At 36.3% G+C, this 121,896-nt stretch overlaps 3 protein-coding genes and 1 long non-coding RNA gene across 5 annotated transcripts in view; 3 read left to right on the top strand and 1 right to left on the bottom strand.

Moving 5' to 3' along the window:
- Positions 1–2,002: 2,002 nt before the first annotated feature.
- Positions 2,003–7,193, bottom strand: LOC106082490 (protein SET). The gene is made up of 4 exons (XM_013245039.2): positions 6,792–7,193; positions 2,633–2,822; positions 2,226–2,564; positions 2,003–2,148 (listed from the first exon to the last, which is right to left on the bottom strand). The coding sequence occupies exons 1-4, from the start codon at positions 7,026–7,028 to the stop codon at positions 2,138–2,140; spliced, it is 777 nt and encodes a 258-aa protein (XP_013100493.1). The 5' UTR covers positions 7,029–7,193; the 3' UTR covers positions 2,003–2,137.
- Positions 7,194–8,887: 1,694 nt separating this feature from the next.
- LOC106082489 (protein RRP5 homolog) lies at positions 8,888–13,600 on the top strand. The gene is made up of 6 exons (XM_013245038.2): positions 8,888–9,050; positions 9,114–10,446; positions 10,512–11,445; positions 11,501–13,065; positions 13,124–13,289; positions 13,351–13,600. The coding sequence occupies exons 1-6, from the start codon at positions 8,967–8,969 to the stop codon at positions 13,511–13,513; spliced, it is 4,245 nt and encodes a 1,414-aa protein (XP_013100492.2). The 5' UTR covers positions 8,888–8,966; the 3' UTR covers positions 13,514–13,600.
- Positions 13,601–14,783: 1,183 nt separating this feature from the next.
- LOC106082479 (protein fem-1 homolog CG6966) lies at positions 14,784–76,001 on the top strand. 2 transcript variants are annotated; one of them, XM_013245023.2, is made up of 5 exons: positions 14,784–15,676; positions 66,544–67,505; positions 67,574–67,827; positions 67,906–68,462; positions 74,937–76,001. In XM_013245023.2, exons 1-5 carry the CDS (start codon positions 15,617–15,619, stop codon positions 75,120–75,122), a joined length of 2,019 nt encoding a protein of 672 aa, XP_013100477.1. In that variant the 5' UTR covers positions 14,784–15,616; the 3' UTR covers positions 75,123–76,001. The 2 variants fall into 2 exon arrangements, with proteins under 2 accessions (XP_013100477.1, XP_013100476.1); XM_013245022.2 differs by having other exon boundaries at positions 67,574–68,462.
- A 45,682-nt stretch (positions 76,002–121,683) lies between these two features.
- Positions 121,684–121,896, top strand: part of LOC131995272 (uncharacterized) — a 59,518-nt gene continuing 59,305 nt past the window's right edge. The window contains exon 1 of the long non-coding RNA XR_009397339.1: positions 121,684–121,896. This exon is cut by the window's right edge and continues 1,153 nt beyond it. This is a non-coding gene — a long non-coding RNA (uncharacterized LOC131995272).

The following is a 121,896-nucleotide window of genomic DNA, read 5'->3' as shown; positions in this document are numbered from 1 at the left end:
ACCGATCGCCGCGGGAACATGATGGTCATTGGTTATTTAAAGACGCCAATAACTTGCCTTGTCGTATCGAGCATCATAGACATAGTATTTACGCAAGAGCCGGTGCCACCCGGCCTTTCATTGAAACTCTTCGCTCGATACCGCTGATTGTCCGCGACTGCCCTTGCAGTTATACTCCATATGGAGCTTTCCACTATCCCCAACCAGTGGACCGGTAGCACAGAGCTTAGCTTCTCGTAACAGCGATGAACACCGTACAGATCGGTCCTCAAAGTTCCAGCCTGTGTTGTGCTCACAGCTATCCGATGAAGGACTTCATCGGGTCAATACGGTACGTACAATCCGGGATTGGGTCAGCTTTGTCTCCTGAATCGCTGCAACCAATTTGTTCTTCTGCTCTCTTGTCAAATTTTCCTCGAAGATGATTACAATTCAATTACAAGAAAGGTATACTTCCTGGCAAAAATTGAGGCTGCTATATGTATATTGCCCCACGGAAGTGGTTGGAATACCGAATGCGTAGTTCCATCCTGATGTCTCTGGGCGATAGATGCCTATCTATGCCTAGCTATCGCAAAGACCAACTTAGACAGCTTGTAGTTGGACGTTCGCACGAGTGGGATTTTCGTCTACTGATGGAGGTGGTCCTCATGAACATTGAGGAGACAACCCGCGGCAGTATATAGAGCAGCATTCTAACAGTTCGGAATATTATTCCGCTGTATGTCGCTAAGCTGAATCGTCAGCTGTCAAAAGGTCAAAAAGGTTTCTTTATCAGCACACCAAGAGCTACTGGCAATCGACTTAGGGCATTGCTTCTATTTCTGAGCTTTTTAAAAATTAAAGTGAAACTTGCAGAAAATCTATAAAGGTTATCATATGTGATACCAAGTACTTTGGGATAGTAGGTGGTCGGAATTCTTACGCCTTCGACTATCACATCCAACTGCTTATGCATCTGCGCTGAACATGTGGCTGAAGTGAACAGTGTGGCTGGAGATTTGGTGAGAGATATCTTCAGATTTCTTGCAGCAAAATAAACGGCGAGGTATTATTTCAACCTTATGCAGCTATAATCAAAGAGGAAATTGCGTGGTCGACACCTTATCTGATTTTCAGGTTTCGAATCCAGAAAAGCTCCATGAAATAATGTTTTATCTTACCACACAACCTAGTCAGATCAACATTGATAAAATCGAGCAGTTGTCCGTAAAGGATGGTTTAGAAAATTGTTTTTTTTAACCGAATTGCAGATTTTTTAACTACATATGGGCCTTAAATTTATATCGACTCCACTTTATATTGAAGTTTTATTCTTTCACGTTATGAACAGGGCACAGCTGAAAAGTACTCTAATGCTCTTGAAAGAATTCGAACTCAAGTTCACCATCATAGTGAGACATGCTAACCTGTGAACCACAGGTGCTACATCTTATTAGTAGCTTATCAGTGATTAGGGAGTGATTGACCCGATGAGGTCCTTCATCGGGCAAGGACTGCCGCCTCAACGTACAACACACTGCTACAACAACATCAGGGATTACTACGACTGTTTTTTACTTGCATGTTTCTGTCGACCACTACTACTTCCTCTAGTTCGACTAGAAGACATCTCTGATATTTGAATCTTCAACCGTGTCGAAACTCATGAGCTTCTTACATTGGCCGTAATGGACTGACTTTGTTTTAGATTTACAATTCTATTTAACTTTTCTAAATTTGAAGTTTAAAAATGTTTTGGTGCTCTCGCCAGGATTCGATCCCATTCGTTCAGCATCGTAACCGAACAGGCTAACCCATGTGCCATTGTAGCCTCTTTAGGTGCAGCAGTGTATAAAAGCCATTTAAGGTCTTAAAAAGATCGCAATGAGATCCAAATCTAAACAAAACAATCGCTTTGCCTACTTGTTAGTTGTAACTTACCGAATACCAATATCTAAATTCATACCCTTTTTTGGCCTTTTTCAAGAGGTTTATTTGAAAATGAAACTTTCTTTTAGGGTTAAATTCTAAAATACGAAATTTTGTTATTCTTTTTCTTGCTTTCCTCCGTATATGTATAGTATATAGTATGGAATCAATTTGTTACGGATATTATATATCAATATGTGTTTTTCATCCTTAATTTGCCTTCACTCTACTTGTCATCTGAAAGTTTACACAACAATAGTAACGGATTGAGAAAAAAAGAAAATTTTACATGCATTTAAGCCAATACTACTTACCATCATCGTCATCTTCTTCACCCTCACCATCCTCATCATCAAACACTTCCTCTTCATTGTCTTCATTGTCCTCATCATCATCTTCTGGCTCTACCTCAATATCAGGTACCAGATAATACTGCAGAGGGTTAAGCCATAAATCGTCTTTGATTAATTCGGCAATTTCATCATTAACTGGATCACTGTTATCGGTGAACCAATCGAAAAATGTCTTATACTCGGAATTTCGCTTCTTCTTGTTGGTAAATGGTTTTGAGAGCAATTGTTTTAAGAGATTTTTGCCTTCCTTCCACTGTATAGACGTGCTGGTTGACGAGGGGCAATCACTGTTCTCATCAGCTAAAGGAAAAAGTTATAAAAATTTAATTTTCTATTTTCCACGGAGTTAGTAAAACTTCTCAACTTACATCCCGTTCCCAAGTGGAATTCTTTTGTCAAAACCTTGTTTTCGAAGAATGGATTCTCATCGAAGTAAAAATGAATGCGATAACCCGATTTGATGTCTTCGAACTCCTCTACTTCCAATTTACTTAAGGCATGTAAACATTCCTCTTCTTCCTCGTCCAAAATTCCGGACACTTGTGGATGATTGATAAACTGTTAAGGGAAATGAAATATAATAAAAAAATATTTTTAATTTCGGATTTTATGTAGTAATTGTCCAGCTGTGGACAACAAAATTTAATGTTTCTCTTTTAAGAATATCATATTAGAGAACACATTTGAAAGGAGTAAAAGGGGGTTTTACAATCTACTGCCAAAGTTTAAAGACAAAATTGTACTGTTGTTAAAGCATTTGAAGGGTTTCTCGGATTCCGATTTCTATTCCACCAAGACGTTATAAGGATATTTGTTAAATATTTTACATGTTCTGAGTTCGAAACAGTGCTCTTTAAGGTGTACTTTCACACAAAATTTCCAAACTAATTTTAATCCAAAGTCTTGTTAAAAACTTAAATATGAGAAGCTAAACGCTGTATACAGTGAGCGTAAAAGTAAAGTTTACAAAAGTATTCGCTTGAAAAGTTTTTATTTCACACTTAAATGTGCTGATTATACGAGGGCTGCTATATAACTTTCTGTCCTTGGGAACACAACGTTTTGCCAGGTGCAATCTGACATTTCCATTGAAAAGTTTGACATTTTCTAGCACTATCGTTCGTACTCAGAACGTTATGACGTACGACACTCATTTGTGTTGCTTACACCAACTTGAAAAAAATTAATGACAAAAAAATTGGAATTAGCTCTCGAACATTTCCGTGTGACAAATTTCTCATTACTTTCAGCATGGATTATCATAACAACAGTGCAGGGATGAGCTTATTTGAGCACAATCTGACAATCACTCAAAAAAGGCTCGTGTGGATTGGAGCAAAAAATTTTTTGAAAAATGCAATCGTGGTTCTTCAAAAAAGAGTTTATAAGATCACCACTGTCGTTTCCCGTTTTGATCTTCGAAGTTGAGCCGAATCCAACAAAAATTGTTAATAGAAGATGAGCTTTGAAGCAAATTTTCGCCTGTTTCTTCGCTGAAACTGGTCGTGTGGCGACTGTTCCTCTGGAGCAACATAGGAGGTCAACTTTGAGCGGTACACCACAAATTGATCGCCTGTAGTTTAGGGAGTCTTGCTCACATTGACAATGCGAGCTCTCACACATTAGCCCAAAATGTCGAATTGATGGGTCATTCGTCGTACAGTCATGACTTCCTTTTTTCGTCAGAAAATGCTGCTGTAGCGTTCAATAACCATGTTTTGGAGGTGTCTCAATCGGAGTGGAAAAAGTGCTACAACAATTGGTTGGGCGCAGGCAAAACTGAGTAAATCATAGTGGAGGACACTTTGAAGAAATCTAAAACCGCTTTTGATGATAAAAATTTGCATTTTTATGATTAGACCGGATATTTATAAAGCAGCCCTAGTACCTAAAGTAGGCCTAATTTGATATAGATAGCGAAATTTGTCAAAAGCAATGTAAAATGAAATACGAACAAATTTCTTTCTGGAATATTCTAGGCGATTAAATGAAGTTGAAGGCATTTGACCAGAAAAGGCTTGTAAAATATGGCATTTATACACTTTATTTTGACGTTAACTGTATTTCGCTAAGTCAGTCTCGTCTGAAACTGTATATATCGCCGTTTGGTAGAAGGCTTGGTGCTAGAAGACTTAATGCCAACATGAGCTATACCATATCCTTCTAAGTAACAGGGAGGCAAAGCTTTGACAGAGCATATAGCCTGCTCCACGCTTTGGACTGTTAATGGAGATATCCCACCAGAATTATGGATGATTGCACGAGTTCGCGAATATGTCCATCACATACATCACCTAGTCTGGCAAATGACGTATCCTAGCTACACTTCATTGAAATCAGACCATTGATCGACCTAACAAAAGAAAGCTGTTATGTTGCCGCAAAGATCGGTCCTACCGGAACGAGCATTCCACCTAAGGAGCATAGCGAGGATCGCTAGCTTCATATAAAAATATGTGACAACAAAAAAACATCAATCATTGTAACTTAAATTCTGGTATTGGTAGTCCATGGTCTTTTGTCAATTCACCCGCGAACGCTGGAAGAAGGGATTTTAGGACCTCAGTACAATGACTCATTCGAAAAGAAAAGTTGTGTCAATAATCTCGGTGCTCGAGCCGATGACCATCAACCATTACGAATCCGAAGGGGATAATAAAGGGCACCTCACATGTTGGAACTTTAAAATCCAATGTTTGTGGGGTTCAGCTAAGAGCTACCAGGCGGGCATACTCCGTAAAAATACAGCGTGACTGCTAATAATGTTGCGGACAATAAATGGTATCGAGTGGAGTCTCATATGACGAGTTATAGCGCATTTAAATAACCAATAGCCATAAAGTTCTTTCGGCGATCGATCCTATGGAACAGAACGATCTTGCTCACCTACAAGAGCTTGACAAGTATCGCTACCTCCCCATGCAAATATTTGGCTACTATATTACACTCATGCAAATCCCTAAAGAGCGAAACATGGAGCTTCTTAAAACAGGGTTATATATCCGGCACTGTTTAATTTTTACTTAACCTATATTCCACCAACTCCGGACAGCATTGAAATTGAATCATATTGGGGGAGTCGATGATATAATGATTACGGCCATCATCTTTTCCAAAATACGTGTTATCACATTTGGCAAACTTTTCATGCCCTCGACACATAGCTTTGCCATTTGCGAGTCAGCATAGGATCTGGTTGACTACCTATTGGACAATTGGTGATTAGCGGCAAGCTATACTGCGGCAGAATTGAATAGCCAGGGAAGCGACACGCACGCTGCAATAATCTACGGACGTGCCAAAATGTTGCTATACAAATAGCTACAGGCTTTCTGCTGTTGATCAGCTCCATCGGGGGAAATATATCGCTCTCGTGTGGTATTTTAGCATTATATACTGGGCTATTGTCGATACAGCTATCCAAATTACCATCTTGTGGATGGGCAGCCATCGCCAAAAGATGTCAAGTTAAATCTTCATTACATAGAGCAGTAGATTCACCTATACAAAATAGAACCAGTAGATCAGGGGGCATAAGGCTGAGTTAAATGGCATTCATGAAAGTCCGGTAAACGAAGCTACAATGAGTTACCAAGTGAATACCCTTCTTGAAAACCACATCTCCTTGATAAACCCCAAGCTCTTTCATCAAAGTAGTTTAGTTATAGCTCTTCTACGTTCCGGCAGATTTAACAGCCTCAACTCCTTTTGCTCCCAGGATCGATGCCAATGTTAGATGTGCGGCAAACAAATCCTACTCGAACTACAAGTTGGTCAATCTAAACGCTTCCAAATCAAGTTATAGTTTCTTGAACTGGATATTAACCAAAGCCTATCAAACAAATTGAGTATAAAGATAGAACACACTGTTACAACATTTATGTCCTTTAAAAAATCCTAGCATTTGTAACGGGAAAGGCGGACGTGATATCGCCCGGAATAGGTTTTAGCCCTCCGAAAATAAAACGTTTTAATCCACAAACAAGAAAAAAAATATTTGAAACCATTTTAGATACCTTTTTAAATATCTACCACAAAAAAAGATTAAACTTTTTCCCACAAATGCCTCACTGTACCCAACTATGCGTTGTAACCACATTTTACTTAACCACCAATTTCAATTGCGATGGCAACCCTTCACAGCTATGTACACAACAAAAGTTAACCCGCCAGCGACAAAAATACGACTGACCCAACACACTACCCATACATACATACACAAATATGCGCCGCCAAACATTTTCTTTCAACTACGAGAATATTATACTAGTACAGATATACCCTATGTTATACAGTCACCAAATTTCTGAGGAATAACCATGTTCCCAGCCACATGCATCAGAGAGTGATGTAAAAACAAAAACAAGGCCAGGACTCCTAGGTCTATGCCATAACGATATGGAATAATTAAGAAAATGAAAAGATTAGCTAAGCAATTAGCCATTATACATACAACGGGAGTTCGTAACGACTCCACACAGCCATTTGACTGATCATCCTTGCCTCGTCTTTTTCTTTTGTACTTACCGCTGTCACCCAGAAGTTAGGTATGCGTTTCACCAATTCACTCCGCCTTTCATAGCAGGGCTTCCGGAGTTTATTGTATTTTTGCTCAACTTTGAGAATTTCCTCACTGGCCTTTTCATTGAGGGCGTCAATGTCGTTCTGACACGCGTCGATAAGTTCCAATGCTTCTGAGACAGCTTCATTAGGAGCTGAATTGCCCTCTTCCAACTTTGCGCGCTTACTCGGTAAACTGGACATGTTTGCAACAAAAATTATCTGGAGTTTTCTTCTCGATTCTACACAGAAAAAACAAAGGCTCGTCCCAGCAAGATAATGTGATTGCGGCGTCGATTCTTTTCGTTTTTCTTGCTTGATTGTGTGTAGTAATAATGATGGGATTCTATACGGTGTGTGAGTGTGCTTTATGTGTGTATTATAAATGGCGAAAAATGCCGGTTTGCAATAATCGATTATGCGACTCTGAACATCGACTATTGGGTAATTGATACATATTTACAATCATCGATAGTAGGCAGGATTCGGATATTTACTGGCATAGGACATTTGTATTTGAATGACTTAAACCCCGTTTTCACTGCTCTTTTTATTTAATACTCTAGTCAGCTGAGTTTATAAAGGGAAAACAGATGATCGAGCCATTAAATCGGAATTACAAGGGCAGTTTTTACGCGGTTTTATCACAAAAATGTAAAGGTTTTAAGGGCAGTGGGCACCTCAAATGCAATTTTCGTTGCCATAAAAATGCCTTGACATATACTAAGCTAACAAGAATAAACCCGAAGCCTTGCGTCATCGACGGCTCCTTGGAAAAAATCTTGATCGGATAAATTAGCACTTTTTGATGACTTATCGTTCAATTTTGTTGGACGAAAAATGTTAAAAAAGAATGAGACACGTGAGATAAATGTAATTATCTTGGTATTATTACTTCGGCTTTTTTTGCTTAAATCGGCTCATTTTTTTGCTTAAATCGCAGTGTGTTGTACACTGAATCTGTAGCCTTTGCCGATGAAGGACTTCATCGGGTCAGTCCGGTGCGTACAACCGGCTGCCATGGGATCAAGTTAATAATAGGCTTTTGCAATTAATTGAAGTGCAATTTGTCGCTGGTATTTTGCTCATAGAACTCCGTATCACTTTTACAGAATGTGTTCGCATTTTCTTTGTCATAATGTTTTTATAATGCATTTTGTCAGCTGTTCGGGCGAAAAGTCGAAGTTAGTACCTGAATTTTGTTTGTTAAAATGTTCCCACTTTAAATAAAAAATAAGCTTAAAATGTTGATGAAAAGTGTTCGTTTCGCTATAACTTGTTTTTACATCAAGTAAAAATTTGTGATAATCACAATCACAGTCGCTGCGCAGCAAGTCGTTTTCGTACTTAAAAATAATTACGTGCTTGTTAGTGTTAGAGATCTCGGTCCCATGTACGTACTCGGGTTGGAAAACAATTTGTTATTTGTGAATGCATAAGAAAGAATTTGTATATAAATATAAATAAATATTCTCCCAGGAATCACTTATAGAAGGTAAGGTCACTTGTGCAAACATAAAGTGGATAGGTCCCATGAAGATCATTAAGGATATCAAATTTGCCAATTGAAAATGTCATCAAATAGGATAAACCGTAAACAAAGAATGAATGTAAAAAGAGTACAAGTTGACATCGTCAATGCCAAGTACTGCCAAAAATTAAAGAAAAATGTATGTCGGCTGATCGCTTGGCTTAACCTTATTCAGTCAATCCTGTTCTACTCCTTAAATAAATAAAAATTGATTTTATATTAAAAAGATGTTCTATTAGATCCGATAATCTACACATGAGCAACAAAACAGAAATAGAAATACAACTTTAAAACACATTTGAAGAAGATAAAATGTAAAACAACATTTATTTCTTAAAACCACTTTGACACTTGCATTTACGGCAACATAGTACAAACATATGGAGTTTGACAGCTTTCCGCCTGAAAAGCTGAACACAATACTCAGCTTTATTGTACAAAATTATATTACATGTAAATGTCCCATGAGCCAGCTGTTTACAGAGAGTTTGTGCATTTCTAAAATATGGTAACTATCTTGTTATTCTTTATTTTCCTGCACGTGTAGCCAGTCGCTCGTTATAAGTTTCCAGGAGTTTTGATTTAATTTTAATAATTTTTTTGCTAATACAATGGTCATTGTTGAAAAATCGTTTCCTCGTGGAGGAATTCCAGCCTCAAAAGAGAAAGCGGCCACAACCAAATTAGATGGACAGGTTAGTAGCATTTTGTATTACCAAAACATCAAAAATAAATATTGCGGTTTTATTTTTCCACAGATTTTTGGTGCAGTCCAAAGAAAAATTAAAAAAACCAAAAGCAAATCTTCAAAAAAATTGTCCACCGTTGGAGATAATCAAAGTGAAGTTCTTGAATCCTTTTCAGCTCAAACTCTTTCCTATGAAACCATACAGGATGGCATGATTATCATGGGTATAGTCAAGAAAGTTGATCAGTTGTATTTGAGCATTGCATTGCCAGGTCGAATTACCGCTAGAGTATCGGCGTTGGAAATATCCGATTCATACACCAAAGCAACAAAGGAATTTCTACAAAACTCAACACAATCGGAGGGTTATAAACCCTTGACGGACCTCTATAAAGTGGGACAAATTGTCTATGGTCGAGTGCAAGAGCTCAAGACCAACGAACGAGGACAAACACTAGTGGATATGAGTTTGAAGCCAACTGAGGTTCATGCTGATTTAAATCACTCCAGTGTTCGCAAAGGGTTTGTGTTTAATGGAGCTATTGAAGAAGTACAGGAACATGGCTACATTATAGAGAGCGGCATTAAGGGTCTACGTTGTTTTGTTCCTTCGGATAAGGCACAAGAAGGACATGCTGTTGGTGAAATGGTCTATTTGAAAGTGGATAAAATGACAACTGATAAATCAGCTAGTACTTGCATTTGCAAAGAAATTCAGGAGGCCAAACTAAAAGTTAAAGACCAAAATGATCCCAGCTTGGATTATTTGCTGCCTAGCACTATTGTAAATTTTCAGGTAAGCCAACGTTTAAAGGACGGCCTAAAGGGGACAATAATGAACGAAGTATTCACTGCCTATGTTAATGAGCACCAACTAGGGGATGCTTTGTTAGGACCGGACGACTATGAAATAAATGCAAAGTTCGAGGCACGTATATTATATGTAATGCCGCTTACGAAATTGGTCTACCTAACACTCAAAGTGCAACGAAATCCGGAGGTTAAAACCGAAGATACCGATAATGAAGAATCCTCGACACTTAAATGCGGCGATGTTGTGGAGAATGCTAAAGTACATCACTTGGGCACAGGTGGAATTATATTGATATTGAATGACACATTTAAAGGAATGCTCTCCTTCAAAACCATTAAATCAAATTACAAAGGCAACTATGATCAGGATGAACTATTGGCGAAATATGCCACCAAGAGTACACATAAGGTGCGTATTCTGGACTATGATGTCATGGATTCTCTATACATTTGCACCGATAACACAACTGCAGTTAATGAGAAATTCTTTGCTTTGGAAGATTTTAAACCTGGTGATTTTCTAACAGCTAAAGTAAAACAATACAATGAAAAGATTGGTGGTTATACACTACAGGTGGGAATGGTTACAGGTAAGGTCACACATTTAAATGAAGCTGGCCTTAAATTTATACCTTTTTATTTGCTTTTATTACAGCAATTATTGAGAAACTTTTTCTGGCACCTTCCATCAAAATGCTTGAAGCGAATTCAAAACTTAAATGCCGCATTGTTGCTGTTAAACCAGAACGTAAGATGGTATATTTAACCAATCGCCCAGAGTATTTGGCCAAAAATTGTTCTATACTAACCAGTGTGAATGAGGCCAAAGTCAATGGCAACTATACTGGGACAGTGGTAAAATGTGGCAGCAGCTTTGCTTTGGTGAAGTTTTTTGGAGACGTCAAAGGAATTTTTTATCGTCAAAATGCTTCCCCTGGCCAGTTGGAAAACATGGAAGAAGGGCAGACTTTGCAGTTTCGTGTGGCCAGCAAACAAGACGATCAACTTATATTGGGTTTAGTGGAAAATACTTTTAAACTTGGCGAGATTTGTCCCATATCTATTGTACACAAACTTGAGTCGGGTCTGGAAGTGAAGGTCTCTTATGGTTTGGAAGAGGGACAGGAAATTGAGTTTAAAGGCCTGGTTCCATTGCGTCTGCTATCGAACTTTGTTGATTTGCTGCTTGCTAAACTGCAAATGTATCAAATCGGTGAACAAACCAAGGCTGTTAGTACCCTAAATAATGTTTTCAGCATAAGGGACGTCCCATATTTTACCGAAAATGCTACACCTAATTGGAAATCGGTAAAAGTTGGTGATATACTTAAAGGCTATGTAAAAGATGTCTCCGATGATGTAGTGGAAGTTATGGTTCCCATTAAAGGCTATACCAAAACCGTTAAAGTTCATTTAAATATGATGCTAATGGATGTAGCAAACTCCTCAAAAGTTTCCCTTACTCAAGATCAAGTTGTGTTTGTCAAAGTATTGGGCAAAGAGGATACAACAAAAACAATTTCGGTTTCGGCACAATTAACCGATGTTTGGGATGGCCAGATGAGCACCACATCGCAATTTGTAAAAGAGTAAGTGAATTTTTTTTTATTATTTTAAGCCTGAAATAACATGTATCATTTGCAGTTACCTAGACGAAGTGGATGCCATTAGAAAATCTTTAAAGAAACAAGGAAATCCAATTGGCCGTTATTCTGTGGGTGACAAAGTTACGGCCAAATTTCAGTGCGTCAATGAAACCACAGGTGATTGGGAGTATACCCTGCAGAAGACTCAGCTTATTGGTATAGTTAAATCAACCATGGTGGGCAAGGCCAAAAGCCCTAAACCCGAAACCAGTCAGGATTGTGTGATTTTATGGATAGACTACAGCAGTAATTTGCTACTTTTGAGCAATAGGCAAGGTGATATTGACCACATACTACCCGGTAAGGGCATACCTCAAAACTTGGTTGGCAAAGGTGGCATAAACGCCAAAGTTTTGTTCAAAAATGAAAGCATATTTGTGTGTTCCCTTAAGAAGGGTAAAAATCCTTTGGTCTATTGTCCCTCACAGCTGCACTTTAACGATTTTGAAAAAACCTCCAGCAACGCTGTAGAGGAAGGAAATTTTTGCAAATTAACATTTATTGACGATACCATACCAATAGCAGTTTTAGATGATACCTTTAAAATATGGTTGGAAGTGGGGAAAAAGAGAAAATTGCAAAAAGAAACAGCACAAGTCGCTGAGGGTCCCAGTGCCAAGAAACCCAAATTGGAAAAAGAAAAACAAAACAAAACTGAAAGAAAACGCAAAGACTCGGATTCGAAACAGGAACCCCCGAAGAAACTTAAACAAACCATCAAAGATGAAAGCAATCAGAGTCAACTTTTTTATGAAGACAAAACTGCAGATAGAAAGGCCGCATCCAAAGTTGTAGATACTGTAACAGGGACCACAGTAAGTGATCCTAAGGTCGCAAAATCCAAGCCAGTTGCCAAGACTCTGGCAGGTGTTAGTAATTTTTGGACCACAGATTTATCAAATATATCTAAGAATGATGAATCTTCGGAGGAAGAGGATGAAGACGAAAATGATGATGATGATAATAAAAAGTCCAACGATGGCAAAACCAAAAAGAAACTAACCACGGCAGAGAAATTCAAACAACAAAGGGAAGAAGAAGCCCGTTTAAGAGCCATTGAGGAAAAGTATGCAGATCCCAACCAATTACCCGATTCGGTGGATCAATTCGACAGATTGGTGCTTTCAGATCCCAATAACAGCAAACACTGGATTAACTACATGGTCTATCATCTACAGTCAGCGGAGATAGATAAAGCAAGAGCTGTAGCTAGACGTGCGCTTAAAACCATAACATTTAGAAATTCTGATGATCAGATAAATATATGGGTAGCGATGCTGAATCTTGAATTGCGTTATGGCAGCAAAGAATCTTTCAATGACATTCTCAAAGAGGCGCTTATGTACAATGATCCCTTGAAGGTCTACCTGAGAGCAGTGGAAATTATGACAGATGCTCAAAAGAATCAAGAAGTAATCGAAATGATTGGTGTGATTACTAAAAAATTCAAAACGGAACAGGAAATGTGGAGAGTAGCAGCAAATGCTTTCTTTACAATAGACATGCCGGAAAGAGCACAACAGTTATTGCACAGAGCTTTGACGTGCCTACCCGAAAGAGATCGTAAGCTAATTTTTTGAAACTTTTAATTGTTCCAAAGTAATTTTTTGGTTTGTTTTAGATGTCAATACCATTGTAATGTTTGCCAACCTAAATCATAAATTTGAAAACAACGAAATGGCACAAACGCTTTTGGATCAAGTAGTCACTTCGTATCCAAAACGCGTTGATGTTTGGTGTCAATATGTGGATATGCTGGTTAAAGCAGATTTAGTGGAGTCCGCTAGGTAAGTATTAATTAATTTGTTGCTAAATATATGTTGCAATTACTATGCTAATCTTTGGCAGAAACATTCTGGAACGTGCTGTGGTACAAAAAATTCCTTTGCGTAAAATGCGAACGATATTCAAGAAATATTTAGAATTTGAAGAACGTTTTGGTAACGATACTCTGGTGCAACGCGTAAAACAACTGGCCATAGATTATGTCAAAAAGAATGAACATCTTTGATTTATTTTTATTTTGTAAGCTTAATTTGTATAGTGCTTAAACTATATATTGTAAATGAATATAAATATACGATATCTTTAGACGTAATACTTATTTTGTTACACCAATTCATGGCTAAAGCATAAAGATTGTGAGTTGGCGAAACAGCGAAAGACGTGACCAAAGCTCGGGTCACATTTAGATCTGTCAAAATACGTACTGCGAAAGGTTGTCTTCTCAGTTTCCATATAGACAACCCCATGAGGAAAAGGCACAACTACGTGATGTCTCAGCAGCATCTTATGGGTTATTATCGCAGAAACCATCCCAATCAACATGATCTAGAGCTTAGATGGGCAGCATGTACATTGGGAAAATGAATAGAAGCACACGCCCAGTAAAAACAGCTTCGTTCGGCTGCCTCTATTTCAATTTGTTGGTGTTTGATAATACACACAAAAGCACAATTTGGTATTTTCAATAGAGCGTGAAGATATATAAATAAGTCGCCTAATCTACAACTATATTGCTCATTAAAAGGGAAGCGGAAATACTTCGGTAGCTGAATGTGTGACTAGCATTGGTTGTACATTCAAGTCTTTATAGAAACAAGGTCTCAAGTCGCTTGCCCATATACTATGCAGTGCCGATGTGAACCCAACATCTGCATCTGAGATTAGATCAACAGCTATCTGGATGTAAATCTGTGTCCTCTGTTTGCATGTTGACCTCTTCTTTCAGGAGACAAGGATCCATGAAATGCGATGACACACATATGTTACAACGCATAGGGTATTTTTACAGCAGCCATTCAAAAATATTTGCATCCCGGGACAGATGAGCACCACACAGGAGGTTGAAGTTTGAGCTCCGACCTGTGTGGTGTTCATCGTTATCATGACAAGCTAATTTTTTAGCTACCGGGAGCATTTTTAGGTTACGGATAGTGAAATACACCGTAGTAACTGCAATTCTTTTACAGACATTCAACGATATTGAATGCAGAGTCTCTCTTGTGTGTTAGCACGTCGTTCATGAATTGTGTGTTCGATAGATTTGACCAACTCTCCAACTATTTCCATTGTGCGAACTGCCCATTATTATCATCGGCATTCATTACGTTAATAAAAACACGATCGACTAACCAACTAATCCGTCAACATTTCCGTATTCCGGAAATCAGCTGATCTTTAGCATACCTATGCGATACGTACACAACTAACTGCAATCTGGTTGTCAGCTGTCAATTGATGAAGAACAGAAAGAAACCAAAAATTAATTAAATAATTTAGTCCGCTCAGTTGACATGAGATACAGCGTTGAAAAAGTTCGTGATTCAGTGATAGTGTGATTCACTCTTTGCCTCTGCATGCAAAAATCTCAAAATATCTTGGCATACTGAAAGGAAAATAAATACAAACAAAAAAGAAAATTTTACAATAAATGTTTTTTGTTTTTGTTGCTATCTGGTGGTGACGACGTTTAAATTGTGTGTCTAGCAGAAAGAATAAAAAATAATATATGCGAAAGGGCTTAACCAACCACTATAACAAAAATAGCAAACATCGGGCATTTCAGATCAAATTAGAAAAATAAGTATTCACACACACACACGCTACACCGAAGAAATCATAATAAAACGCGAAAAATCAGAAAATTGTTGTCTTCCTGTTTATTCGCTGAAATGGAATGATGAAAAGGAATTAAAAAAGAAGTAAAAAAGCAACATAATAACAAGAAGCAGGCACAAGCAAAAGATACCAAGAAAATTTATTGTTGTGTGCTGGTAAAATATATACTTATTAGTAAATATACATATATACTGCGAAGTTCTTAATAACGGTGGGTTGGTTGGGTGCATCTACAAGTTTTAAGTAACAACGACAAAGTAATATAAACTAATAAAATTTTAAGAAAGCAGAAAACAAAAAAAAAATCCTATTGACCAGTGCTAAAATCATACAAACACAGAACAAAAATTCGTCTGCCTACCTAATCACATACATATATACGCCGTGCCGAGAAATAAACGAAACCTACATAACTACATAAACGACGACGGCTACAACGCAACGACGGTACAAACGTAATTAAGAAAAAAAGAAGATATTCCAGAATTTTGTCATGGATCTTGCTTGTATAGTATTTAATGCAGCCAGGGAAAATAATTTAAATCTGCTGAAGGTGAGTAAACAATATCAGGCAAAAAAAAAAAACAATTATCTTAATCTTTTTGTTATGGCATCAGAAGACTGAAGAACAAAGAATTTGTCCATTTTCCCTCATCTGACAGGCATTGGTTCGCCACACACACACTCATAAGCTCGCCCATACAAACTTCTTATTTTTGTATGGAAGACTGTTGTGTGTAATATGTACATATATAGTATGTGTGTTTGCATATATACATACATACCTATATTTTCATTACAATGGTATGGTGTGGTAATTATTCAGGAAATGCGTTCTGATTTTTTAAATGGAAACAATAAGAAAAAAAGAATGCATTCCTTCTTTGTACACATCATCTGATACCAATACACCCACACCACCCTTTTGCTGGCAACCCCATTGCTTCGCACTCTTTCCTCTCACAGTGATGTGTTAAGAAAAACAAAACGGCGATAAATGTCATTCTGAGTGTTGTTATTGTTTTGGCGATTAATCGATAAGTCAAGACATTGCTATCTGGTTATCATTTGCGTTCATATGTATGGATTTTGGCATCACCGCCAGCCGCCGCCATTCAAGAAGGAAGTAAAACCACAATACCACAAACAATGGTCTGCTATTTACCTTTTTTTATATAGTGCATTTTGCTACTAAACCAACAAGCAGCACTCATCGTTATTCTCTTCGAAAATTGTTTCTTAGTTCCTTATCAAATTATGCATTAATGTTTTAGTTTCGAAGACGATAGACAATTTTGTATACGTATTTATGTATTTTTGATAACGTTTATAAATGTTTATTGATAACATACATGCATTCATTCCAAAAGGCCTGGCCCCCTAAGGAAATAATGTAGTATGTTGAAGCATGACTATCTGAAACCATCAAATAAATCATAGATCACGACATGACATTTAAAATACATGTGTAACAATTTAGGCAAAACGAATCTATAACGTAGGATCAGTAGGCCAAAAACTAATATCAATGCCCTGTAAGGTATATAAATAAATATATTTTATGTTTGCAACGGCTGTCATTTGACTGACTGACTCGTTTAGACAAATTAAGCCCATACCACAGCAACAACAAACCAAAGCCCGGCACGATATAACTGTGAGCATTACACTTTGAGCGCCATCTATTTGCAGGTGGAGGAAGCGATCAACGACGCCTATAACTTGCCTTCTTGAGTTGAGCATCATATGCAATCAGTATTTAAGCAAGAGCCATTGCCGCCCGCCCTATCACTGAAACTATACTTTATACAGCTGATTGTCGGCGACTGCAGTTACTCAGTTCATGGATGATTCTGTTTTATTTTTTTATTTTATATATTTTAATTGGCTTTGACAGAACATTTGTTTCACTAGGTGAAAGTAGAATAGCGTTCCAAGGGTCTCGATCTTCTGCGCTCAGTCTAAAATCTCTGACACCAAGTTTCGAGTTGTCTCCCACCACTTGATCTTTCCATCGGGCTTTTGGTCCTCCCGGTTTGCGTGTACCACCATCTTTGCCTTCAAAAGACTTCTTTGCTGGAGCTTCTTCATCGATTCTGACAACATGACCTTGCCATCGCAGCCGTTGTATTTTGATGCGTGTAACTATGCTATCATTGTCATACAGCTCGTAGTTCATACGTCGCCTATATTCTCCATTAACGCAAACTGGTCCATATATGTTACGATCATTCCACTATCCGCGTCCTAAGTCTCCGCAGCTGAGCTTTTCATGATAACAATGAACATTTCCTAGATCGGAACTCAAAGTTCCAACCTGTGATAACGATCCAGTTGGGATAACGACCCAGGAGATACTGCTTAGACAACATGAATATGTGTGTTTCTCTACTGTTAATGGAGTTACACTGCAAACTTGGCCCCAAAATTTGATTTCTAGGTTCGTTTTCTACCCTCATGTATGTTAGGTTAGCATAGGTTGCAGAGAATGATACCAAAATATTGTTTTAATACCCGCTGGGGCCCTAGGTGGCCCTTTGTGATACCTCAATCTTCTCTTCCATCTCCTTTACTTAAGACGGTCCGTCAACGCACCTCATACCATTTGGATGCCAGCATGAAGTTCTTGAGTCTGGTTGAACTTACCCCTCTTAGCTCCTTTAGTGCCTAGAAGAAGAAAGATCCAATTAACCTATTTCTACTACGACATAAAGCTGGATATAGGCAGAATAAATGAATGCTATCTTCCGGAACGTCGGTGCTATGGCACCATTGCACCCTCATGTACCTTTAATGCAAATGCCATAATGTCACGATCAGTTTACAAGGCCGCCATTGGCTTTTTGAGCGATTAACTGAAATTACTTTTTTTGAAAAAAAAAAAATGAAATATTTTTCTTTACTTAATCTTTACTTAATTTTTTTGCCTGCTGGGGTGAAGATCATTTTTCTTTGTTTGCTGCGTTTCATAAATTTTCTTTTGTTAACTTTTCCTTTGTTTTGAACCATATGAGAAAACTTTATGGTTGTTCATTATTCACCTTAAGACAATGTATTTTATATATGTACGTACGAGTATGTTGTGGAAACACTTATTAAGTGCGTTTCAACCAAACTTCTTATCGTTCATTTTGTCATTTTTACAATGCCATAAATGCCCCTTACACCCAAAATTATTATCTACAGCTCGTTTTAATTATCTGGCGATAACAATAATAGGACATCGTGATTTTCTCTAATTGAAGAGTAATAATTATGGAAAAAAAAATCTGAACACATATTTGAGTGCTCTGACCTTCTTGAAGGCGAGGTGTATTTACATACATATGTATAATAAAAACAGAATACAAATCAAATGTTTGTTGAATAAAAATTATTTGGCCTAATGAAATACATATTTGAGCAGGAAATTATCTACAGTTGATTGCTCTCATTTGGCCTTTTAGTTGTAATAACGGTTAGTTTTGTGGGCAACAACAAGATGTAGCTCTTTGATAGTGTCAGTTATGAAAGTTCTTCAAGAAGAACAGTTATTATTGGCTTATATTTGTTATCGATAAACAAGGTTGTTAAGTGAGAACTTTTTTTGTCGATAAGTAGATTATTTTCGATGACCGATTTAGGAATTTTGGGATAGTTGAGGATTGGAATCATTAACAGCTGCCGGCAAAATCTCCAGTTCTAATAATCCCTCGGCCACTGTAGCGCAGAGGTTACAATGTTCGCCTGTCCGAATACTGGCGAGAATATCAAGAAAATTTTTCAGTAGGGGTTATCTCCTCCTAATATAGGTTATATTTGCGGGCTACAGAGAGCGCCAGAGAAACTTACATATTTGAAAGGTCAATAAAAACAAAAGTACTTCAGTTGTTTTAATTCTTTTTTTAATTGAGGATACAATTTCCCAATTTTTTTTTCATGTCGTCTGGAAAATTATGTGGGTTAAAAGGCGACCCCCATTGCTGATTAATTCGATTTTTGTATTTCGTGTTTACTCTTTGCAGCATATCAATCGCTATGTTGGCAATGGCGTCGCAAATATTTTTCTGGAGGTGTTCGTGAGGACTCGAATAACGCATGTTTTGCTTGTCGACGCAGCAGAAAATTTGAAAGTGAGCCTCTTCACATGAAAATGTGGCTACGACAACAACAACACCTCGTCTTCAGACAGGTTGTCATGTTTCACATCCGTTTTGGCGTGCAACAAAATCGCGTTCAGTTAATTCTTGCATTAAGTGTGAGGCAGCCACTGCGGCTATGAGACTTAAGGCGATGGGAGAATGGATTGAGGATGGGAGCAGCTCATACCATCGCGGTATAATCGAAGCGACGATAGGAAACCTGCAAGGAAGAGAAGAGGTTTGCGATCGGATACCTGAGATGAACATTGAAGTAGAGTGCGAGGCACTGTTACCATCGGCACAGTCTTGGATTGACGGAACCCTAGTATTGTCATCTGGAAGATTATGTTACACGGATGGATCAAAGCTAGAGAACAGAGTGGGCCTGTTGGTTTACATTGAGAACCCAGGGACTGAGATCTGTTTTAGACTGCCTGACCATAATACGGTCCTGCAGGTGGAGATCCGGGCGATCACGGAATGCGTGAAGTGGTGTTGCGCTAACGCGAGGACTTCAAGTGTGAACATCTCTGGCAACTGACTTTAGATCATCATCTTCCCCACATGCTCTGCACGCCGTCATTTGTCGAAATAATCTGCATAAGTGCGTAATAATATCGAAATCCGTACTGACATCCTTGATACTTCCACTCAGTAATTTTCATCGTCCTACTACCGAATGTTTCACTTCCACAGTGCTTTATAGGCTTTCGACGTCTTCGCAATTAACTCCGACTAGGTTACCAAAATTGATCGCATTAACCAAGATTACTGACGTTAGTCCTCTGGTCGCTGCTGCCAAATCGTCACCCTTTTGTGCACCATTAATCCTTTGTAGCACAGCGGGTCCCAGAGAAGGCGTTAATCTGTTTCTTAAACTTCAATACTGTTCGTGCCTTGGTCGTTCTGGTTGTTATATCTATGATGGCCTGTTTACTTTTCGTAATGATTTTCGCCCTCGACATCATCGCGTAAACACCATACTACTTCAGGCATTGCGTGACTCGGATGATATGATATGATCAACCAGACGAAAACATATCTTAGACCTTGGGTCTTCAATTTAGACCCATACCAACACAGTCCTCTAGCTTTGATACATATATGTAGCATAAACTATCAGATCCATCCCATGGCAGCCGGTTGGAAGTTCCGGATTGGGATGAAGTCGTTCATCGGCAATGGCTGCCGTCTAGGTGTATAACACATTGCTACAACAACAACAATATAAACTAACAGATGACAATAGCACAGTTCCGCCAATCCAAGACCGTGGCGCCGGCAGCAGTGCCCCCAGTGTCGTCAGGTATACGATCCGTATTATAGTCTCGATAATGTTGTAGCCAAATCTGTATGTATTGGTAGCGATCCCTGTCAAGTTCTTATAGGGAAGCAGGCTTGTTCCGATCCATAGGACCGATCGCCATGGAACCATTATGGCCATTGGTTAGTAAAAGGCACCAGTAGCTCGCCTTGTCATATAGATCATCATAGGAACTCAGTATTTAAGCAAGAGCTGGTGCCACCCGGCCTCTGACTAAAACTCTCCATTCGATACCTCTTATTGTGCGCAGCTGCAGTTGCAGCTATTCCGTATGGAACATTCCACTCTCCGCAAACTGTGGACCCGCGCCGAAGCTCCTAGATGAGCAAACTATCGATAAACGCAACATACGATATTTTCGATAGTTTTAACAATAAATATCGTTAGTATCGATACATTCGTTAATTTTCCATCACCTATATTTGAAACTTTAATGAGAAGTAAAAATCAGGAGATCGATTTATATAGAAGCAATATCAATGCACAGACCAAATAAAACCAAGGTTAATAAAGTCAGTTTGAGGTCATAAGAGAAATGAAATCGGATGAAAATTGCGCCCTCTATAGGCGCAATGCAATGTCTTCTTCTTAAAGGATACATTCAGTGTCGATTTGCTTATTATTTAGCTTTTGCGATAGTATCCATCGGAAAAATATCAATCGATATTCAGTCAAACAATGAAATATCGATAGTGCCATCGATATTTCGCCAGCTCTAGTGATAACACAGCTGCATTCAAATAGTGCGTAGACTTACCAAAGGTTATGAACCTAGTTTGTATACTCCGTATTGAACAAATATCTGACCAAATAAACGTATAGGGTAAAAAATCCATATTTTAGTTGCAGCCAATGGAGTAACGCAAATGTAAATTTGCCTCAAAACATTCCATTAAAGAACAGCACTCACATATCAATGAGGGCTGTCCGATTCAAGCTTGAATTCAATGATAAGAGGCCTCCTTTTTATACCCGAGTCCAAATGGCGCGCCGTAGGGCGACATCTCTTTGTGTAGAAGTTTTTACAAGGCTGCCATACCAAATGGTACAGTACGTCATAAGGGGACATGCAAACCTCTGCACTACGGTGGCCTCCATGGATTAACGAGCTTAGTTTTACTCCATACTCTATGTATGGTATAGGTGGACATATAAATGAACCAATTGAAAAAAATTTTGCATGGTTTAATACATGCATATGTGTTCATTTACTTTTTTTAATCTTTCCTAACGGACGCATTAATCTCTTGATGCTTTGCAACTAACCTAGAAAGAGTGTCTGTCACAGTTGGAAACCAGTGTATTTCCTGTTCAAAGTCCACAACAAATCTTGATAATAAACCTTAAATATTGCTTTGCTGTATTTCTATTACAACCCATGTAAATTGTATACAACTCTTGGCCAGTACTGACTGTTGTTGGGTTAGACAGCTTCAATCAGCTTGCCATCACCATTAGATTTGACAACGTTGAGAATACATTCTCTGATGCTTAGCCAAACGAAATCTGTATTGGGTTCAAAGTAAACCAGCTACAAGAAACTGACCTTAGAAATTTAGCAAAAATAACACTAGCCAAACTGAACGAACGAACAAACGCACCAAAGACTTTTGGAAGCACTCAATAGAAGCAACTCAACTCAAAACAACACAGCATCGGTACATAGCTAGTCAAAGAATTTTACGCGTTGATCATGGTGTGGAAAAGCAAAGCAAAACAAAAATTTATCAAAAACAGTCAGAGACGAAGACGACGACGACGACGACGATTGCCATCCATATTTAGTAACTGAAACTAATGATGTATTAAATTTTTTATTATGGGTGGTATGTCTGCAATTGGCCAAAACTTTAAATGCCTTGAATGTTAAAAACACACCATCACAGACCTTAAGCCTTGTAGACTTTTAAAGACCAAAAGTAGTAAACTAAACAAATGGCCACTATTACTTTGAGATTGAGAACAAATAGCAAAAACCCCAACCTCTAAGATGAATGCCATTTGAATTGAATGTTTATTATAAACGGCACTCTAGTATGGGGGCACTTATTGTATCTGCAACTTATGAGGTGATAATTTTCTGCACTATTTAATATAAAATATTGAGACCAATTACCCTCTGAGAATCCGAAAAGCAAAATTATGGCAAATTTGTATGGAAAATTTAATAAAAAAATCATTAACAAATTTTGACTATATTATATAGAGGCTATACCAAAGCGTGGACTCATTTTAAACATTTTGTTTGGAAGAAGATCCTCTGTCCTCTAAGAAACCAAATTAAGGCCTGCATAAAGCATAAAAACCCAACTTGAAATTTTCCTGTTGCGCGTTCCTTGTCTGGGGCCTCGAAGGCGTTTTAAATAGTTACACCAAGTATTTTGGAATAGTTGGTTATGGGAATCCTTAGGCCATCGATTCTCAAATTAGCTGCAGTCCTATTTCCGCAGTCCATTTGGTGAAAAATGTGGCAGACCATTTGACTTCAGATATCTTCAGAAATTCTAGCAGCAGTAGAGAAGACATTCAATCTATTGGATATGAGAACAACATGGGGTCTGAATTCATCAACGTTCAATTGTCCGCATATGTTATGGTTTCGATGTTGTTGTAGCAGTGTGTTGTACGCTGAGGCAGCAGCCCTTTCCGATGAAGGAATTCGTCGGGTCAACCGGCATAGACAACCGGCTAATTTCGATGCCGTCCCATGGTAGTGGAATAGAGGATCGGTAGAGGTTAAACCGGAAGACAAGATCGTAAAATCGTTCGCATATGATAAAATCTCGTTGTCATGCGAAGGGGGAGGAATAGAGTATAAAAAGAGGTTGAACTGTACCAGTGATATTAACCCATCTTGGAAACCTCAGTGTTTCACTCTACAGCGCCACGATTTCTTATTCCTTAATTTCAACTAAAACGGGGGATCACAAAAATAATTCTCTTTTATTGTCCGCGGCTGCAGTTGCAAATCACACGAATCGGAGCTCAGAGTTTTAACTCGTGTGGTGCATATAGTCGTCCCGTGTAGGGCTGAATCAATTAATTGGATCTCATCTCTTAGCCTATGCCAAGATAACACGTTCTCTGAACCTGAGTTACATACGTGCTCGAGAAATGTCGACATCATTATTTCATGTTTAGCATCACGAGCTAAAGTGAGAGTAAATCTACCGTTGATTTTATAAGTCCTTAAATTGATGGTCCGGCCTCGAAACGGATCCAATCTTTGTAAAGTCTGAGTCTGAGTTAACAGCTTGAAAATTGGCGATTAAGCTGAAATTTGGAACGCAGAGTACCGGTCTAGAGATGAGAAGCCGATTTGGTTGAAATGGTTCCTAAGTACGTATAAAAATAGAAATAGATGCCATCTAAGCTTCTTAGATTTTTGTCGAGTTTGGCGGAAATTTGGTGCTACTGTACGCACTAAATTCTCACCACTAATGATCTTGAATATTCACGCTTAAATAGATCCATTAAGAGAAAAAAGCCAGGGTGGTAAATAACCAAAGATTGGCCTGGCCAAACTTAGCGCGATACGTAGCGCAGAGGTAAGCATGTCGTATATGACGCTGAACGCCTGGGTTCGTATCCTGGCTAGAACAAAAAGAAAAATTATCAACGGTGGTTTTCCCCTCCTAATGATGGCGACATTTGTGAGGTACTGTACCATTTGGTATGACAGCCATGTAAAATCTTCTTCCCAAAGAGTTGTCGCACTGCGGCACGCCGTTCGGACTTGGCTATAAAAAGGAGGTCGCTTCTCATTGAGCTTAAAACTTGAATCGGACAGCACTCATTGATATGTGAGAAGTTTGCCCCCGTTCCTTAGTGGAATGTTCATGGGCAAATTTGCATTTGCAAACTTAGCACGATTTTACTTGTTTCGGCATTCATTCATATATGTAGGTTCATTCTTGTAGAACTGAGAAATGACACTTAATTATGGTGTTAAACAAGGGTGAATTTAAAAATAACTTTTTCAAATTTAAAATTGGCCTATCAAAGTAAAAATTGGCTAGTATGTGTCTGTGAATGCGAAAAAGCACATTTTACCTATTTTCGATTATAGAGCTGTTTTAATTCTCTGTGAATAATGCTGTTAGTATTTAAATTTGAAATGCTATTCAAATTCAAAACCAAAAACTAACTCTGGAGGTCGCCACTTATTTAAAGACCGTTAGAACATATGGCATTTCAGGTAAAAATAGGCTTGATTCCTTAATGGAAAAATACTAAAAGGAATTATTATTCAAACGCCACAAAGAGATTGTATGTGTATTTAGAAAGACATCCTAAACCTATACATTAGCTAAGAAGATTTATTGCAAATATCTCTCTCTCCCTCTCTCTCTCTCTCTTCCAATTGTAGTTTTTTTTATAATACTAATAAACAGCTTCTAGTAGAGATGGATGTTTGTCAACATTTTTAGTATTGTCAGAGGTCATTTTACAAACTAAATTTGTTTTTCTTTTATACAATTGTGTATGAATGTATGTATGTATGTACATGTGTGTGTGTATAATCAAATTAACTAAATAACGTTTTGTTTGCATATTCTATTATTATAACTGTCATAACGTGTTTTTATTTTTTTTTGACAATGAATTTTGTGTTTATTGTTTTTCTCCTCAATAAACTTGATTTCCAAGATTGTTTCTCTTCTTTGTTGTTGGTTTTATGTGCGAATATTAACATGCCGCTTCCCACTTAAAACAATAGACGTGTTCTTTTAATTAATCTTATCTTGTATGTGTGTATGTGTATGGCTCTGTGTATGCTGTAGTGGCTCCGATCATCCATAAAGGCCTAAAGCAATTCTCGATTAGAATGCTTATTTATCAGCATAGAACCACACATTCCAAAGTGTGTTGTGGACTTAAATCAATTCAAGTAGATTAATGTTTAAACAGATGTCTGGGAAATTAATAAATGTATGAATTTGAATTCTTGTTTGTCTACGTAGACCGGGGGTTTGGTCTTTTGTGGCGTTGATAATTATTTAAAAACATGTTTTTAGAAACTTACAAAAAACTTTGGGGCATGGAATGGAAAACTATTGAGGATTTTGTGATCAGCGCGGAAATCCTAACATAGATCTCTTTGGGGGTAACTTTCGGTTTTAGAGCACACAACAACCCGATTGCCGGCTTTGGTTGTTGTTGTTGTAAACATATGTATGTGGAGATGGCGATCCTCGTCAAACCCCATATGTGAGCAAGCTCGTTCGGGTTTATAGGACTGATCGCCGCGGGAAAGTTATGACCATTGGTTATGTAAACTCGCCTTGTCATATCGACGAATATCATACGCACTCAGTATTTAAGCAAGAGCCGGTGCCGGCTGCCCTCTCACTGAGACTCTCCACTCGATACTGCTGATATGGAGTATTCCACTATCCGCAACCTGTGGAGCATCCTACTATCCGCAACGACTATCCGGTTCAATCCCATGGCAGCCGGTTGTACGCCCCGGAGTCCGAACGGCGTACTGCATAGAGACACCACTTGGTAGAGAAGTTTTGTACATGGCAGGATATTCACCGCAGAATTTTTTTTCTGATGTTCGCGCCGGGATTTGAACCCAGGCGCTCGGAGTCATAGGCGAACTTGCTTACCTCTGCGCCACGGTGACCTTCATGATTTATATGCTTGTCAACTTCACTAATTCCAAACATGTACGGCCTTATTCACAAAAGTTAATGAAGCCTAAAAATGGGTTTATTTCACTGTTCTATAAAGGAAATCTTTTAAATAAACCCATTCCAAATCTACATAAAGTTTTGTGAATACCGGTGGTACTTTTTACTATACAAGGCCAAATACCCAACGACATGCATGCACATGCATTTTTCTGCCAATAATTATTTAGTTTAGTCCACTTCGAACCTTGATTCATATAATATTTAAAAATTCTAATTTGAATATTTATTATTTCCTTCAACTAAATATACACATCAAGAAAAACAAAAACAATTATTTTCTTTTAATTGTTACTCGGAAGTAATAGTTGTTTGTTGCCTCTCAAACAAACATATGCTAATTATTTGCCATCTAACCTTGTAAATGACATGTCAACTTACATCGAAAACGATTTATTTAAAGAGAATTTTTGTTGAGAGAATATTTGCATGTATGTATGTATTGGTATATAATTAATAATATTTCCCGTTGTTTGTGGTTATCTCAAATCGACTGTCACATAGATAACATAGAAATTTCATAATAACGGTCATATGCTTGTTCATTCGGTAGTAATAATACTGTTGTCATATAAAAATGCGAAAAAATAGCAAAAATAGCATGCGACAGTATAGCTAAAAGTTGTTGAAATACTTTTCATTCATAACTTTTAAGATAATTGCAAAAGTGCCCAAAAACATTCTGTTACGAAACAACGGCAGACTTCTCTCATGTCAATGAATGCCGTCCCGTCCAAGTATTAACTCACTGATAGTGGACGTCTTTAGACGAGTCCGAACAGCTTGTCGCTGGGCTACACCACTTTGCAGCGACGTTTTACGTGGCTAAATTCCTCATAAATATCACCAGCATTAGTGGGGGGATAAGTACCGATGATATTTTATTTCCTGATGTTAATGACAAGATTCGAAATCAGGCATTTGACTTTATGGATGGCGGATATTGAAGAACCTCTCATTCAAACTTGAATGAGGTAGTTTTAACGACATTATTGTAGTGGGCCCTGGCGTGAAGAAGGATCAACAAACCTTTTTGCTGAATAAACGAGGCTCGATGCAACTCATCCATCGTATCTAGGGGTCATAATCAGTATTGCTGTTTTTGGTAGCTTCCTACCAAAATTGGTAGGTTTTTATGTCTGGTAGGTTTTCCCGTAAAATGTAAAGTTTTTTACTGAAAGAATCGCCCGAGATAACTAAAATTATTTTACTTCTTGTCGTTGCTGTATATTCGTTAATAGTGCAGAATAAAAACATGAATGTGAGGGGTCAATTACAGTTACAAAGAGTCGTAATTCATCGGGCCGATCGAGTATGTACAACTGCTACCATGGGATTGAAAATTTAAATTGGGATTGAAATTGATAGTAGGTTAGTTTAGGTTAGGTTGAATGGGTCGCCATTCAAAAGGTGAGTTCACTCGGAGGCCAGTTTGGCCCATTGTGGTACCCTAGAGAGAGAAAGGGAAGGAAAAGGAACAAGTAAAAAGGCGTTAAGTTCGACGGGCCGAACTTTGGATACCCACCACTTCGGGTATATATGTAAACCACTTTTCATCAAAATTCGGTGAAAATTTCATACCTTATGTCCCAAAGCTGTTTTATCGTAATATGTTCCGATTTGGACCAAATACTAATAAGTACAGTAGCTATATCTAAAAAAAAAGATCTGAACCATATACGACACGGATGTCGAAAAGCCTAACATAAGTCACAGTGTTTCAAATTTCAGTGAAATCGGATTATAAATGCGCCTTTTATGGGGCCAAGACTTTAAATCGAGATATCGGTCTACATGACAGCTATATCCAAATCTAAACCGATATCGGCCAAGTTGCAGAAAAATTTCGAAGAGCCTAACACAAAGCACTGTCCCAATAAATGTCTTTTATGGGCCCTAAACCTTAAATCGAGAGTTCTATAAGGCAGCTATATTCAAATCTGGACCGATCTGGGCCAAATTGAAGAAGGATGTCGAAGAGCCTAACTAAACTCACTGTCCCAAATTTCTGCGACATCGGACAATAAATGCGCCTTTTATGGACCCAAAACCTTAAATCGAGAAATCGATCTATATGATAGCTATATCCAAATCTCAACCTATTAGGGCCAAATTAAAGAAAGATGTCGAAGGGCCTAAGACAACTCACTGTTCCAAATTTCAGCAAAATCGGACAATAAATGTGGCTTTTATGGGCCTAAGACCCTAAATTGGAGGATCGGTCTATATGGGGATGCTATCAAGATATAGTCTGATATAGCTTAACCTGCTCTGTGCAAAGTTTCAGCTCAATATCTCTATTTTTAAAGACTGTAGCGTGACTTCAACAGACAGACGGACGGACATTTATAGACCGTCTTAGATTTTTACGCTGATCAAGAATATATATACTTTATAGGGTCGGATATGGATATTTCGATGTGTTGCAAACGGAATGACAAAATGAATACAATCCCATCCTTCGGTAGTGGGTATAAGAATTTGAAACCTCGTACTAGAGGTTATACACGAATAAAAAAAGACAAAAGACAGAAGGAGTGGAGAAAACCCGAGCGGGAGGTGAAGAACCGCCCTTCGCTACGCAAGCACGGACCTGCCAACGACGGAACCTGTGTCACACCCGCCGAAGTCTATCAAAATTGGTTCAGAATTGGATATAGCTCCTACATTGTACTTATAGCGTAGGTGAAGGGTATTTTAGAGTCGGCACCGCCCGACTTTTGCCCGTCCTTACTGGTTTTCCGTTGTTTTTGGGGATTTGACGCCCGCCGGAACATTAGGCCTTCTGTTTGGATATCAGGTGCGTCCTCAACTCGGTTTACATGACCGTTCAGTAGAGTTTAGACAAACAAATATAAAACCAATCAAACAACAAAACTTTGATATTAAAAGACATTTTAAGTAAAATTTTATGTTAGAAGAAATTTTGTGATTTAAAGAAATTTGTGATTTAAAGAAATTTATGATTTATAGAAACTTTTGAAAAAAATATGTTATATTATTTTGAAAATTAAACTCGATTATTAAAATTTCTTCAAAAATAAAATTTCTTCAAGAATTTCTTCAAGAAATTTTAAATATAAAATTTTTAAATATAAAATTTGTACTTTTTTATTATGCCATTTCATAGCGATTTCTGGACCAGTTTACTAACTAGAACTGGCAAACTATCGATAATCGCAACATTCGATATTTACGATATTTTTAATAATAAATATCGATAGTATCGATACTATCGTTAATTTCCCATCGCCTATATTTCAAACGAAAATGAGAAGTAAAAATTAGGAGATCGATTTACATAGAAGCAATATCAATACACAGACCAAATAAAACCAAAGTTAATAAAGTCAGTTGGAAGTCATAAGAGAAATCATTGTACAAAATGTTAGCCTAATCGGATGAAAATTGCGCCCTCTATAGGCGCAATGTATCTTAAAGGATACATTCAGTTTCGGATTGCTCATTTTTGTTTATGTTTGCAAAAAATTTAACTTTTGTGATAGTATCCATCGGAAAAATATCAATCGATATTCAGTCAAAAAATTAAATATCGATAGAGCCATCGATATTTTGGCAGCTCTATTACTAACACCCCTGTGTGTATGTTTCTTCTTTTACTCATTAAATTCAATTTTATGGAAAATTGTGAATATATGGCCTAATTTATAAGTAGGAAATCCTTGAGAATCTGCTGCATTTCAATTAACAAATCCATATGCATATTGATGAGCATAATACGCGCTGCCATTGAAAAAATTTACAATTAGATTTTAAATTCAAAAAAATAATCAATATTTACTGGTTCTCAAGAATCTTGTCCCACCAAAATGAGGGCTAACTGAAATGCCGGTTGTGGCACATACATAATATTCTTTTCGTTTGTTCGTTTTCAAACCTTGAACTAGAAATATGTATGTGTATAAATTTTGGGCCATCACCATCATTACTAACTACTATGATCCATATACGAAACTAGACAAATTAAGACTTGTTTTAATGTATTCCAATCGATATCGTGATTAGTTGGTGGATACTCGTATATGACATATAAAACTATTCTTACCAAAATAAGACATACGAGTGAATATTTTATTGCCATCTAACAGGAATTGTGATTATTTTGCTCGGTGTAGTCTTGGCAAGTGTGCGTGAGTTGTGCTGACTTCGTGTTTGAGTTCGTTTGGTCGTTGGTTCTATTGCGGGCACTGTGGCTGGTATGGCCTTCTCGGTTCTTGGTGCAGCAGTATCAGGCCCATATAAAAAAATAACATAAAAACAAAATACAAAACGAGAACCCAAAAATGGCTTAAGTTAATAACAAATAAAACATGTTTTGGTATCACCATGTAAACGAATCAAATATTCCACAATAACTTCAAATTCAATAAGATATGTGTGAAGGGGCGTTAGAAGAGGTTTAAAGGGCTAGTTGACAGGCCTTTATAAAAACAAAACACTTTCTGATGTGTACATGGAGAATTTACTCGTGGGTAATCGATGATTGTTGTTGTTATCGGTTTTTTATGTGTGCGTATTAGAGCCACAGATGTTCTATATATGTAGATAGATTTGTCATGCGACTCTTAAAAGAGGCACCAAATATTCCAAAATAGCTTCAAATTCAATAAGGTTTGTGTGGAGGGGCGTTAGTAGAGGTTTAAAGGGCTAGCTGACAGGCCTTTATAAAAACAAAACACTTTCTGATGTGTACATGGAAAATTTACTCGTGGGTAATCGATGATTGTTGTTGTTATCGGTTTTGTATGTGTGCGTATTAGAGCCACAGATGCTCTATATATGTACAGCGGTCAAAAAAAGTATTCATCATTAGCAAAATTGATAATAAATTCACTTATTTTGGGTAATTGAAGAAAATTTAAAGTAAACAAATAATGCAGTTTTATGCAATAGTTTATTTTTCGTAATATGTTTTAAAATAAATTCAAAAAATAAATTTAATTAGCGCAAAAAATGCAATTTTATATAATAACACCAAAAACAGAACAAAAAAAGTATTCATCATTGATGTGCTATCATCAAAGTCAAATTCAAATATTATTTGGGAATCCCCCTTTTCTGTTTTATTTAGTAAAGGAGGCTTTGCCCTTGACAGCAAATATTTAATTTCATTGAAAATATAGTTTTTGTCAAAATGGGTCGTAAGCAAAACGAGGTTTCTGATGAGGTAAAAGTTTTGATAATAAAACACCACAGGAATGGTTTAACTCAAAAAACTATCAGTGAAATATTAAATAGACCACGATCTACTATACAATCCATCATCAGAAAGTGGACAGAAACGAAAACTGTTGACAATAAACCAAGATCTGGTCGACCAAAAGCACTTTCAGTTGGAGATGTGCGTTGGCTAGTGCGGCAAGTTCAGAAAACTCCGAAGACAAATGCGACCATTCTTCGTAAAAACACTATGGAATATTTAGGGAAGGAAGTTACTACACAAACAATTCGAAATACACTCAAAAGGCATAGTTACAGAGGAAGAACTGCACGTAAGAAGCCCTTTATAAATAAAATAAACCGAGTGAAAAGGCTAAACTTCGCAAAAATGTATGTAAAACAGCCCGAATCATTTTGGAAAACAGTCATTTTTGCAGACGAGAGCAAGTTTAATCTTTTTGGGTGCGATGGAAAGGTCATAGTGTACAGAAAACCAAATACAGAGCTTGAAGAACGAAACACAGTTGCTACTGTAAAACATGGTGGAGGTGGTTTAATGGTTTGGGGGTGTATGGCGGCTTCAGGAGCGGGAAATCTTGAAATTATTAATGGAGTAATGGATCATAAGTATTACATTGACATTTTAAAGAGGAATTTAAAAGATAGTGCTGTAAAACTTGGGCTTGGTAATAACTTTCAATATTATCAAGATAATGACCCCAAACATTCTGCTTTAAATACCAAGATGTGGATGCTGTATAACTGCCCCAAAGTCATTAAAACTCCTCCTCAAAGTCCCGACTTGAACCCAATTGAACATCTTTGGGAACATCTCGAACGCAAATTGAGAACGCGCAATTTTTCGAGCAAGAGTCAAATGCAACAGGTGATAATGGAGGAATGGACTAATATAGACCAAAATATAACCGCTAAATTAGTCCAATCGATGTCAAACCGTTTAAAAGAAGTTATAAGACGCGGTGGTCGAATAACAAAGTATTAATTTTTTTAAATTATGTTATTTATTTTTTTGTTTTTTTGCAATGATGAATACTTTTTTTGTTTAATTTTTTGTGTTCAGCTGTAAAATGGCCCTTTTTGTTCCAATAAATACTATTTTTTTATTTAAAAACAATAAAATTGTGTACATATATATCACACAAGCACTACTGCATCATTAGTTTAATATGTTTTTATTCCAATTGTCTTTTGTAGACTTATTAAAAAAAAAAACATTGAATGATGAATACTTTTTTTGACCGCTGTAGATAGATTTGTCATGCGACTCTTGAAAGTGGCAACAAGTGCAAAGATTAGAAACTATGAAAGAGAAAATTTAGAGAGAACTGTGAATGAACGATGAATCTGATTCAGTTAGTTGTCAATCGATTGTGTACACTTTTTTGCTTTGAAATTTTCAATTATTACTTTTGATAGAGTAAGATGTCCCATCCGACTTTTTGCAAAGCTGTCAATTGTAACGAATAGAAATAAACGAGAAAATTTAAGCACCAGGATAATTGTGAATGGACAAAGAAGATGGCGCGAATGAAGAAAAAGATATTTATCAACAATTAAACCTATTTTGTATTTTTTTTTGCTTTTTAATTATAAATTACTGGCCGAAACGAACCGGGTCCGCTCCGCAGCACCTTCTTCAAAGCACTTATACCTTTTATTTGAGCCCTATATTGCTATAAGTCCTGGGGCCGAATTACGGCATAAGTGAACGTATAATTCACAATAGAGAACGAAATCACTCTATTGTGAATTATATTTTTTTTTTTATTGAACGACAATTTATTGAAATTTAGGAACTTAAATGTTTAAAGCGGTCTTAAAAATTATAAAATGTCCAAAAAAATGTGCATAAAAGTGGTATAACATCCATTAAATATGAGATGAAATTGCATTCGATACGAAAGTGCACTCGATCACGTATGCGGTAATTTGGCCCCTGTTTTGATAGAGTTTTACGATGGGGCCATTTCGCCCCGAGTGTGGATGTCGAATTCGTGCCATTGAAGCCCAGAGCTAAGCAAGTCCCCTTAACTCGTGATTTCAAATCCTTCCGAGAACATTGGTAGAATTTTTAAGTTGTGGTTATCCCCTCCTAATGTTGGCGACATTTGTGAGCTACTATGCCATGCATAGAAGTTATGTAAAAAGGAGGTCCTTTATCATTAAATTTAAGCTTAAATCGGACATTCATCATTGTATTGTGAGAAGTTGGCCCCTGTTCTTTAATGAAGAGTTCATGGGCAAATTTTTGCTCCACGCCCTTATACATTTCTTTGGACACCTATATTGTAGGTGGGGGAAATGTATCCGATTTGGGCTGTATTTTGGGAGTTAGGCCCTTATCATTGAATTTAAGCTTGAATCGGACATTCATCATTAATATGTGAGAAGTTGGGCCATATTCTTCAATGAAAAGTCCAAGGCCAAATTTTTGCTCTACTTCCTTATACCTTTCTTTGGCACGGCACGGCATAGCTGTGAGCACTACCGAGCGCGTCCACAGGTTGCGGATAGTGGATACGGAGTAGCTGCAACGGCAGTCGCGTACAATCTGCGGTATCGAGCGGAGAGTCTCAGTGAGAGGTCGAGCGGCACCGGCTCTTGCACAAGTACTGAGTGCCTATGATGTTCGATATGACAAGGCGAGTTATTGGCGCCTTTAAATAACCAATGGCTACACTGTTTCCGCGGCGATCGGTCCTTTGGATCGGAACGAGCTTGCTAAACCGATCTGGGATCTTGACTTCTTGAGGCGCTAGAGGGCGCAATTCTTATCCGATTTGACTGAAATTTTGCATAACGTGTTTTATTATGACTTTTTATAACTGTGCTAAATATGGTTCAAATCGATTTATAACCTGATGAAGCTGCCACATAAACCTATCTGGGATCTTGACTTCTTGAGCCTCCAGAGGGCGTAATTATTATCCGATTTGGCTGAAATTTTGTACAACGGCTTCTCCCATGACCTCAAATATACGTGTTAAATATTGTCCGAATAGGTCTATAACCCGATATAGCTTCCATATACCTATCTCTCTATTTTACTTTTAGAGCCCCTTCAGGGCGCAATTCTTACTCGAATTGGCTGGTCCGAATCGGACCATAACTTGATATAGCTCCAATATTATAGCAATTCTTTTCGTTTATCCTTTGCCTAAAAAGAGATATCGGGAAAAGAACTCGAGAAATGCGACCTATGGTGGAGGAACGCACGCTTTTACTTGTTTTAACTTTTTTTGGTTTTTATGTTTTTAATACTTTATTTATTTTAAATTATTCATTTATTTTTAAAATTATTTATTTTTTCTATTTTTATTTTTTTCTATTTTCATTTTAAGTTTTTCCAAATTTTATTTTTATATTTTTATTTCTGTTTTAAATCTATTTCAATCTTATTTATTCTTTAATAGATTCTTTAAATTGTTATATTACTTTTTTCCTTCAACTTTGCTTTGAAAATACCTTATCTTCACTTTGTATATGTTCACAGCCTAATAAAGTTAAGAAAATGGTAATAGCCCAATCACAATAACAGCAACAAAACAAAAAAAAAAATAATGATGACAAAGCCAATCGCATGTGGTAGCTATGACGTTGCCTCTCAGCAATCGTCATTTGTCGCTATCGGCTACTATGAACCTGTAGTCAGTCAGCCAGTCGTTGTCTATCACTTGTGTGTTAGTCAGATGTCCGGAAGTATTAAAAATTCGTAAACCATATTCCGGTTCAAATAAAAAAACAAAAACCATACCTATCGTGGGTTTTTGCTGTTGTGTCAGTTGGTTTGCTGGTGTATGACAGGTCTGGTTGGGTGATTTTTTTCTTGTGGCTATTATGGTTGTTGTTTGCTTTAATTGTTGTTGTTGCTGCTGCTGCTGCCACTGCTATTATTCTAGCTTTATTACCTACTAAGTGTGTTTAATTGAAGATTCTATTTAATATACACTTGAACACATACAAATGGGTTTTGTTTATAATGTCAAGAAGTAAACTTGCGGTCGATGCTAACCAATTGATAGCAATCGCTAGAGCTCATTGTTTCCATTTGCTGTTGTTGTTGTTGTGTATCCAAGATCCCATTGAAATGCTAATTGTATTGCAACAAAGCAATGAGAACCAAAAAAAAGAATTCATTTAAAGAATAGATGAACTATTGGTCTTTTGAGGGACCATTGCAGAGAGTTGATCGTGACTAGGCAATTCTGAGTTTTTTTTTAGTGTAAAAAACACTAGCAAGATATCTTGTTGATGGGTATAGACAATTCGAACTGACCTAAGCATGGAACAAAAGATTGTGGCTTCTGTCTTGTCAAATTGCGGTTTTCACAGAGAAAATAAACTAGAAACCAAATTATAATTTTGACAATTAAATTAATGTTAAATTAAATTTGTCACCTTCAAAAATGCTAGTGATAAAGCTTTTACACAGACCAATTCAATTTTCGGAACTCTGTTGCAAAGTTAACATGGGAGAAGTAAGAGCAAAAACATGCAATGTAATATCAAAAGGTATAAACAGGGAGAGAATGAGTGAGAGAAAGAGAGGGGACTGTGTTGCAATTTACTGTGGGATTTCTTAAGGCTGTGTTACATTTAGAGAATTTAACGGACTAAAATTGACAACTGCATGGCATTGGCAAGTGTTGACAGCACTGGTAAATCAATTAAGGAACAGAGACAAGCAGCACTGATACTGATAAAAAACTTAGTTGCAAATCAAAACTATTCGTTTATCTTCCCCATACTGTATATAATACTTAGTCTTTTGTATGGGTATTATCACAATAAAAATAAATACAAATACAATACATGTGAAAAAAGTCAAACTCTTGCATTTTGGGCAAAAAAGTTGGATAACATTTCACAATAGAGTTCACCATTCACATTCGTTACGTTACAATTCGCATTATCTATGAAAAAGTACGGTCCAATGATGCCACCAGCCTATAAACCGCACCAAACTTGCCATGCTTCTGTCTGATCTTCACTTGGACAAATCGACAATTCTGCTTATTTATGTACCCATTGAGCCGAAAATGAACTTCTTCGCGGAAGAAGAAGAAACACATTTTGAAAGTTTGGTTAAAACACTTTGGTGACAATTAAATTTTTGTCCCTCTGATTACAATACCTACGATTAATAAAAACAAAGATAACTCTTTTCTTTTAATTGGTAGTTGATAGTACTACTCACCCGGAAGTAATGGGTTTACTTCAAACATTAATCAATATTCTATATATTACCTTGTAAATAACTATATGATACAACACTTACTCATGAAAAAGAGAATAAGTGAATCAGAGAGTAGGAAAATATTGTGAGGTTTATTATTTTTGGTAACAGTACTGTGTTTCGCATGAAGTCATTTAATTTCAGTGTTATCGACATTTTAAATAACAATAACATGCATATAAACATACTTAGATATGGGCGCACATGCATGTTACTACTGTTCGTTAGTATTTGTGTGTATTTGCAATGCTGATTAAACATTTCATGTTGTTATTGCCATTAGAGTATTAATAATAATCAGTCTCGTCTGTGTTTTTGTTTACACATCTCAAAGCTATGCTCTGTTAATCAGATGCATATTCACTCTCTCTCTCTCTTTCATTTTATTAGTGGATGGCAAACCCCATCGATCATCAATTAATAATAAAAGGCGGGAAATCAGTAGATGATGATGTTCTTAGTATACCAACAACAAATGAGAAATAACCAAAGAAAATTTGTTTGCCCGGCTATTGAGCTACACTTTTATTTTTAGTTGATTGACAATTTTGTTTTGAGGGAATTTCATTTAATTTTATATATACATACAACGTACGATTTGATTTCATAATGCCTGGTTGTTTGTGTTCTGTGATTTCAATTTCCATACTAGGTACTTTGCTATAATTTGTATGCCACTTTGTTGTTCCAGGAATTCGATTAAAAAAAGATTGCAATGTATTATTTTAAACTAATAAATTATTAATTAGGTTTTGATTTTTGCCTTCGTGTTGTTGTTGTTGCGTTAGGTGATAGATAGGTTTCTGTTAATCGATTCATTCTCGATTCTTCTTCATGTTGAACACCTGGAAAAATATATTAAATTGTATTTTGTTTGTGTTTTTTTGCAATATTTCTTCTAGCAATCTATTCAATGGGCGATACAAAATATTGGAATTTAAAAATATACATTGAAAATAAATTATTAATCAATATAAATAGCTTGGGAATTCCCGCACATTATTATATCTGCGATATAACAAGGGGAGCATTTGTATAGCCATCACTAATAAATAGTGCAATATTATCATATTTATCGAACCCTATCATTCAATGTTGGCCTCACTGTGAGAATGCAGCTGTTGTAATAGTAGTCTCTTAGGACACTTTGATTTGAGTTAAGAGTCTCTGAACTTTTGTAAATCTTTTACACAAGGGATTATGGCTTTAACATACGATATTCTTTCTGGGTTTCAGTTTGTATATCTTCATTTCATATGTATCACGGATATTATACTAATGACTAAAGTCTTTTTGATTCCATAGAAATTACCTAGAGCTACTCCGCTACGGACAAAAGACACGGTCAAAATTATTCTGATTATCGTATAATCTCCATTCTACCAGCATTGTCGAAGGCCTCGGAAATAATAATAAAGAATCAATTTGTGGATCATTTTAATCCTTTTTTATTGATTGACCACGTATTATGGTCAACTTACTGATGAGAACAGGCAATCCCAGTATTCTTGCCGCACTTGAACTCAGCAAAACTTTTGATTCTGTTGACCATAACATTCTTTTTTTTTTACTTTGTAACATTTTCAATTTGTCACATGCCTCTTGTAGTATGTAGTCTGCCATGATCGTGTTTCTATTATTAATTCTATTTCTACTGGTGTACCCCAAGGATCTGTCGCCCGATATATATTGCCAAGATATAAGTGATTCCCAATTTTGAGGGCTTTAGCTCAATTTGTAAAGAAAGTACCATTTTGTTTATTTTAATACTTATTTTGAACTTTTTGTTACCAAAATGTTCGAATTTTAAAAGGATCATTTAGTCTCCCATTATATATTTCGTTCTTGTACCTACATGCCATATTGCGGACCTCTAGCTCCATCTGCAAAGAAAGTACCAAATGGTACCAAAATGTTTGAATTTTTAATAGATCATTTAGTCACCAATCATATATTTCTTAGTTGCATCTACATGCCAAATTTCAGACCTCTAATCCATCTATGAAGGAACTACCAAATGGTACCATTTTTGATACCAAAATGTTTGAATGGTGATATACAATATATCACTTAGCCAACTTTCATATATTTCTTAGTTGTACCTACATACTAAATTTCAGACCTTTAGATTCATCTGAACAGAAAGTAACAATTTAGCATTTAGTCATCCATCATTTATTTCTTAGTTGTAACTACGTGCCAAATTTCAGACCTCTAGCTCCATTTATATAGAAATGACCAAATAGTACCAATTTTGGTGCCAAAATGTTCGAATTGTGAAAAAGCCATATATTTTTAAGATTAACTTCATGCTAAATTCAGACTTCTAGCTCCACCTGCACAGAAAGTACCAAATGGTGCCGATATTGGTACCAAAATGCACAAATTGTAAAAAGATCGTAGTCACCCGTCATATTTTTCCTAGTTGTACCTACATGCCAAATTTCAGACCCCTAGCTCTATCTATAAAGGAAGTACCAAATGGTACCCATTTTGGTACCAAAATATACGTATTTGGAATAAATCATTTAGTCAGCCATCATAGTCAGTTTTACCTTCTTGCTATATTTTAGACCTCTAGCTCGATCGGTAAAGAAAGTACCAAATGGTTCCAATTACGGTAGTAAACGTACGTTTTCTCCCGTTATCAGTACTTTTTTTCCACCCTTATCCTTTTGCACCAGATGACTTTTAAGTGAAATTTCCAAATTTTAGCTCTACCCATCCACTCTGTACCAGGTCACCCATTTCGTAGCTTTTTGGTACTTTTTTTTTGTACCTAAATGTACAAATTTCCAAAAACTCTTATAGTTACCTTGTCATTTTTCAGACCTCTAGCTCCATCGGTAAAGAAAGTACCAATAGCGGTACTAAACGTACTATTTCTCCCACTTCCGGTACGATTTTCCAAATTTTCTTTTACCAAACCTTATTTTTTCGCTCTTTTGATTGAGCTCAAGAACAAAATTCTAGCCCTTTCCGTTCGCACTGGGCAAATATGTACCATATCGTATTTTTTTAGTACATAAACGTACGAATACCACCAAATCCAGCCTTATCCAACATTCCATTTGACCCGTTTGAGCTGGGCGATGGTCGGTCGGTCACTCAGTCAGTCAGTTAGTCACGCTACTCTTTTATATAAATAGATGTTAATGACGTTCGTCCTTGTGTACAACATGTAGACCTAGCAATATATGCCGATGATTTTCAGTTGTTAAGTACAACAGACTCTGGTACTTTAGAAAGTTGCATCTCAAACCTTGATGAAGAGCCCGAGTTTGTCAATGGGCTCAGTCCAATAACTTAACAATTAACATTGAAGCCCAATTCTATTACTCTTCCTTGGATTTATCAAATCAGCGTAGGGCCATAGCTGAAGCTATTCTTTGCTTTAGAATGCAGCCTTTAGAGAATAGTTAAGAACTTTTGCGTCACGTTTGATCATCATATAAAATTCTTCAGTAATGTCAAAGACCAATCATAAATGTTTTTCCTGCATAATGCGGAGGAACAAAATCTATTTGTTCTCTTCAAGGCAGAAGCTCATTTAACGGTGATCAGTAAACCTGTGGCTATCCTAGCCCTACCCACTTACCCTTCTGCTGATATTCTCCTATATAAAGATAACATCTTACATTTTCTATTCCTAGCATTAATGTAGTTGATTTATTTCCTTTATCATCAACAAAATATGATACAATTTCCGCATTGTCTGGGAGGATTCATTATTATTACCTTATTGGTGCTAAATATATTGTATATTATACTCTCATTATCGAGCCGCAGAAAATGATCATTCGTTTTCCTCTTTGTCATCATCGTTTTTTTATATAAATTTCTTGCATCAGTAATACCCCCATCCAAGGAATTTATTTATCATTATGTTGCTATATTTCCATGTCGTTGCATGTTACGAAATGATAATTTTGAACGATGATGGGGGTCGACAATCTCATTTATTTAAATCCCCACAATAATGAACCTACTAACCCAAATCTTTTTAAAAACAAATTATTCATTATGCATATTTGTAATTATTTATCTCAACTGCTATAATTAAAAGCGGGGTAATCGATAACAAACGGGTTATAAACAATTGAAATTAAAAATTAACACCTGGGGGAAGTTCAAAGTTGTGTTTTCATATTGTTATACGTCAGTCAATGAAGTACGACGTCATCCCTAATATAGAAGACGTTCTTGAAAATCAAATAAAACGTCCTCAGATGCAAGAATTGGGTAATTGAAATGTACTGTTTCGTAGTATGTCGTCATTCCGTTGGTTAGAATAGCGTCATAAACAAAATATAGATCTTATGTCTTGATTGTCTAGTTCGACCTACGTCTTTCAAAATTGTATCTGAAGATCAAAAATTCAATAAAAATTTAAATTTCAATGAATTATTCTTTAGTGGCAAACTTACCATGACATTTTCTCTAAACACATTTAATAAAATGTTCGATCCAATTTCTCAAAAAAAAATTATTTCTTTGTTTCATTGTTTTTCAAGTCGAGCTTAATGACCAAGCGAATGCAACATCCAAAGAAGAGTTTGTTAAATGAGTCTTGAAGAAACGAAATTGCCAGTTCCTCAGACACGGCAGGACCCATGTCACCCCACTGGTGGACGCGTTTCAATAATTGGGTTTCATTATCTCAGCGGCATCATTGTGAACTATGTCCGTCCGTCTGACCGGCCTACAGTTCTCAGCCTTTTGTTCGTGGTATTTATAGTTGAGATCATAAGCACAAATCCTATGTGAAATCTCAACTACTACTACCAGACTATTCGCTGTAAGCTTTTTCACTGAGCAATATCTCTTCAAACAAACTCCAAACTCCTCTCTATGGACTTTGCATTCATTTTATCTTTTACTAGGCTGCGTATTCTCAAAGAGCTCTTATCAACTTTGATGATTGTCTAACATTTGTTTTTTAAGAAATTGGTTTCTTGAACTGCATTATGCTCGAAAAAGACTTGTCTTCCACCGATCTTGTCTAAGTAATGGTGGATGAGCTGACTTATTACCCCAGTTACCCATTTAAATTTATTAAATAATATATTGGGTTGCCCAAAAAGTTATTGCGGATTTTTTAAAAGAAAGTAAATGCATTTTTAATAAAACTTAGAATGAACTTCAATCAAATATACTTTTTTACACTTTTTTTCTAAAGCAAGCTAAAAGTAACAGCTGATAACTGACAGAAGAAAGAATGCAATTACAGAGTCACAAGCTGTGAAAAAATTTGTCAACGCCGACTATATGAAAAATCCGCAATTACTTTTTGGGCAACCCAATAAAATAATATTTTAATCGCATACATACAATGTCTGCTGCTGCTCTCTCTCCCTCTCTCGCTCTCGCTCTCTCTCTCGCTCCCTCTCTCTTCCTATGTCATTGAACGTTTTGAGATGATAAGAATACGAATTATTTCCCTACCACCGTGTGCCGGGGTCAAAAATCTCATTATTTACAAAACCAGATGCCGGTTAATGCAAAATAAAAAAAAAAACATTGAACTTACTAACCCAAATTTTTTGATATAAATTTGGTACTTAACATCTTTTTAAGCTATTTATATCAACGGTTTAATTAAAATGTGGAACGCTAACTAAACGGGTTATAATTGTGTTAAAACTTTTTTTAAACATCTGGCAGACGTATAAAAGATTTTTATTAAGGAGTGTAAGCGATTCCGAACTTATTATGACATTATCAATAAAATAAAATAAAATAAAATAAAATAAAATAAAATAAAATAAAATAAAATAAAATAAAATAAAATAAAATAAAATAAAATAAAATAAAATAAAATAAAATAAAATAAAATAAAATAAAATAAAATAAAATAAAATAAAATAAAATAAAATAAAATAAAATAAAATAAAATAAAATAAAAAAAAAGTAAAATAAAATAAAAAAAAAATAAAAAAAAAATAAGACAAGTAAAAGCGTGCTAAGTTCGGCGAGGCCGAATCTTATATACCCTCCACCATGGATCGCATTTGCAAGTTTTTTTCCTGGTACCCCTTTTTAGGCAAACAAAGGAAAAATAAATAATTGCTATGCTATTGGAGCTTTATCAAGTAATGGTCCCATTTAGACCATAATTGAATTTAATCTTGGAGACCATAGTAGAAGGCATTGTGCCAATTGAAATAAGAATTGCGCCCTTTAGGGGCTCAAGAAGTAAAAAAGGGAAATGGGCTATAGACCGCTTGAGGCCTTATTTGACATGTATGTTGAGGGTCATAGGAGAAGCCGTTGTACAAAATTTCAGTCAAATCGGATTAAAATTGCGCCCTCCAGTGACTCAAGAAGTCAACATCCCAGATCGGTTTATATGGCAGCTATATCAGGTTATAGACCATATTTGGCACAGTAGCACGTCATGCAAAATTTAAGCCAAATCGGATACAAATTGCGCCCCTCAGTGGCTCATGAAGTCAAGACTCCACATCAGTTTATATGACAGTTATGTCAGGTTATAGATCGATTTGAACCAAAGTACAGTTATTGGAAATCATAACAGAACATCTCATGCCAAATTTCAGCCATATCGGATAAGAATTGTTCCCTCTAGAGGATTAAGAAGTCAAGATCCAAGATCAGTTTATATGACAGCTATATCAAAACATGGATGAACATGGGCCATCGCCGTTATCAAAACATGACCCGTTTGCAATCCCAACCTTCCTTTTGTGTCCTTCCGTCTATTATAATCACGCTTCAGCCTTAAAAAATTGAGATATTGAGCTAAAATTTGGCACATATACGTCTTTTTGCTGCGCTCAGGGTAAATTCTGGAATCGGACTATATTTGGATATAGCTGTCATATAGACCGATCTGCCGATTAAGGATTTGAAACCGTTCAAAGCTTTATTTTTTACCCAAATTTTAATCAGTGAGTTGTTTTTTTTAACCTCCCGACTTCCGACTCAAATATGATTTAGATCGGACTATATATCTAGCTATATAGCTATATCTAAGCTGCCATATAGACCGATTTGCCTATTTGGGGTCTGAAACCAATAAAAGTTACATTTATTAACCGATTTCATGAAATGTGAAACAGTGAGTTGTATTAAGGCTCCCGAAATCCGACCCAAATATGATTCAGATCGGACTATATTAAGATATAGCTGCCATATAGACCGATCTGCCGATTTAGGGTATAAAGCCAAAAAAAAGCTTTTTTATAAGCCGATTTCGCTGAAATTTGTAATAGTGACTTGTTTTAAGCATCCCTACATCTGACCCATATTTGGTTCGAGTCGGACTATATTTAGATATATCTGCCATATAGACCGCTCTGGCGACATAGTGTCTATATCCCATAAAAGATGAATTTATTATCCGATTTCGCTGGAATTTGACACAGTGACTTGTAATAAGCCTCCTGTCGTCCGACCAGAGTATGATCCAAATCAGACTATATTTAGATATTGCTGCCATATAGACCGATCTTCCGATCTTTAGGATCTTAATCCCATAAAAAGCGGATTAAGACCCTATACATAAATAATAGGTTCCTTACATATAATTTGCCTTTTGGACTGGGCAGAATATGATAAGGTTCCTACCTTCTAACCTAGTTGTGCAACTAAGCTCATGCGTAGCTCATACGGTAACTCATCGGCTCCTTCAGCTTTATATCCTATAGCCGGGTTGCGACTATGTTCATCTCATCCTGGCTAGGCGGTGTAGCTTGAATTCATTCCGGATTTTTGGATTTTCACCAAGTTTACCAAGACAAAGTAGTAGAAGTCCAGATAGGATTTAGTTATTAGTTCTACGCCTTTTCAAAATGAAAGTAAATGATGACTTCTTCTAAACATTCGTAAATGAAAGTTAAAATTATATTTGCAAATAAAAAAAATAATTCGTGAAATCTGTTACACAAAAACAAAATGAAATAGAAAACAAAGGCAAGTCGAAACAAAAACAAAATTAAAAAAAAAAAAAAGTCATTACATATCATTCGGCGGGTGTCATGCGCTTCCGCATTTTGCTGCGATGATGATGAAGTGACTAAAATTGTTGTCAGCATTGTTACAACTACAACAACATAAACATTTCTCATCGTACAATGCTGTATTGGTATTATCGGTTTTACTATTTGTTTTGTTGTTGGCGCCGCCGGTGCTTTCAGCGTCAATGGGTACAAACGTGGCCGGTACCACCTCAATGTAGTAGCATGGGCTGGCTCAGCGCGATAGCACTAGGCGAGCACATGCCTCTCTATGCTTTGTTACGCATTTTGAATTGGTTTTCATGATATTTTTTGACGTTGGTGTTGTTGTTCGCCTTATTTTGTTTTACTTGTCTTATATCGTTGTAGCGCTTTGTGTGATTGTTTTTTTTGTTTTTTAGTTTATTATGCGATTTTGAATTTAATCTTGGCAATGAACTTGTACAATGTCAATGTAGTAAGAGTTGAATGAAATATTCACATCAAACTTAAATGAGCAAAAAAAATCGACATTTTGCCGCTGATATACAACGTTCGAAAGCATGCACATTAAACGGGGTCGTGGTCCATCACCAAGAAAAAAAACAAAAGAAAAGACACTAACCAACTGTAACGGAATTTTGCTATTCGAAAAGTTGTATGAATATTTCATTGTTTAACATTTTGGGGTTTACCATTCAAAACAAAAGAGAAATCAATCATTTCTCATAAAGCAGAAACTGGTTAAATTTAGGTGTATACTGAATAAAAAAAAAAGAAATAAAAAGAATCAGATTTTTAAAACCACCAGCACACACAGTGGTATAGCAACAAAAAAAGTAGTAAAAAATATGCCATTTGAGAATGGATAAAAAAACTCTTTGAAATTTGAACTGGTTATCGAGATCATGTGCAACATTCCGCAAAAAAATATGGGAGCTATATCACAGTTGGTGGGAGTAGCAACAGAGCACTATGTGCAAAATTTCCGCCAAATAAGACAAAAATTGAAGCTTGCAAGGACTCAAGACGTCAATTCATGAGCTCGGTTTCTATGGAAGCTATATCAGGTTATATACCGATTTGGATAGTACTAGGCACAATTGTTGGAAGTCATAACAGAAAACTTTGTGCAAATTTTTAGCCGATTCGCATAAAACTTGAGGCTTCAAAGTCTGAAGAAGTCAAATCAGGAGATCGGTTTATATGGGAGCTATATCGGGTTATAAACCGATTTGGACCGTACTTGGTACAGTTGTTGAAAGTCATAACGGAACACTATATGCAAAATTTCAGCCAAATCAGACAATAATTGCGGCTTCCAGGGTCTGAAGAAGTCAAATCGGGAGATTTTTTTTGTATGGGAGCTATATCAGGTTATAGACCGATTTGGACCGTACTTGGCACAGTTGTTGGAAGTCATAACAGAACACTATGTCCACATCGGACAAAAATTGTGACTTCCAGGGGCTCAAGAAGTCAAATCGGGAAATCGGTTTGTATGGGAGCTATGTCAGGATATAGATATCGTGATTTCGGCAGACGGACGGAATCATCGAATGTATCAGGCTATAGAACGCTTCAGACCATATTTGACACGTATATTAAAGGTCATAGGAGAAGCCGTTGTACAAAATTTCAGCCAAATCGGTTTCAGACCATATTTGACACGTATATCAAAGGTCATAGGAGAAGCCGTTGTACGAAATTTCAGCCAAATCGGATAATAACTACGCCTTCTAAAGGCTCAAGAAGTCAATATCCCAGATAGGTTTATATGAAAGCTATATCAGGTTAGGGACCGGTTTGAACTACATTTGGCACATTTGTTGAAAGTCATAACAAAACACCTCGTGCAAAATTTGATCCAAATCGGATAGGAATTGTGCTCTCTAGAGGCTCAAGAAGTCAAGACCCCAGATCGGTTTATATGATAGCTATATCAAGGTATGTACCGATTTCAACCATACTTGGCACAATTGTTGGAAATCATAACAAAACACCTCGTGCGAAATTTCATCCAAATCGGAATTGTGCTCTCTAGAGGCTCAAGAAGTCAAGACCCCAGATCGGTTTATATGATAGCTATATCGAGGTATGTACCGATTTCAACCATACCTGGCAAAATTGTTGGAAACCATAACAAAACACCTCGTGCAAAATTTCACCCAAATCGGATAGGAATTGTGCTCTCTAGAGGCTCAAGAAGTCAAGACCTCAGATCGGTTTATATGGCAGCTATATCAGGACCGATATTATGGACCGATTTGAACCATATGTAGCACAGTTCTTAAAAATCATAAAATTTCAGCCAAATCGGATAAGAATTGCGCCCTCTGGTGGCTCAACCAGTGAAGACCCAAGATCGGTATATATGGCAGCTATACCAAAACATGGAGCAATATTCCCCATTTTTAGAGATGGACGATTGGTAAATACCCAAAATGTATTTACCCGGTAAATTGGGTAAATACCCGTGTATTTACCCATTTATACCCAAAAGCTGGCAATTTATAATTTTGCATTTTCCAAACAAGTTTTGATGATTTCGAATTGTTTGTATATAAACCTGACCTTCTGATCTAATAAAATCGGTTTTTAGTTATATATAGCCGCTATATAAACCGATCTAAAGACTTAATGTCTTAAAGCAATAAATTGGTAATTTTTCATTCGATTTCGATGAAATTTGTCACAGTGAGTTCTGGTAGACCCCTACACATTTCTGTGAAGTGTGAAGTTCAGATTGGACAATATTTGGATATAGGTGCCCTATAGACCGACCGCCCGATCTCCCGATATATGGTAGTGAGGCCATAAAAGATGCATTTATTACCCGAATTCAATGAAATTTGGCATAGTGTTTTCTGGTAGACCCCTACCCATTCCTGTCAAATGTGGTCCAGATTAGACCATATTTGGATAAAGCTGCCGTATAGACCGATCTCCCGATATAGTGTAATGAGGCTATTAAAGGAGCAATGCCCATCCTATTTCGATGAAATTTGGCACAGCGAGTTCTGGTAGCCCTCTCAACCTTTCGGCTGAATAGCGTCCAGGTCGGACCATATTTGGATATAGCTGCCATATAGACCGATCTCCTTATATAGTGAAATGAGCCTATAAAAGAAGCATTTTTCATCCTATTTCGATGAAACTTGGCACAGTGAGTTCTGGTACCCCTCTAAATTTTTCTGTTGAATAGCGTCCAGATCGGACTATATTTGGATATAGCTGCCATATAGACCGATCTCCCGATATAGTGTAATGAGCCTATAAAAGGAGCATTTTTCATCGTATTTCGATGAAATTTGGCGCAGCGAGTTCTGCGTTGTCGCAGCGAGTCTTCCGTTGAATATCGTCCAGATCGAACCATATTTGGATATAGCTGCCATATAGACCGATCTACCTTGATGAAACTTAGCACAGCGAGTTCTGGTACCCCTCTAAACCTTTCTGTTGAATATCGTTCAGATCGCACCAAAATTGATATAGCTGCCTATAGACCAATTTCCCGATATAGTGTAATGAGCCGATAAAAGGAGCATTTTTCATTCTATTTCGATGAAATTTGGCGCAGCGAGTTCTGGTAGCCCTCTTAATTTTTTTGTTGAATATCAAGGCCGTAGGACTTCTTTATAGGGATTGTTAAGCACACTCCAGCAAAAAAATTAGAAATCAGGCCACAAATGAAAATTTGGCAGGCCCCAACAAATTTTCGAAATACCGAGGTGGCGACTTGCCAAAAGGCTTCCGGACAACCTAGTCCTTGTAATTTTGCGAACGATCTCACTAAAAGCTTTAACCATTCTAAATTTCAAAGCGAGATCTCTACCCATTCCCACATGGCATATTTTTTACTATTTTTTTTAATTTTCTCCCACTGTGCGATGGCACAATTTTTCGATAAAATAATGGGTTTCCATCGAGCTGTTTTCACAAAGCACAAATTTTGATATTAAATATCAACTATTTGCAATTGTTGCTCGCTTTTGAATTTTTCCATGATAAAATGGCGGAGTATAATGCACACTTTTCATTTACACAATTGACGTTTGCACACAATTATCAGTGCTGCCATCCCTATTTGCAATGAGTTTTTCTTCCTTGTCAGTTTTTCCACGTTAAAATGGCGGAGTATAACGCACACTTTTCACTTTGACAGATGAAGACACAATTTTCAGTGCTGCCACCCCGAAAAACTCAACTAGTAAACAATCATCCTTTATGACTGAGTAAAGGACATTTCGTTGAACACCGGCCCATTTTAAAAATTCTAGAATATCATCTACTTAAAAGCTAAAGCTCTTGTTTGCTTTTGAATTCTTCAAGGTGTTTACAAAAATTCATTGAAATTGTAAAGCATTTTCCCAACCATACACAATTACCTTACAAAAAAATGTCTGTGGTTTCACAAGATTTTGCGTTTACAGAAAAGGCATTTCCCAATTTTAAGGTGTTTATCTTAATTTATGGTTTAATTATCACATCATTTCACCGAAATCCAGATACACTTGTACTCGTATACACAAAAATCTCAAGGTATTTCTCGTTAAAGAATATATTTTCAAGGTGTTGCAACTATAGTGAATGACAGCACACTTACAAATATATATTTACCCCAATATTTTGAAAGTGTTCTTTAACGTGTGTCGTCGTCCCCATACACTTGCCTGAGATTCTAAAAATAACGCCTAAATTTAAACAATAGCTGACACAAAAAAAGACCATACAATACATAAACAACATGTGATGTGATCGAGAAAAAACTTTTTTTTTGCTTAAAAAAAAGCCACAGACAAAAAGTCCAATTGAAAAGGAATGCAAATTACTGTGGCAAGTGACAAATCACTTGGCGAATCAAGAAATAGGTGCCACAATTCTTCAAAAATTATCTTTTTTTTTTCAATGTTCCCATTGAGTTGTTTGAAAAGTTTGTTAATTTAAAATTGAAAGTGGGTGAAAATAAAATATTTTCTAGGTAACTTTAATTTTCAGTAATATGAAACTTTTTGAAAATATAGGGTTTTAGAGAAACAGACCTTTTCCATTTTAAACTGCAACACATATTTCTCAACTGCCTCTTCTTTGTGTAGAAAAATAATATTGGGTTGCCCAAAAAGTAATTGCGGATTTTTTAAAAGAAAATAAATGCATTTTTAATAAAACTTAGAATGAACTTTAATCAAATATACTTTTTTTACACTTTTTTTCTAAAGCAAGCTAAAAGTAACAGCTGATAACTGACAGAAGAAAGAATGCAATTACAGAGTCGCAAGCTGTGAAAAAATTTTTCAACGCCGACTATATGAACAATCCGTAATTACTTTTTGGGCAACCCAATAAATATGATGTAAGGAAAATGATACTCCTCTTACTTAATATACCCAAAACTGTTATTACTTTAGTGTTTCTCATAAATGAAACATGTGTAAACCACAATCACTTGAAATTTAATACAATAATATTTTAATGCCAAAACAGGAAATTTCTGAATGTTGGTTCATTGTACCCCATTGCTAGGCAATAGTCACCTGTCATCAGCTTAGTTGCAAACTGGCAACAACTTTCTTATTTTTAAACATTTGATTTTTTGCTCACATTCTCCTGTCGAATGCGACAATAAATCTTAGGAAATTTATTCTGACAAGTTGATTCTGACACTAACAACGAAGTTCGATTTTTATATTTTAAGACTGGTGTGTTTGTTTGCATGTTATTTCTGTCTCCACCAAAGACAACATTTCAATGAAAATTTTATCTACTGGCTAGTACTATGTTCGTTTTTCACTGTTGAAAACACATGGTTTTCGCGATTACTTTTTTTAAAACACTACAAAAATCTCAATGATAACTTATAGGGGAATGTCCCTCAGCAAGTTTTTTTCGCTTCAAAATCTATTATCTAGAAAAGTAATGGCGCGGAAAGCGAATACAATAGCAGCGTTAAAGATAAAATTTCCATAAAATTTCAATAAAGCTTTCCCTAATCCAACATTAAACAAGTAAAAGCGTGCTAAGTTCGGCCGGGCCGAATCTTATATACCCTCCACCATGGATCGCATTTGTCGAGTTCTTTTCACGGCATCTCTTAGGAAAAAGAGGATAGAAGAAAAGATTTGCTCTACTATTAGAGCGATATCAAGGTATGGTCCGGTTTGGACCACAATTATATTATATGTTGGCGACCTGTGTAAAATGTCAGCCAATTCGACATCATCTCGTATGTTGATGGTCATGAGAGGATCCGTCGCACAAAATTTCAGCCAAATCGGATAATATTTCCGACCTCTAGAGGCTCAAGAAGTCAGGATCCTAGATAGGTTTGTATGGCAGCTATATCAGGTTATGAACCGATTTGAACCATACTTGGCACAGTTGTTGGATATCACAACGAAATAATTCGTGCAATTCAGTCAAATCGGATAAGAATTGCGCCCTCTAGAGGCTCATGAAGTCAAGACCCAAGATCGGTTTAACTGACAGCTACATCAGGTTCTGGACCGATTTGAACCATGCTTGGCACAGTTGTTGGATATAACAAAAACAAAACACGTCGTGCAAAATTTCATTTCAATTGGATAAGTATTGGGCACTCTAGAGGCTCAAGAAGTCAAGACCCAAGATCGGTTTATATGACAGCTATATCGAAACATGGACCGATTATATCGGTATAGCTATATCAGGTTATACACCGATTTGAACCGTACTTAGCACAAATGTTAGAAGTGATAACAGAACACTATGTGCAACATTTTAGCCAAATCGGACAAAACTTGCATCTTGTAAGGGCTAAAGAAGTCAAATCGGAAGATCGGTTTATAAGAGAGCTATATCCTGTTATATACCAATTTGGACCATACTAGGCAGGTTTGTTGAAAGTCATAACAAAACACTTCATGCTCAATTTCAGCCAAATCGGACAAAACTTGCCGCTTGTAAGGGCTAAAGAAGTCAAATCGGGAGATCGGTTTATATGGGAGCTATATCAGCTTATAAACCGATTTTAACCGTACTTGTCACAGTTGTTCAAAGTCATAACAAAACACTACATACTCAATCAATTTTCACCCCAAATAGCCTGTATATAATAGGGAGGTATTTTGGGATGGGGTTCCTTAAAACGCATCTCTATATTGTCGTGATTGGTCTATATATCCATTTGTCGGGCTTTGGGCAGCCCCCGCGGCACTCGACCCCAACAATAGAAACCATTTTTCGTTTTTGGTGAGAGTGCAAAAAATTTTCAAACGATTCACATTACCAATCTCCGAGATCTGGTATTTTTGACATTAGTGTAATGAGAAGTATTTTGTAGGAGAGACATTTCGACTCAAATATTGATATCAAATTCGTGCTCCACTATGAACGATAAGTATGAACCGTTTGGAGGATGTTTTGCGGCTGCGGCGTCCACCGGTACTTTGCCCTGAAAATAGACATTAAATTCGTTTTTTACTCCCAAATACCGTTGATTTGAGCTCCATATTGCTAAAGTCGGAAATGAAGTTCAGTTTAGGGGGTGATTTAGGGCATATCCCCAAACCTTGGCTCTAAAATTGTATGTCAAATTCGTCTTCTACTCTCATATACCTTTCATTTGAGTCCCATATTGCTCGACGTATTTTTTGGGAAGAAAAGCGTCACCTAGACTTGAACGCGAATATTGGTTTTGTGTGGTGTTTCTGGGGTAAGGGGGAGGGTCCGCTTCCATCCGATATTCAAAAATTATATAGCATGTGTTCCAGATTCCAGACCAACCTACACAATCTGCGAAAATTTTAAGAAAATCAGTTCAGCCGTTTTTCGTTCTACTACCATTTTGGGGGTGTTGGTTTAATACCATATTCGCATTCAACTCTTCAATTCCTTTTATTTGATACCCATATTGTCATTATCGGCCCACTTTTGATTTTGGGTGGTGTTTTTGTGGTAATCGGGGGAGGGTCCTTATAAAGCCTGCTCCTCTCTCCTGCCCATATCCGCGATCTACTCCCGAATACCATTCATTTGAGTTCCATATTGTCATGATCGTCCAATAAACCTATTTCAGGGGGTTTTGGGGTTGGGGTGGCCACCCAGTTACTTTGACCCAATTTTTAATATGAAATTCGTACTCTGCTCCTGAATACCCATCACTTTAGTTCCATATTGTGCCGATCGGTACACTTTTATTTTTGGGTAGTACTTTTGGGGAGAGGGTCCGCAACCTTCCGATATAAAAAAAAAAATTATATAGTTTATGTTTCCTCCCAGACCAACCTACACAATCTGTGAAAATTTCAAGGTAATCGGTTCAGCCGTTTTGGAGTCTATAGGGAACAAACAAACTAACACAAATTAATTTTTATATATAAGATAGCTGCCATATAGACCGATCTGCTGATTTCGGGTCTAAAGCCCATAAAAGACGCAATTATTATCCGATTACGCTGAAACTTGAAACAGTGGGTTGTTTAAAGTCTTCCATCTTCCAAATAGCACAGATCGGATAATATTTAGATAAGGTGCTATATCGACCGATCTGCCGATTGAGGTTCTTAAGCCCAGAAATGCCGCAATCATTATCCGTTTTTTCTGCAATTTAAAAAATTGAGTTGATTTAAACCACCCGATATCCGACTCAAACTGTTGAAACTGTGACTTGTATAAGAGGTCTCGAGACCTGAATCAAATATGATCCAGACCAGCCTCCATTTGCATGGATGTGGTAACGAGTTGCCGACTTTGTAATACCCTACACCTACCCTCCTCGTCACCTAGACTTGAACGCGAATATTGGTTTTGTGTGGTGTTTCTGGGGTAAGGGGGAGGGTCCGCTTCCATCCGATATTCAAAAATTATATAGCATGTGTTCCAGATTCCAGACCAACCTACACAATCTGCGAAAATTTTAAGAAAATCAGTTCAGCCGTTTTTCGTTCTACTACCATTTTGGGGGTGTTGGTTTAATACCATATTCGCATTCAACTCTTCAATTCCTTTTATTTGATACCCATATTGTCATTATCGGCCCACTTTTGATTTTGGGTGGTGTTTTTGTGGTAATCGGGGGAGGGTCCTTATAAAGCCTGCTCCTCTCTCCTGCCCATATCCGCGATCTACTCCCGAATACCATTCATTTGAGTTCCATATTGTCATGATCGTCCAATAAACCTATTTCAGGGGGTTTTGGGGTTGGGGTGGCCACCCAGTTACTTTGACCCAATTTTTAATATGAAATTCGTACTCTGCTCCTGAATACCCATCACTTTAGTTCCATATTGTGCCGATCGGTACACTTTTATTTTTGGGTAGTACTTTTGGGGAGAGGGTCCGCAACCTTCCGATATAAAAAAAAAATTATATAGTTTATGTTTCCTCCCAGACCAACCTACACAATCTGTGAAAATTTCAAGGTAATCGGTTCAGCCGTTTTGGAGTCTATAGGGAACAAACAAACTAACACAAATTAATTTTTATATATAAGATAGCTGCCATATAGACCGATCTGCTGATTTCGGGTCTAAAGCCCATAAAAGACGCAATTATTATCCGATTACGCTGAAACTTGAAACAGTGGGTTGTTTAAAGTCTTCCATCTTCCAAATAGCACAGATCGGATAATATTTAGATAAGGTGCTATATCGACCGATCTGCCGATTGAGGTTCTTAAGCCCAGAAATGCCGCAATCATTATCCGTTTTTTCTGCAATTTAAAAAATTGAGTTGATTAAAACCACCCGATATCCGACTCAAACTGTTGAAACTGTGACTTGTATAAGAGGTCTCGAGACCTGAATCAAATATGATCCAGACCAGCCTCCATTTGCATGGATGTGGTAACGAGTTGCCGACTTTGTAATACCCTACACCTACCCTATAAGTGCAAAGTAGGACCTATATCTAATTCTGAACCAATTTTGATGGACCTAGGCGAATGTTTTTAGATGGCTTGTCAAAAAACCCGTATCAAATTTCGAGCAAAGCAAATATGATCAGTTCCTAAATTTTACATATCCACCAGATTTTTGTGCAAAGGTGGTTTTTATACCTGAGGTGATGTGTATAAAGAGTTCGGCATTGCCGAATTTATGAGTTTTTACTTGTTGTAATATTAATATTTTTTCTCATTTTTAATAGAAATATTATATAAAAAAATATTTGTTATTTTTTTTTTATTCATTTCACAATTTTTAAATTTTGTTTTATAGTCATAAATTAAATTTGTTGTATACCATCGATATCCCTAAAATATTAATAGCAATTCACGTATCTAATATACAACAAACATTTGCCCTTATGTTTTGCAAAATCACATAGACTCGTGTGTAGCACAACGCTACAATGATTTAGACGGATGCTGAGTTAGCTGGCAAGTGAGCAGAATTTTCAAAGTAACAACGACCTTGAGAATGCTCAGATAACGAATGCCACCTCATGCATAGAACAGCTTTCTTCGGTGTAGTCAGTGTTGTCACCTTTTACTTATTTTGTGCGTATATATTAATTCCTCCTTCCGTTATAGTCGAACCCCCTCCCCCCCACGAAAAGTATTTCATCACTTTGCATAGCACACGCCTATTCGAGAGTTCAACATCATATGTGATATTGCAGTTGTTGTGGGCCCCACTAATGGGGGACTGATTGACTGCTAATGGGACTGATTATATTAGATCAACAAATAGAATTTGTATATACAATATGTACAGCAAACATTTCGTCTTACTACCTACCTATTCCCTGTTTATTATTTGCGGACTTGTGGATTTCGAAGAAAAAACTGCGTATTTAATGAATCATTGCGTTTGAATTTTCAAATAATTAACATAGGAATTTAAAGTAGACGCGCTGTGTCGTACAGACAGGATTAACGGTTTGAGAACGAAGCAAGTGCTGCCATGTGATGATTCAGGTATACAATTTATTTTAATTTGCGTATTTCCTACAAGAAATGAGAATAATAATACAATAATAATAACAAACAAGCATTCATCGCATAATATAACAAAGAAGACAAAGAAGATTCTCAGACGATTATTATATTGTTCAAAAAAAATGGCGAAATAAATGTCAAGAATATGTTTTCAAAGGTTGACCTACAAAGAGAAATTTATATTTCCATAGAATTTTGACTATTATAGACATTTTTTAAGATTTTCTAAGTAAATTTTTGACGATATATGACTTTGTGCAAAATGTCGTCTTAATTTTTATACCCTCCAACGAAGGATGGGGATATATGCATTTTGTCATTCCGTTTGCAACACATCGAAATATCCATTTCCGACCCTATTAAGTATATATATTCTTGATCAGAGTAAAAATCTAAGACCATCTAGCCATGTCCGACCGTCTATCTGTTGAAATCACTCTACAGTCTTTAAAAATAGAGATATTGAGCTGAAATTTTGTAAAGATTCTTTTTTTGACCATAAGCAGGTTAAGTACGAAGATGGACTATATCGGACTGTATCTTAATATAGCCCCCATATAGACCGATTCGCCGATTTAGGGTTTTAGTCCCATAAAAGCCACATTTATTATGAGATTTTGATGAAATGTGGGACAGTGATATCCTTCATCAATTTGGCCCAGATCGGTCCAGATTTGGATATAGCTGCCATATAGACCTATCCGCCGATTTAGGGTCTTAGGCCCATAAAAGCCACATATTGGGTTGCCCAAAAAGTAATTGCGGATTTTTCATATAGTCGGCGCTGACAAATTTTTTCACAGCTTGTGACTCTGTAATTGCATTCTTTCTTCTTTCAGATATCAGCTGCTACATTTAGCTTGCTTTAGAAAAAAAGTGTAAACAAGTAAAAGCGTGCTAAGTTCGGCCGGGCTGAATCTTATATACCCTCCACCATGGATCGCATTTGTCGAGTTCTTTTCCCGGCATCTCTTCTTAGGCAAAAAAGAAGGATATAAGAAAAGATTTGCTCTGCTATTAGAGCGATATTAAGATATGGTCCGGTTTGGACCACAGTTAAATTATATTTATGTTGGAGACCTGTGTAAAATGTCAGCTAATTCGAATAACAATTGCGCTCTTTGTGGGCTCAAGAAGTAAAATGGAGAGATCGCTTTATATGGGAGCTTTATCGGGCTATGTTAATGGTCATGAGAGAATCCGTCGTGCAAAATTTCAGGCAAATCGGATAATAATTGCGACCTCTAGAGGCTCAAGAAGTCAAGTCCCCAGATCTGTTTATATGGCAGCTATATAAGGTTAGGGACCGATTTGAACCATACTTGCCACAGTTGTTGGATATCATAACAAAACACGTCGTGCAAAATTTCATTCCAATCGGATAAGAATTGCGCCCTCTGGAGGCTCAAGAAGTCAAGACCCAAGATCGGTTGATATGGCTGCTATATAAGGTTGTCATCCAATTTGAATCATACTTAACACAGCGGTAGGATATCATTACGAAACACGTCGTGCAAAATTTCATTCAATCGGATAAGAATTGCGCCCTCTAGAGGCTCAAGAAGTCAAGACCCAAGATCGGTTTATATGGCAGCTATATCAGTTTATGGACCGATTTGAACCATACTTGCACAGTTGTTGGATATCATAACAAAACACGTCGTGCAAAATTTCATTCCAATCGGATAAGAATTGCGCACTCAAGAAGTCAAGACCCAAGATCGGTTTATATGGCAGCTATATCAGGTTATGGACCGATTTAAACCATACTTGGCACAGTTGTTGGATATCATAAGAAAACACGTCGTGCAAAATTTCATACCAATCGGATAAGAATTGCGCAATCTAGAGGCTCAAGAAATCAAGACCCAAGATCGGTTTATATGGCAGCTATATCAAAATATGGACCGATATGGCCTACACTAATAAGAAGTATTTGTGCAAAATTTCAAGCGGCTAGCTTTACTCCTTCGGAAGTTAGCGTGCCTTCGACAGACAGACGGACGGACGGACAGACGGACGGACATGGCTAGATCGACTTAAAATTTCACGACGATCAAGAATATATATACTTTATGGGGTCTCAGACGAATATTTCGAGTAGTTACAATCAGAATGACGAAATTAGTATACCCCCCATCTTATGGGTATAAAAAGTATATTTGATTAAAGTTCATTCTAAGTTTTATTAAAAATGCATTTACTTTCTTTTAAAAAATCCGCAATTACTTTTTGGGCAACCTATTATATTATCCGGAGGACAGAGAGAGAAGTTTGTCTCTGTTCCTTAGTGGAATGTTCATTGGCAAAATTTGTAAAAATTTCCATAAATTTGCATTTGCATTATCCGATTTTGCTGAAATTTGGGACAGTAAGTTGTGTTAGACCTTTTGACATCTTTCTTCAATTTGGCTCACATCGATCCAGATTTGGATATGGCTGCCATATAGACCGATCTCTCGATTTAAGGTTTTGGGTCCAGAGAAGCCACATTTATTATCCGATGTCGCCGAAATTTGGGACATTGAGTTATATTAAGCTCCTCGACATACTTTTGCAATATGGCACAGATCGGTCCAAATTTGGATATAGCTGCCATATAGACCGATATCTCGATTTAAGGTTTTGGAACCATAAAAGGCGTCTTTGTTGTCCAATGTCGCCGAAATTTTGTGACAGTGAGTTGTGTTAGGCCCTTCGACATCCATCTTCAATATGGCTGAGATCGGTCCAGATTTGGATATAGCTGCTATATATACCGATCTCTTGATTTAAGGTTTTGGAGCCATAAAAGGCGCATTTATTGTCCGATTTCGAAGAAAATTTGGGGCAGTGAATTGTGTTAGGCTCTTCGACATTTTTCTGCAAATTCGCGCAAATCGGTCCAGATTTGGATTACGATTTATTTTATTTGTGATACCAACACAACAAAATATGCTCTTATATATGACAGTGTTGGTTTCATAGATGTGTAGACAATAATTAAGTCTAGTTTACAAAAAATTTATAAAAATGAAAGCATTATATATTGTAATTAAAAATATAAAAATTAAAAAAAAAATAGATTTAAAATTTAAATAATACAATAATTTAATATTAAAAAATACAAAAAAATTTTAATTATTAATATTATTGGAAAAATGAGAAAAGCTCTTTTCTGAAAGTTGTAAAATTGCTTATGCGTTGAATGTTCGAAGGAAGGTTGTTCCAGAGACGTATTGTAGCAATGAAGAATTGTCTCCCTGAGTTCAGGCAGTTTATTCACGGTGGTATAATTTTCAGTACTCTATTAGATCGTGCAAATTTTAGATGAGCGAAGAGATACCCAGGTTGTTCTTGAATATTTAGATAATTCTAAATAAATACTTTGAAATACTTTCATGGCGTTGTCTATTAAAGATGTATCTGGTAATGTCATTGAAAGCAACAATAAGTCTGCGATTATCTTCAAAATCACAGTTGTAGAAAACTTCGAAGCCATATAGGAGAGTGGGAATCAGATATGATTTTGCAAGCAGCATGCGGATTTGTAATGGTGTAGAGAGGCGGACTGCCCACAGATTACGCAGCATTCCATACACTCTGCCAAGAATTTTACTGATTTGATTAGTTGAATTGCAGTTGAAAGTTAATCCCAAGTTACAAGCAGTTTCAACTCGTGGTATTGAAGTGTTATTAAGATGTACAATTAAATTATTCAGGATAGCTAGTTTACGTCGATGAATTACAAGTAGTTTCGACTTTGATAGGTTTATGCCAAGTTTATTATTTTTTGCCCAGTTATAAACTTGATTCAAATCATAGTTTATATCAGATACACATATTTGAATATCGCTTATTTTTGTACCAATATATAGCTGCAGATCATCGGCATACATTTGTGTTTTACAGTTAGCTAGAACATCTGGAAGATCATTTACATAAATGGAGGACATAAATGGAGCCTTTTGATAGTTCAATTAGACTGGAGTAACGACTTTCATTTACTACCGTTTGTGCTCTTTGTGACATACAGCGGTCAAAAAAAGTATTCATCATTAGCAAAATTGATAATAAATTCACTTATTTTGGGTAATTGAAGAAAATTTAAAGTAAACAAATAATGCAGTTTTATGCAATAGTTTATTTTTCGTAATATGTTTTAAAATAAATTCAAAAAATAAATTTAATTAGCGCAAAAAATGCAATTTTATATAATAACACCAAAAACAGAACAAAAAAAGTATTCATCATTGATGTGCTATCATCAAAGTCAAATTCAAATATTATTTGGGAATCCCCCTTTTCTGTTTTATTTAGTAAAGGAGGCTTTGCCCTTGACAGCAAATATTTAATTTCATTGAAAATATAGTTTTTGTCAAAATGGGTCGTAAGCAAAACGAGGTTTCTGATGAGGTAAAAGTTTTGATAATAAAACACCACAGGAATGGTTTAACTCAAAAAACTATCAGTGAAATATTAAATAGACCACGATCTACTATACAATCCATCATCAGAAAGTGGACAGAAACGAAAACTGTTGACAATAAACCAAGATCTGGTCGACCAAAAGCACTTTCAGTTGGAGATGTGCGTTGGCTAGTGCGGCAAGTTCAGAAAACTCCGAAGACAAATGCGACCATTCTTCGTAAAAACACTATGGAATATTTAGGGAAGGAAGTTACTACACAAACAATTCGAAATACACTCAAAAGGCATAGTTACAGAGGAAAAACTGCACGTAAGAAGCCCTTTATAAATAAAATAAACCGAGTGAAAAGGCTAAACTTCGCAAAAATGTATGTAAAACAGCCCGAATCATTTTGGAAAACAGTCATTTTTGCAGACGAGAGCAAGTTTAATCTTTTTGGGTGCGATGGAAAGGTCATAGTGTACAGAAAACCAAATACAGGCTTGAAGAACGAAACACAGTTGCTACTGTAAAACATGGTGGAGGTGGTTTAATGGTTTGGGGGTGTATGGCGGCTTCAGGAGCGGGAAATCTTGAAATTATTAATGGAGTAATGGATCATAAGTATTACATTGACATTTTAAAGAGGAATTTAAAAGATAGTGCTGTAAAACTTGGGCTTGGTAATAACTTTCAATATTATCAAGATAATGACCCCAAACATTCTGCTTTAAATACCAAGATGTGGATGCTGTATAACTGCCCCAAAGTCATTAAAAATCCTCCTCAAAGTCCCGACTTGAACCCAATTGAACATCTTTGGGAACATCTCGAACGCAAATTGAGAACGCGCAATTTTTCGAGCAAGAGTCAAATGCAACAGGTGATAATGGAGGAATGGACTAATATAGACCAAAATATAACCGCTAAATTAGTCCAATCGATGTCAAACCGTTTAAAAGAAGTTATAAGACGCGGTGGTCGAATAACAAAGTATTAATTTTTTTTTTTAAATTATGTTATTTATTTTTTTGTTTTTTTGCAATGATGAATACTTTTTTTGTTTAATTTTTTGTGTTCAGCTGTAAAATGGGCCTTTTTGTTCCAATAAATACTATTTTTTTCTTTAAAAACAATGAAATTGTGTACATATATATCACACAAGCACTACTGCATCATTAGTTTAATATGTTTTTATTCCAATTGTCTTTTGTAGACTTATTAAAAAAAAAACATTGAATGATGAATACTTTTTTTGACCGCTGTATATGATAGCATAAGTTTACATGCGGTATGAGAAAAATTAAACAGTTTTTGCAGTTTTAATATCAGAATATGATTATCAACGGTATCAAATGCTTTACTGTGTTCCAAAAGAAGTAAGAACGACACCATTTTGTCATCCATGTTTTGGCGAAGGTTTTGACTAACATCTAACAGAGCGGTGCAGCAGCTTCTTTTCGTCCGATATCCGGTAGATTGTCTGTCAGATAGTAAGTCACTCTCAGTTAGAAAGTTACTAATTTGATAAGACATAATGCATTCAAAGCTTTAGTTGATAAATAAAGTCGGTAGTTGATAAATAAAAACGCAATGTATTCCAGAAAAATTTCGATTTAATGCAATAAAAACAATATTTTTAAAATCTCGATAGGTTTTAGTTTTATTCAAATCATGTTTAGAAAATCCATAAGCAGATAACTGATCATATAACAATACCTTTGACTTTTGACTCACGAAAAACAGATCGAGAAGACTTGAAGATGTGCTTGTGAAATGTGTAGAAACAGTTGAGTTAGTCAAAAAGAGTTCAAGTGATTCCATGTAATTTGTAAGAGTATTTTCAACCAGGATATTACTATTGAAGTCACCAGTAATGACAATAACATTGTAGTTCAAAGAAACAGTTTTTATGTTCTCTAACATATCAGTATATTCAACATTATTGCGTGGACGATAAAAGCAAACTAATGAAACTTTAGTGTTATTAAGTGTAGATACCTCAACCAGTATATACTCTATTTTGCTTACAGGTATCGATTTAAGTATTGGCATACAGTATACAGACCAGATATAGCTGACATATAGATCGATATCTCGATTTAAAGTTTTGGCTACACAGAAAGGCGCATTTATAATCCAATTTCACTGAAATTTGACACAGTGACTAATATTAGGCTTTTCGACATCCGCATTGTATATGGTTCAGATCGGTTTATTTTTAGATATATTTACTAAAAAGAACAATATTTTGTTATAAACAATTGAATAATGAATTTTGGTCCAAATCGGAACCTATTTCTATATAGCTGTTATGAGGCATAAGGTATGCTTTTTTAACCGGATTTCGACGAAAGGTGGTTTACATATATACCCGAGGTGGTAGGTATCCAAAGTTCAGCCCGGCCGAATATAACGCCTTTTTACTTGTTATCAATCTCTTTTTAATCAGTGGACATTTTTGAAATTTCATTTGGCATGAAATTGGAGGTACCAAAGTTCAAAAGCCCTCCCATAGGCCTTTTTTGGAAGGATTTGATTTATTAGTTCACTGCCATTTTTGTCAATATATCATAAATTAAATCTGAAAATGTTAACTGATTTCTACCATTGTATTTCTATATTTCCTGAAAATCCAAAAAGTATATTCCCATCACATATAAGTAATTGCTTTCGTTTAAGATAAAATCTAATAATCAACTTTTATATAAACTCGTAAAGAACAGATAACTTGTCTTTATTTGTTATAAATTGTCAAAGCTCAGTTGGCTCTTTTGTCTAAATATGTACTACCTCTATCTATGTACATTAACTCACGTTATTTGTTTGAATATTTTAATAAAGTTTTCGTTTTTTGTTTTCTTCTTTATAAGGAAAGATGTTTTGAATTTTTGTTGGCATTTATAAACAATAAATACATCATTATTCATTTGTTTTATAGATATAAACATCATGTAGTGCCAGTAGAGAAAAAAACTTGCAATTTCCTTTAATGGCAAATTCAAAAGATTATTTTAATAAAACACAAAGAACTTTTATTTCATTTAAGGAAAGTTTGTAGAACTTGCTATTGTGAATAAAAAGCGGATAAACGTGCTGGCAGTGGTTTAATAAAAAATGGCTTGACCACAAATCAATATAAAATCACTATAAAACAAGTTTGGCCGCACAGAATCTTGGGTATAGAGCTGGCAAAATATGGCACTGTCGATACTATCGATATTTTATTTTTTGTCTGAATATCGATTGATATTTTTCCTATCGATACTAACGTCAAAGTTATTTTTTTTAATTGAACAAAAATAAGCTACCCGACACTGAATGTATCCTATAAGACACATTGCGCCTATAGATGGCGCTATTTTCATCCGATTGGGCTTACATTTTGTACAATGATTTCTCTCATGACTTTCAACTGACTTAACTGTTAAATTTGGTTTTATATCAGTCTGTGCATTGATATTGCTTCCATATAAATCGATCACTTGATTTTTACTTCTAATATTCGTTTGAAATATAGGTGATGGGAAATAAACGATAGTATCGATATTTATTATGAGAAATATCGTAAATATCGATTGTTGCGAATAGCGATAGCTTGCCAGCTCTACTTGGGTACCCACCATCATGGAATCCGCAAAAAGTTTTCTCTTATTAACTCAGTTTGTATTTGAATTTCTTTATAACACTCAAATCGGGATTGATTAAGGATTATGTGATCTCAAGAATTCTTATCGAGATAACGGTATTTAAGAAAAATCCTTGTGTCAAATCGGGTGAAAGACTTCAGTTTCCACTAGGGGTTCAAGAAGCCAAAATTGAGGATTGGTGTATATGGTTTATATGGGCTATATCCAAATCTGAACCGATATGCCCCAAACGATATACATCGATAAGAAGTATCGGTGCAACAATTGTAGCGTATATCTTTATTCGTTCGAAAGTAATCGTAATTTCGACAGACGGATGAACATGGTTAGATCAGCTCAGTATGGCAAGATGGTCAAGAAAATACGTACTCTATAGGTTCTCAGATCAATATTGCGAGGTGTTACAAACGGAATGACTAGAACAGTAAGAGAGATACGAAGAGGGTGGAAAATAGACGAAGAGGTAGGAAAATAGAAGAACAGAGAGGAAAATATAGAAAACATGTGGGAAAAAGAGATATTGGATGAAGTAAGGTAGAAGAATAGAGATATATAGATAGAGAGAGGGAGGTAGAGGAAGGTAGAGTTATAGATAGAGAGAGGGAGATAGAGGAAGGTAGAGATATAGATAGAAAGAAGGGGATAGAAAAAATAGAGAGAGAGAGAGTTGGTGATAGAGAGAGAAAATAGAGAGAGAGGGCAATAGAGACAGAAGATAAAGAGATAGAGAGAAGTTTGTGAGATAGAGAGGGAATCTATTGGGTTTCCCAAAAAGTAATTGCGGATTTTTTAAAAGAAAGTAAATGCATTTTTTATAAAACTTAGAATGAACTTTAATCAAATATACTTTTTTTACACTTTTTTTCTAAAGCAAGCTAAAAGTTACAGCTGATAACTGACAGAAGAAAGAATGCAATTACAGCGTCACAAGCTGTGAAAAAATTTGTCAACGCCGACTATATGAAAAATCCGCAATTACTTTTTGGGCAACCCAATAGAAAGAGAGATCGAGAGAGATAGTGAAATAGATTGAGCGAGAAAGAGATGGAGATAGAGAGAAAGGATAATAAAGGAGATAGAGAGATAGGGAGGTAGATAGAGAGAGATAGATTGAAGCAGAAGAAAAGGAGAGATAGAAGCAGTTAGAGAAAGCCACCGTAGCGCAGAGGTTACCATTTCCGCCTATGACGGTGCGAATCCTAGTGAGAACATCTTAAAAAAATGTTAAGTTGTGGTTATCCCCTCCTAATGTTGCCGACATTTGTGAGGTGCTTTGTCATGTAAAGACTTCTCTCCAAAGATGTGTCATACTGCGGCACGCCCTTCGGACTGGCCTATAAAAAGGAGGCCCCTTATTATTGAGCTTAAACTTGAATCGTATAGCATACTTTGGTATGTAAGAAGTTAGCCCCTGTTCCTTTATAGAGCCTTCATGGACAAATCTGCAAGAGAGACATAGAAAGGGAAAGAGGGAAATGGAGAGAGGAGAGAAAAATAGAAGAAAAAAACGGATAGTAAAATACGAGTTAAGCCCCTAATCAATCCCAAATCCCCCACTCGCATTGTGTATGGTCTTGTCTTGCTTTGCCTTTGACGCAAAGGTCAATACCTCCAAGGAAATGGTTTCCAGCTTTACAATCGACCTAAAACATTGGAAGACAAAGAGAGAGCAGAGAAAGAAACAGGCAGTTCATATCATATACAGTCCAAATCATTGACCAACGTTTCAGGGGAATTTAAGGTTTCCAATTACATTCCAGTCCGACTTCGCACCAACAGGGAAAGAGTGTGGTAGATAGAGACAAAGCGAAAGGAAGATATAGAGTGAATAAGAGAAAAAGAGAGAGAAGGAGAGTGAAAGAGAAGTCAAAAGATGAAGAGATGTGGGATGAGTAGTATGAGAGAGAGAAAACGGATCAGAGAGAGGAAGAGAAAGGAAGTTATAAAGATAGAACGAAAGGAAGTTACATACAATACAAAGGGAGAAAGGAAGAGAGATATGCAGAGGAATGAGAATTGAGGTTATAAAGAGAGAAGGGAAGAGTAATAGTAATAAAAATAATAAGAGTGAACGAGTAGAAGAGAGAAAGATGAATGTGTAGGAGGAAAAGAGGGAATGGAAGAGAGAAGGGGAGAGAGAAGGGAAGAGAGAAGGGAAGGGAAAGGGAAGGAAGAGAGAGGGAAATAGAGAGTGAAAAAGAAAGGGGAATAGAGAGGGAAATAGAGAACGGATGGTAATGAGAGAGAAAAGGAGTAAGAGAATGGGAAATAAAGAATAATAGAGAAGGGAAGAAAGTAAGAGAGAGAGGAAGAGAGAGATAGGAAGAGAGTGCAAGAGAATAACAGGAATGATGGGGATTAAAAACCAGTTAAGCCCTCTTAAACTGATCGCATAACCGAGGCTTAGAAAAAATCCAGCTAGAACTAAAAACCGAAACGAATAAAATTTGTTTATAAAATCCAAGTTAAAACTTGAAAAATTCTTGGGACCACTAAAAATTAACTTCGTGCTTGTGATTTCATTTTCATTCAGCAATCTTAAGTCACAGTAGATCATTAAAATTCTTTGCAGAACCATACAACATCAACATACATAGTCCGGGGATATTGGTCAACAAAATGTGCTACAACAATTTTAGGTTCCCAATCTATGTACTCAAATTTTAGTGAGATTTCTTTTAAAGGGTGGAGTGGTAAACTGCTTCAGTTCCGCCAATCGGCAATACGCAATATTTGGTGGTGTCTCTCCACTTTCCGCCATTAGGATCCCATATTCTTTGATTACCTATGCTAGGAGACCCGAATAGTCAGCGTTTCTCTATTCAGGCAAAGTTTTGCATTCGGTGTTTATATTTTAATCATTTTTAAAACATGTTGTAGTTTCTATTTTACTTAAATTTTTTCCCCATTTCTTTCTCATTACAGAGTGCTCTCAATGGCAGATCAGCTTCAGAGATTTCTATGCTCATATCATCGAAAGTCAATGGCGCCACACCCTTGGTCATATCCTGTCGCAATGGACACAGCAAAATTGTAGAATATTTATTAACATGGTGCCAGGCAGATGTGGAACAAGTGGGCTCAGTCAGTTTCGATGGCGAACCAATTGAAGACGCCCCACCCCTGTGGTGTGCCTCGGCGGCCGGCCATTTGGGCATAGTCAAACTCTTAGTCAGACATGGAGCAAATGTGAATAGTACGACACGAACGAATTCAACACCCCTGAGAGCAGCATGTTTCGATGGCCATTTTGAAATAGTCAAATATTTAATACACAATGGTGCCGATTTCGAAGTGGCAAATCGCCATGGTCACACCTGCCTAATGATTGCCTGCTACAAGGGACACTTTAAGATTGCCAAGTATTTGTTGTCACTCAAGGCGAATGTGAATCGATGCAGTGTGAAGGGTAATACAGCGTTGCACGATTGTGCCGAATCGGGTTCCTTGGAGATATTGCAGTTACTCTTGAAACATGGTGCCACAATGGAGGTGGACTACTATGGCATGACACCGCTGCTGGCAGCTAGTGTAACGGGCCATGTGCCCATTGTTGAACATTTAATTACCTTGCCCTGTGTTACACGAGAGAGCCGCATCGATGCCCTGGAACTGTTGGGCGCTACCTATGTGGATAAGAAACGCGACATGGTTAGTGCTCTATCGCTGTGGCGAAGAGCCATGGAGGAGCGTAATGTAGTACCGAAGATACCAAAAGAAGTCCACGAGCCCATAGCTGCCTACGAGTATGTAACAGAGGTGACGACCATAGAGGATTTGGAAGAACTTGTCTTGGATCCGGACGAAATGCGCATGCAGGCATTAGTTATTAGACAAAGGATCTTAGGTCCCACACATCCAGATACTAGTTATTATATACGCTTTAGGTGAGTTGTCATTCCTGAGGGGAGCCTAAAATATGGTTTTAATATTTCCGTTTGTTTGCTTCTTACAGAGGTGCTCATTATGCCGACGCAGGTCGTTTCGATCGGTGCATTGACCTTTGGACGTATGCTTTAACGATGCAACAGAAAATCCTACCACCCCTAAGTCCCATGACCCAATCCTCGTTGCTATCCTTTGCCGAACTCTTTAGCTTTATGATGATGGAAGCGGGCCGTTTATTACCACGGGGTCGTGTGGTGCCCTCCATAGAGGCCTGTGACATGTTGATGATCTTCAATAAGGCTGTCATTGAGGTTGAGCGAGGTTTGTCCAATTTTCAAAAGCAACAATTGTTGCAATCAGTTGCTGCTACTGTCTCCTCCTCCTCCTCCTCACTTGCAGGACAAAGTTGGTCGATGGAACAGCAGAAGAGCAGCACAACAACCTCAGCCGCAGAACAACACCAGCAGGAGCAGCATCAGCATCAGCATCATCACCACCATCAGCAACAACAACAAGTCGTCTCCTCCTCCTCCTCCGCCTCATCTTCATCCTCCTCCATTCATGATTGCAATAACGATCCCAATGCTCTCAGTCGTGCTCTGGTCAGTGCTTTACACATTGGTTGCCTATTAGCCTGGCTAATAGATGATGAGAGCTGCTGTCCCAAAATGCGAAGAGATATCCTAGTGGCCCTCTACAAATTAAATCGTCTCAATGTTGCTGTTCGCTCTGGACGTACAGCTCTGCATTATGCCTGCTATCGTGAGGGCACTTTGGTTGGCCGTTATCCAGCATGTCAATTTCCCTCACCGTATTTAGCCAAGGCTTTGTTGGAGGTGGGAGCAGATCCTAATGCTACCGATGATTTGGGCAATACCCCTTTGCATCTGGCCGCTTTGGTATATCCCAAATGGCCAAATATTGCAAAGGTCCTGTTGGATAATGGAGCGCATATAGTAAGTGTTTTAGAATAGTTTATACATTATATTGGAGAAAATGTGACTGATAAGTTTTATGATTTTTTTTTTACTCTTATGAGAGGTTTTTCTACGATGAGTTAGACTTTTAAATTTTAGGCCACCATGGCGCATAGGTTCTAGTTGCGCTTATGATACTGAGTGCTGGGTTTGCGTGTACCACCGTGTTTGCCTTCAAAATACTTCTTTGCTGGAGCTCCTTCATTCGTTCTGACAATATGACCTAGCCCACGCAAGGCTAGGTCATGTTGTTACGTGGCATAGTACCTCACAAATGTTGCCAGCATTAGGAGGGGAAAACCACCGTTGAAATTTTTTTTATATTTTTTTTTTCTGATGGTCTCGCCAGGTTTCGAACCCAGGCGTTCAGCGTCATAGGCGGACATGCTAACCTCTGCGCTACGGTGGCATCCGGTGGGCTTGATGCCATGACGAACAATCGTCGACATATGAGATTTGGGAGGAGTAATGTCTCAAGCGTCTTTGCTACTGATGATAGAAGAGAGATTGGTCTGTACGACTCCCCCAGGTCCTTTCCAGGCTTCAGCAGCAGATTAACTCTGCACATTTTGCAGACATCGGGAACTTTAAGAGTGTTCACAGACAAAGGTTGAAGACAGTAGTAAGGTACCCAACTTCAGGTAAATCCACATTCTTCAGCATGAGTGTAGAGACTTCGTCGGGGCCCAACGTCTTAGATGATTTGGCGCCACGGATGACATTCGTACTTTTGTTCACGGCAAATTGTGATGACTGTCCATCGGCTCGGAGACCACGGATACGGGGAATGGCTCTCTCCCTTGCCCTGTCACTCTCGCGATGCACAATAAATAAACGGTTGAACAACCTGAGGCATCTCTTCGGACCAATCACGGTTACGTTGCCAAAAGTGACTGAGGTCCCGTCATCCTGTCTACCGGGGTTCGAGATTGACTTAACAGTAGACCACAGCTTGCCCAAACCGGTGCCTAAGTTACATTGCTCCAAGTGTTCCAGCCCCAAATTTCGCCTATGTTCGTTGACTACCCTGATTCTGGGATTAGTGGGATTCGTACAACGAATCTCATCACACTTGTCTCCGAGCACCACTGCCTGGGCCTGGAAATTGGGCCGCACTTGGGATATTCGACCGGCTGGTGGGAGGTGGTCTGACCCCAAAGAGATGACGGCTTGCTAGGTTTCGTCACTCAGGAGATCAGTGGATGTAATGGAATTGTCTGGTGAGCTGCTACACATCCTCGTAATCCCAGTGGCGGCATCCTCATTCAATCTGCTCTGCCAAAGCTATGCCCCTCTGGTCGTTACCTAGGGGAGAATGCCATGAAACGTGATGCGCATTAAAGTTACCTAGAACCATAAGATTATGGCCAGACATAGTCCGACGACGAGGACGCAGAAGGCGACGATGACGACGCTTGTGACCCGTCACACATCACCTTGCGACATATCCAGTATGACTATACTCCCATAGTGAAGTGAGGCCAGAGCAAGATCGGAAATGTACCCACTCCATGCACCGGTTACACCTCACTGACACCGACCGATGATGAAGGAGGTTCTTGCAAACCGAACAGAACCACGGTCCAGGGTTCTTTTCAATCCCGGCACGGACCAGAAGCGTGCGGAGAAGGCACTCCGGGATGTGCCTCACGCATGACGAACACGTACACTGAGACGGCGGCCCTTGCCGATGAGGGTTCCATCGGGTCAATCCGGTGTGTACAACCGGCTGCCATGGGATTGAACATGGGTAGTATCAGTGTCTTGTATAGTGTAATCTTTGCCTGTCGAAAGGTGGTCTTTTTGTTAAACTGCTTACTTGATCCAAAGTTGCATCTGTTTGCCAGGTCCAAAGTTGCATCTGTTTCTTCGCTTTATCTCAAAGCTGGTGTCATTCGTTTCGGTTACGGCGGTGCCGAGGTAGATAAACTTGCTGACTACCTCAAAGTTCTGCATTTTCTTTATCTGATCGATTGTACAGGGCATTTTGGTGGTTGATACCATCCATTTTCACTGATTCCCTTTCGATTCTTTCAAAGGCTACTACTACTTTTGGTGACAGACCTATGATATCGATGTAGAGGGAATGGGCGAGTAGCATTTGTTGCTCCGTTAGTAGTGTGCCATATCTATTGACATCTGCATCTCGTATAATCTTCTCCAGCAGGATATTAAAGAGGTCACACGATAGGCTCTCTCCTTGTTTGGTTCAGAGAGATTCTTTCCTATTCTTACAAATGTATCCCGCAAATACTGTATGTCTAGGCATAGAAGATCCCCTAGCATTGAGCGGAAACTTGAATCGAATATAACTTATACAGGAAACTAAGTGATAGCCAATTCAAGCTCCTAAATGAGATGTTTATAAGAAAATTTACATTTATGCATTTTTTTGCTTCTATGTATAGGAAGTAGCAGATTTTTTATTATTACTATAAAATTAATATGACTTGGATAATGCCATCATTATAACAGAGACTTTACAATAATGCAGTACATTGACTGGTCTCGTACGTAGTTTTAATCTGGAAACGCCCCAATAAAACCGTCTACGATTCGAATTAATCGTACTTTACTGTATGTGATATGGAATTTCATTAGTGGGACAACAAAAGCTATGACGCTTGGAATGGCCGTAGCAACTATAACGAAGTCAATAATATATGGTGCGATTAGAGATAAGGCTTTCCGCTAGATGTGACGTATGGTAAAAATTACACTTGTAATTTGAGATAAGTTTTTCATGTCTTTGATAGTAGAAACCAAAAAAGATTGAACATTGAACAAGAAAGAGGTCACGCTTTTGAGGACATTGCCGCTGGGACCGAAACGTTGGATAGTGAAATACTTGTATGGTTGCTGGGGTTTTCGAAATTTTGGAGTAAGAAATCTAAGTCTAGTTGTTGCAGCAATTTTTGAATGTGGAGTTAGCGATCGTCTTCAAGCTTCTATAGATAAGCAAGCTCGTTCCTCGTGATTGTCTTTCGTTATTTAGGGCACCCATAAACTCGCCTTGTCATGTTAGTATTTAAGCAAGCGCCGGTGCCGTACATCTTATCACTGCGACTCTCCACTCGATACCGCTAATTGTCCGCGACTGCAATTACAGTTACTCCGTATGAAGCCATCCGCAACCTGTGGACGCGCCCGCTAGCTCGCAGCCAAAGCTTCTAATGATAACGATGAGCCACATTCGGATCGGAATTGAAAGTTCCTGCCCGTTTGGTGCTCATAGTTATCCCGTGCCGGGTCCAAGTCAAGTAGTACTCCAAGGTGAGGTTATAAAATTGGCACTTTTGAAACTCTGCATAGGTTGAACGTCTACCTCAACGAACTTGCCCCATATTTCACTACAAGAGATCTGAAGATATCTGCCACCAAATTTTCAGCCACATTGTTCACTACAAATATGCGTGAGGTGATTACTGAGCTGACTGTGATGGTCGATGGAGAAATGATTCCGACCATCAAGTGTCCCAAAATACTTGGCGTCACCTTTGGCAGCTCCTACACATTCTTTCCACATGCCACAGCAATTTGGGATAAAGTCGAAAGTAGAAACAAGGACCTTAAGTCACTTATCGGCAGCGCTTGGGTGTTGACAAAGAAACCTTGTTGACCACGTGCAAAGCAATTGGCTGGTCTGTGGTGAGTTATGCAGCGCCAGTGTGGTCTCGTCAGCTGTGTGATACGCAGTGGAATAATATTCAGATCTGTCAGAATGCCGCCCTTCGAACTGCGACGGGCTATCTCCTCACTTCTCATGTGGACCACCTCCATCAGGAGACAAAGATCCTACCCGTGGAAGACATAACTACATGCTGTCTAAGCAATACCTACTGGGCTGTTATCGTAGGTAACATCCCAATCATCATCTTGTTGTAGCTATCCACCGCTCAGAAGCCTTAAGGCGTGAGGTTCAGCGCTACAAGAGAGAACCTCTAGATCAAGCGGCATATCAAGCAGGTCTAGACAACATTCATGCAGATGCGGTAAATAGCTACCGGGTGTATGTAGTCCTTGGAGAACGACCACCTTCCATTGCACCTGAAGAAATTGACCTCCCCCTGCAAACCAGAGTCGTTCTGGCTCCATTACGATCCGGCAGATGCACCCGCCTAAACTCCTATAGAGCAAGGACTCAACTCCTACAGAGCAAGGATTGATGCCGACGTAGAAGATGTATGTCCCGATTGTGACCAGGGACCATACGATGAACGTCACCTGCTTAACTGGCCAGCCAGACCCTCTCGACTCAGACCCATATCCCTCCGAAAGCACCCCATCTTAGTCGCATTGTTCCTGGATAGGGACACACTGCTACAACAACAACAACAAGCAATCCCATGGCAGCCGGTTGGACGTACCGGATTGACCCGATGGAGTAATTCATCGGCAAGGGCTGCCGTCTCAGTGTACAACACACTGCTACAAAAACAACAACAACTAATTGACTAACTTTGTATAGGATTTTTCTTTTGCTCCTAAAAGTAGGCTACATTTTTAAGTGGTTGTATGAAACTTCTATGCCAACACTCAATTTGTATACCCTACACCACTACTGTGATACAGGGTATTGTAACTTAATCCATTTGTTTGTAACACCCACATCCAGAAGGAAGAGATAGAAACTCCTCTCTCGAAATTTTGTGGAAGGATTTTCTCTTTTTCTCTCAATATTTCATAGAAATCGGTTCAGATTTAGATATAGCTGTCATATATATCTATATCGACCGAAGTTCACTCCTAGAGCCATTGCAAGCGCGTCTAATTTTGGAAAAAAGCTTCCACAATTTATAAGCCAAAGTACTTATCATTGTTGATCGCTTGGAGGTCCAAAAAGAAGATGGAGTTTTTAAATAAAACAAAAGTTAAAAAGTCTTAAAATCTAAAACAAATGTATGTATCGTACAATAAACCAACTTATGTGGCAAATGTATGTATGTCCCAAAAACTTAGTTCCAGCATATTTGATGTTGGGAGTCATTGACTATCTATTTATTGGATTGCCAAGCTATAGTTTGATCGTTGCACATGCAGGCATTCGCAATGTAAAGCAAAAATACTAAAGTGCGTGTGATTATGCATTGGCGTATTGATTTGCGTGCTGTTATTTTGTAATCCCGGATATGTGGTTGTTGTTACGTTCTATATCAAACTCGACCTATGCTCAGCCTCTGCATTAGGGGGGTGGCAACGCACAAGCTGCTGGTGTATAAGTATGCACAAAAGAGGCAAGAGGGGTAATGTGAACGCCCACGCAGATCTGTACGCATATTGCAGAGCTAATTTTAAATAAATAGAAATGCGTTATAGTTTAGAGAAGTTAGAAATAAATTAATAATGATGTTATTTATGATAATAATGACCAGTTTGGCCTTGGAAAATTTAAAATAATTAGAAAATATGTTTGTGTCTATGTTTGTCTATATGTTTGTCAGATTTTAGGTATTTGCAGTAATGTTGCCATTTGTCAACCGTAGTTATTACAGTTTGAGAATACTTGATCGAAATTTTGATACGGATGTTTAATAAACTATCTCAAAACATCTGGCCGAGGTACATCAAAATTGGTTCAAAATTGGATATAGCTCCCACATTGTACTTATAGGGTGTAGGGTATTATACAATCGGCACCGCCCGACTTTTGCCCTTCCTTACTGGTTATAAAGGGTGATTTTTTTGAGGTTAGGATTTTCATGCATTAGTATTTGACAGATCACGTGGGATTTCAGACATGGTGTCAAAGAGAAAGATGCTCAGTATGCTTTGACATTTCATCATGAATAGACTTACTAACGAGCAACGCTTGCAAATCATTGAATTTTATTACCAAAATCAGTGTTCGGTTCGAAATGTGTTCAAATTTTGACAAATTTTGTTCAGCGATGAGGCTCATTTCTGGTTGAATGGCTACGTAAATAAGCAAAATTGCCGCATTTGGAGTGAAGAGCAACCAGAAGCCGTTCAAGAACTGCCCATGCATCCCGAAAAATGCACTGTTTGGTGTGGTTTGTACGCTGGTGGAATCATTGGACCGTATTTTTTCAAAGATGCTGTTGGACGCAACGTTACGGTGAATGAACACATTTCGAACCGAACACTGATTTTGGTAATAAAATTCAATGATTTGCAAGCGTTGCTCGTTAGTAAGTCTATTCATGATGAAATGTCAAAGCATACTGAGCATCTTTCTCTTTGACACCATGTCTGAAATCCCACGTGATCTGTCAAATGCTAATGCATGAAAATCCTAACCTCAAAAAAATCACCCTTTATATAAGATTCTCTATATTGTGTACCATGTTTTAACTAACTCTAACTAACTCTTTATATGATTTTTCCTTCTCTCCTAAAAGTAGGCTACATTTTTAAGGGCTTGCATGAAATTGTTTTGGGGGTTATGTTTACTTTACAAATCTCATGTTTTCTTTCCATTTTTTCTCTTTGCAGGATGCTCGCAATAAAGCTGGTGAAACATTTGAGTCACTCATAAAGCCCAAGAAAATCCATGAAACTGTGAATACTCTCAAATATACGTCGTTAGCTTGCCTAGCAGCGAAATGCATACGAAAGCATAATCTAAGCTATGAAGGAATGGTACCCACAACGTTGTACAGTTTCATAGATATGCATTAGGTTACCCAGTATATTCTAAAATTAGAATGAAGCAAAGTAGAAGAAGCAGAAAGAAAGAAAGACTATATATTTGTCGTTGTCTCTGTAATTGTAAAACCACAATGTAGAATTTAAATCTCTAAGCAATCAAACCCCCAAAATACTATGTTGCGATCAGGCAGCCCAGCAGCACACCCACCCTACCCTATAAAAAACATACCTTAAGGCATAACTACACTAGAACGAATCACGAAGTTAGTATCAACGAATAATTGTAAAATGGTAAATGACCCATAAAATAAGTCTCGCAAAGCTGAAGGGACATTTAAAACGCGACCTCGACTTGTTAGCTCTCACTTTCGGTTTCTCTCTCTCGCTCTCTCAGCCTCTCTTAATGCCATGAGTATTTTCTTAAAAAAAAAAAACTTTGTATTGCAAGAGAGAGCTATGAGAGCGACTTAAGCTGTTCAATAATATTCGTCGTTTAAATGACGTTCTTAAAGTGAGAGAGTTACAAAAACAATGTACATAGTTATATTTTACAAAAAAAAAAATACATGAAAAACAAAAACAAAACATCTTAATTATATTTACTCGAAATTGTCCTGTATCGTCAACAAACAACAACAACAACAACAACAAGAAACCAAGATAAATCGTATTAACTGTAGATATATTTTCGAACTGTTTTATTAAGTCTATATACATATATACTATTATCTACGTATAGTGCATACATGCAGCATAAAACAAACATCTACATGCATACCTTCATATACACACTGCTACACACACACACACGAATAATGTAATGCATTAAACACTGATAAACAATTAAAGCGAAAGCATATGCATATATTTAAGAGCAGACAGAAAAATTAATTGATAATTTTTGGCAAAGGCTTTGTGTTTCAATAGCTTGTAAGAGTTAGTGTGTTTGTTCGCTCATCAACACCAACACCCCACCTGCTCCTCCATGTAGGAGAGAGGCCTCTATCAATTCTAAAGGAACAAACAATCAACATCTGGTGGATTGCAAACAACTTAGTAAGCATGCGCCCGCATATTGGTGTGTAGAAGAAAAACAGCAAAATATAGCAACAAAATGGCGTAAAGAAAAATCAATAATTAAATAAATTAAAATTAAAATAGAAAACAGTTTATGTTTGTAGTATGCTTAAGTGTGTGTATAAGTTTAAAAAACGAAAAACATTTTAGCTTGAAAAAGTCGAATTTGGCTCCCCTTTGGCTTGCGCATTGGGGGAGAGCAGGCTTTTTTCTCTCTATCCCCTATCTCTCATTCTTTCGTTAAGATATCTAAAAGATAAGAAAACAAAAGCGATTTAGTTTTTCTAAGGCAAAAACTATAAATTAGAATAAAATTGAAAAAAATAAATATTAAAAATTAAAAATAGACCAATGTTTTCATTTCCATCACAAGTGATATAAGAGCATTTTGGGAGAAGAGAATTTCTGTTACAAAAAATATTTTTGTAATAAAACAAATCAAATAAACTGATAAATATATTGTACGAAAATCAAAAAAAAAAAAAATGATTTGAATGAAATTTCGACGAAATATTCTATCAAAGTAAAATGAACACAAACTTTTCTATAAAAATCTAATTTCGATTAAAATTAAAAAAAGAATAATCCGACTTCGAAATTTTTTGTGAAAATCAACTTTGAAATTTGTTTTTATAGAAATCTAGTTATACCAATTCTTATATATAAGCAGTAGGGAAAGGCAAAAGTCGTACGGTGCCGACTTTAAATTACTCTACACCTCCCTATAGGTACAAAGTGGGCGCTAATCTAATTCCGAACCAATTTTGACGGACCTCGGCGGATGTTTGCAGATGAGTTATTAAACAATCCGTATAAAAACAATCCGTAAAAAATATTGGTCAATAAAAACGCTTCCAGTGGCTCTAAAAGTGAAAATCGGGCGATATACGTATATGGCAACTATATCTTAATCTGGACCGGTTTCTATGAAACTCACCAGAAATATTAAGCAAATCCTTGCTGCTAAATCTCAAGAGAATCGGACAAAATCCTTCCACCCAAATTTCGAGAGAATCGGTTAACAAACGACGATTTTATTGCGTTATTACTGCAAATCGGACGAACATATATATGGGAGCTATATCCAAATCTTAACCGATTTTTTTCAATTTCAATAAGCGTAGTCTCTAGGCCGAAAAAGATACCTGTACCAAATTTGAAGACGATCGGATGAAAATTGCGACCTGAAGTTTGTACAAAAATTAACATGGACAGACAGACAAAGGGACAGACAGCCGCATATAGCCGAATCAGAAAGTCATTCTGAGTCTACTGGTATACTTATCCATGGGTCTATCTCTCTTCCTCCTGGGTGTTACAAACAAATTCACAAATGGTGAAATTCACATATTGATCCTGTGGTGAAAATAAAGTACTAAATGTTTTTATATGCGAAGGGAGGGAATGTTTTTATATGCGAAGGGAGGGGGGGGGGGGGGGGAAACTCCCCCTAACCCCAATTTTCATAAAACGCCAGATCTCAGAGATGGGTGCTGCGATTTAAGCGAAATGTTGTTTGCCCTCTTACAATAACCTAATAGCAAAAATTTGGTATCCAAATTTCGGGTGGGGTGTCTAGGGGGGGGGGGGGGGGGCTGCCCCACCCCTAAAACCCACCAAGTATATATATGAACCAATCACGACAATATGAGACTCAAATGAAAGGTATTTGAGAGTAGAAAACGTATCCGATATCCAATAGTGGGACCAAGTGTTTGGGAGACCACCCCAGAATCTAAAACACTCTTTAATTGGACATATTTATCGACCATGGAAAAATGAGATTCAAATGAAAGGTATTTGGGAGTAGAGCACGAAATTGAAACCCACTTTCGGTATCAAGTTTCTGGGTTCCACACCTTCCCAAAAACACCCCCAAACACCGCCTATTTAGTGATAATGGCAATATGGGGCTCAAATAAAGGTTTTTGAGAGAAGAATGCAAATTTAATATCCAAATGTGGGACCAAGTGTTTGGGGGGGCACCCCTCCCCAAAACATCCACAAAGAGTATAAATTTACCAGCCATAGTAATAAGGGGCACAAATGAAAGTTATTTGGGTAAAGCACAAATTCGGGAAAAAAGTGTCTATGGGGCCACCCACTCCCATAACACCCCCCAAATAGGACGTATTTGCTGAGCATTGCAATATGGGCCTCAAATAAAAGGTTTTCAAAGTACAACACGAATCTGATATATATTTTCAGAGTAAAGTCACTAAAAGGCCACACGAACTTGATATCCAATTTTGGAGCCTAGTGTTTGGCAGTTGCTTCATCCTATAAGCCCCCTTAAACCAATCGCAATATCGGGTTTAAATAAATGATATTTGAGAGTAAAGAACAATGCTGATATGTTTTCAGGGCTATGTGTTTTAGGGACCAACCTAAACCCCAAAACACCTCTAAATCGGACATGGCAATGTGGGGCTCAAATGCAAGGTATTGCGGAGTTGAGTTGATAACAACTTTCGGGACTAAGTTTCTGGGGGTCCACCCCTTCCCCACAGAGGACAAATTTACCGACCATGGTATTTTGCCATGCTGATATTTTTCAGGGTTAAGTGTCTGGGGGACCACCAGATCGATCAAAAACTTAACTTGCGTGCCAAATTTCAGCTCAATATCTCAATTTTTAAAGACTGCAACGCGATTATAACTGGCTGATGCAGAGACGTATGAATTTCGAACTGCGGAATGCTTAAAAATTTTCGAAATTCGAAAAAATGAGGGAGTTACAGCGTTCTTGGATTTGAAAACGACTTTGAATTTTATAGCCCATACAAACTGGTTTTTGCAAAGTTTTTCATAGCAACCTTTACAGTATAGCTTTATGCAGCGCCTCTAAGGAAAGGGATTTTTGTCGCGAATCCAATGGTATCTGATAAATTGTGAAGTTCGTAGAACTGAGGATGTTACAGCAGTGCAAACTTACTTTGATTTTTAAGCATTTTTCGAATATTGATTATGCGATTTTGAGCTTGTTTTTTTGAAGAAAAAACAAAGGAGTTGCACTAAGCCGAATTTTTTGCCATAATCTTCAATACTGTATACTTAACTCGAAAAATTTTTTCGCATCAAAATTTGAAAATTTTCATAAGGGGTTAGCCTTTGCTAAAAAAATCCAAAAAATATAAAATGTGAAATTTCAAGTAATTCAGTTTACTTTACGAATTGTCTACGAATTTCGAACTGCGGAATGCTCAAAAAGTTTCGAAATTCAAAAAAATGAAGGAGTTAAAGCGTTGTTGGCCTTGAACACGACCTTGAATTTTTACGCCCAAAAACAGTTTGCTTTTTGCCATGTTTTTCATAGAAAACTTTACAGTATTGCTTCATGTAGCACCACTACGGAAAGGAATTTTTATCACGAATCCAATGGTATTTGAAAAATTGTGAAGTTCACAAAATTTGAGGAAGATACAGCAGTTGAAAATTCACTTTGGATTTTTTGAATTTTTGGATATCATTTATGCGATTTTGAAGCAATGTTCGTAAAGTTTTCAGGGAAATAGAAAAGAGTATTGCTCATTCAGCACCATTACGAAAAGAGATCTTCTTCACGAATCCAACGGTGTCCTCAGAATTTTGAAGTACGCAAAACTAAGGATGTTACAGCAGTTTTAAACTCATTTTGATTTTTTTAGCATTTTTCGGATATTGATTATGCGATTTTGAGCTTGTTTCTTGAAGAAAAAACATAGGAATTGCACTAAACCGAATTTTTTGCGATTATCTTCAATACTGTATACTCAATTCGAAAAATTTTTCCGCATCAAAAATTGAAAATTTTCATGAGGGGTTAGCCTTTGCTAAAAAAATCCAAAAAAAATAAAATGTGAAATTTCAAGTAATATTGCTTACTTTACGAATCGTCTTTGAATTTCGAACTGCGGAATGCTGAAAATTTTTCAAAATTCAAAAAAATGAAGGAGTTACAGCGTCGTTGGCCTTGAAAACGACTTTGAATTTTTACGCCCAAATAAATTGGTTTTTGCTATGTTTTTCATAGCAACCTTTACAATATCGCTTTATGCAGCACCTCTACGGAAAAAGATTTCCCCTACGAATCCAACGGTGTCTGATAAATTGTGAAGTTTGCAAGACTAAGGCAATTACAGCAATTGCAAATTCAAGTTAGTTTTTTTGAATTTTTGCGATATCAATTATGCGATTTTGAAGCAATGCTCGTAAAGTTTTCAAGGCAATAGAAAAGAGTATTGCTTCATCCAGCACCATTATGCAAAGAGATTTTCTTCACGAATCCAACGGTGTGCTCAGAAATGTGGACTTCGCAAAATTAAGGATGTTACAGCAATTTCAAACTCATGTAGAATTATTAGCATTTTTTGGATATTAATTATGCGATTTTGAGCTTGTTTCTTGAAGAAAAAACATAGGAGTTGCGCTAAACCGATTTTTTTGCCATAATCTTCAATACTCTATACTCAACTCGAAAATTTTTTTCGCATCAAAAATTGAAAATTTTCATAAGGGGTTAGCCTTTGCTAAAAAAATGCAAAAAAAATAAAATGTGAAATTTTAAGTAATTCTGTTTATTTTACGAATCGTTTTCGAATTTCGAACTGCGGAATGCTTACAAATTTTCGAAATTCGAAAAAATGAAGGAGCTACAGCGTTTTTGGCCTTGAAAACGACTTTGAATTTTTACCCCCAAAAAATTAGCTTTTGCAATGTTTTCTATAAAAACCTTTACAATATTGCTAGAGGTGCTGCATGCACCTCTACGGAAAGGAATTTTAGTCACAAATCCAACGGTATGAGAAGATAAATACATTTGGCTAGGAATGAAGAAGTAAATTTTGAATTGCTCTTGCGTCTGTCTTTCGTGCCAAAGATCCAAGACTACCAGACATAATCGACTTACACCCAGAAAAATAGATGTTCCCGGTCATCGATTTGATCATATCCACCTAGATATTGTTGTGATGATTTTGGTTCAAGGTTACAGATATTCCTTACGATGATATAGTTTTTCGCATTGACCAGTAGCAGTGCCTTTGGAAGAGATGTCAGCACAAACCTTGGCAATATTTTTTTAGTCAAATTGGATTTTACGTTTTGGTTGTAATTTAAAAATTTATTTATTAAGTTTTATTTTTTGAGTAATTATTTTATATATGTACATAATTTATTTTTATTCAAACAGCTTATATTTAGAGTATGACACTGAAGATGTTATGGAGATTAATTTTATCTTTGAATATAGTGAATATTTTTTAGTCCTAGGGTGATAACAACAGATCAAGGGACCCAATACGAATCTGGATTATTCAAAGCACTTGTTAATTTAACTGGATCTAATTGAACGAGGACAGCAGCCTAATATTCCCAATCAAACGGAATATTAGAAAGTTGACACAGATTTTTTAAAGCTGCATTAATGTGTCACAGTAATATGTCTTGGGTTGAAGTACTTCCTACGATAATGTTTGGTTTAAGAACGGCTTTTAAAGAAGATCTACAAGCCTCGCCACCTAAACTATATTGGGGGCATATACGGTTACCTTACGAGTTCTTCAGCCAATCAAACATTCCTGCAGAATCATCAGAATTTAAAGAGACTTCATGATCATTTAAATTTCTTTCAGCCTCGCGTCACAACAAGAGCAAAATGTTCATATTTAAGAACCTTAAGGATTGTACTCATGTTTTCTATCCACAGATGCTGTTAGAGAACCTCTTGAACCGTCTTATACTGGACAATTCGTTCAAAGAATTTCAGATCGAATATGTACCATCATGATAAGGGGCAATAATGTTAACATATCCGTCGATCGTCTGCAACTTGCTTTCATCATCAATAGTTCTGAATAACCGGTTAAAGAACATCAAGAACCACAACCAACACAAGATGCAACGTCGAGATCTGGGGACTATTCCATTATCGTCTTAAAACATGATCTCGTCTTCAGTTCAAGATTCACCAGCGATTGATAAAGAATTACCACAACTACCTTCAAGCACACAACCATGTCCATTTCGCAAAAGTGTGTCATTTCAAGCACTTCCTGACTCGGTCACTGGAGGTGGTGGATGTGGCAATTCCGAACTTGTCGTTTTCTGAGAATAAACAAGATGGCTACCCTTCAGCTACCAGACGAAAGCAACTGCTAGTTGCTCGTGAGTTGTTCAGCCTTCAGCTGTAGGCTTTAGTAAATGTTAAACGAATTAATTGTCGCACAATTGTATATTAAATATTAAATAAAGACAGATTTAAATAATTGTTATGTTAAACTTGAGTCTTTTATTGGCAACAACAACTTTAGATGTTACAGCAATTTCAAATTCAGGTTGATTTTTTCAGCGTTTTTCGGATTTTGATTATGCGATTTTGAGCTTGTTTCTTGAAGAAAAAACTCAACTCAAAAAAATTATTTGCATCAAAAATTCAAAGATTTCATAACGGTTTTTTTTTGCCAAAAAAATTAAAAAAAAAATAAAAAGAAATGTGAAATTTCAAGTAATTCTGTTTACTTTACGAATCGTCTTGAAATTTCGAACTGCGGAATGCTAACCAATTTTCGAAATTCGAAAACAATTAATGATTTACAGCATTTTTGGCTTATGAAAACGAATTGGAACTTTTACACCAAAAAAAATGGTTTTTGCAATGTTTTTCATAGCAACCTTTGCAGTATCACTTTATGCAGCAACTCTACGGAAAGAGATTTTCTTCACGAATCAAAATTTTAAAGTTCGCAAAACTAAGGATGTTAAAGCAATTTCAAACCCTTGTTGATTTTTTTAGCACCTTTCGGATCTTGATTACGCGATTTTGAGTTTGTTTCTTGAAGAAAAAACATAGGAGTTGCACTAAACCGAATTTTTGGCTATAATCTTCAATACTCTATACTCAACTCGAAAATTTTTTTCGCATCAAAAATTTAAAATTTTCATAAGGGGTTAGCCTTTGCTAAAAAAATTCAAAATATATAAAATGTGAAATTTCAAGTAATTTTATTCACTTTACGAATCGTCTTTGAATTTCGAACTGCGGAATGCTAAAAATTTTTCGAAATTCGAAAAAATGAAAGAGGTACAGCGTTTTTGGCCAATGAAAACGACTTTGAATTTTTTCGCCCAAAATAAATTGGTTTTTGCTATGTTTTCCATAGCAACCTTTACAGTATCGCTTCATGTAGCACCTCTACGGAAAGGGATTTTTGTCACGAATCCAACGGTGTATAAAATATTGCCACGTTCGCGAAACAGAGGAAGTTACGGCAGTTGCAAACTCACGTTGGTTTTTTTTTTGAATTTTTGGATATCAATTATGCGATTTTGAAGCAATACTCGTAAAGTTTTCAAGGAAATAGAAGAAAGTATTGCTTCATCCAGCACCATTACGGAAAGAGATTTTCTTCACGAATCCAACGGTGCGCTCAGAATTATGAAGTTCGCAAAACAAAGGATATTACAGCAATTTCTAACTCACGTTGATTTTTTTTTGCATTCTTCGGATATTGATTATGCGATTTTGAGCTTGCTTCTTGAAGAAACATCATAGGAATTGCACTAAACCGAATTTTTTGCGATTATCTTCAATACTGTATACTTAACTCGAAAAATTTTTCCGCATCAAAAATTGAAAATTTTCATAAGGGGTTAGCCTTTGCTAAAAAAATGCAAAAAAAATAAAATGTGAAATTTTAAGTAATTCTGTTTATTTTACGAATCGTCTTCGAATTTCGAACTGCGGAATGCTAGAAAATATTCGAAATTCGAAAAAATGAAGGAGTTACAGCGTTGTTGGCCTTGAAAACTACTTTGAATATTTACGCCCAAAATAAATTGGTTTTTGCTATGTTTTTCATAGCAACCTTTACAATATCGCTTTATGCAGCACCTCTGCGGAAAAAGATTTTCCCTACGAATCCAACGGTGTCTGATAAATTGTGAAGTTTGCAAAACTAAGGCAGTTACAGCAATTGCAAATTCAAGTTAGTTTTTTTGAATTTTTGCGATATCAATTATGCGATTTTGAAGCAATGCTCGTAAAGTTTTCAAGGCAATAGAAAAGAGTATTGCTTCATCCAGCACCATTATGGAAAGAGATTTTCTTCACGAATCCAACGGTGTGCTCAGAAATGTGGACTTCGCAAAACTAAGGATGTTACAGCAGTTTCAAACTCACTTTGGTTTTTTTAGCATTTTTCGGATATTGATTATGCGATTTTAAGCTTGTTTCTTGAAGAAAAAACATAGGAGTTGCGCTAAACCGATTTTTTTGCCATAATCTTCAATACTCAATACTCAACTCGAAAATTTTTTTCGCATCAAAAATTGAAAATTTTTCATTTTGCTAAAAAAATGCATAAAATATAAAATGGGAAATTTCAAGTAATTCAGTTTACTTTACGAATCGTCTTCGAATTTCGAACTGCGGAATGCTCAAAAAATTTCGAAATTCGAAAAAATTAAGGAGTTGTAGAGTTTTTGGCCTTAAAAACGACTTTGAATTTGTTCGCCCAAAATAAATTGGTTTTTGCTATGTTTTTCATATCAACCTTTACAATTTTGCTTTATGCAGCACCTCTACGGAAAGGGATCTTTGTCACGAATCCAACGGTGTACTCAGAATTTTGAAGTTAGCAAAACTAAGGATGTAACAGCAATTTAAAACCCTTGTTGATTTTTTTAGCATTTTTTGGATCTTGATTATGCGATTTTGAGGTTGTTTTTTGAAAAAAAAACTTGGGAGTTGCACTAAAACGAATTTTTTGCCATAATCTTCAATACTGTATACTCAACTCGAAAATTTTTTTCGCATCAAAAATTGAAAATTTTCATAAGGGGTTAGCCTTTGCTAAAAAATTTCAAAAAAAATAAAATGTGAAATTTTAAGTAATTCAGTTTATTTTACGAATCGTCTTCGAATTTCAAACTGCGGAATGCTAGAAAATATTCGAAATTCGAAAAAATGAAGGAGTTACAGCGTAGTTGGCCTTGAAAACGACTTTGAATTTTTACGCCCAAAATAAATTGGTTTTTGCTATGTTTTCCATAGCAACCTTTACAGTATCGCTTCATGTAGCACCTCTACGGAAAGGGATCTTTGTCACGAATCTAACGGTGTCTGAAAATTTGTAAAGTTTGCCAAAATAGGGAAGTTACAGCAATTGCAAACTCAAGTTGGTTTTTTTGAATTTTTGGGATATGAATTATGCGATTTTGATGCAATACACTAAAGATTTCAAGGAAATGGGAAAGAGTATTGCTTCGTCCAGCACCACTACGGAAAGAGATTTTCTTCATGAATCCAACGGTGTCCTCAGAATTTTGAAGTTCGCAAAACTAAGGATGTTACAGCAGTTTCAAACTCACTTTGATTTTTTTGCGTTTTTTGGATATCAATTATGCGATCTTGAGCTTGTTTTTTGAAGAAAAAACATAGGAGTTGCGCTAAACCGATTTTTTTTGCCATAATCTTCAATACTCTATACTCAACTCGATTTTTTTTTTCGCATCAAAAATTGAAAATTTTCATAGGGGTTAGCCTTTGCTAAAAAAATCCAAAAAATATAAAATGTCAAATTTCAAGTAATTCAGTTTACTTTACGAATCGTCTTCGAATTTCGAACTGCGGAATGCTTACAAATTTTCGAAATTCGAAAAAATGAAGGAGTTACAGCGTTTTTGGCCTTGAAAACGACTTTGAATTTTTACCCCCAAAAAATTAGCTTTTGCAATGTTTTCTATAAAAACCTTTACAATATTGCTAGAGGTGCTGCATGCACCTCTACGGAAAGGAATTTTAGTCACAAATCCAACGGTATGAGAAGATAAATACATTTGGCTAGGAATGAAGAAGTAAATTTTGAATTGCTCTTGCGTCTGTCTTTCGTGCCAAAGATCCAAGACTACCAGACATAATCGACTTACACCCAGAAAAATAGATGTTCCCGATCATCGATTTGATCATATCCACCTAGATATTGTTGTGATGATTTTGGTTCAAGGTTACAGATATTCCTTACGATGATAGATAGTTTTTCGCATTGACCAGTAGCAGTGCCTTTGGAAGAGATGTCAGCACAAACCTTGGCAATATTTTTTTAGTCAAATTGGATTTTACGTTTTGGTTGTAATTTAAAAATTTATTTATTAAGTTTTATTTTTTGAGTAATTATTTTATATATGTACATAATTTATTTTTATTCAAACAGCTTATATTTAGAGTATGACACTGAAGATGTTATGGAGATTAATTTTATCTTTGAATATAGTGAATATTTTTTAGTCCTAGGGTGATAACAACAGATCAAGGGACCCAATACGAATCTGGATTATTCAAAGCACTTGTTAATTTAACTGGATCTAATTGAACGAGGACAGCAGCCAAATATTCCCAATCAAACGGAATATTAGAAAGTTGACACAGATTTTTTAAAGCTGCATTAATGTGTCACAGTAATATGTCTTGGGTTGAAGTACTTCCTACGATAATGTTTGGTTTAAGAACGGCTTTTAAAGAAGATCTACAAGCCTCGCCACCTAAACTATATTGGGGGCATATACGGTTACCTTACGAGTTCTTCAGCCAATCAAACATTCCTGCAGAATCATCAGAATTTAAAGAGACTTCATGATTATTTAAATTTCTTTCAGCCTCGCGTCACAACAAGAGCAAAATGTTCATATTTAAGAACCTTAAGGATTGTACTCATGTTTTCTATCCACAGATGCTGTTAGAGAACCTCTTGAACCGCCTTATACTGGACAATTCGTTCAAAGAATTTCAGATCGAATATGTACCATCATGATAAGGGGCAATAATGTTAACATATCCGTCGATCGTCTGAAACATGCTTTCATCATCAATAATTCTGAATAACCGGTTAAAGAACATCAAGAACCACAACCAACACAAGATGCAACGTCGAGATCTGGGGACTATTCCATTATCGTCTTAAAACATGATCTCGTCTTCAGTTCAAGATTCACCAGCGATTGATAAAGAATTACCACAACTACCTTCAAGCACACAACCATGTCCATTTCGCAAAAGTGTGTCATTTCAAGCACTTCCTGACTCGGTCACTGGAGGTGGTGGATGTGGCAACTCTGAACTTGTCGTCTTCTGAGAAAAAAACAAGATGGCTACCCTTCAGCTGCCAGACGAAGACGAAAGCATTTGCTAGTTGCTCGTGAGTTGTAGACTTTAGTAAATGTTAAACGAATTAATTGTCGCACAATTGTATATTAAATAAAGATAGATTTAAATTGTTTTTGAGTTAAACTTGAGTCTTTTATTGGCAACAACAACTTCAAATGATACAGCAATACAATTTCAAACTCGCATTGATTTTCTTTGCATTTTTTGCGATTTTGAGGTTGTTTTTTGAAAGAAAAAAACTTAGGAGTTGCACTAAACCGATTTTTTGCCATAATCGTCAATGCTGTATACTTAACTCGAAAAATTTTTTTGTATCAAAAATTTAAAATTTTTATAAGGGGTTAGCCTTTGCTAAAAAAACCCCAAAAAAAATGAAATGTGACATTTCAAGTAATACTGCTTACTTTACGAATCGCCTTCGAATTTCAAACTGCGGAATGCTCAAAAAGTTTCGAAATTTGAAAAAATTAAGGAGTTACAGCGTTTTTGGTCTTGAAAACGACTTTGAATTTTTACGCCAAAGAAAATTGGTTTTTGAAATGTTTTCCATAGCAACTTTACATTATCGCTTTTTGCAGCACCTCTACGGAAAATTCAATTTTTTTTTTTGAATTTTTGCGATATCAACTATGCGATTTTGAAGTAATGCTCGTAAAGTTTTCAGGTCAATAGAAGAGAGTATTGCTTCATCCAGCACCATCATGGAAAGAGATTTTCTTCACGAATCCAACGGTGTGCTCAGAAATTTGGACTTCGCAAAATTAAGGATGTTACAGCAATTTCAAACTCACGTAGAATTTTTAGCATTTTTCGGATATTAATTATGCGATTTTGAGCTTGTTTTTTGAAAAAGAAACTTAGGAGTTGCACTAAACCGAATTTTTTGCCATAATCTTCAATACTCTATATTCAACTCGAAAATTTTTTTCGCATCAAAAATTGAAAATTTTCATAAGGGGTAGGCCTTTGCTAAAAAAATCCAAAAAAAAAATAAAATGTGAAATTTTAAGTAATTCTGTTTATTTTACGAATCGTCTTCGAATTTCGAACTGCGGAATGCTAGAAAATATTCGAAATTCGAAAAAATGAAGGAGTTACAGCGTAGTTGGCCTTGAAAACGACTTTGAATTTTTACGCCCAAAATAAATTGGTTTTTGCTATGTTTTCCATAGCAACCTTTACAGTATCGCTTCATGTAGCACCTTTACGGAAAGGGATTTTTGTCACGAATCCAACGGTATCCGAAAAATTGTAAAGTTTGTCAAAATAGGGAAGTTACAGCAATTGCAAACTCAAGTTGGTTGTTTTGAATTTTTTGGATAGGAATTATGCGATTTTGATGCAATACACTGAAGATTTCAAGGAAATGGGAAAGAGTATTGTTTCGTGCAGCACCACTACGGAAAGAGATTTTCTTCACGAATCCAACGGTGTCCTCAGAATGTTAAAGTTCGCAAAATTAACGAAGTTACAGCAATTTGAAACTCACGTAGATTTTTTTGCGTTTTTTGGATATTAATTATGCGATTTTGAGCTTGTTTTTTTGAAGAAAAATCATAGGTGTTGCACTTAACCGATTTTTTTGCCATAATCTTCAATACTGTATACTCAACTCAAAAAATTTTTTCGCATCAAAAATTGAAAATTTTCATAAGGGGTTAGCCTTTGCTAAAAATATGCAAAAAAAAATCAAATTTGAAATTTCAAGTAATTTTATTCACTTTACGAATCGTGTTTGAATTTCGAACTGCGGAATGCTTAAAATTTTTCGAAATTCGAAAAAATGAAGGAGTTACAGCGTTTTTGGTCTTGAAAACGACCTTGAATTTTTACGTCCAAAAAAGTTTGCTTTTTGTAATGTTTTTCATAGAAAACTTTACAGTATTCTTCATGTAGCACCACTACGGAAAGAGATTTTCGCCACGAATCCAAAGGTGTCTGAAAAATTGTAAAGTTTGCAAAAACAAGGAAGTTATAGCAAATGCAAATTCAAGTTGGTTTTTTTGAATTTTTGGGATATGAATTATGCGATTTTGATGCAATACTCTGAAGATTTCAAGGGAATAGAAGATAGTATTGCTTCATCCAACACCATTACGGAAAGAGATCTTCTTCACGAATCCAACGGTGTCCTTAGAATGTTGAAGTTCGCAAAACTAGCGAAGTTACAGCAATTTCAAACTCAAGTAGATTTTTTTGCGTTTTTTGGATATTATGCGATTTTGAACTTGATTTTTTTGAAGAAAAAACATAGGAGTTGCACTTAACCGATTTTTTTGCCATAATCTTCAATACTGTATACTCAACTCAAAAAATTTTTTCGCATCAAAAATTGAAAATTTTCATAAGGGGTTAGCCTTTGATAAAAAATTCCAAAAAAAATAAAATGTGAAATTTCAAGTAATTCTGTTTACTTTACGAATCTTCTTCAAATTTCGAATTACGGAATGCTTAAAATTTTTCGAAACTCAAAAAAAAAATGAAGGAGTTACAACGTTTTTGGCCCTTGAAAAAGACTTTGAATTTTTTTTCCCCAAAAAAAAATTGGTTTTTGTAATGTTTTATTTATATTTATTTATTGATTTCATAACAGTACAAAATGTATTAACTTATAATTAGTACTATCTATTCGACAAAGGTGCTGTTATATAAATATTGTATATAATATTATAATTAATTTAAACTATTTATTTGTTGCAATCAATTGAAGGCCATTTACTCTGGCCCATTCGCTTACAAGACGCAAGATTTCGTTAATATCCCTAATGAAAGAAGTCAAACCATCTAACGTGCTCGAAAAGCAAAGTTGGACATCATCTGCATAAATATGTGCATCACAACCTTTTGGCATATTGACAATATCGTTGATATACAGTGAAAAAAGTATTGGTCCCAGCACTGACCCCTGGGGGACACCATGTGAACATGTCAAGTAACCAGAAGAGCAGCCAATTACGGAAACTGATTGTACCCTTTCGGACAGATATAAATTCCATAAGTTTCGCCGCATGATGGCCGAAACCAAAATAATCCTAAGCTTCCAAATTCAAATATCATGGCATACTGTGTCATAGACTTTTCAATGATCGAGGAGAACTGGGAATGAAATATTATTGTTAACAATGGTAGAGTGAATCAGTAAGCAAATTGTTTCAAAGATAAATACACTTATTTGCCTTTGAAGGATCCTCTCGAACGCCTTTGACAAAACAGATAGTATCGCAATCGGCCTATATGAATCTCAATGTTTCGGTAAAGGTGCGATTCTAGCACGCTGGACCACTTTAAAATCTCGACAACTTTTCGTTAAGATTCTCATCATTGCATATAGATTATCATTGGAACACCTAAACGCATCATTTGGATTTATCATTTATAAATCTATGGAATATATATATATATATATATATATATATATATATATATATATATATATATATATATATATATATATATATATGCAGCACTTCGTGAAATTTTAAATTCGCAAAACTGGGAAAGTTACAGCAATTGCAACCTCACGTGGTTTAATTTGAATTTTTGGATATCAATTGTGAGATTGTGAAGCAATACTTGTACGTTTTTAAGGAAATAGAAGAGAGTATTGCTTCATCCAGCACCATTACGGAAAAAGTTACAGCAATTTGAAGCTCACGTTGACTTGTTTGCATTTTTCGGATATTGATTATGCCATTTTGAGGTTGTTTCTTGACGAAAAAACATAGGAGTTGCGCTAAACCGAATTTTTTGCCATAACCTGAAATACTGTATACTCAACTCGAAAAAATTTTCCGCATCAAAAATTGAAAATTTTCATAAGGGGTTAGCCTTTGCTAAAAAAATCCAAAAAATATAAAATGTGAAATTTTAAGTAATTCTGTTTATTTTACGAATCGTCTTCGAATTTCGAACTGCGGAATGCTAGAAAATATTCGAAATTCATAAAATTAAGAAGTTACAGCGTTGTTGGCCTTGAAAACGACTTTGAATTTTTACGCCCAAAATAAATTGGTTTTTGCTATGTTTTCTATAGCAACCTTTACAGTATCGCTTCATGTAGCACCTCTACGGAAAGGGATTTTTGTCACGAATACAACGGTGTATAAAATACGTTCGCGAAACTGAGGAAGTTACAGCAGTTGCAAACTCACGTTGGTTTTTTGAATTTTTGGATATCAATTATGCGATTTTGAAGCAGTACTCGTAAAGTTTTCAAGGAAAAGGAAGAGAGTATTGCTTCACCCAGCACTATTATGGAAAGAGATTTTCATCACGAATCCAACGGTGTCCTCAGAAATTTTGAAGTTCGCAAAACAAAGGATGTTACAGCAATTTCTAACTCACGTTGATTTTTTTGCATTCTTCGGATATTGATTATGCGATTTTGAGCTTGTTTCTTGAAGAAAAAACATAGGAGTTGCACTAAACCGAATTTTTTGCCATAATCTTCAATACTGTATACTCAACTCGAAAAAATTTTCCGCATCAAAAATTGAAAATTTTCATAAGGGGTTAGCCTTTGCTAAAAAAATCCAAAAAATATAAAATGTGAAATTTTAAGTAATTCTGTTTATTTTACGAATCGTCTTCGAATTTCGAACTGCGGAATGCTAGAAAATATTCGAAATTCGAGAAAATGAAGGAGTTACAGCGTTGTTGGCCTTAAAAACGACTTTGAATTTTTACGCGCAAAATAAATTGGTTTTTGCTATGTTTTCTATAGCAACCTTTACAGTATCGCTTCCTGTAGCACCTCTGCGGAAAGGGATTTTAGTCACGAATCTAACGGTGTCTGAAAAATTGTAAAGTTTGCTAAAATAGGGAAGTTACAGCAATTGCAAACTCAAGTTGGTTTTTTTGAATTTTTGGGATATGAATTATGCGATTTGGATGCAATACACTGAAGATTTCAAGGAAATGGGAAAGAGTATTGTTTCGTGCAGCACCACTACGGAAAGAGATTTTCTTCACGAATCCAACGGTGTCCTCAGAATGTTGAAGTTGAAGTTACAGCAATTTGAAACTCACGTAGATTTTTTTTGCGTTTTTTGGATATTAATTATGCGATTTTGAGCTTGTTTTTTGATGAAAAAACATAGGAGTTGCGCTAAACCGATTTTTTTGCCATAATCTTCAATACTCTATACTCAACTCAAAAATTTTTTTCGCATCAAAAATTGAAAATTTTCATAAGGGGTTAGCCTTTGCTAAAAAAATGCAAAAAAAATCAAATGTGAAATTTTAAGTTATTCTGTTTATTTTACGAATCGTCTTTGAATTTTGAACTGCGGAATGCTGAAAATTTTTCGAAATTCGAAAAAATGAAGGAGGTACAGCGTTTTTGGTCAATGAAAACGATTTCGAATTTTTACCCCAAAAAATTGGGTTTTCCAACGTTTTCTGCAATGTTTTCTTTAGCGACCTTTACAGTATCGCTTTATGCAGCTCCTCCACGGAAAGTGATTTTCCCCATGAATTAAACAGTATCTTAACATAGGTACATTTAATCTGGAATGAAGAAGCAAATTTTGAATTGGTCTTGCGTCTGTCTTTCGTGACAAAGATCCAAGATTACCAGACATAACCGACTGACACCCAATAAAATAGATGTTCCCGATCATCGATTTGATCATGTCCACGAAGACATTTTTGTAATGCCTTTGTTTCAAGGTTACAGATATTGCCTCACGATGATACATCGTTTTTCGCATTGGCCAGAAGCAGTGCCTTTGAAAGACATGTCAGCACAAATCGTGGCAACAGTATTTTGGTTAAATTGGATTTCACGTTTTGGTTGTCCTAGGGTGAATCTGGATTATTCAAAGCACTTGTTGAATTAACTGGATCTAAATGAACGAGGACAACAGCCTATAATCTTCAATGCATCGGGATGATCTCTATCAGATCTTTTAAAATAGATCTTTTAAAGCTGCATTAATGTGTCACAGTAATACGTCTTGGGTTGAAGTACTTCCTACGCTAATGCTTGATTAAAGAACTAAAAGCTTCGCCACGAGTTCTTCAGCCAATAAAACATTCCTGCAGAATCATCAGAATTTTTAAAGAGACTTCGTGATCATTTCAATTTCTTGCGGCCAGTTCCAGGCTCGCACCACAACAAGTGTAAGATGTTCATATTTAAGAACCTTAAGGATTGTACTCATGTTTTGTACCTCACACTGGACCAATTTCAGATCGAATATATACCATCATAATAAGGGTCAAGAATGTTAACATATCCGTCGACCCTCTGAAACCTGCTTTCATCTTCAATAACAACCGGTAAAAGAACATCAAGAACCACAGCCAACATAAGATGCAGCGTCGAGATCTGGTGACTATTCCATCATCGTCTCAAAACATGATATCGTCTTCAGTTCAAGATTCACCAGCGATTGATAATGAAGTACCAAACTACCTTCAAGCACACAACCATGTGCATCTCGCAAAAGTGTGTCGTTCCAAGCATTTCCTGACTTGGTCACTGGACGGGGGGTAGATGTGGCAACCCCGAACTTGCCGACTTATGAGAGTAAACAAGATGGAAATCCTTCAGCTGCCAGACGAAGACGAAAGCAATTGCTAGTTGCTCGTGAGTTGTTCAGCTGTAGGCTTTAGTAAATGTCAAACGAATTAATTGTCGCACAATTGTATATTAAATATTAAATAAAGACAGATTTAAATAATTGTTATGTTAAACTTGAGTCTTTTATTGGCAACAACAACTTTAGATGTTACAGCAATTTCAAATTCAGGTTGATTTTTTCAGCGTTTTTCGTATTTTGATTATGCGATTTTGAGCTTGTTTCTTAAAGAAAAAACTCAACTCAAAAAAATTATTTGCATCAAAAATTCAAAGATTTCATAACGGTTTTTTTTTGCCAAAAAAATTAAAAAAAAAAAAATAAAAAGAAATGTGAAATTTCAAGTAATTCTGTTTACTTTACGAATCGTCTTGAAATTTCGAACTGCGGAATGCTAACCAATTTTCGAAATTCGAAAAAATTAATGAATTACAGCGTTTTTGGCTTATGAAAACGAATTGGAACTTTTACACCAAAAAAAAAAAATGGTTTTTGCAATGTTTTTCATAGCAACCTTTGCAGTATCGCTTTATGCAGCAACTCTACGAAAAGAGATTTTCTTCACGAATCAAAATTTTAAAGTTCGCAAAACTAAGGATGTTAAAGCAATTTCAAACCCTTGTTGATTTTTTTAGCACCTTTCGGATCTTGATTACGCGATTTTGAGTTTGTTTCTTGAAGAAAAAACATAGGAGTTGCACTAAACCGAATTTTTGGCCATAATCTTCAGTACTCTATACTCAACTCGAAATTTTTTTTCGCATCAAAAATTGAAAATTTTCATAAGGGGTTAGCCTTTGCTAAAAAAATGCATAAAATATAAAATGTGAAATTTCAAGTAATACTGCTCACTTTACGAATCGCCTTCGAATTGCGAACTGCGGAATGCTCAAAAAGTTTCGAAATTCAAAAAAATTAAGGAGTTAAAGCGTTGTTGGCCTTGAACACGACCTTGAATTTTTACGCCCAAAAAAGTTTGCTTTTTGCCATGTTTTTCATAGAAAACTTTACAGTATTGCTTCATGTAGCACAACTACGGAAATGAATTTTTATCACGAATCCAATGGTATTTGAAAAATTGTGAAGTTCACAATGTTTGAGGAAGTTATAGCAGTTGAAAATTCACTTTGGAATTTTTTAATTTTTGGTTATCAATTATGCGATTTTGAAGCAATGCTCGTACAGTTTTGAAGGAAATAGAAGAGAGTATTGCTTCATCCAGCACCATTACGAAAAGAGATCTTTTTCACGAATCCAACGGTTTCCTCAGAATTTTGAAGTTTGAAAACTAAGGATGTTACAGCAGTTTCAAACTCACTTTGATTTTTTTTGCATTTTTCGGATATTGATTATGCGATTTTGAGGTTGTTTTTTGAAAAAACAACTTAGGAGTTGCACTAAAACGAATTTTTTGCCATAATCTTCAATGCTGTATACTCAACTCGAAAAATCTTTCCGCATCAAAAATTGAAAATTTTCATAAGCCTTTGCTAAAAAAATCCAAAAAAAATCAAATGTGAAATTTTAAGTAATTCTGTTTATTTTACGAATCGTCTTCGAATTTCGAACTGCGGAATGCTCAAAAAGTTTCGAAATTCAAAAAAATGAAGGAGATACAGCGTTGTTGGCCTTGAAAACGACTGTGAATTTTTACGCCCAAAATAAATTGGTTTTTGCTATGTTTTCCATAGCAACCTTTACAGTATCGCTTCATGTAGCACAACTACGGAAAAAGATTTTCCCCACGAATCCAACGGTGTCTGAAAAATTGTAAAGTTTACCAAAATAGGGAAGTTACAGCAATTGCAAACTCAAGTTGGTTTTTTTGAATTTTTGGGATATGAATTATGCGATTTTGATGCAATACACTAAAGATTTCAAGGAAATGGGAAAGAGTATTGCTTCGTCCAGCACCACTACGGAAAGAGATTTTCTTCACGAATCCAACGGTGTCCTCAGAATGTTGAAGTTCGCAAAACTAACGAAGTTACAGCAATTTGAAACTCACGTAGATTTTTTACCATTTTTTGAATATTGATTATGAGATTTTGAGCTTGTTTCTTGAAGAAAAAACATATGAGTTGCACTAAACCGAATTTTTTGCCATAATCTTCAATGCTGTATACTCAACTCGAAAAATTTTTTCGCATCAAAAATTTAAAATTTTCATAAGGGGTTAGCCTTTGCTATAAAAATGCAAAAAAAGTTAAATGTGAAATTTCAAGTAATTCTGTTTATTTTACGAATCGTCTTCGAATTTCGAACTGCGGAATGCTCAAAAAGTTTCGAAATTCAAAAAAATGAAGGAGTAACAGCGTTGTTGGCCTTGAAAACGACTTTGAATTTTTGGCGCCCAAAATAAATTGGTTTTTGCTATGTTTTCTATAGCAACCTTTACAGTATCGCTTCATGTAGCACCTCCACGGAAAGGGATTTTAGTCACGAATCTAACGGTGTATAAAATATTGCCACGTTCGCGAAACTGAGGAAGTTACAGCAGTTGCAAACTCACGTTGGTTTTTTTGAATTTTTGCGATATGAATTATGCGATTTTGATACAATACTCTGAAGATTTCAAGAGAATAGAAGATTGCTTCATCCAGCACCATTACGGAAAGAGATCTTCTTCACGAATCCAACGGTGTCCTTAGAATGTTGAAGTTCGCAAAACTAGTGAAGTTACAGCAATTTCAAACTCAAGTAGATTTTTTTGCGTTTTTTTGATATCAATTATGCGATTTTGAGGTTGTTTCTTGAAGAAAAAACATATGAGTTGCACTAAACCGAATTTTTTGCCATAATCTTCAATGCTGTATAGTCAACTCGAAAAATTTTTTCGCATCAAAAATTGAAAATTTTCTAAGGGGTTAGCCTTTGGCAAAAAATTGCAAAAAAAATAAAATATGAAATTTCAAGTAATACTGCTTCCTTTACGAATCGTCTTTGAATTTCAAACTGCGGAATGCTAGAAAATATTCGAAATTCGAAAAAATGAAGGAGTTACACCGTTTTTGGCCCTTGAAAACGACTTTGAATTTTTACGCCCAAAATAAATTGGTTTTTGCTATGTTTTCTATAGCAACCTTTACAGTATCGCTTCATGTAGCACCTCTACGGAAAGGGATTTTTGTCACGAATCTAACGGTGCCTGTCAGGTTCGCAAAACTGAGGAAGTTACAGCAGTTGCAAACTCACGTTGGTTTTTTGAATTTTTGGATATCAATTATGCGATTTTGCAGCAGTACTCGTAAAGTTTTCAAGGAAAAAGAAGAGAGTATTGCTTCATCCAGCACTATTACGGAAAGAGATTTTCATCATGAATCCAACGGTGTCCTCAGAAATTTTGAAGTTCGCAAAACTAAGAATGTTACAGCAATTTCAAACGCACGTTGATTTTTTTGCATTTTTCGGATATTGATTATGCGATTTTGAGCTTGTTTCTTGACGGAAAAACATAGGAGTTGCACTAAACCGATTTTTTGCCACAATCTTCAATGCTGTATACTCAACTCAAAAAATTTTTTCGCATCGAAAATTTAAAAATTTCATAAGGGGTTAGCCTTTGATAAAAAATTCCAAAAAAAATAAAATGTGAAATTTAAAGTAATTCTGTTTACTTTACGAATCTTCTTCAAATTTCGAACTGCGGAATGCTTAAAATTTTTCGAAATTCGAAAAAATGAAGGAGTTACAGCGTTTTTGGTCTTGAAAACGACCTTGAATTTTTACGCCCAAAAAAGTTTGCTTTTTGTAATGTTTTTCATAGAAAACTTTACAGTATTGCTTCATGTAGCACCACTACGGAAAGAGCAGTTGCAAACTCAAGTTGGTTTTTCTGAATTTTTGGGATATGAATTATGCGATTTTGAAGCAATACTCGTAAAGTTTTCAAGGAAATAGAAAAAAGTATTGCATCATTCAGCACCATTACGGAAAGTGATCTTCTTCACGAATCCAACGGTGTCCTTAGAATGTTGAAGTTCGCAAAACTAAGGAAGTTACAGCAATTTCAAACTCAAGTAGATTTTTTGCTTTTTTTGGATATTATGCGATTTTGAACTTGTTTTTTTTTTTTTTGAAGAAAAAACATAGGAGTTGCACTTAACCGAATTTTTTGCCATAATCTTCAATAAAGTCAAATAAACTCAACTCAACTCAAAAAATTTTTTCGCATCAAAAATTTAAAATTTTCATAAGGGTTAGCCTTTGCTAAAAAAATGCAAAAAAAATATGAAATTTCAAGTAATTCTGTTTACTTTTCGAATCGTCTTTTAATTTCAAACTGCGGAATGCTTACAAATTTTCGAAATTCGATAAAATGAAGGAGTTACAGCGTTTTTGGCCCTTGAAAACCACTTTGAATTTTTTCCCCCCACCAATGTTTTTATAATGTTTTATTTGTATTTATTTATTGATTTTATAACAGTACAAAATGTATTAACTTATAATTAGTACTATCTATTCGACAAAAGTGCCGTTATATAAATATTGAATATAAGATTATAATTGATTTAAAGTATTTGTTTCAATCAGCTGAAGGCCTTTTACTCTGGCCCATTCGCTTACAAGACGCAATTTTTCGTTTATATCTTTAATGCAAGAAGTCAAGCCATCTAACATGCTCGAAAAGCAAAGTTGGACCTCTGCTTAAATATGTGTATGACAACCTCTTGGCATATTGACAATATCGTTGATATACAGTGAAAAAAGAATTGGTACCAGCACCGACTCCTGGGACACCACGTGAACATGTCAAGTAACCAGAAAAGCAGCCATTTACGGAAACAGATTGTATCCTCTCGAACAGATATGATTCCATAAGTTTCGCCGCATAATGGCCGAAACCAAAATAATTCCTAAGCTTCCAAATTCAAATATCATGGCATACTGTGTCATAGACTTTTCAATGATCGAGGAGAACTGGGAATGAAATTATGAAATTATTATTGTTATCAATGGTAGAGCGAATATTCTTCACAACATGTAGTAGAACAGTCGCACAGCCCCGTTTAGCTCGAAAACCACTCTGCCTATCAGTGAGCAAATTGTTTCCAAAGATAAATTCACTTATCTGCCTTTGAAGGATCTTCTCGAACACATTTGACAAAACAGATAGTATCGCAATCGGCCTATATGAATTTCCCTTTGATTAAAGATGTGTGTAATTAAAACAATGATGTTTGGAATAAGTAGCTTCAAAACCCATGGATGTATCTTATCTAATCCAGAAGCCGAAGATTTTAGACTATTCACAGCCTGCATAGCCTCACCCTGTGTTTCCCGAAGTTCGAAGAATTTGCCTTCGAAAATAGGTACAATATCGCTGTAGGAAACGAGGTATTGACTGACGCTGAAATCCAAGACGTCAATGTAAGTAAATTGACAATTAAGCTCGTCGGGATCACCGAAGGATGGGGCAGTAACCCTGGCTTTGCCAAGTTCAATACTTTTTATCGCATGCCATCTTTGTTTGGAACTAAAATCAGAACTGAATTTCTCTTTATAGTAGTTCTTTTTCAACATCCGTGAAGTACGCACAACTTGCCTCCTCAAAATTGCGATATTCCTCCTTAAGTTGATAAGTTATAAAACGCTTCCACCGTCTGTATGCGAAGTCTCTTTGTGTCACCAGGTTTAAAATCTGCTGTTTATGCATGGATGGTTTTGGGGTTTTAAAATTTTTGCCCTCAGAGGCACATGACAATCAAACAGTCCTGCGCTCAAGATAGTCTGTTTTCCTGTCCGCACCATCAATGTAGTACATCTCGTCCCACGATATACTGTCAGCATCAGTACTTAGTGCATTCAAGTCGATATTTCTAAAGTCTCTACATGTGTAATACTCGCAAATTTTCAAGGAAATAGAGGAGACTATTGCTTCATCCAGCACCATTACGGAAAAAGATCTTCTTTACGAATCCAACGCATTTTTCGGATATTGATTATACGATTTAGAGCTTTCTTCTTGAAGAAAATACATAGGAGTTGCACTAACCGACCTTTTTGCCAATATCTTCAATACTGTATACGCAACTAGAAAAATGTTTTCGCATCAAAAACTGAAAATTTTCATAGGGGTTAGGCTTTGCTAAAAAAATGCAAAAAAAAAAAATAAAATGTGAAATTTCAATTAATACTGCTTACTTTACAAATCGTCTTCGAATTTCGAATTGAAGAATGCTCAAAAAGTTTCGAAATTCGAAAAAATTAAGGAGTTACAGCGTTTTGGCCTAGAAAACGACGTTGAATTTTTAACCCAAAAAATTGCCTTAAAAAAAAAAAAAAAATTAAATGTGAATTTCAAGTAATTCTATTTACTTTACGAATTTCGAACTGCGGAATGCTTAAACATTTTCGAAATTCGAAAAAATTAAGGAGTTGCAGCGTTTTTGGCCTTGAAAACGACATTGAATTTTTACGTCCAAAAAATTGGTTTTTGCAATGCTTTTCATAGTAACCTTAACAGTATCGCTTCATGTAGCACCTCTATGGAAAGGGATTTTCGTCACGAATCCAACGGTATCTGAAATTGCAAAGTTTGTTAAACTGAGAAAGTTACAGCAATTGCAAACTCACGTTGGTTTTTCTGAATTTTTGGTTATCAATTATGCGATTTTGAAGCAATGCTCGTAAAGTTTTGAAGGAAATAGAAAAGAGCATTGCTTCATTCAGCACCACTACGAAAAGAGATTTTTTTCACGAATCCAACGGTTTCCTCAGAATTTTGAAGTTCGCAAAACTAAGGATGTTACAGCAATTTGAATCTCAGGTTGATTTTTTTTTAGCATTTTTCGGATATTGATTATGCGATTTTAAGCTTGTTTCTTGAAGAAAAAACATAGGAGTTGCACTAAACCGAATTTTTTGCCATAACCTTCAATACTGTATACTTAACTTGAAAAATTTTTCCGCATCAAAAATTGAAAATTTTCATAAGGGGTTAGCCTTTGCTAAAAAAATCCAAAAAATATAAAATGTGAAATTTTAAGTAATTCTGTTTATTTTACGAATCGTCTTCGAATTTTGAACTGCGGAATGCTAGAAAATATTCGAAATTCATAAAAATTAAGAAGTTACAGCGTTGTTGGCCTTGAAAACGACTTTGAATTTTTACGCCCAAAATAAATTGGTTTTTGCTATGTTTTCCATAGCAACCTTTACAGTATTGCTTCATGCAGCACCTCTACGGAAAGGGATTTTTGTCACGAATCCAACGGTGTATAAAATACGTTCGCGAAACTGAGGAAGTTACAGCAGTTGCAAACTCACGTTGGTTTTTTTTTTTGAATTTTTGCGATATCAACTATGCGATTTTGAAGCAATGCTCGTAAAGTTTTCAGGGCAATAGAAGAGAGTATTGCTTCATCCAGCACCATCATGGAAAGAGATTTTCTTCACGAATCCAACGGCGTGCTCAGAAATTTGGACTTCGCAAAATTAAGGATGTTACAGCAATTTCAAACTCACGTAGAATTTTTAGCATTTTTCGGATATTGATTATGCGATTTTGAGGTTGTTTTTTGAAAAAACAACTTAGGAGTTGCACTAAAACGAATTTTTTGCCATAATCTTCAATGCTGTATACTCAACTCGAAAAAATTTTTCGCATCAAAAATTGAAAATTTTCATAAGGGGTTAGCCTTTGCTAAAAAAAGTAATTCTATTTACTTTACAAATTGTCATCAAATTTCAAACTGCGGAATGGTTAAAATTTTTCGAAATTCGAAAAAATGAAGGAGTTACAGCGTTTTTGGCCTTGAAAACGACCTTGAATTTTTACGCCCAAAAAAGTTTGCTTTTTGAAATGTTTTCCATAATGACCTTTACAGTATCACTTTTTGCAGCACCTCTACGGAAAAAGATTTTCCCCACGAATCCAACGGTGTCTGATAAATTGTGAAGTTTGCAAAACTAAGGCAATTACAGCAATTGCAAATTCAAGTTAGTTTTTTTGAATTTTTGCGATATCAATTATGCGATTTTGAAGCAATCCTCGTAAAGTTTTCAAGGCAATAGAAAAGAGTATTGCTTCATCCAGCACCATCATGGAAAAAGATTTTCTTCACGAATCCAACGGTGTGCTCAGAAATGTGGACTTCGCAAAATTAAGGATGTTGCAGCAATTTCAAACTCACGTAGAATTATTAGCATTTTTCGGATATTAATTATGCGATTTTAAGCTTGTTTTTTGAAAAAGAAACTTAGGAATTGCACTAAACCGAATTTTTTGCCATAATCTTCAATGCTGTATAGTCAACTCGAAAAATTTTTTCGCATCAAAACTTGAAAATTTTCTAAGGGGTTAGCCTTTGGCAAAAAATTGCAAAAAAAATAAAATGTGAAATTTTAAGTAATTCAGTTTATTTTACGAATCGTCTTCGAATTTCAAACTGCGGAATGCTTAAAATTTTTCGAAACTCAAAAAAATGAAGGAGTTACAGCGTTTTTGGCCTTGAAAACGACCTTGAATTTTTACGCCCAAAAAAGTTTGCTTTTTGAAATGTTTTCCATAATGACCTTTACAGTATCACTTTTTGCAGCACCTCTACGGAAAGAGATTTTCGCCACGAGTCCAACGGTGTCTGAAAAGCTTGCAAAAATAAGGAAGTTACAGCAATTGCAAACTCAAGTTGGTTTTTCTGAATTTTTGGGATATGAATTATGCGATTTTGAAGCAATACTCGTAAAGTTTTCAAGGAAATAGAAAAAAGTATTGCATCATTCAGCACCATTACGGAAAGTGATCTTCTTCACGAATCCAACGGTGTCCTTGGAATGTTGAAGTTCGCAAAACTAACAAAGTTACAGCAATTTCAAACTCAAGTAGATTTTTTTGTGTTTTTTGGATATTATGCGATTTTCAACTTGTTTTTATTTTTGAAGAAAAAACATAGGAGTTGCTCTTAACCGAATTTTTTGCCATAATCTTCAATACTGTATACTCAACTCAAAAAATTTTTTCGCATCAAAAATTTAAAATTTTCATAAGGGGTTAGTTAGCCTTTGCTAAAAAAATGCAAAAAAAATCAAATGTGAAATTTTAAGTTATTCTGTTTATTTTACGAATCGTCTTTGAATTTCGAACTGCGGAATGCTGAAAATTTTTCGAAATTCGAAAAAATGAAGGAGGTACAGCGTTTTTGGTCAATGAAAACGATTTCGAATTTTTACCCCAAAAAATTGGGTTTTCCAACGTTTTCTGCAATGTTTTCTTTAGCGACCTTTAAAGTATCGCTTTATGCAGCTCCTCCACGGAAAGTGATTTTCCCCATGAATTCAACAGTATCTAAACATATGTAGGTACATTTAATCTGGAATGAAGAAGCAAATTTTGAATTGGTCTTGCGTCTGTCTTTCGTGACAAAGTTCCAAGATTACCAGACATAACCGACTGACACCCAATAAAATAGATGTTCCCGATCATCGATTTGATCATGTCCACGAAGATATTTTTGTAATGCCTTTGTTTCAAGGTTACAGATATTGCCTCACGATGATACATCGTTTTTCGCATTGGCCAGAAGCAGTGCCTTTGAAAAACATGCCAGCTCAAACCATGGCAACAGTATTTTGGTCAAATTGGATTTCACGTTTTGTTTGTCCTAGGGTGATAACAACAGATCAAGGGACCTAATTCGAATCTGGATTATTCAAAGCACTTGTTAAATTAACTGGTCTTGTTAAATTAACTGATCTTTTAAAACAGATCTTTTAAAGCTGCATTAATGTGTCACAGTAATACGTCTTGGGTTGAAGTACTTCCTACGCTAATGCTTGGTTTAAGAACTAAAAGCTTCGCCACGAGTTCTTCAGCCAATAAAACATTCCTGCAGAATCATCAGAATTTTTAAAGAGACTTCGTGATCATTTCAATTTCTTGCGGCCAGTATTGAAATAAACTTTGTTATCATTCACTTGTTAAATTTCATTACTATACTTTTGAATTTGTATTTTATGTAATAGAAAATTACATTTTGTTTTATGTCATTACGTTAATAAATTTTAAATCGAACAAACGATTTGTCGGCCACATATAATTTTATCAATAGGTTATGGGCCCAGCACGCTTCCACTCCTCGTTTCGAATCCTGCTGTCAATTGCTGGTAAGGAAAAAATGACTGTTAATCATTTTGATGTGAAGACTGCATTTTTAAATGGAAAGCTCTCTGAAACCATTTATATGAAACAACCTCCAGGGTTTCAAGAGGACAATGAGCAGGTTTGTTTGCTAAAGAAAAGTATTTATGGACTGAAACAGGCTGCTAGGTCTTGGAATATGGTTCTACATGAAGCTCTTGAAAAATTGGGATTTAAACAATGCGTAAATGATGTATGTTTCTACCGGGGAAATATATGTGGAACGTTGAGCTATATTCTTGTATATGTCGACGATATCATTGTGGCATGTCGCACATCAAAACAAATTATGTATGTCGAAAATGCGTTGTCTAAGAATTTCACTATCACAAACTTGGGTGAAATTAAACATTATCTGGGAATTGAAATTTCTAAAGATGTTAAAGGAAACTTTCAGCTATGTCAGTCATCGTACATAGAAAGAATTGTAAATGAATATGGTATGCAGAATTCAAAGCCTGTAAGAACGCCAATGGATGTTAGTTACGGGAAAGCAGAAGGATCAAAATTTCTTGAGTCAAATACAAAGTATCGGAAAATCATTGGACACTTTTTATACATATCAACAAATACAAGACCGGATATTTCAGCTTCTGTAAGTATCTTGGCTCAAAAGGTTTCTAAACCAACAATGGAAGATTGGTCTCAGTGTAAAAGAATTTTGAAGTATCTTAAGTCTACATCAGAAATAAAGTTAAAATTAAGCAACGAAGAAAATGAACAAAGTCTCGTTGGATATGCTGATGCAAATTGGGCAGAAGAAAGAACTGAAAGAAAATCCAATAGCGGAAGAATTTTTCTTTATAATGGAGGTACAATTGGATGGTCTTGTCAGAAACAAACACTTGTAGCATCTTCAACATGCGAGGCTGAGTACATTTCTTTATCAGAAGCGGCTAAAGAAGCAAAGTGGTTAAGGCAATTGTTGGAAGAAATACATCATCCTACCAACGAACCAACTGTAATTTACAATGACAATCAAAGCTGTTTACGTCTGGTAAATGACGACAAGTTTTCTTTTCGTACTAAGCACATGGATACAAAATATAAATTAACAAAAGACTTAGTAAAGAAAGGAATAATAACATGCATATATTGTCCAACGGAGGAGATGGTAGCTGATATATTAACCAAACCACTAACAGCATCTAAACATATTGCTCTCTGCGAAAAATGTAATTTAAAGTGAATGAGGAGGAGTATTGAAATAAACTTTGTTATCATTCACTTGTTAAATTTCATTACTATACTTTTGAATTTGTATTTTATGTAATAGAAAATTACATTTTGTTTTATGTCATTACGTTAATAAATTTTAAATCGAACAAACGATTTGTCGGCCACATATAATTTTATCAATAGCCAGTTCCAGGCTCGCACCACAACAAGTGTAAGATGTTCATATTTAAGAACCTTAAGGATTGTACTCATGTTTTGTACCTCACACTGGACCAATTTCAGATCGAATATATACCATCATAATAAGGGTCAAGAATGTTAACATATCCGTCGACCCTCTGAAACCTGCTTTCATCTTCAATAACAACCGGTAAAAGAACATCAAGAACCACAGCCAACATAAGATGCAACGTCGAGATCTGGTGACTATTCCATCATCGTCTCAAAACATGATATCGTCTTCAGTTCAAGATTCACCAGCGATAGATGATGAAGTACCAAACTACCTTCAAGCACACAACCATGTGCATCTCGCAAAAGTGTGTCGTTCCAAGCATTTCCTGACTTGGTCACTGGACGGGGGGTAGATGTGGCAACCCCGAACTTGCCGACTTATGAGAGTAAACAAGATGGAAATCCTTCAGCTGCCAGACGAAGACGAAAGCAATTGCTAGTTGCTCGTGAGTTGTTCAGCTGTAGGCTTTAGTAAATGTTAAACGAATTAATTGTCGCACAATTGTATATTAAATATTAAATAAAGACAGATTTAAATAATTGTTATGTTAAACTTGAGTCTTTTATTGGCAACAACAACTTTAGATGTTACAGCAATTTCAAATTCAGGTTGATTTTTCAGCGTTTTTCGTATTTTGATTATGCGATTTTGAGCTTGTTTCTTGAAGAAAAAACTCAACTCAAAAAAATTATTTGCATCAAAAATTCAAAGATTTCATAACGGTTTTTTTTGCCAAAGAAATTAAAAAAAAATAAAAAGAAATGTGAAATTTCAAGTAATTCTGTTTACTTTACGAATCGTCTTGAAATTTCGAACTGCGGAATGCTAACCAATTTTCGAAATTCGAAAACAATTAATGATTTACAGCGTTTTTGGCTTATGAAAACGAATTGGAACTTTTACACCAAAAAAAAAAATGATTTTTGCAATGTTTTTCATAGCAACCTTTGCAGTATCACTTTATGCAGCAACTCTACGGAAAGAGATTTTCTTCACGAATCAAAATTTTAAAGTTCGCAAAACTAAGGATGTTAAAGCAATTTCAAACCCTTGTTGATTTTTTTTTTGCATTTTTCGGATATTGATTATGCGATTTTGAGGTTGTTTTTTGAAAAAAACAACTTAGGAGTTGCACTAAAACGAATTTTTTGCCATAATCTTCAATGCTGTATACTCAACTCGAAAAATTTTTTCGCATCAAAAATTGAAAATATTCATAAGGGGTTAGCCTTTGCTAAAAAAATTCAAAAAATATAAAATGTGAAATTTCAAGTAATTCTATTTACTTTACGAATTGTCATCAAATTTCAAACTGCGGAATGGTTAAAATTTTTCGAAATTCGAAAAAATGAAGGAGTTACAGCGTTTTTGGCCTTGAAAACGACCTTGAATTTTTACGCCCAAAAAAGTTTGCTTTTTGCCTTGTTTTTCATAGAAAACTTTACAGTATTTCTTCATGTAGCACCACTACGGAAAGGAATTTTTATCACGAATCCAATGGTATTTGAAAAATTGTGAAGTTCACAAAATTTGAGGAAGATACAGCAGTTGAAAATTCACTTTGGAATTTTTTAATTTTTGGTTATCAATTATGCGATTTTGAAGCAATGCTCGTACAGTTTTGAAGGAAATAGAAGAGAGTATTGCTTCATCCAGCACCAATACGAAAAGAGATCTTTTTCACGAATCCAACGGTTTCCTCAGAATTTTGAAGTTTGAAAACTAAGGATGTTACAGCAGTTTCAAACTCACTTTGATTTTTTTTGCATTTTTCGGATATTGATTATGCGATTTTGAGGTTGTTTTTTGAAAAAACAACTTAGGAGTTGCACTAAAACGAATTTTTTGCCATAATCTTCAATGCTGTATACTCAACTCGAAAAATTTTTCCGCATCAAAAATTGAAAATTTTCATAAGGGGTTAGCCTTTGCTAAAAAAATCCAAAAAAAATCAAATGTGAAATTTTAAGTAATTCTGTTTATTTTACGAATCGTCTTCGAATTTCGAACTGCGGAATGCTCAAAAAGTTTCGAAATTCAAAAAAATGAAGGAGATACAGCGTTGTTGGCCTTGAAAACGACTGTGAATTTTTACGCCCAAAATAAATTGGTTTTTGCTATGTTTTCCATAGCAACCTTTACAGTATCGCTTCATGTAGCACAACTACGGAAAAAGATTTTCCCCACGAATCCAACGGTGTCTGAAAAATTGTAAAGTTTACCAAAATAGGGAAGTTACAGCAATTGCAAACTCAAGTTGGTTTTTTTGAATTTTTGGGATATGAATTATGCGATTTTGATGCAATACACTAAAGATTTCAAGGAAATGGGAAAGAGTATTGCTTCGTCCAGCACCACTACGGAAAGAGATTTTCTTCACGAATCCAACGGTGTCCTCAGAATGTTGAAGTTCGCAAAACTAACGAAGTTACAGCAATTTGAAACTCACGTAGATTTTTTACCATTTTTTGAATATTGATTATGAGATTTTGAGCTTGTTTCTTGAAGAAAAAACATATGAGTTGCACTAAACCGAATTTTTTGCCATAATCTTCAATGCTGTATACTCAACTCGAAAAATTTTTTCGCATCAAAAATTTAAAATTTTCATAAGGGGTTAGCCTTTGCTATAAAAATGCAAAAAAAGTTAAATGTGAAATTTCAAGTAATTCTGTTTATTTTACGAATCGTCTTCGAATTTCGAACTGCGGAATGCTCAAAAAGTTTCGAAATTCAAAAAAATGAAGGAGTAACAGCGTTGTTGGCCTTGAAAACGACTTTGAATTTTTGGCGCCCAAAATAAATTGGTTTTTGCTATGTTTTCTATAGCAACCTTTACAGTATCGCTTCATGTAGCACCTCCACGGAAAGGGATTTTAGTCACGAATCTAACGGTGTATAAAATATTGCCACGTTCGCGAAACTGAGGAAGTTACAGCAGTTGCAAACTCACGTTGGTTTTTTTGAATTTTTGCGATATGAATTATGCGATTTTGATACAATACTCTGAAGATTTCAAGAGAATAGAAGATTGCTTCATCCAGCACCATTACGGAAAGAGATCTTCTTCACGAATCCAACGGTGTCCTTAGAATGTTGAAGTTCGCAAAACTAGTGAAGTTACAGCAATTTCAAACTCAAGTAGATTTTTTTGCGTTTTTTTGATATCAATTATGCGATTTTGAGGTTGTTTCTTGAAGAAAAAACATATGAGTTGCACTAAACCGAATTTTTTGCCATAATCTTCAATGCTGTATAGTCAACTCGAAAAATTTTTTCGCATCAAAAATTGAAAATTTTCTAAGGGGTTAGCCTTTGGCAAAAAATTGCAAAAAAAATAAAATATGAAATTTCAAGTAATACTGCTTCCTTTACGAATCGTCTTTGAATTTCAAACTGCGGAATGCTAGAAAATATTCGAAATTCGAAAAAATGAAGGAGTTACACCGTTTTTGGCCCTTGAAAACGACTTTGAATTTTTACGCCCAAAATAAATTGGTTTTTGCTATGTTTTCTATAGCAACCTTTACAGTATCGCTTCATGTAGCACCTCTACGGAAAGGGATTTTTGTCACGAATCTAACGGTGCCTGTCAGGTTCGCAAAACTGAGGAAGTTACAGCAGTTGCAAACTCACGTTGGTTTTTTGAATTTTTGGATATCAATTATGCGATTTTGCAGCAGTACTCGTAAAGTTTTCAAGGAAAAAGAAGAGAGTATTGCTTCATCCAGCACTATTACGGAAAGAGATTTTCATCATGAATCCAACGGTGTCCTCAGAAATTTTGAAGTTCGCAAAACTAAGAATGTTACAGCAATTTCAAACGCACGTTGATTTTTTTGCATTTTTCGGATATTGATTATGCGATTTTGAGCTTGTTTCTTGACGGAAAAACATAGGAGTTGCACTAAACCGATTTTTTGCCACAATCTTCAATGCTGTATACTCAACTCAAAAAATTTTTTCGCATCGAAAATTTAAAAATTTCATAAGGGGTTAGCCTTTGATAAAAAATTCCAAAAAAAATAAAATGTGAAATTTAAAGTAATTCTGTTTACTTTACGAATCTTCTTCAAATTTCGAACTGCGGAATGCTTAAAATTTTTCGAAATTCGAAAAAATGAAGGAGTTACAGCGTTTTTGGTCTTGAAAACGACCTTGAATTTTTACGCCCAAAAAAGTTTGCTTTTTGTAATGTTTTTCATAGAAAACTTTACAGTATTGCTTCATGTAGCACCACTACGGAAAGAGCAGTTGCAAACTCAAGTTGGTTTTTCTGAATTTTTGGGATATGAATTATGCGATTTTGAAGCAATACTCGTAAAGTTTTCAAGGAAATAGAAAAAAGTATTGCATCATTCAGCACCATTACGGAAAGTGATCTTCTTCACGAATCCAACGGTGTCCTTAGAATGTTGAAGTTCGCAAAACTAAGGAAGTTACAGCAATTTCAAACTCAAGTAGATTTTTTGCTTTTTTTGGATATTATGCGATTTTGAACTTGTTTTTTTTTTTTTTGAAGAAAAAACATAGGAGTTGCACTTAACCGAATTTTTTGCCATAATCTTCAATAAAGTCAAATAAACTCAACTCAACTCAAAAAATTTTTTCGCATCAAAAATTTAAAATTTTCATAAGGGTTAGCCTTTGCTAAAAAAATGCAAAAAAAATATGAAATTTCAAGTAATTCTGTTTACTTTTCGAATCGTCTTTTAATTTCAAACTGCGGAATGCTTACAAATTTTCGAAATTCGATAAAATGAAGGAGTTACAGCGTTTTTGGCCCTTGAAAACCACTTTGAATTTTTTCCCCCCACCAATGTTTTTATAATGTTTTATTTGTATTTATTTATTGATTTTATAACAGTACAAAATGTATTAACTTATAATTAGTACTATCTATTCGACAAAAGTGCCGTTATATAAATATTGAATATAAGATTATAATTGATTTAAAGTATTTGTTTCAATCAGCTGAAGGCCTTTTACTCTGGCCCATTCGCTTACAAGACGCAATTTTTCGTTTATATCTTTAATGCAAGAAGTCAAGCCATCTAACATGCTCGAAAAGCAAAGTTGGACCTCTGCTTAAATATGTGTATGACAACCTCTTGGCATATTGACAATATCGTTGATATACAGTGAAAAAAGAATTGGTACCAGCACCGACTCCTGGGACACCACGTGAACATGTCAAGTAACCAGAAAAGCAGCCATTTACGGAAACAGATTGTATCCTCTCGGACAGATATGATTCCATAAGTTTCGCCGCATAATGGCCGAAACCAAAATAATTCCTAAGCTTCCAAATTCAAATATCATGGCATACTGTGTCATAGACTTTTCAATGATCGAGGAGAACTGGGAATGAAATATTATTGTTAACAATGGTAGAGCGAATATTCTTCACAACATGTAATAGGATAGTCGCAGAGGTCCGTTTAGCCCGAAAACCACTCTGCCTATCAGTGAGCAAATTGTTTCCGAAAATAAATTCACTTATCTGCCTTTGAAGGATCCTCTCGAACGCCTTTGACAAAACAGATAGTATCGCAATCGGCCTATATGAATCTCAATGTTTCGGTAAAGATGCGATTTTAGCACGCTGGACCACTTTAAAATCTCGACAACTTTTCGTTAAGATTCTCATCATTGCATATAGATTATCATTGAAATAATTTGAATTTTTGGATATCAATTGTGAGATTGTGAAGCAATACATGTAAAGTTTTCAAGGAAATAGAAAAGACTATTGCTTCATCCAGCACCATTACGGAAAAAGATCTTTACGATTCCAATGGAGTGCTCAGAATTTTGAAGGTCACAATCCTAAGGATGTTACAGCAATTTCAAGCTTACGTTGACTTGTTTGCATTTTTCGGATATTGATTAAGCCATTTTGAGGTTGTTTCTTGAAGAAAAAACAGAAAACCGAATTTTTTGCCATAACCTGAAATACTATACATATACTCAACTCGAAAAATTTTTCCGCATCAAAAATTGAAAATTTTCATAAGGGGTTAGCCTTTGCTAAAAAAATCCAAAAAATATAAAATGTGAAATTTTAAGTAATTCTGTTTATTTTACGAATCGTCTTCGAATTTTGAACTGCGGAATGCTAGAAAATATTCGAAATTCATAAAAATTAAGAAGTTACAGCGTTGTTGGCCTTGAAAACGACTTTGAATTTTTACGCCCAAAATAAATTGGTTTTTGCTATGTTTTCTATAGCAACCTTTACAGTATCGCTTCATGTAGCACCTCTACGGAAAGGGATTTTTGTCACGAATCCAACGGTGTATAAAATACGTTTTTTGCATTCTTCGGATATTGATTTTGAGCTTGTTTCTTGAAGAAAAAACATAGGAGTTGCACTAAACCGAATTTTTTGCCATAATCTATAACACTGTATACTCAACTCGAAAACTTTTTCCGCATCAAAAATTGAGAATTTTCATTTTAGCCTTCGCTAAAAAATTCCAAAAAAAAATAAAATGTGAAATTTCAAGTAATTCTGTTACTTTTCGAATCGTCTTTTAATTTCAAACTGCGGAATGCTAAAACATTTTCGAAATTCGATAAAATGAAAGAGTTACAGCGTTTTTGGCCTTAAAAACGACTTTGAATTTCTACACCCACAAAAAAAATAGTTTTTGCAATGTTTTTCATAGCAACCCTTACAGTATTGCTTTATGCAGCACCTTTGTGGAAAGTGATTTTCCCCACGAATCCAACGGTATTTGAACATAGGTACATTTGGCCTCGAATGAAGAAGCAAATTTTGAAATGGTCTCGTGTCTGTCTTTCGTGACAAAGATCCAAGATTACCAGACATAACCGACTTACACCCAACGAAGTAGGTGTTCCCGATCATCGATTTGATCATGTCCACGTGGATATTGTTGTAATGCCTTTGATTCAAGGTTACAGATATTGCCTAATGATGATAGATCGCTTTTCGCATTGGTCAGAAGCAGTGCCTTTGAAAGACATGTCAGCACAAATCGTGGCAACAGTATTTTGGTCAAATTGGATTTCACGTTTTGGTTGTCCTAGGGTGAATCTGGATTATTCAAAGCACTTGTTAAATTAACTGGATCTAAATGAACGAGGACAACAGCCTATTATCCCCAATCCATCGAGATGATAGAGATGGCACAGGTCTTTTAAAGCCGCATTAATGCGTCATAGTAATACGTCTTGGGTTGAAGTACTTCCTACGCGAATGTTTGGTTTAAGAACGGCTTTTGAAGAAGATCTACAAGCCTCGCCAGCTGGCCTTCTAAAGGGTGATTTTTTTGAGATTAGGATTTTCATGCATTAGTATTTGACAGATCACGTGGGATTTCAGACATGGTGTCAAAGAGAAAGATGCTCAGTATGCTTTGACATTTCATCATGAATAGACTTACTAACGAGCAACGCTTGCAAATCATTGAATTTTATTACCAAAATCAGTGTTCGGTTCGAAATGTGTTCAAATTTTGACAAATTTTGTTCAGCGATGAGGCTCATTTCTGGTTGAATGGCTACGTAAATAAGCAAAATTGCCGCATTTGGAGTGAAGAGCAACCAGAAGCCGTTCAAGAACTGCCCATGCATGCCGAAAAATGCACTGTTTGGTGTGGTTTGTACGCTGGTGGAATCATTGGACCGTATTTTTCAAAGATGCTGTTGGACGCAACGTTACGGTGAATGAACACATTTCGAACCGAACACTGATTTTGGTAATAAAATTCAATGATTTGCAAGCGTTGCTCGTTAGTAAGTCTATTCATGATGAAATGTCAAAGCATACTGAGCATCTTTCTCTTTGACACCATGTCTGAAATCCCACGTGATCTGTCAAATACTAATGCATGAAAATCCTAACCTCAAAAAAATCACCCTTTATATGGCGGGCATATACCAGTTCTTCAGCCAATCAAACATTCCTGCAGAATCATTAGAATTTTTGAAGTGACTTCGTGATCATTTAAATTTCTTGAGACCAGTTCCAGCCTCGCATCACAACAAAAGTAAAATGTTCATATTTAAGAATTTTAAGGATTGTAGTCATGTTTTCTACGCACAGATGCTGTTAGAGAACCTCTTGAACCACCTCACACTGGACCAATTTCAGATCGTATATACCATCATGATAAGGGGCAAAAACGTTAACATATCCGTCGACCCTCTGAAACCTGCTTTCATCATCAATAATTCTAAACAACCCGTAAAAGAATATCAAGAACCACAGTTAAGACAAGATGCAACGTCGAGATCTGAGACTATTTCAACATTGTCTCAAAACATGATATCATCTTCAGTTCAAGACTCACCAGCGATTGATAATGAACTTCCTCCAAGTACACAACCATGTCCATCTCGCAAAGCCAACCACTTGCTGACTTTGTCACTGAAGGGGTTGGATTTCTGAGAGAAAACAAGATGGTAAAACTTCAGCTGCCAGACGAAGACGAAAGCACAAGTAACTCGTGAGTTGTTCAGCCTTCGGCTGAAGACTTTGGTAAAAGTTAAACGAATTAATTGTCGCACAATTGTATATTAAATAAAAATAGACTTAAACAGTGGTTATGTTAAACTTGAGTCTTTTATTGGCAACAACAACTATAGATGTTACAGCAATTTTAAACTCACGTTGAATTTTTAGTATTTTCGGATATTGATTATGAAATCTTGAGCTTGTTTCTTGAAGAAAAAACATGGGAGTTGCACTAAACCGATTTTTTTGCCAAAATCTTCAACACTGTATACTCAACTCGAAAAATTTTTTCGCATCAAAAATTGAAAATTTTCATAAGGGGTTAGCCTTTGCTAAAAAATCCGAAAAATTTAAAATGTGAAATTTTGATTAATTATATTTACCTTTCGAATCGTCTTCGAATTTTGAACTGTGGAATGCTTAAAAATTTTCGACATTCGTAAAAATGAAGAAGTTACAGCGTTTTTGACTTTGAATTTTGACGCCCAAATAAAATTGGTTTTTGCAATGTTTTCATAGCAACCTTTAAAGTATTGCTTTATGCAGCACCTCTACGGAAAGGGATTTTTATCATGAATCCAACGGTATCTGAAAAATTGAGGAAGTTACAGCAGTTGAAAACTCACTTTGGTTTTTTTTTGCTAGAAAAATGTAAAAAAAATAAGGTGAAATTTTAAGTAAATCAGTTTACTTTACGAATCGTCTTCGAATTTCGAACTGCGGAATGCTTAATATTTTGACCTTCCAGTTTTAAATTCTCAAAAATAGAGTATAAATTTTAATTTTCGCTAAGGAAACACATGGGCGATAAACAAATTCGGTAAATTTTTAGACCGAATTTGTTTATCGCCCATGTGTTTGCTTAGCGAAAATCATTGCATTTGAGTACCGAAACGCCAGCAATAGATTTTAAAATGTTCTGCCTTTATTGAAAATTAAAATTAACGGTAATGTCGCAACTAATGTCGCCCTGTGTACGTTTTGTTTACATATGAGCTTAGCCAAATACCTTTAAAGAAATACAACTCTGTGTATAAAAGAAGGAAGCAGTGCTTCTTCAACTGTAATTATCACATTAGTAAGAGCACAAGATATGGGTTTTTTCTTTAGATAACCGTTATATTCAAACTAATTATACCGGTTTTGTTTGGAATAAAGAATGAAATTCATGTTATTCTGTTTTTGAGGAAACGAATAGGCAAATGTGACTAACTCATATACAGGGGTTTGGCTGCCAAAGGTAGGAGAAACCAGTAAGAAAATAACAAAAGTCGGGCTGTGCCGACTATATAATACCCTACACCTACCCTATATGTAACAATTTGTAGAGATATCTAATTCTGAAACAACTTTAATGGAGCTCGGCGGAGGTTTTCAGATGGGTTTTAGTATCGCATCAAATTTCGAGACAATATGTTCAAAGAGTAATAACTACGGCTCCATAAGTGCAAATTGGGCAATGTATATATGTATATGGAAGTCAAAAATCAATCCTTAGCGATTTTTATAAAATCTAACAAAAATGTCAACAGTTATAAGAGACATGTTATGTATGCCAATTATGGTGACAATCGGTTGACCAATGACAACATTATTGCAAATTACTCAAAAGCGGACGGACATATATATGGGAGCAATATCTAAATCTAAACCGATTTCGACCAAACTCTATAGATATTGTGATAGTCTTCCAGAAAAACGTTGAGAACATTTTTGGGAAGATTGGCAAATAAATGCGCTTGTAGTGGCTCTAGAAGTAAAAATCGAGCGATATATATATGTGAGAGCTATATCTAAATCTGAACCGATTTCTACAAAATTTATCAGTTATGTCGAAAGTCATTAGAAAATCCTTCCTGCCAAATTTCGAGAGAATCGATTAAAAAATGACCACATTATTGCAATATTTCTCAAAATCGGACGTATATATATATATGGGAGGTATTTCTAAATCTGAATCGATTTCGATCAAACCTTAAAGATATTCTGAAGTCGTCTAGAAAGGCGCAAAAATTTAGGAAGATTGGTAAATAAATGCGCTTGTAGTGGCCCTCGAAGTGAAAATCGGGCTATATATATATATATATATATATATATATATATATATATATATATATATATGGGAGCTATATCCTAATCTGAAGCGTTTTCTATGAAATTCACCAGTAATGTCGAAAATCGACAGACCATTTTATTACATTATTACTGCAAATCGGACGAACATATATATGAATATCTGAACCAATTTTTGCAATTTTAGTAGGCTTCGTCTCTAGACCGCAAAACATGCCGGCACCAAATTTGAAGACGATCGGTTGAAAATTGCGACCTGTAGTTTGTACACAAATTAACGCGGACAGAGGGACAGACAGACAAACAGACGGACAGACAGGCATAGCTAAATCAAATCAGAAATTGATTCTTAATCAATTGGCATACTTATCAATGGTCTTTGTACACAATTACACTTTGTACACAAATTACATGGACAGACAGACAGACGGACAGACAGAGAGACCGACATAGCCAAATCGAATTAGAAAGCGATTCTGAGTCGATCGGTATACTTATCAATGGGTCTAGTTATCTTCCTTGTGTGTGTTACCAACAAATTCACTAAGTTATAATACCCTGTACCACAGTAGTGGTGTAGGGTATACAAATTCTCGTAAAGGGGCAAGGGCTGCCGCCTCAGTGTACAACACACTATAAATCAGTGCTGGGCACACTAACACCGTTGAAAATAATAAATTGTGTTTGTATGGGAGCAGTAAATTCCGACCAATCAACCAAGTGTAAAAAAACAACAATGCTATGTAAAACAAGTAAAAGCATGCTAAGTTCGTCCGGGCCGAATCTTGGGAACCCACCACCATGGGTTCTGCTAAAAATTTATACAAAATAAATTTTTTGAAGGGCATGATTTTACTCTACATACCAAACTTCTGTTAAATCAGCAAAAATTAAAGCTTCTAGGAACCGAACAAGGATGATTGAGAGACCGGTTTATATGGGAGCTATATCAGGCTATAGACCGATTTAGACCATACTAGGCACAGTTTTGAAAATCATAACAGAACACTACATGCGAAATTTCACAAAATCGGACAAAAATTGCGGCTTGTAAGGGCTCAAAAAGTCAAATCGGTAGATCGGTTAATATGGGAGCTATATGAGGTTATAAACCGATTCGGACCGAACTTAGCATAGCTATTGGAAGTCTTAACAGAACACTACATGCAACGTTTGAGCCAAATCGGACAAACAATGCGGCTGCCAGGGGCTCAAGAAGTCAAATTGGGAGATCGGTTTATATGGGAGCTATATCAAATATACAGATTAGAACCGTATTTGGCACAGATGCTGAAAGTTATAGTTATAACAAAACACTACATTCAAAATTTTAGCCAAACCGGATAAAAATTGCAGCTTCAAGGGTCTCAAGAAGTCAATTCGGGGGATCGGCTTACATGGGAGCTATATTAGATTATAGACCGATTTGGACCGTACTAGTCACAGTTCTTGAAAGACATAACAGAACACTACATGCAAAATGTCAGCCAAACCGGACATAAATTGCGGCTTGGAAGGGCTCAAGAAGTCAAATCGGGGGATCGGTTTATATGGGAGCTATATCAGGTTATAGACCGTTTTGAACCGTACTGAACACAGTTATTAAAATTCATAACGAAACACTAAATGTAAAATTTCAGCCAAATCGGACAAAAATTGCGGCTTGTAAGGGCTCAAGAAGTCAAATCGGGTGACCACCATAAATTACCTTTTACGGATGCTGTGCTGACTTAGGCGGGATTTGAACCCGTCTGCAATGCAGACGATGTTATAATACTTCTTAGGGATAAGAAAAGGTCTTGCTTATGGCGTATTACTGGGCTAGACCCATTGGTCTCAATTTTAACCTAGAGAGGACTGAAATATGCCTGTTCACGAGGAAGACGAAGGTGAGCCAGTCTGGCGGTTTACATTGAGAACCCAAGGAATGAGATCTGTTTCAGACTCCCTGACCATAATACGGTCCTGCAGGCGGAGATCCGGGCGGTCACGGAATGCGTATGGTGTTGTGGTGCTAGCGCGTGGACGAGTGGGAACATCTATACGGACAGTAAAATTGCCATAAGGGCAATAACAACCATGACGGTAAGATCACGAACAGTCTTGGAATGTAAGAAGGAAATTAACGCCTTTTCTGAGGATGACACGATCCGCATCGTTTGGTTGCCGGGCCATAACGGAGTAAGGGAGAATGAAAGGGCAGACGATTTGGCATTGAAGGCCAGAGGACTGCTGTCAATAAACTTGGTTAACCCGAAGTCGTGGAAGTGCATGCAACGCTGTGGAACAGCGGAAAAGTCGGTAGGATGGTGAAAATTCATTGGGGTGATACGGATCGTGAGAGGACGAGGCTATTGCTGAAAGGAAGTAAGAAGGAGGTGAGTATAGTTTTTTTTCTCACATCGCCTAAGACTCATAGCCGCAGTGGCAGCCTCACACTTAATCTGTATGTCAATGGGTCGGTTATCTAGAATAGTCTCCAGTGCCCTAGTGGGCGCAGATATTGTGTAGCCCAATATCTGTGAGCCTTCTCGGTACGCTCTTGAATATGACACTTCCAATTCAGTTGTCTGTCTAATATCATTCCTAAGTCTTTGACCTTGTCAGATATCGAAATCGTTCTATTGAGGAAACGTGGTGCGTTAAATTGGCCCACCTATGTCTTCCTCGTGAACAAGCAAATTTTGGCCTTTTCTGGGTTAACATTGAGACCCCATTGAGTTTGAGTTTCAGCCTTGGAGAAAATACTGCAGTAGTGGTCTCTCGGCTAAACAGAAGAAAGGCGGGTTGGGATAAATTTCGGCACAAATTCTGCAAGTCTTTTCATTCTAGACCAGAAAAGGAACCGCGAAGGCTATAGACACAATGGTCAAACGGATCGCGAAGTCCCTGAATGACGCGCTTGTGTCGGCATGTCCCAGGCCAAGGTGCACCCCAGAGCTGGTTGGTTTAAGAAAGGATTGCAGAATACTCTTCAACAGAGCAAAAGCCACAAGAGCACCATGCGATTGGGACATCTATAAGGCTGAGCTAAGAAAATATTAGGGTGAGCTGAGATAGGCTCAGAACAATTCCTGGGTAGCATTCTGTAGCTGGACGCGTATGTTGATGACGTGGCAATTGCGGTTAGGGGAAAGTTTCCCAGCACTTTAAGAGATGTACTTCAGGAAGCTCTAGGTGCAACAGCAAAGTGGGCTACCGACAATAGTCTAGGTATAAATCCCTGCAAGACAGAAGTAGTTCTCTTCAGTAGGAGATATAAGTTGCCTACAGTGGAACTTGTATTCTTGGGAAGAGAGAATGTTCCATTTACAGAAAGCGCAAAATAGCTGGATGTTTTGCTAGACAGAAAATTGAACTTCAAATCCAATATTTTGGAAAGGGCCAGAAGGCAACACCTGCAAGAAAGCCATTGGCAAAAGTTGGGGGTTTAGAGCGCGTGTCATGCATTGGGTATATACTGCAGTTGTCAGACCTATTATACTATATGGTGTTGTGGTCTGGTGGACGGCGCTTCAAAAATCCACCTACTGCTCAATACTTAAACGGATCCAAAGGATGGCTTGTTTGTGCATCACAGCCGTACTGGGGACGACACCATCTGATGCACTGCATTTTATGCTACATCTTATGCCTCTGGACATTGTGGCTACCCAAGTTGCAGCGACCACTGCTGTGAGGTCAAGGGAGCTTTCTCTTTGGTCATGTGGAGTCTACGGACAATGTGTTATACTTGATACAATATCCGATGTTCCAGGCAGTGTGGATTACTGTACCATTATTCCTGATAGAACTGATTGGAACTACGATATCCCTGGTAACAGAAGGTTCCAAACTAAACAACCAGGTGGTGTTTGAGGTGTACTCTAAAGATCTAGGACTGGTCGTATCGAAAAAGTTACCCGACCACTGCAGTGTGTAGCAAGCCGAGATCCTTACAATTAAGGAAGTGGTGGAATGGCTAAGATATAATGGCATTACGACGATTGACGTAAATAACTTCTCAGACAGCCATGCCGCCATTAAAACCCTGGAGAACGTATTTCTGAACACAAAAACCGCCCTCGACTGTGGCAGATCTCTCAACAAGATGACTGAACAGTTTAAAATTCACCTGTTCTAGGTGCCGGACCACAGAGGGAATTGTAAAGCGGACGAACTTGCGAGACTAGAAACTACCCTACACATTCCAGAGATACTGGAATCTGTGGGTATACCTCTAGCGACATGTAAGTTAAATTTTCAGGAGTAGGCCCGAAGGACAACGAGTGATAGATGGTCACAAAGAGGGGGCTTTGAGCATTCCAAAACTATGTGGCTCCACCTAGACTTGAATACGTCTACCGCTTTGCTGTCATTGGCTAGAACATACGTTTAAGTCATTTTGTCCGTCATGACAGGTCACTGTCAAATCGAAAAGCATGCTGAAAGACTGAAGGTTGCCAGCAGCGACTTTTGCAGAAGCTGTGAGGACATCGAAGAAGAATAGACTATAGAACACCTTCTGTGTGTGTGCCCCGCACTAGCAATCAGAAGGCGTTCCACTTTAGGTTCTCATTGCTTTGAGAACCTGACTGATTTAGCGGAAGTGAACATTCGTAAGTTATTGGGATTTTTAAAGCGATCTGGATGGTTCAACGTAAGGAACTAGAAGGCATCTTTCTTCTTCTGTTCCTGTGGTATCACAATGGACGAAAACGTCTGAGTCGTCTAGCGTTCGTTCTTGGATCAAAAAGGAGACTTGTGGAAAATTTCATGACAATGGGACAAAAATGCGTTCTGTACCTTGATAACAAGTATACATGGACAGACAGGTAGATGGATATAGCTAAATCGAATCAGGAAGTGCTTCTAGACCAATCGCTATACTTATCAATGGGTCTACCTGGTATCCTTCTTTATGTTACAAAAAATTCCCAAAGTTATAATACTCTATACAACAGCGGTGGTGTAGGTTATAAAAATATTAAAATTCATTTACCATCGCTTAGTATGTTATTTCACTTCCATGTTAAATTGGCCAAGTAAAACCTTTCACATTCTTACCAAAAAAAAGTTGATTGCATGGAAGAAAAAACTTTAATTTAGCCGGTTATTTTAAATTATGTTAATGTGAGTGAATATTGTTACACCATATAAGAGAAAATTTGTTGCTTAAAAGCTTAGCCAATGTTATTACTCTTTATTAAATAATAAGGTATTAAAAATACTAAAGAGAAAGAGAGAGGGAGAGAGGAAATGAATAATAATCATAATATGTTCTCTTTCCAAAACCAAAATTATCTAAAACTCTCTTTGGTGTTACACAAAATTCCCAAAGCTTGCAATTTATATACTCCAGGATTAAGAGTGAATAGAAACTGAAAATTGATTAGTCGCTCTCTCTCTTTCTCTTTCTCTCCCTCTCTAATTTTGTGTGTCTCTTGCTCTCTTTTTATTACCAGGTTATGAAAATTGTCTGGGCTTTGTGTTTCTAGCTTTCAAACATTCTCTTTGTATTTATTTCAGTGTTTAAGTGTGTGTGTGTGTGTGGACCCTTAAACAGCTGGTCTTACTTAACTTTGCCTATGCGATTTCTCTTAACTACAGGGTTAGCTGGAAATATGGAAGCTTTTCATTTCCTTTAGCTGGCTCAAGTTGCTCACCAACCATTTCCATTTGAAACTCCGCACAATATTTTCATCCCTTCTGGCAGTGTTTCTAGTTCAATTGCAAAGTAAAGACGTGTAACGAGTACAACGGATTTCGGGATTTTTATTCATACACACACACACACACACAGATCAAAAACCTAAAAAACAAGAAATATAAATTATTGATAGGCCAAGAAGCAAGAAGCAGAGAGAGAATGTGAAAAAGAAGAGTAAAACACAACAACACAGCATGAACTGAA

This window comes from Stomoxys calcitrans, chromosome 2, assembly GCF_963082655.1.
Source record: "Stomoxys calcitrans chromosome 2, idStoCalc2.1, whole genome shotgun sequence".
Classification (NCBI taxonomy): domain Eukaryota; kingdom Metazoa; phylum Arthropoda; class Insecta; order Diptera; family Muscidae; genus Stomoxys; species Stomoxys calcitrans.
Note: the sequence above shows the minus strand (reverse complement) of the source record. Positions and strands in the feature narration are given on the sequence as shown.

Excerpts from the sequence above, each read along its gene's own strand:
- LOC106082489 (XM_013245038.2), top strand. The coding sequence starts at position 8,967 with ATGGTCATTGTTGAAAAATCGTTTCCTCGTGGAGGAATTCCAGCCTCA. Across the intron at positions 11,446-11,500 it reads ACATCGCAATTTGTAAAAGA|TTACCTAGACGAAGTGGATG; the intron begins GTAAGTGAATTT and ends TATCATTTGCAG. Across the intron at positions 13,290-13,350 it reads GATTTAGTGGAGTCCGCTAG|AAACATTCTGGAACGTGCTG; the intron begins GTAAGTATTAAT and ends AATCTTTGGCAG.
- LOC106082490 (XM_013245039.2), bottom strand. The coding sequence starts at position 7,028 with ATGTCCAGTTTACCGAGTAAGCGCGCAAAGTTGGAAGAGGGCAATTCA. Across the intron at positions 2,823-6,791 it reads CTAACTTCTGGGTGACAGCG|TTTATCAATCATCCACAAGT; the intron begins GTAAGTACAAAA and ends TTCCCTTAACAG. Across the intron at positions 2,565-2,632 it reads ATTCCACTTGGGAACGGGAT|CTGATGAGAACAGTGATTGC; the intron begins GTAAGTTGAGAA and ends TTTTTCCTTTAG.
- LOC106082479 (XM_013245022.2), top strand. The coding sequence starts at position 15,617 with ATGGATCTTGCTTGTATAGTATTTAATGCAGCCAGGGAAAATAATTTA. Across the intron at positions 67,506-67,573 it reads AGTTATTATATACGCTTTAG|AGGTGCTCATTATGCCGACG; the intron begins GTGAGTTGTCAT and ends TGCTTCTTACAG. Across the intron at positions 68,463-74,936 it reads TGGATAATGGAGCGCATATA|GATGCTCGCAATAAAGCTGG; the intron begins GTAAGTGTTTTA and ends TTCTCTTTGCAG.